This window comes from Dasypus novemcinctus, chromosome 4 (genome assembly GCF_030445035.2).
Source record: "Dasypus novemcinctus isolate mDasNov1 chromosome 4, mDasNov1.1.hap2, whole genome shotgun sequence".
Taxonomy (NCBI): domain Eukaryota; kingdom Metazoa; phylum Chordata; class Mammalia; order Cingulata; family Dasypodidae; genus Dasypus; species Dasypus novemcinctus.
Genome location: NC_080676.1, coordinates 17,813,136 through 17,957,314, shown reverse-complemented (window position 1 = coordinate 17,957,314; position 144,179 = coordinate 17,813,136).

The window sequence follows — 144,179 nt, the reverse complement described above, 5'->3', positions numbered from 1 at the left end:
CAAGATGTGTTAAGTAGGGCAGCAAAATATTAACCTTCTTGAGGCATCTGTATGCTTCAGCTTAGATCTGCTTATTTATCATACATGCTATATTCATGCTGGATGCTACTTATTTCTTTCTTGTTTGAGGATATACTTAGTAACAAGGAGAGGGAAAAATCAATCTTTTTTCTACCCAGACATTTGGGCAGTAGGTACTAGGTTGTGCAGATTCTGCTGGAGACTATCTAGCTCATCCGCATTTTCTGAATCATTACTCTCTACAACTTAGTGTCATAAACCAGGCTGACTCAGTAGCCCCCATCTCTCTCCTTTTCTCTCTTCCCTATAGAGCTGTGATCATATGTGCACAAGCTCCCACTGTCTCAAGGCCTTTCCAAGATGCAGTCAAGTCCTGAGGAGCTGAGGGTATGGTGAGTTCTTTTTATCTTGATAATCAAACTATTGCGCTGGGCAGCTCTCCTTACAGGGTGCACTCCTTGCGCACGGGGCTCCCCTATGCAGGGGACACCCCTGCGTGGCACGATACTCCTTGCGCACATCAGCACTGCACATGGGCCAGTTCAACACGGGTCAAGGAGGCCCGGGGTTTGAACCGCGGACCTCCCATGTGGTAGGCAGACGCCCTATCCATTGGGCCAAGTCCTCTTCCCCACTGATCCTTCTTGACAATATCTTTCCCTAACTGAAAGCTGGCTCTTCCTTGAGGAAATCATCTTCACCAGTGGAAGTCTACCAGTTCCCCAAACCCTATTTACATTCTGGTCTGTAGCCAGAGGCTGCTGTTTGGACCTGGATTCATTTTCTTCTTCTCCCCCTCCCCCCTCTTCTCCCCCTTTCCTACCTCCCTTCCCCCTCCCTCTCCTCCCCCTCCTCCTCCTTCTCCTTTCTTCTTCTCTTCTTTGATAATAGAATGCCCAATAACTAAACCTAAAGTAACTTTTAGATGAGTTATAACCATCTTGAGTTAGGATATTTCCCAAGGTACCTTGCAATTGAGTGGCCATGTGACTAAGTTCTGGCCAATGGGATATCAGCAGGAGTCCCTCTTCTCATTCCTAAATCCTATTGTCTGGAAGCTAAATAGCTGCAACTTGGGGAATGGGAACCACAAATGGAAGAGCAACAAGAAAGAAGTATGGGTCTCCGATAACACTGCAATATTCTAACTACACCAGACTTTATTTTTGGACTCCTGTTTAAGAGAGAAATAAACATCTACCTTGTTTTAGCCATTGTTATTACTGTTATTATTTTTGAAACTTACCACTCAACTAATCAGAACTGATACAGTCAGTGCAATTCTCTTCATGGCTTCTTCCACTTTATTAGTAAACATAGTGCTTGGGAGCAGATGTGGCTCAGTGGTTGAGTGCCTGCTTTCCATGTACAAGGTCCTGGGTTCAATCCCACCTCTTAAAAAAAGTAATAATAGCTCTTTGAGACTGAGTCAATTTGCCTAAACCATCTTCTATCACTCCACATTGCTGAAGTCCACTGGCCTCCCACTTACTACCTCTAATCTATTGAAGACCTCAGCAGCTGCTGTTTCTATTCTTACTCCAGATCCTGGCAAAACAACTTCAACATCCTTGCTGAAGACACATTCAGCACACTGGCTTCTCAGTTTCCTGACCTCCTCAATTCTTTTGACTTTATCCATTTGTTTCAATCAAGATAGGATAGGTTCTGTGGCAGTATCAAACAACCCCCAAATCACAGTGGCTTACAGCAGAAAGCTTTGTTTCTTTCTCATGTTACAAGCACATCATGTGTCATCTTCTCTCTGAGACCCATGCTGACCTAATAGTCTCTAATTGGGACATTGCCACCTTTATAGGAGAGGTAAAAAAGACATCAAGAACCATTTGTTGGTCCCTGAAACACCTGCCAGAAAATGACTCACATTATAATTTCACAATGATAAGGTTATACTCATATTTCCCTGGCTAAAGTAATTTGTTTGGCCAAGTAGAGCATCAATGGGGTGAGCAGTGGGCGTTTTTGAGAAGGATAATGCACCAAACTCTAAAATAAACTCACTGTCTTCCCCACAACTTGAGACATAACTCCCAGAGATAAGCCTCCCTGGAACCGAGAGATTATCAAGTTGGAATCAGTGATACATTTGGAGAAAGACCGTGATCTAAAGGGGGAAATATTAAATAAAGTAGTTTTTATAGCTAAGAGAGTTCAGAGTGAGTTGGGAGATCATTTTGGGCATTATGCTTGTGCTATCTCAGACAGATTTCACAAACTGCACAGTAAACATAGCCTCAAACAAAAGTGCTCCAGCGGGCAGTAGGGATGTCCAGTCACCACAGACAAGCCTTATGGCCTCATGAAATTAATATCCTCTTGGCAGGCTTTATCTGGGAATATACGAAAAGCTATTTCCCCAAGACAGCATAGTTACACTCATTTATAAATCTGCTAATCATGATACTTTTACTTCTTTTATTTGAACCTATGTTTTTCAATTTACCAGTTAAGTGAATTCTAAAGGACTTAAAGTGTTCAGGATGTTCCTATGCTGGTTGAGCCCTGAAACTCAGAAGACAAGCAACCAAGTCCTACTCTCCAGTTCCTCGGGCTTGCCCAGACAACTAACAAAATGATGATGATGGACCATGCCCATCCCCAAAGCAAGCAAAACAATTCCATTCCTCTGCCCCATAGTATCTATGGCCCTTCTCAGCCTGAAGCAGTCAGAGTGGGCATTGCCCCAAATCCCTCAAGTTTGAAGAACAAACAAAAATAAGGGGTGCGACAGTTTAAAATCATTTTATGACTCCCCAAAATAGAAAGATTATATTTTTGAACTAATCCATTCTGTGGGGGTGAGACTTTTGTTTGGACGACATCAGGAATGAGGTATGACTCAGGTTGAGTCTCTGCCCTGTTGCTGGGCCTGATAGAAACAGAAACGTAACAGAGAAAAAGGAAGCTGCCATGCTGAACCCGGCATGTGAGAAAAGGACTGCAGGAAAGCAGAGAAGCCCCAGGAGGCTGAGAGAGGTCCCTGAGTCTGGAACCGGCAGAGAACAGAGGCATGGAAAGAGGGCCCCGAGGGGGCGAGGCCCATGGACTAAGCCGCGGGTGAAGAGATAAGCCCCTGGGCCTGGTTTCTCACAGCTGAGCTCCAGGAGATGGTAGATTCTGAGAGAAAGGAAGAGACCTTGGCAGTGATAGCTGGCTACTTTTACCACGTTGCAGGACCCCAGAATCAACAGTCGCTGAATTTGGTGAGAAAGTAAGCCTTGATTTGGAAATTTCATGACCTCTGAACTGCGAGCCTTTACTCCAGATAAAATTACCATTATAAAAGCCAAACCATTTCTGGTACTTCACATTGGCAACCTTTGGCAAAGTAATACAAGGGGCAAGTATAATTTCTGACCAAAGTCGATTTATTGTTATGGCAATTATTATCTTGTTTTAACTGAGTAACATGTAATAGTGACATAAAAATAATTTTTTTCAGTAATAAAAAAGAACAGTGCAGTACATCACACTAATACCTGCTACTATGAACATTATACATATATATTTAATACATATTTATAGATTGGTCAAATGGAATATAAAATACTTTTCTTCTGTTTTGAAAAATTACAGAATTCTTACTTTGAAAAAATCTAGGTCATCTAATTCAATCTTTTATCGAACTCTGAAGCAGTTTTCTAAGAATCCTGACAAGCGCTTGCTGACATTTCTTTAAAAACTGCTTTGCAAGGAGCTTACTGCCTCACGACATAGTCCACTCATGTTTATTTTTACATAGATATGGTTATTTAAATGACACTTTGGAAGAATGGAGGAAAACACAGGGGCTCAAATTCCATCTTGAAATGGGAAGTCCTACTGTTTACTGAAAAATTAACCTTAGTTAAACAGAGGTTCGGCCTTTTCCCTCGCCTGTGGGAAGGACCTCTAGGCCTTTGGAATGTCATATCTTACAGGTGTTCTTCATTTGGCTTGGGTTTTGGCCACCACACAGTTGAATGTTGTGGTTTATGACAGGGGCTTTGGGTCATGGGAAATCTGTTCTGTGTCTGGAAGGGCTGGAGGCAAAATGTATCAGCCTGACTTCCAGAATGGGTGGAGACCAAAGGTCAACCATGCAAGCTGTATGTAATTAAGCTCCAATAAAATCTCTGGATATCAAGGCTCAGGTTGGCAATAATCTGTGACTATTGCCATGCATTGTGGCTAGGAGGAGGAGTCAATGCCATCCAGGACTCTTTAGGGAAAGGGCAATTGGGATCTCTGTATTTCGCCCCCCCCCCCCCCCCCCGCCGCCCCTGGATCCTGCATCCTGGAGAATTATTGAGCCAGACAGTGGTGTGACAAACCCCCTTAACTTGAAATTCAGTGGGTTATGGCAGGACAACTCCAAGTCCTGAAAATGCCCCCATATCTCATCTGTACTTCCCTCTCCCTGCTCTCAGCAACTACCTTGGCCACTTTCTCTGGATCAATGCTACAGTTTCTTCCATTACTAGTCACAGTATTTCTATAGTAGAATACCAGTAAGTTCACTCTAATCCATATTTTATTCCTCCATCCTGTGGACCCTGGGTTGGTAATGTCTGCTCCACCTCTATGTAGAGAGGGGGCTTAGATCTCACATGGTTGATGGATACAATTCTCCTGCTTGGAGTTGTAGGCACTCCTGGCTCCCTGGTGTGGTGGTTGACCATCTGCACCTTCCTGTTAGCCGACCTGTGCAAGTCCAACAAACTGGAGAGTAGGAGCTGCAATTCTGCTGAGGATCAGGGCCCAGCTGGAACATGGTCTGTCCAGAGATTCAAGTCTCCTGGGTATACACCAAACCCAGCACCAACCAAGGGTTCAGTAAAAGTGATAGAAAAGGCATGTGTAGAAATTTCACATCTGAGTCCAACTCCGTCACACTCAGGGACACAAATTCCCAGGTAGGGCCCACTGACAAGGCACTGAACCCAGAGCCAACCACCATGATCATAGAACCTGTGTTTCTCCATAGTCCTCAGGAGCACCGATACCTGGGGCTGTATCTATCTTTTAAAAAAAGACAATTTATTACTATTAAAAAAAAGAACAACCCAAAAAGATTTTTTTTTAAAGTCAAAAATAAAGAAAAAAAGTCAAAACTAAAAAACAAAACAAAAAAAAGAAACCAAAAAAACCTTGAAATTGGAAAGTGAGGGTACTCTCTTGTGGGGATTATTCTCTTTATTTTCTCAGTATATTAAACTCTTGTGCCTATAAATATTGAATATCTCAATGTTAGCTCTTTTTTTAACAAATCAATTTTATTTTACATATTAATAAAGCAAAAATATTTCCAAAGTGTACAATCAGTGGCATTCGATACAGTCACATAGTTGTGCATTCATCACTTCATTCATTTTTAGAGCATCTTCATTATTCCAATAATAATAATAAATAAAACTCATCACCTTTCAATCTCTTTATGCTTCCTCTGCTGTACATAGATGCTATTCTGTTTCCTTCTCTCCAGTATATTTGAATTTATATTTTGTAAAAACAGTCTTATATATGCAATATCACCCATACTTATATTTTACATGAGGTTTCACTATGTTATACAGACCTTTTCAACCTTTCAACCACGGTCATACCCATATAATAGCTCTGCTAGTTACAAACACTATGATGTGCTTTCACCATTTCTGTTCATTTCCAAAGATTTGTAAACAACTTTTACAAATTCTGCAAAGATTAGCCATCAGCTTTCCATTCTCTACTCTCCTTCTGTTTCTAGTGACCAGTATTCTAATTAACTCCACAAATTTGCGTAATATATTTAGTCCATAATAGCACTCTCATATAGTATTTGGCCTTTGGTGTCTGGGTTGCTTCACTCAACATAATGTTCTCCAGTTTCATCCATGTTGTCAAATCCTTCACAACTTCATTTCTTCTTACTGCTGCATAATATTCCATTGCGAGTATACACCACAATTTGTTTATCCTTTCTTCAGTTGATGGACACCTTTGTTGTTTCCATCTTTGAGCAATTGTGAATAACACCACTACGAACATCAGTGTGCAGCTATCTGTTCGTGTTACTGCTCTCAGTTCTTCTGAGTATGTACCTAGTAATGGTATTGCCAGGTCACATGGCAAGTCTATATTCAGCTTACTTAGGAACTGCCAAGCAGTCCTCCACAGTGGCTGTACCATTCTACATTCCCACCAATGTATACCTACCAATATATACCTACTAACTCCAGCACCAACTATAGGTTCAAATAAAGGAGACAGAAGAGGCATGTGTAGAGAAGTCATATCTGAGTCCAACTCGGTCACACTCATGAGCACAAACTCCAAAGTAGTGTCCACTGGAAAGGCACCAACCACCAGAGTTATCTGCTATGACCTGGGTGTCTCCAGAGCCCTCAAGAACTCCACAATTTGGAGTAGTATCTACTTTGGCTGTATATGAGAACCTGCTGAGATGTGCATTAGCGTTACCTCTGGAAGACCTCCTGACTCATTTTGAAGTCTTTTAGCCATATAAACTCATTCATCTTTAACTTTCCCCCTTTTATTCAAAGTCTTTTTCCCGTTGCATTGCTCTTTGGTGTTTAGGGATAATCACTTAGTGCCAGGTAGTGTTATCCCTGGGTGTCCCATAGGTTTTGGCATGTTGTGCTCTCATTTTCATTTGTCTCAAGATATTTCCTGAATTCTTTTGCAATTTCTTCTTTGACCCACTAATTTTTTAAAAGTGTGTTGTTTAGTCTCCATATATTTATGAATTTTCCTTTTTTCTATCCATTATTGATTTCCACCTTCATACTGTTTTTGTCAGAGAAAGTGCTTTGTGTAATATCCATATTTTATTGAATCTCACTTTGTGACCCAATGTGTGGTATCCTGGAGAAGGATCCATGAGCACTTGAAAAGGATGTATATCCTGCTCTTCTAAGGAGCAATGTTCTAGCAATGTCTGTTAGGTCTAGTTTATCTATCATATTATTCAAGTTCTCCATTTCTAAATATATCCTCTGGTCAGATGTTCTATCCAATATTGAAAGGTATATTGAAGTCTCCAACTATTACTGTAAAGACATCAGTTTTGTCAGTGTGTGCCTCATGTATCTTGGTGCACCCAGGTTAGATACCTAAATATTTTGTATAGTTATTTCTTCCTGGTGAAGTCCCCTTTTATTAATATACAATGACCTTCTTTATCCCTTGTAACACTTTTGCATTTAAAAGCTATTTTGGGAATGTGGATGTTGCTCAAGTGATTCGGCTCCTGTCTACCATATGGGAGGACCCAGGTTCAATTCCTGGGACCTCCTGGTAAAGGTGTGCCCACTTGGTGAGCCAGTCCCATGCGGAGAGCCAGGCTTGTGCAGCAAGCAATGCAGCAAGATGGTGATGCAACAAAAGAGAGTTGCAGGGGGGAGTTAAGGAAAGATGCAACAGAAACTAGGAACTGAGGTGGTACAAGTGACAGGCAACCTCTTTCCCACATTGGAGTTCCCTGGGATCAAATCCTGATGAAACCTAGAGGAGAAAACAAGAAGAGAAAAAAAAAAAAAAAAAAAGAGAGAGAGAGAGAGAGAGAGAGAGAGAGAGAGAGAGAGAGAGAAAGAAACTGACACAAGATCACACAGCGAATGGACACAGGCAGTGAAACAGCAGGATGGTGGAGAGGGAGAGAAAAAAAGTCTATTTTCTGATATTAGTGTCTCAACCCCAGCTCTTTTTTGTTAGCTGTTTGCATGGACTATCTTTTTCCAACCTTTCACAGTTTTAACCTGGTTGTGTCCTTACATCTGAGGTGAGAATCTTGTTGACAACATATAGATGACTTACTTTTTTTTAATCCATTCTATCAGTTGATGCCTTTTGATTGGGGGTTCAAGTCATTAACATTTAATGCTTTATTGTGAATGCATTACTTATTTCATCCATTTTGTCCTTTGGCTTTCTGTTGTCATATTTTCTATTGTTTGTATTTCTACCCTTTAATTTACCCTTCTTATAATCTTCATTTCTATACTCTTTTCCACATCTCTTACCCTTGTTTTATCCTTTCAGGATGTAGCATTCTTCTAGTATCTCTTATAACTCTGGTCTTTTGGTAACATATTCTATCAGTTTTTATTCATCTGTTAAGAATTTGAACTCACCCTCATTTTTGAAGGACAGTTTTGCCAGATACAGAATTCTTGGCTGGCAGTTTTTCTCTTTAAATACCTTAGATACATGATAACACTTTCTTCTAGCCTCCATGGTTTCTGATGAGAGGTCGGCATTTTACCTTATCAAGGTTCCCTTGTATGTGATCCTTTGCTTCTTTCAGAATCCTCTCTTAATCTTTGCTATTTATCATTATGAATAATAGGTGTCTTGGGGTAGGGTCTATTCCAGTTTATTCTGTTTGGGGTGCATTTCTTCTTGGATATTGATATTCATTTTTTACATAAAGGGTGGGAAATTTTTGGTCATTATTTCCTCAAATATTCTTCTTCCCCTTTTCCATTCTCTTCTCCTTCTGGGAAAAAAATAATGCATATGTTTGTGCGTTTCACATTGTTTTTCAGTTACCTGAGACCCTATTCCACTTTTTCCATTCTTTTCTCTTTCCATTCTCTTGTCTTTTGCGGTTCAGATGTTCTGTCTTTGAAATCACAAATACTATCTTCAAGCGATTCAAATCTGCTCTTACATACCTGTAATGTATTTTTAATCTCATCCTTTATGTCTTTCATTCCAATAAGGTCTGTTACTTTTCTTAGTAGGCTTTCAATTTGTCCTTTATGCTCACCCATGGTCTTCTTAATATCTTTTATCTCTTTAGTCATATTTTCTTTCAATTCTTTGAATTTATATTAGAGATTTGTGAGATTATCATTGATTAGTTGTCTTAAATCCTGTATCTTGAAAGGATATTTGTTGTTTTTTTCCTTTGGCTGGGCCGTCTCTTTCTGTTTCCTAGGATGGCTCTTAATTTTTTGCTAATGTCTAGGCATCTGATTATGTTGGTAAGTTTTCTTTGATGACTAATTTCTCTTTCTTGCTTTTTTTCCCCACAGCTCTTCTTTGATATTTGATTCAACTTATTCTAAGTATTTAAAATTGCCCAGCTTAAGTCATCAAAATCAGGCCAAGGTCTACTCATGGAGTACAGATTTTCTCTTAGGAGTTGTGGTTAAGAAAGTCCTAAATGCAGTTTTTCTCTATGTAATTTCCAGGTCTGTCAGTAGATGGCGCTTGTTGGTGCACCTTTCCATGGAGGTGTGTTTTTCAATCTCTACTTTCCTGTATTTCCGTCTGGCCAGAGCCAAGATTTAAGGGTGATTCTGTCGGTCAAATTCATTGAAGAGAAGTCCCCCAAATCCCATCATTTTCCATTGTAACAGCTAACAGGCTGACAAGGAGGTAGACATCTGTTCCTCTTTCAGTGAACTGTAGTAAGTAGGGTTTTTTACCTGGCTTAATAGCTTAGAGTGCAGGGGAAGAACCCTTCCTGGCTGCCACGGGGTTTGGTAACTCACATTTGTTGTTTTGGGTTCCTCGTCTCTCCATCCCTCACCCTCCTGGGAGTTGTGTAGGACTATCCTGGTCTGCTGACCCTCAAAGTAGGTCCCTTGGACAGCTTTAGGCCCTTTCTCTGTTGTTTTTGTGAGAGAGTTGAGCCCTGCCTGCCTACTCCAATGCCATCTTCCTGGGACTCCCAATGTTAGTTCTTCTGTGTAATAAATTGACATTTATCTCTCCACAGCTTCTTTTTTTTTTGGGTTCTTAGTCAAATTAAGAGATGAAGAAGAGTAGGCTAGTGTTTTAGTTTCCAAGACTACTTCAAGCAAATACCGTGAAATGGTTCAGCTTGAACAATGGAAATTTATTGGCTTACAGTTTTGAGACCCAGAAAATGTCCAAATCAAGGGTTTGTCAAGGCAATGCTTTCTTCCCTAAGTCCAGTTGCTGGCATTCCTTGCCTTCTCTGTAACATGCCAAGGCACATGGTGGCATTTGCTGAACACTCCCTTCTCTTCCAGGTTTTGTTCCTTTCAGCTTCTTGTTTCCCTGGCTTTCTCTCTCTGTGTGTATTAATTCCTTTTATAAAGGACTCCAGTAATAGGATTATAACTCATCCTTAATGAGGTGGATCACACCTTAACTGAAGTAGACTCATCAAAAGGTTCACTTACAATGGGTTTACTCACAGGAATGGATTAACTTTAAGAATTTGTTTTTCTGGGGGTACATACAGCTTTACGCTACCAGAGCTAGTAAAAAGAGCTTGTTGGCAAATTGAAGAACACATAATTCTCTCATGGAGCTAATTTTTACTCAGTTTCTGCCAAGTGTATAATCCAAGAAATTACTTTTTTATCTTACCATGGGTTTTATTTGCCCTCAGTTATAGAAATGGGTTTCAACCCAGTATCTTTAATTCATTTAAAACAGCTCAATTCTTTTGTATTATTTTGATTTTTGTTCATCAAAGATTTATTTAAACCCAAAGTGTTTGGATTTGGAGTTGGGGATGGAGCTTAGGCATATAGACTTTGCTTTCAAGGACTTCAAGTCTCATAATAATAATAGCTAAAGTAATTGAAAATTGCAGTGTACAAAGATACATATCAGATGGTTGCTTACTAAATGCTAATTTTTTCCTCTCAGTATCATGGAATTGATGCCATTCTTTTTACAGAGGAGGAAACTGCTGTACAGAAAGCTACAATGAGTTACTGAAATTTTTATAACTCATGAGAAGAATCAGGATACAAAATGAAGATTTGTACTCACACCAATTACTGTCCTACCTCATTAACTTTCCTTAACTTAAAATTATGTCCCTCATTAGTCCAGTTGTCTATGCCAGTTTTGGCTAGGATTTATAAGTAATACTTATTTTCTGTCATCCACTGACATGTCCTCATTCCACCAAAGTACATACGTTATCATGATGACCGTGCATTAGTAATAGAAGCATGATATTGTACTACATTTTCCTAATACTGCCACCAGGTTCTTTTTCTGTTTCTTTTTTTCTATTTTTAAATATATTTGTAAATGCCCTTTACATTGTTGCTTCTCCTGAATTTTATACAGAACTTCAACTCACTCATGACTAATTTTTCTACACCTTTTAACAACTTTACCATAAACCCAAGAGTTTTTCTTTTTATATTTTCCTTTTACCCTTTGTGCATATGCTCTTTACTTGAAATTTTCAAAAACCTCCCTGAGGAGCCATATTTTAGATGCCTTCTTCTCTTATGGTTTATCCTTATTAGGATCCTACATAATCATTACATTTTCTCTTTAATTGAAATAACTTGCATTTTAGCAATAATTCTTCTTTTCCCTTAAACTTCTGGAAATTAGCTTCCCTTAAGTCTGAGGTACTTAAGAGGTATGTAACACCAGGCCTTGTATTCCCTCCCTTGGCTAACATGACAAGATATTTCCTTCTAAACCTCCTGCCATTTCATTCCACCAATAAATTCTTTTTGGTAATAATTACGTTTAGAGAAGCAGTAAATTTTATTACTTCCATTGCCTCCTAGGATGTGAAAAGTTAGCAAGATAATTTAATATCAGTTGCTTTGTTTGATCAATATAAGATTTCTAGCCATAATTCAAACAGATTAATTTCCCCGACTCTTGATAGATAGCTTTGCTATTAAAAAAATAATCTTGTCTTTCATCACCATAAAATATGTTATCTTTTATGTATGGTGACAATTTCTTCTGTATGTTCCCCCAGTGTCTTATTATTTTTGCATTATTTTCAAAGAAATGTTAGTTTATAGAAAAGTCACATGGAAAATATAGGGGATTCCCCTATACATTTTCCCCCATTAATAACATCTTACATGAGTATGATACATAAAATTGATGCACAAATATCGAAGCATTGTTTCAAACCATGGTAAATGACTTACATTATGGGATACATTTTGTATTGTACACTGCAGCAGTTGCATATCATTTAAGAATCCCCCAAAAAAGAGATTTGTTTTTGGGGGGATTTAAAACAAACAACAAAACAAACTGTCTGCTCCTCTGGGTGTGATACCCTTTGATTGTATTAAATTCAAAGGTTTTACGTTTACTTGATAAAAGTTTAGAACTTTGATTTGACCGTGTTAGTAGGGCCTGATTTAGAGTTGAGGCCCTGCCCCCTTGTTGGGCTCCTAAATGGACACTCACTCAAGAAGATACACAGTAGAAGACACAGGAAGAGAGAGAGAGATCCATAGACGTGGCAGAGGAGAGAAATTTGAGCCTACTGCCCCAGGAACAGAGATGAGCCAATTGCCAGATAGTTTACAACTGAGCGGAGAAAGAAACAATACCTATGCCAGCCTGTAGTTGAGAGAGAGGAAGGCTCCACCCTTGCAGAGATCGCCTGCCAACTTGCTTCAACATGTGGCAACTGGCGTTGCTGAGAAAGCAACCTTGAGTTGGACTCTTTAAGGCTTTGTAACTGTAAGCTTTTATCCCAAATAAATATCCTTTATAAAAACCAACCAAGTTCTGGTACTTTTCATCAGCATCGCTTTAGCTGACTAAATACATGCACTTTTATAAGTTTTGATAAAAGTTATAATGGCCTGTATCCATCATGCCGAGTCATGCAAAATAATTCCAATCCCTATGTTTCATCTGTTGCATTCATCCCTCCCTCTCCCCTTGGAAACTATGATAACCAAATTTCAATTTTTGAAGAATAAGGTTCATGGTTATATGCATTAATATTGAGGGTTTGACATATTGCTCTGTTTGCTTTTATTAGGCAATGGCTATCTTCTCAAGGGATTCTTGTCCCTCTATTTGAGAGAATAGCAGGACTATGCTTTTATTTTATTTGTTTTACTTTTTTAATAAAGATTTGTTTTTAATGTTTTACCTTTCATCACTGTAATAGGTGTTGCCCTGTATTTACAGCGGCAAGGCACTTTCTTTCATTTCTTCCTCAGTGACTACTTAAAAATTTTTTTTTCTAATTTTTAATTTTGTCTTCAAAAAAGTTTTACATCACAGTAATTCACTTATACAATATAGGGGACTCACATATATCCAATATCAAACCCTTTCCCCCTTGATCTTTTTACATGTCCATGTTACATTTGGTTCAGCTGATGTACAGATTTTGACACATAGCTTTCAAACATGGTTCCATTTTGGTTCACATTATGGTTTATATTTTAGACTGTAAAAATTTAGAAATTTTTAGTTTACTGATGTTTTACATTATGGGTCACATTTTAGCGTATAAACTTGTATGCATTTTTGGTGTGTGTTAACATGTTCTACACCCATCATTACATGATCTTGTGGAGCACTTCCATTGCCCCCCAGTTACCTTGCTTCCATCTATTCATTACCTCTCCCCCTTCCCCTCGGGGCCCAAAGTGACAATCAATCTTCACTACTTGAGGGACCAGATTTATGGATACTTGCAATGATGCTGAGAGCTTGACATACTAGACTGCCCTAACCCATTTGGAGCCACTGATTCTCTCTAGGAACACAATTTTCTCCATTTGAGAATATCAGGCCTCCCCAGGATGTGGGTACACCTTCACACTCATTGTATGGTCTCCACGCAATTATTTAACACACTGTGACAAACTGAGCATTCACACACTCCCTATCAGTGTGCCCCCATGCCAGATGCCCCTCCCTTAAGCACCTTAAATATGTAATCCTTCCTTATTATATTTTCTAAACAGTTTTCTCAACATTATAGTTTCAACCATAAACCTGAGATTCTCCCATATTCAACTGTTCCCCCTGGCCTTCCCCCCAATTCCTTGGGCCATCTGACCCATCCTCTCAAACCTAGTCCCCCTCAAGCCCACAAAGTTCCACCCAATTCTATCCCTATGCCCCCATCTTATCTCTTCCCTGTACAAATACTTACCTCCAGCTTATCATAGACTGCACCCATGTAGGTGTCAGCTCACAACCTTCCTCTCTCCCCCAACTTCCTTTAAGCCTATCTTCCAGTCTCTAGTTCTCTGAGACAGCTTGGTTTGTTTGTTTCATATCAGAGAGGGCATGTAGTATCTGTCCTTCAATGCCTGGCTTTCTTCACTCAACATAAGGTCCTCAAGAGTCATGCATCTTATCACGTGTGTTTGTACTGCCTTCCTTCTTATAGCTAGCAGTATTCCATTGTATGTATATACCACATTTTATTTATCCATTCATCTGTTGATGGGCATTTGGGTTGATTCCAACTTTTGGCAATAGTGAATAATGCTGCTATGAAAATTGGTGTGCATATATTGGTTTGTGTTCTTATTTTCAGTTCCTCTGGGTAGATACCCAGCACTGGAATTGCTGGGTCATATGACAAATCTATAGCTAACTTTTTGAGAAACTGCCAAACTGTCCTCCAGAATGGCTGGATCCTTCTGCATTCCCACCAGCAGTGGACAAGTGTTCCCATTCCTCCACATCCTCTCCAGCACTTGTAGTCTTCTGTTTTTTTGATAGCTGCCAATCTTGTGGGAGTAAGATGGTATCTCATTGTAGTTTTGATTTGCATTTCCCTAATAGCTAGTGATTTTGAGCATTTTTTCATGTGCATTTAGCCATTTGTATCTCTTCTTTGGAGAAGTGTCTTTTCAGGTCTTTTGCCCATTTTTCAAATGGGTTGTGTGTCTTTTTATTTTTGAGACATAGGAGTTCTTTATATATGCAGGATATAACTCTCCTATCAGATATATGGTTACCAAATATTTTCTCCCATTGGGTAGGCTCTCTTTTCACTTTCTTGACGAATTCCTTTGAGGTGCAAAAGGCTTTAATTTTGAGGAAGTCCCATTTATCTATTTGTTCCTTTGCTGCTCATGCTTTGGGTGTGAAGTTCATGAAGCCATTTCCTATTACTAGGTCCTATTGATGCTTCCCTACATTATTTTCTAAGGTCTTTATGGTCTTGGCTCTTATATTTAGGTCTTTCAGCCATCTTGAGTTGATTTTTGTGTAAGGTGTGAGGCACTAATCCTCTTTCCTTCTTTTGCATATGGATATCCAATTCTCTAGGCACTATTTGTTGAAGAGGCCAGTTGAGTGGGTTTGATGGCTTTGTCAAATATTAGATGACTGAATATATGAGGATCTATATCTGAACTCTCAATTTGGATCCATTGGTCAGTGTGTCTATTCTTGTGCCAATACCATGCCATTTTCACTACTGTAGTTTTGTAATGTGTTTTGAAGTCAGGTAATATGATTCCTCCAATTTCATTTTTCTTTTTCAATGTGTCTTTGACTATTCAGGGCCTCTTTCCTTTCCAAATAAATTTCATTGTTAGTTTTTCTAGTTTATTAAAAAATGTTGTGCTGATTTTTAATGGAATTGCATTGAATCTGTTAATCAGTTTTGATAGGACAGACATCTTAATAATATTTAGTTTTCCTATCCATGAACAGGGAATATTATTCCATTTATTTAGGTCTTCTTTGATTTCCTTGAACTGTGTTGTATAGTTTCCTGTGTATAAGTCTTTTACATCTTTAGCTAAATTTATTACCAGGTATTTGATTTTTTTATTTACTATTGTAAATAGTATTTGTTTATTGATTTCCTCCTCAGATTGCTTATCATCAGTGTACAGAAATGCTACTGATTTTTGTGGATTGATCTTACAAACTGAGACTTTTTTTTTTGAAGTTTTTTTTTTATTGATTTTGTAAAAATATTACATTAAAAAAATATGAGGTCCCATTCAACCCCACCACCCCCACCACACTCCTCCCCCCCCCCCCCCAGCAACACTCACTCCCATCATCATGACACATCCATTGCATTTGGTAAGTACATCTCTGGGTATCTCTTGCACCTCATGGTCATTGGTCCACATCATGGCCCACACTCTCCCCCATTCCATCCAGTGAGCCCTGGGAGGATTTACAATGTCCGGTGATTGCCCCTGAAGCACCATCCAGGGCAACTCCAAATCCCAAAGGCGCCTCCACATCTCATCTCTTCCTGCCATTCCCCATACCCATCAGCCACCATGTCCACTTTTCCCACTTCAATGCCACCTTTTCTCTGTGGTCCTTGGATTGGTTGTGTCCGTTGCACTTCTATGTCAAGAGGAGGCTCAGATTCCACATGACAACCTGAGACTTTTGAACTCATTTATAAGTTCTAGGAGCTTTGTTGTAGATTTCTCAGGGCTTTCTATGTGTTGGATCATGTCATCTGCAAATAGTGAAATTTTGACTTCTCCTTTCCTATTTGAATCCCTTTTATATCTGGTTTTGCCTCAGTGCTTGAGCAAGTACTTCTAACACAATGTTAAATAGAAGGGGTGATAGTGAGCATCCTTGCCTTTTTTCTGATCTCAGAGGGAAAGACTTTAGGATTTCACCATTTTAAATGATATTAGCAATGGGTTTTTCATATATACCCTTCATAATGTTCAGAAAGTTTCCTTCTATTCCTATCTTTTGCAGTGTTTTTATCAAGAAAAGGTGCTGTTATTTTATCAAATGCTTTTTCTGCATCTATAGATATGATCATGTGCTTTTTCCCTTTTGATCTGTATTACATTAATTGATTTTCTTATGTTGAACCATCCTTGCATACCAGGAATGAAACCCACTTGGTCATGGTGTATATTTCATTTAATGTGTTGTTGAATGCAATTAGCAAGGATTTTGTTGAGGATTTTTGCATCTAGTTTCATTAGAAAGATTGGTTTATAATTTTCCTTTCTTGTGGTCTCTTTGCTTGGCTTTGGTATTAGGGAAATGTTGGCATCATAAAATGAGTTAGACAATGTTCCTTCTATTTTGATTTTTTGGAAAAGCTTAAGCAAGATTGGTGTGAGTTCTTTCCAGAATGTTTGGTAGAATTCATCTGTGAAGTCATCTGGCCCAGGACTCTTCTTAGTTGGGAGGTTACTAATGACTGATTCTATCTCTTTACTTGTGATTGATTTGTTGAGATCATTGGTTTTTCTTTTGTCAATGTCAGCTGCTTATGTGTTTCTAGGAATTTGTCCATTTCCTCTAAATTGCCTTTCTTGTTGGAATATAGTTTTTCAAAGTATCCTGTTAGATAGTCTTTATTTCTGTGGGGTCAGTGGCAATATCCCATTTCTCTGTTCTTATTTTGTGTGTTTGCATCTTCTCTCTCTTTTTCTTTGTTAGTCTAGCTAAGGGTTTGTCAATTTTATTGATCTTCTCAAAAAACCAGCTCTTGGTTTTGTTTATTTTTTCAAGCGCTTTCTTATTTTCTATTTCATTTAGTTCTGCTCTGATCTTTTTTCTTTCTTTCTTCTTTCTTTGGGGTTAGTTTGTTGGTTTTTTACTAATTCCTCCAATTGTGCAGTTAGTTCTCCAACTTTAGGTCTTTCTTCTTTTTTGATGTATGAATTTACGGCTATGAATTTCCCTCTCAGTATAGCTTTTGCTGCGTCCTATAAGTTTTGCTATGTTGTGTTATCATTTTCATTAGTTTCAAGGTAGTTATTGATTTTCTTTCATGATTTCCTCCTTGACTCACTGTTTTTCTAAGTGTGTGTTGTTCAACTTCCATATCTTGGTGTGAAATTTGGGTCTCTGGCCCAGCTTCATTCCACAGTTGTCAGATTTTATTTTGTATGATTTCAAGCTTTCTGGATTCATTGAGATTTCTTTGTGGTCTAGCATGTGATCTATTTTGGAGAATGATCCATGTGCGCTTGAGAAGAATGTGTATCCTGCTGTAGTTGAGTGTAATGTTTTGTATATGTCTATTAGGTCCAGATCTTCTAATATATTGTTCAAAGTCTTTGTTTCTTAATTGATTTCTTTTGAGATGTTCTGTCCAATGATGATAGTGGTGTGTTAAAGTCTTCCACTATAATTGCAGAGGCATCTATTCCTTCACTTATTTTTTCTAGTGTTTGCCTCACATATTTGGAGGTGCCCTTGTTAGGGGTTTATGATTATTCTTTGTTCTTGAAAGATTATCCCTTTCACTAATATGTAGTGTTCATCTTTGTCTCTCACAATTGTTTTGCATTTAAAGTCTATTTTGTCTGATATTAATATAGCTACTCCTGCCTTTTTTTGGTTATTGTTTGGCTGTAAGATTGTTTTCCAGCCATTCACTTTCAATCTTCTTGAATGCCTGGGCCTAAGATGTGTTTCTTTTAGACAGCATATAGATGGGTCATATTTCCTTATCCAGTCTTCCAATCTGTGTTTCTTATCAGGTGAGATTAATCTCTTCACATTCAGTGTTATTACTTTCAAGGAATTACTTATATCAGCCATATTTTCTTTGGATTTGTGTTTGTTATATGTTGTTTGATTTTTTTAAAATCTCTTTTTGTAGTTTTAGTTGTTCTTACACTTTCCTCCAACTCTGTCTCTCCTGTTTTTTTCTTTCTTCCTGCAGAACTCCCTTTAGTATTTCTGGGAGGGCAGGTTTCTTATTAGCATACTCTCTCAGTTTCTCTTTATCTGTGAATATTTTAAACTCTCCATCACCTTTGAATGCTAGCTTTGCTAGATAGAGTATTCTTGGTTGGAAATTCTTTTCTTTTAGTACCTTGACTATGTCACAGCACTGTCTTCTTGCCTCCATGGTTTCAGATGAGAAATCAGCACTTAATCTTATTGCGCCTCCTTTGTAAGTGATCGTTCTCTTTTCTTTTGTTGCTTTTAGTATTTTCTTTTGTCTTGTGTAATGGATAATTTGAGAAGTATTTGTCTTGGGGTAGGCCTGTTTGGATTTATGCTATTTGGCATGAGTTGTACTTCCTGGACATGTACATGCATCCCCCTCAGTAGGTTTGGGAAGTTTTCAGCCATTATTTTCTCCAACACCCCTTCTGTCCCCTTTCCCTTCTCTTCTCCTTCTGGGATGCCTATAATGCATATGTTTGTGAATTTGCATTGTCATTCAGGTCCCTAAGTCCTGCTGGATTTTCTATCTTATCGAACAATTCTACTCTGTTTGATTTCAGATGTACTGTCTTCCAAATCACTAATTCTTTCCTCTGCCTGTTCAAATCTGCTGTTATTTGCTAAAAGTGTATCTTTGATTTCTTGGATTGTGCTGGTCATCCCCATCATATCCATTATCTTTTTGTGCATGGTTATAATTTTCTGTATGCTCCTCAAGTGTTTTCTTAATATCCTTAATCTCTTCCTTCATTTCATTGAATTGGTTCGTGATACATATTTTGAGAGCTTTAATTAGTTGTCCGGTGTTCCACTCCTGTTTCTTTAAAATTATTTTTATTCATTTATTTCTTTGGCTTTGTTTTGGGGAGGTTTTGGATTGCAGATTGGTCACCACTGTAGTGAGGAGGATCACTGGTGTGGGGTGTCAGTGATGGGGTATATGTGGGGAAGGTGCCCTGAAGCATGCCTTTATAGAATATGAATATGTTCAAGTGGTCATGGGTTATTGTTTCAGTGGGTGGAGACCCACAAAATAACCAAAAGAATATCGAATCCCCATTCTGGGAAGTCCTGCCACATTCTCTAATAGAGTGACAAGAATCCCTATAGTGCCTGGGCAGTGCCTAGAGAAGAAGGATCGACCAATACACCAGGCCCTTGATGTTGATGCTTATACTTAATTCCTGTACAGTTGAAACTTAGCCTGGTATTATATATTGCCTAAGAGTTACCTCTTGAAAGCCTCCTTGTTGCTCAAATGTGGCCTCTCTCTAGGCCAAACTCAGCACATCAACTCACTACCTTCCCCCCCAACCCCACACTCCTCATGTAGGACATGACTCCTGGGGATGAGTCTTCCTGGCATGGAGAGATTATTACCAAGCACCAATTAACAATGCATTTGGAAAAAGGCCTTGATCAAAAGGAGGAAATATTAAATACAAATGTGTTTTTATGGCTAAGAAATTTCAAAGTGAGTCAGAAGGTCATTTCAGAGGTTATGTTTATGCATGTCTCAGGAGGATCTCATTGACTGCCACAGTAAACAGTTCCTCAAGCAAGGGGGCTCCTGAGGGCTCTAGAGAAATCTAGATACTATAGGTAGGACAGACAATCTCAGAATTTGGCACCTTTGTCAGTGGACCTTACCTTGGAATATGTGCTCCCCAATGTAACAGAGTTAGACTCATTTATAATTTCCCTACACATGGCTCTTCTGCCCCTTTTAGTTGAATGCATAATTATCACCATACCTGTTAAATATATGTACGAGAAACTTAAATCTTCTGGCTGTTCATATGCCAGGTAAAGCCTGAATCTCAGCAGAGTTGCAATCAACACCCACTTTCTGGTTCATTGGACTTGCCCAAGACAGCTAACAAAATAATGATGATGGACAATGCCTATCCCCCCCTCCCTCCAAAAGAGTATTTACAACTGCAAACAGACAGCTCCATCCATCTACTCCATGGGATCTAAGCCCCCTCTCAATCAAAAATATAGTGGACATCACCATCCTAAAATCCTGAAGATTGAGGAATGAAGAAACATAAGGTGGGAATGCAACTATGGACTAAACTAGTCATTATTATTCTAACAATGGAAGAACTTGTAACATTGGTATAAAGGTCATGGCCTAAGGGGAAGGAGAGGGAAGAATATGTATAACATGGGGCATTTTGGGGAAATTGGAATTGTTCTGAATGACGCTGCAATGATGGATACAGGCCATTATAGGTTCTGTCAAAACCTATAAAATATGCAGTGCAAAGTGTAAACAATAATGTAAACTATTGACCATGGTTAGCAGCAGTGCTTCAATATGTGTTCATCAATTGTAACAAAATGTACCACTCTTACAAAAGACGCTGCTAATGAGGAAAAGTATGGGAGGTTGAGGGGTGGGGTGTATGGGAATCCTGTTCTATTTTCAATATATCATTTATGTAATCTAATGTTTCTTTAAAAATTAAAAAGAAACTAATCTGATTATAAAACATATTTCATTTGCTTATCCTGAACAGCAAAAATATTCTTAATGAAATAGATATTGCTCTTGATTTAGAATTAGAAGAACAATGTACAAGCTTCAGATGCTTCCTCTACCAGTACTACCACCTATTAGTAGTAACTAATTTTTTCTGAGTCCCTTTACCATCTGTAAAATAGGATCAAAGGGGACAACATGAAAGAAAGTATTTTGTAAATATTATAGAAATTAGTATAATAACAATAATAAAATAATCTGTTTTCTCCTCCTTTTGGTATCTTTACTAAATGTTTATACACCAAGCTAAAATCTGATGGGCTTTAGGTGGTCATTTGTTTCATTTAGTTTGTTTTGCTTTGTGTTAAAAACTAACTAATGGGGAAACAGATGTGGCTCAATCAGCTGGGCTCCCATGTACCACATAGGAGGTCCAGGGTTCAATGCCCAGGGCCCCCTGGTGAGGGCAAGCTGGCCTATGTGGAGTGCTGGCCCATGTGGGAATGCCACCTTGTGTGTGAGTGCTGCCTGGTGCAGGAATGCTGCCCCACACAGGAGTGCCGGCAGACATGGACAAGTGGTGCAGCAGGATAACGCAACTGGAGACACACAGGAGAGAAAATAAGATGTAGCAGAACAGGGAGCTGAGGTGATGCAAGAGAGTAATCTTTCTTTCCCATTCCAGAAGGTCCCAGGTTCAGTTCCCGGAGCCACCTAAAGAGAATACAAGCAGACACATTACACACAGCGAATGGACACAGAGAGCAGACAATGGGGGAGGGGATAAATAAATCTTTAAAAAAAAAAGATAATCCAAAATAAAACATAGTGAATATTCCAGTACTTTGTTATTTTTACCAAAAACATATTTTTGTACATTTTTAGATGAAATGATTTTAGATGATGCTGTATTTTACTAATTGAAAGATTGGAATAATTGTCATGACAAATCTGTTCCTTTAGGACTTACTCATATGTACACCTTTGGAATCCTCTAAAATCATTAAATCATTTCAAATATCTATATAAAAGGAGATGATTTGTAAGATTATATGCCCTGACTTCAGACTGTGTTTGAATTTTCACTCTGAAAAATACTGGCTGTTTGATTTTAAGGAAGAAGTAAACTTAACTCTCTGAGGCTCAGTTAATACAGTGATAGAAATCTTAACTTGTTGGAAGATTAAATGAGATAGTATGCATACAAAGAGCTTTATCATCTTTTAATTGCAATAATTGTTCCTTGAAAAATTAGTCTTTCTATGCCACCATATACACTTATAAAATTAGGAGTCCATGTAAAGCTTTATGATAGTCCTACACAACTCTATGGGGTGCCATTTACATAGCATTTCATGTTAATGGTTAATGGCACTCCCTGCAGTTGTGCAAAGCCTTGGCATGGAACTAAAGTACCATACTCCATGGTCTCCCGGTTTCGTTAATTCAACAAACAGTTTTTTCAGTATCTATTAAAACCCGGGGACTGTGCTAGAAGATGGGGAAACAATGATAAAATACCATTCCTTTTATTTTTAAAAAAAACCATATAATTTAATAAACATTTAAATAGAGAAAGTTATGCTAGAGAGAGAAACAGAAGTAGGCCCTTTGCTTACACATATATTTGATAGAGTCTTTTCTGGGTAGAGAAGGTAGAAAAGCTCTTCCTGGTAGTGTTTTGAGGGGGAATGTAAGGGCCCCAAGGTTTGGAGAGCTAACCTAAGGCTGGCTTCAACTCTGACTCATGCTTCCTTTGTGCAGGGCATAGTCTGCACAATTGTACTCAGAAACTCTGAAGCGAAGATAACAAAAGAAGATGCACTTTTCTTCTTTAGAATATTCTATTATCAAGGATCCACAGTGATACAAATTAGTGATACCTCAAAATTTTGCATTATTTATACAAAACCAAGTTTCCATGCCTTGGCTCATTGTTGCATACAATGAAATATGAGTCTGGCATTTATAATAATTGAAGAGCAATTTAAATCTTTACTGCAGTCTTTAGAGAAAATGCCAAAAGGGATTGCCTTAATACAGCAAAACTTCTTAAATGGTTTTTTTTTCCCTGTATGTCTTTTGTTTTCAATTCCTAATTCCCATGGGTAGATAGAGGTGGAGGAAATATTCTTTTTCCCATTCCAGTTGATTAAGGTATCAGATATTTATAGACATTAACTTATTCACAGGTAGAATGAAGATAAGAAATGTTGTATCACCATGTGATTTTTAAAAAAATTCTCTTTCCCAGACATCATTAAGTCCATACAGTCAGTGATGATAAGCCTGCATGTTTTTTCTATCCAATACTAGATAAAGTTAATAACGTTACATTACAAATTTCTTGTCTCCCCAAAGTCTTGTGAATTATACCACAAATCAAAAGCTTAAATAAAACAAGCCGCTGTACTTCCTTTTAAATCTTAACCCTAAAAGCTCACGAAAAATATATACACTTTGGGATAGGGAACAGATAATTAATGGTTGCCTATAATTCTGAAGCTGAGCATGTTCAATCTGGGTAATTATACCAAATCAGGCAGAAACACTATTATCAGCTGTTAAATGCTATTGTACAGCTAGGCTTTTTACCTTTGTTTTCCACTTGAGATGAGACATGACATTTTAATTGAATATATCCTCAAATTGATGACAAATTCTAAAATATACAAAAGTACTTTCCCCCTACTGAGTACTCAAGAACAGTTCTAAAAGTATCTGAGACCAATCTCACTGGTCTATAGGTAATGATTTTACCTGATTCATCCAAAGTATCTCTTGGAGGGGCACGAAAGACTTCTATATTTATAATTCATGCTTTAAAGTTAAATAAAATGCTTTGTAAATCAATTTTTGCTTCCTTCATTCCTATTCATTCATTGGTCTATTCGATTTAGGCCTGAGAGGACAAGACTGAGCAGCAATCTTACTTCTAGTAGTAAGTACATGAGATGTACTGTCTAATATCCCCTTGGAGATGAGGACACTGAGACAACTCAAAGAATTTAGTACTCTTACTTTGTCATCATCCAGCAACTTGCTTGCTGTCTATCTTGAACAAGACCTAGTATCTGGTTGCCATCAAGTAGTGTGATTCCAACTCTGAAACTCTCCCAGTTTCAAGGTGAGAGCTCAATCTGCTGTCAGCAATTTGCAAGAATTGAGATGGTGAATGGTACCCAAACTAACTTTTATAAAAGTGATTTTATGCCTATCGCTGAACTTCAGTATTTCACAATAGTCATAATAGCTTTGAAAATACATGAAATAATAGTTGAGATAACTAATCAGATTGATTGATAGATAAATGAAAGATAAAGAGATGGTTAGAGATAGATGTGTGATTTCAATTTCTTCCAAAAGTGTTTTTTTTTTTTTTTTAAGATTTCTTTATTTCTCTCCCCTTCCCCCACCCATCCCGGTTGTCTGTTCTCTGTGTCTGTTTGCTGTGTCTTCTTCTTTGTCTGCTTCTGTTTCATCATCAGCAGGAGAATCTGTGTTTCTTTTTGCTGCATCATCTTGTTGTGTCATCTCTCCATGTGTGCGGCACCATTCCTGGGCAGGCTGCACTTTCTTTCCCGCTGAGTGGCTCTCCTTACGGGGCACACTCTTTGCGCGTGGGGCTCCCCTACGTGGGGGACACCCCTGCGTGGCAGGGCACTCCTTGCGCGCATCAGCACTGCGCATGGACCAGCTCCGCACAGGTCAAGGAGGCCCCGGGTTTGAACTGCGGACCTCCCATGTGGTAGACGGACGCCCTAACCACTGGACCAAGTCTGCCGCCCCCTTCCAAAAGTGTTTTATTGACCTATTCTTTTCTTCCATGTATTTGATAGTCAATAAGGACATAGAAGAGACTGAGAACTTGGCAGAGAAAGGATAGAAAGTAAAAATTAGAACTACCACCTTACCTGCTCCTCCAATTATTCTTTCCTTATTTTATATTTTTTAAACCCTTATCTATGAAGATGTTTTGAATGTCTTTGAAGTAAGAACAAATCTTCATTCAAGAAATCTGGAAATAGCTATTTAGATCAAGAGTAGAACACAACATAAAAATAATATGTTTGTGCATTTCATCCTTTGATGGTTTTTCTGAAAAAATAAGATGGGGCTAAGTACAGAAAAAAGAGGAAGAAATAAAAGATGAATTCATAGAATCATATAGGACATTCCAGATATAAAACTGTTGTTTGGGGAAAATTTACTGTTTCAGCATTTCTGCATACTTAACTTGCAATGACGCTGGGATATCTAATTGAAATGGACTTATAGGCAGGGAGAGGTCTGGCTCATAACCTCATAAAATTCTCATTAAAGCCATTGAGATTGTGCAAGTTTCTCAAGGGACAGTTAAGCAAACAGAGGACAAAGGGTCAAGAACCAGACCTTAGAGGATGCTTGTGTTTAAGAAAATGAGATAAAAAATTAAGAAATCATAAAAGAGAAATCAGCAAAAGAAGCATAGGAGTTGAAACTGAAGATAAAAATCAAGGTAATCAGTGTTACCAAAGCCAAGGTGGAAAATCAGCTGTGGAAAGGCTACCCTTAAATGAGTTTGAAACACTGGAAATGGAGGGGGGGCGGCAAGGGGGGTGGAAGGAGGGTGAGGGGGGCTCAATGGAGCCAGTACAACCAGCATATCTGGTACTCATTTGAGCCTCTGCAATTTCTCTCTTACAATACCTCCCTCTGAGAATACTTAATTGAAAACTTCTCTTCTGGTCTGAGCTCCATAACCAAACTTCTGGAGTCATTCAGGGTTGAAATGAAAGGATACAAACATCATCAAAAATGACTTTACCCTGTGTGAATATAGATAGCTGTACAAAGATAAACATTGAGCATTAAAATAATTGCAAAATATGTATCTTATTTTTCATGCCGACCTCTCCTTTTGACTCATCAGTCAAAAGTTGAACTGAAAACTTTTACAATCTGATTTCTTCTTTTATGGTCTATTACCACAGGGCTGTCAAGAATGTGTACAGATTTTAATCCTAGATTCTCAGATCTCAGAGGTAGCTTGGACCTCATCTGATTTAGCCTCATTTCAAGGGAAAGAAGCAGATACCAACAGGCTTAGTATTTTGACAAAGAACACAACAAACTGGCTTCAGAGCCTAGTTTGAAGTTTGCTTATTGACATTATGAGTTAACTAAGATTTCTCTTATCTAAAGGGCATATTTGCATTATATCAGGGACACCTATTTTAATAGAATGTAACAGAATTAATAGAATGGTAGATCTTGGCCTTACCACAACTGTGTGACCTTGGAAAAATTCCTTCAACTTTTAGAACCCCATTTTTCTCATATAGAAATAGGGATTATGAGAATGGTATCTCTTTCACAGGATTGCTGTGAAGAATAAATATGCCAGTATGCATACACTCTTAGAACTATGCCTGCGAGTAGCAAGCAGCCAACATGTGTTAGTTACATGCGGGTAGTGCTATTATTTTTGCCTAGTAAGTAGGAGAAAATTTCCAGAGCACCTGGACTTTAGTACGAAACAAACTTTAGACTTCTTGAGGAAGTCAAAATGTTGTGTACAATTAATTTAATAAAGTTAAACATAAGTCATGTTCGTGAGAAGTCTATGGACTAAAAAGATCCTACTATGATTCTAGCTCTGCTACTTATTATCTAGGCACATTTGGAAAGTCTTTGAAGCTTCGAGGCTCACTTCCTTCTTTTGTAAAGAAGGGCAGGAAATGATTTCTGTCTCGTGGAGTTATTGTGGAGATCAAATAATGCATTTGAAAGAATTGTGTAAATTATAAAGTTCCGTACATATGCAAGATATTATTTTTCTTGTTTTACTCCTCAGGGACTCTAAATCCAATGGAACCCTATCCCACAAAATTATTGCTTTAAATAGAATATGGAAGCAGGCTGTGATAACACCATTCATTTTCTCTTGCTCATGCAACACCTCACTTCTTCTACTTCCCTCTCTCCTTTCTCTTCCTTCCCTTCATTTTTTTTCTTTCCCTCCCCTCTCATCTTTTCTCCTTCCATTGTTCCTTTCTGTTTCCTTTCCTCCCCTTCCTGTCCCTCTTCCCTCCCTTCCTCCATCCCTCCCTTCCTTTCTTCCTTAATCTTTTCCTTCTACTGATTGTTTCCTGAATGCTATTATGTGCCAGGTTCTGTGCTATAAATATTGTAAATACAAAAATAATAAAATCGTTTTTATCCTCGAGGGAATGGCATTGTGTAGTATGAGAGACAACATACAAAAAGTAATAAATTATATGACCTGATAATTGCAACAATAAATATGTGAACTATATATGCACTTTTGTTATACAAATATTAAATTGGAATTTTGGAATACAAAAAGCAAAAGTTCAGTTTTAATCATGGAATCATAAGTATGTTGGCATAGTATATTCTTTAGGGTGCTCAAGAATTATTTTTTTAATTAATTATAATGCAAATGTATAAACATACATTTTTGTATATATGAGAGGTATATGATTATGTGTTTAACAATAATTTTATTGAACAATATGAAATTTTCTGAAATCTACATATAATCATAGTTACTAATATTAATGTTATTAAAATTTGACTATCAACTATGAACTCTGAAGGCAAGACTTTAAATATTCTTACCAACATCTAAAGTCCACATAAGTCCTTTCTATCTTTGAATCCAACATAAATACACAAGATGAAGTTTTATCTCTAATTGACAATTAAGTAACACCATTTAAAATCTCATTGTCAGCATGGAGAAATACTGAAGTAGAAATATTTTAGACTTTTATAAATTTGTAATCCAATGAAATAGAAACAAAATTTATATTCTCATATAACTTTATCTATTTTGAGCTACAAGAACACCAGTGAAGAATTGTACAATCGAGATAATTATAGTTGGGTGACATCTTCTGAGGTCTTCAACGGAAATTCCAGAAAATATTCAAATGAGACTTTAATCACCTTTTTTGCATCCTATCGTCATACTTATTTCTTTAGCCATCTGTGGTAATTGGTCATATGGTAACCTTCTCCCCCTTTGGAGCTGTGTCGTTATTGAACATCTTTCTGTGTGCCTCAGTCTTTCCACCCACCCATCTGTCTTGCTGCTTTATTTGCATCCTGCCGTGTCTCACTCCAGTCTGCTTCTAGCTCGGTTTTGCTCTCACCCACTTCTTTCTTTTATGTGCTAAATCACAGTGAGCTCAAAATGGCATCAAACTGATCTTCCTTTTACTTGAAGGATCACAACACTAGCTCACAACACTGTTGCTGAAAATATAGGAGGTTTCTAAGTTGATTCAGCTCCCTTTTCTTTCTGCTTGTCAGCTAAATGTAATTTTTAAAAGAATTCACATTGGTTAATTCAGATTGTATTACTTCAAGTGATGCTTCCTTTGTTGAATTTAAAGATTTGTTTCTGGTTCTTATCAGATTCAATATTTTATATTATGTTAAAATTATATTATATTCACACAAACTTAGTGGTTTTTTTTTAAAGGTTTATTTTTATTTATTTATTTCTCTCCCCTTCCCCCCCAACCCCGATTGTCTGTTCTCTGTGTCTATTTGCTGCATTTTCTTTGTCCGCTTCTGTTGTTGTCAGAGGCATGGGAATCTGTTTCTTTTTGTTGGGTCATCTTGTTGTGTCAGCTCTCCGTGTGTGTGTGGCACCATTCCTGGGCAGGCTGCACTTTCTTTTGCGCTGGGCGGCTCTCCTTACAGGGTGCACTCCTTGTGTGTGGGGCTCCCCTATGCAGGGGACACCCCTGCATGGCACGGCACTCCTTGCGTGCCTCAGCACTGCACATGGGCCAACTGCACACGGGTCAAGGAGGCCCGGGGTTTGAACAGTGGACCTCCCATGTGGTAGACGGACGCCCTAACCACTGGGCCAAGTCCACCGCCCAAACTTAGTGTTAATAAGGTTTAGTTTAAGCTAATTTATCATATGAAATCCTATGACAAATTTCCAAAAGAAATATTACCATTAGCAGTGAAAACATTTGTACTAAATAAGCAGAGTAACCTTTAGAAGCATGTGTTTCTCTACAAAGTCCTTAATCCAATAAGTTATTAATTTGTTGCTGCCTCTCACCACCCCTCCTCCCCTTTCCAGCCGTCGCTATCTTTCCCGCCAGTCCCGCCCATATTGCCAACGTACAATCTGCCCTCTTCCCCGGTGACTGCTTACCTCGGGGCTGTCCATCAGCTTCAGCCTGTCCACTACTGCCCCGTAGCTAGCCCTCCCTCCATCTTACTCCTCCCTCTCAACCCTATATAACCTAGTGCACTTCCATAATAAAGCAGACCTGTTCTTGCGCTCAAGCGGTCTCCGTGGTTTTTTCCCCAACCGCGCGTCCCCCACGCCTGGAGAACCGGTGCTCCCTTCGGGAGTACCCCCCGCCGGCGGTTCAGCAGGAGCGAGCCCCCCCCCCGACTCTTGGGCCTGAGCGAGGCTAAGCCCTCCAGCCCGACGGCATTTGGCACCCGAACGTGGGGCTGCTCCTCCCCTGGCCCCTCTCTGCTGCTGCTGCTGCTGTGAATTGGAAGGCTCATCCTCTTCTCCAGGTAGGGACCCCTCGCCGTCGTCCCACCTCTATTTTAACATGGGCGCCTCTCTATCATCGCGTCAGGCACCACAAGTTAGGGCCCTCGCTGCCCTGCTCGACACCAACGGAGTCCGCGTTTCCCTGCGGCAACTCCAAAAATACTGGGACCTTTTGCTCCCTTTTAATCCATGGCTCGCCACCTGCCAACTCTGGAGCCCAGATACATACTCTCGACTCATAGATCGAGTCACCTCCGCAATGGAGCATGAGAAACGCTCTTTCCCAATGGGCCTCTTACCTGTTCTTGTTGCCATTCGCGCCTGTCTCCTTGGTGCCCCATCCGAGACTATTTGTGAGGCTTCTCCCAAGCGGCCTCTAGACTGTGATTCCGATGAGTCCGCCAACACTGAATCTCTGTCTGACCAACTTGCGGCCGCCCTCAAGCGTGAGCCCCCCCCCCGTCCCAGCTCCCCGCGGCACACAGAGACCGCTCCTGCCGCTCTCCAAGATGGCGAACTTCCGCCTTCTTCCTCCACCTCTGCCCAGGATGGCGCACATCCAGCTTCTTCTTCACCGATGCCCTCTTCCCGCCTCTACCCGCCTCTTCCTGTCCGGTCAGCATCCAGCTCCGCCCCGGAAACTGTATGGTCGCCATCTTCCGCTAAACCGGAAGCGCCCCCCGCGCCATTTTGTTCACAACCAGATGTGGCTGCTTCGCCATCTTGGCCGGCGCCCGGAAGGGTCCCGCCGCCATTTTGTTGTCGCCTGGAAGCTGTTAGACCGCCATTTTCTCACCTGTGTTCCGCTTATCCCTTGCCGCCGCCGTATGGCAATAGCCCTTCATCTGCCCAAGCCGCTGTCCCCGGTGTCACGCCTTCTCAAACCCCCCAGCTGTATCCGCTGAATCCGCAGCCCACGCTGCAACGGCCGCAAACCTGGCTGCCCTTTACAGTGGATGAAGTTAAAACCCTCCGCAAAGCTATGAAGGAGGATGGAATCAGCAGCCCTTATGCGCAACAGCTCCTCGAGGAGCTAGGAACCCAGCTCGTTCTCCCATATGACTGGATTTCCCTAGCCCGTGCCGTCCTCACGCCAGGACAATTTTTTGAAAGGCGCGCTCACTACCAGGCGGCTGTTGACCGGCAGGTAATAGAGAATGCCCAAGCCGGTGTCCTGGATCCATCCGACGCATACACGGGGACCAACAATTATGCAGACCCTCGCTCTTATCTCGAAATCGACCCAGGGTATTGGCACCGGGTAAAAGTCCTCGTCCAGCGATCGTTCTCTCTAGTTTCCACCAAGCAGCCCACCAAGCTCGTGCAATTGCTTCAAGACCCCAATGAAACCTTCCCAGCATTCGTCGCCCGTGTTCTGGAAGCTTGCCAACGAAAGATCTCCAGCGAGGATGCCCAGTTCGCACTGGCCAAAGAGCTTATCATAGACGGATGCCTTGCGCCATTCCGGGCTGTAGTCCTCCCTATACGTGACAAGGCTCTGCATGAGTTGGGTCCTTGCCTGCCGTGACGTTGACCCGCAAGTCAAAACGCTCACCGCTGCCTTTGCATCTGCCATGGCTGTTTCATCTACCTCCACTTCCATCTGCTTTCGATGCGGCCAGCCTGGCCATTTTGTCGGCGAGTGCTCTCAGCCAGGCCCGGCACCTCGCTCCGACCCGCCGTCGCGACGACCAAGGGGCCCTTCTACGCCATGTCCGCGTTGTGGGAAAGGATATCACTGGGCCCGCGACTGCTGTGCCGCCCAAAGTTTCCAGCAGCCTTTAAACTCCCAGCGGGGCAGACCTCAGCCCCACCCTCAAGAGGCCCTCAGAAAAATTCCCAAGCCGTAATGTGGACAATGCCTATCTCGCGTCACTGGAAACCCTCATTAGAGCTCAAGATCGATGGGCAATGGCTCGATGGACTCCTAGACTCTGGCGCTGAGATCTCCTGCATTCCTTTTGAAGTCACTGCATTTAATCACTGGCCCCTCGAGACTGGCCCTCAAGTCATCGGCGCCACAGGAGCCGCTACCTCCTGGAAAACATCCCAGCCTCTGCATTGGAGCGACAGAGAAGGCCATGAAGGCCAAATTCGCCCACTCGTCCTCTCTTCAGTCCAGACCATCTTATGGGGAAGAGATGTCCTCAGCCAGCTAAAAGCCCGAATCACCACAGAAGCCTTCTCAGCTACGCTGCCCCCCCCCTTATAGGGGCCACTGCTCCCATCTCAAAACCTGACCCTATCCCTCTGGAATGGGACACAGAGGAGCCCATCTGGGTCGAGCAGTGGCCCTTGCCAGCTCACAAGCTACAAGCTCTCTCTGCCCTCGTCGAAGAGCAGCTGCAAGCAGGACATATTGAGCCGTCCACTAGTCCCTATAATTCGCCAATCTTTGTCATTAACAAGAAAAACACCGGCAAGTTCCGCCTTCTCCACGACCTCCGTGAGATCAACAAGCATATTAAGCCAATGGGATCACCTCAGCCAAGATGCCCGCATCCCACCGCAGTCCCCCAACATTTTCATGCAGCAACCATCGACATCAAAGACTGCTTTTTCTCTATCCCTCTTCATCCCCGAGACTGTCCGAGGTTCGCGTTCACAGTTCCACGCATCAACAACCAGGGTGCAGCACAGCGATTTCAATGGAAAGTATTACCTCAAGGCATGCGCAACAGCCCTACTATATGCCAATTGTATGTCAACCATGCCGTTGAGCCGCTGCGCTCCAAGTTCAATCCGGAGCACACATACATTCTTCACTACATGGACGACCTCCTTTTGGCAGCGAGCTCCCATGCGCTCCTCAATGATCTGCTCTCGGCAACAATAACAAACCTCTCCAGCCTCGGGCTTACTGTGCAGTCTGACAAAATAAACCTCCAACCTCCTTTTCAGTTCTTAGGCTTTCATTTTCACCAGTCCATTCAACCTGCGAGCCCAAAAATTCACGTCTCCCACAAAATGACACTCACTGAGCTCCAACTGCTTTGCGGGCAAATCAATTGGCTTCGATCAGCGCTCCCCATCACAACAGCGCAAATGCAGCCCCTCTTCGAGCTCCTGCAGACCAAAGATAGCCCACCAACTGCGGTTACTCGTAACATCACCATCACCCCTGCTGCCCGAGAAGCCGTCCAACAGGTCAGTGCCGCTCTACAGCAATGCCGCCTAGAGCGGTTTTCCCCTGACCTTCCAGTTTTAGCTTTAGTCCTGCCAACGCCAATCACTCCTACAGGCCTCTTGTGGCAAGATGGCCCTCTCCTTTTTCTGCATACGTCAAACAGCAAACTCCCAAAAATCTGCCCTTTTATAAAAGCCTGGATCGCATTGGCCACTGACTTAGTACTTCTCTCCATACAAACATACGGCATCCCGCCGCACACCATTGTCTGGCCTTTAGATGCCAAGGATGTTACCTCCCTCATCATGAGCAATGCCCAAATGCAAAGCTTAGTAGAGCTCTTTCGTGGCTCCTTTGACAACCACTATCCTCATCACCGATTGCTGCAAGGAATGTCTCAATTAGCGTTTTCCAACCCATTCTGTCCATTGCCTGCACGGAACCCAATTCCTTCTGCCATCACTGCCTTCACAGATGCCTCCAAAACGACGTTTGCTGCCATCATATACACTCCCGACAATCCTGAGCCGCGGCAACTGCTGTTCGCAAATGACTTTTCTGTTCAAGTAGGCGAACTTCTAGCTGTCGCTGCAGTCCTCAATATTCACCCAGACCAGCCTCTCAACATCTTTACTGACAGCCTATACACTCTTCAAGTGTGTCGTAGCCTTCCACTTGCCACTTTCCTACCAAGTAACTCAAACATCGACCGGGCACTCGCCTTTGTGCAGCGGCTGCTTGAAGAACGGCAACAGCCCTGGTTCATCGCTCACATTAGAAGCCATTCTGGCCTACCAGGGCCTCTGACTCAGGGAAATAACCTTGCTGACGCTTCCGTGTCCGCCCATCAGATAAACCCAGTCACTCTTCGTGAAGACTCCACCGATGGACCGCGGCTTGGAGACTTTGTCAACCAAGCCAAGCTTTTACATTCCCAATTTCACTTCTCTGCGCAGTCCATCCAGAAGCTCTTTCCAGACATACCCATTGAAACTTGCAAGCACCTTGTGCGCGCGTGCCGAACTTGCGCGCCTTTGCTGCCACTTGGACCTTTGCAGCCTCAGGGCGTCAACCCCCGCGGCCTCCGCCCAAACTCGAGGTGGCAATTAGACGTCACTCATGTCAGCGCCTTCGGCCGCCTCAAATATCTTCATGTGGCAATTGACACCTTTTCACATCTGTGCTATGCAGTCCCCCTCGCGGGGGAGAGCGCCAAACATTGCATCAAGGCGCTTCGCCAAGCTATTTTGTTCATGGGAATCCCATGGGATCTCAAAACAGATAACGGACCAGCATATCGGAGTGCTGCCTTTGCCAGCTTTGTGCGGATGTATCACATCACGCATCACTTTGGCATTCCATACAACCCACAGGGGCAAGGAATCGTCGAGCGCACTCACCAGTTCAAGCTACTCATTCAAAAGGAAAAGACCTCCTCTCCCCACAAGGCCCCAGCCAACGTCGTGACTGCCTGCCTCATTCACCACAATCTCTTAACCTTCGATAACCAGGGGCTCTCCCCCACCCATAAGCACTGGGGACCCATGTGGCAACCCTCACAAGTTCCCCTTGTCCATTGGAAAGACCCTTCCACCAATCGTTGGCAAGATCCCGCTCCCCTCCTAGCACAGGGGAGGGGCTTTGCTTGTGTCTTTCCAGAGTCTGAGCCGCAGCCGCTCTGAATCCCTGGGCGCTGCATCCGGCCTGCCACCGACCCTCTAGTCCCAGTAGACGATTGGCACCCTATGCCTTCAGTGAGAGATAACAATGACAGTGGATACGGCCCAGAGGTCGCCCCGTTCACCCGGGTCCAGCACCAGCCCTCATTTAGAAACGCCTCCTCATAAAACGTTTCTAACCCTTACCCCACTCTCTTTACCCCCCTCATGCTGCCCGCTCGCCGCGTGTGGAGAGCGAGGAATTTTCTTTTCTTTTGTCTCCACAGATGCTGCACCGTCAAATGATGCCTCTATGCAGCCTCGCGACCGTTTTCTTCGTCCTGGCTTCCTTCGCTCTCCCAGCAGCTGCCAACCCGAATCATCAGCCCTTCAATTGGACCCTCACCCTCTTGACCTGCGAGAGCTGCCAGGGCGGCAACCAGCTCCTCGCCGCCAACGTAACCGCTTCCGCCCCCTCTTTCACAACTGATGTCCTCAATCTCACTGGACGCATAAACATCCCGTCTTACAATTTGGGGCCAAACAGCCTCTCTGCCACAGGTTTCTACATGTGCCCATCCTCCGCCAGAGGATGTCATGACCCAACACATTACTACTGTCCTTCTTTGGGGTGTGAAACCATCGCTCACGGATGGTCCGGCGCCCCTAACAGAGACCCATACCTTATTCTCCAGCGTAATGCTACTCGATGGAACACCATCACACTCACAGTTAAAGACCCCAACTCCGACCTCTGGCTACAGGGCCGCATGTGGGGAGCCCGCTTGTATGCAGTAGGTCATGATTATGGCGGCATTATCTCTATAAAAAAGGAGCCAATCCCCTCACGCTCCACCCCTATCAGCCCAAATCGAGTTCTCAATCCTCCAAAGGCACAGCCTCCTTCTCCACCTCGCCCCACCTTGCCCGCTCCTTCGCCCGGCACCCCCCTCGCCACTGCCTCTCTCAGCTCCCACAACCCCAGGCCTTGCTTACCCCCTAGTCAGCTTCCCAGTCCTCTCATCAGCCTAATCAAAGCCTCATACACCTCTCTGAACTCATCTCACCCCAATCTCACCCGGAGCTGCTGGCTTTGTCTCTCCCCCTCTCTTCCTCTATACGAACCTGTCGCCACAAACCTCACCTTCAGCGAATCCTCCGAAAATTCTCCTACCGGATGCAACTGGAACACTTCCTCTGTTCCCCTAACCTTCCAATCTGTTTCCTCCACAGGGCGCTGCGTTCGTCCCCACCAAGGCTCCCATCCCCTTATGCACGCCTGCGCTAACTACTCCTCTCCTAGCGCTTCCGCCAAATTCTTAATCCCCCATAACACCTCCCAGTGGCTTTGTACCTCCACCAGATTAACCCCCTGCCTCAATGTCGCCACCCTCAATGCTACCAATGAAACTTGTCTGCTCATCCTTCTCGCCCCTCGAGTCCTTTACCACTCTGACACCGATTTCTTCCGCCGTTTGTTGCGCAGACAAACCTCTCTCCAATTACAAAAGAGGGAGCCAATCACTGCAGTCCTAACAGTTGCTTCCCTTTTGGGTATCGCAGGAGCAGGCACAGGGATCGCCGCCCTCTCCACACAGTCCTCTGCCCTCTCATCTCTCAGGCAGGCCGTTGACGAGGACATCACCTATCTTCGTAATGCTGTAAAATACCTAAAAGACTCTCTTAACTCTCTCTCCGAAGTAGTTCTCCAAAACCGCCGCGGCCTCGACCTCCTCCTCCTTAAAGAAGGAGGTCTATGTGCCGCCCTTGGAGAAGAATGCTGCATATACGCCAACTCCACCGGCCTTGTCGAGGACAATCTAAAAAAAGTCCAAGAGGGACTAGATAGACGCCGCAAAGAGCGAGAAAACGCAAACTATTTTTCCAGTGTTTTTCATACCCTCCTCCCTTACCTCCTTCCATTCCTAGGCCCACTCATCATCGTCATCTTAGCTCTCACCGTGGGCCCCTGGGCCATCAAAAAGATGGTCTGCCTTGCCAAAGATCAAGCCAACGCAGTGTTCAGGTCCTTCGTACAAGTCCATTACCAACGCCTCGCCACCACTGAGTCCCCCCCCCCCGCCGCCCTCCTCGCCCTTTCCGCCCTTTCTGCCCGCGAGACCTACTTCGTACCTCACGCCTCTAGCCGCCTCCTGTCATTCCCCCCCTCTAGGAGGGTTCAGGGGCATCGCGAGACCGTTTTGCTGGTAAGGCTCGGTGTGCGCCTAGCGCCGGCACGCACCGACCCTGAGGGCTGACACATGCGTCCTGGCCAGATGCTATGTTGTCCGCCCATAGCCAGCCGGTCTCGCCCCCTCACCCTTCGCCTTCCCCCGACCCATCTCCCTCCCCTTCCTCATTGTTTCCCTTTTAAAAACAAAAAGAGAGCAATTGTTGCTGCCTCTCGCCACCCCTCCTCCCCTTTCCAGCCGTCGCTATCTTTCCCGCCAGTCCCGCCCATATTGCCAACGTACAATCTGCCCTCTTCCCCGGTGACTGCTTACCTCAGGGCTGTCCATCAGCTTCAGCCTGTCCACTACCGCCCCGTAGCTAGGCCTCCCTCCATCTTACTCCTCCCTCTCAACCCTATATAACCTAGTGCACTTCCATAATAAAGCAGACCTGTTCTTGCGCTCAAGCGGTCTCCGTGGTTTTTTCCCCAACCGCGTGTCCCCCACGCCTGGAGAACCGGTGCTCCCTTCGGGAGTACCCCCCGCCGGCGGTTCGGCAGGAGCGAGCCCCCCCCCTGACTCTTGGGCCTGAGCAAGGCTAAGCCCTCCAGCCCGACGGCATTAATTTATTGGTTACTATATCTAACTATATTGACCAAATCCTGAGGAGGGGGAGAAAAAAAAAACAAAGAACTAGATAGCCAAAGAAGGATTATAGCCATGGAGATCTGTTACACATATTATGTAATGCAACTGAGCCGTGGCTATGTGCCGTGTATAACTTTAAGTGCTTTAAGTGTTTCTAGACTCTGAGGTAGGTACCATCATTCTTCCATTATTCACATCTTACAAATGAGAACTCTGAGGCCATAGATAATAAGAAAGAGTTCCCAAATGAATGAGCTGGAAAGAGGCTGACCCAGGATTTGGGCTCAGGCACATGTGTTTCCAGGGTCCACTCTACACAGTCACAGCATTAAGACTTTCATTTATCTTAAATATATTTTACATAACTGAATAGATAAGCTCAACTCCAGGCAAATAAATATGCCTTGGGCCTGAAATATATATCTTCATACCAAAACTTAAGAGCACCAGAAGTCCAACAGACCTGCTGATGATCAAGTGTGATCTTAAATTTCAGAGGAGGCTATTTTACCTCCTTGAGCCTCAGTTTTCCTGGGTGTATGTGAGGGTAGTAATGAACTTATAAGGTTGGAGTTTTGTGTGGATTGCATGAAGTCCTATCATAGTGTCTGGCACACACAGGTTAAGTGCCAGTGAATATTAGTGTTATTGTTCATATTATTATCATAAATGGATCCATTTTCAATGCAGGCTTTGAATTCACTGCTTCCATTTTGAAATTCCAATATTATTTTGTTGTTTGCAATGTAGGTATTGAGTGAATGAAGTTCATGGGTTTTCAAGAGCAGTTCTTCCTAAGATCAACTGTTTCCAAATTTTGCAAATGTGAAAATGGTTGTAAAGGTTCCTAGCTTTTTCGTCTTTTTGTCAAGAGTGAAAACAAGTGTATTTGCTGTGCATTTCCTCATACAACATTTTCATTACCTTTTCATTGTTTTACTGACACGTCTGTCTTTCTTCATGGATACTTTGGTCAAAGGACCCAATATTTTTATTCTGGAGTGTTGCTGCTACAATGTGAGTAGAAACCACAAAATTACTTTGAGGCATAGGTGCCTGGGATTTGCTTCCTTATTAGCAAACTACTATTTAAGTGTATCATTGACCTTTCAGGTTAGTGGAAAAAAAGTAGAAACTCAGTGTTAAATCCTTAATACCACCACACTAGAGAATCCACTGTAAATAACTATGCTAATCCACTACAATTATTCAATGAAAATCACATCTATTTTCAAGCATAGAAGATACATATGTTCTATTTCTAAAACTTTTACTCAGAGTGTTATATGTAGCAAAACTTGAAGGGCATTTTGCCAATATTTTCTCTTATTTTAAAAAGCAGAAGACTATTTGTCCTTTTAAAGAAAATAAAATCCCGATTGTAATTAATTCATGCACAGCTCATGAAAAAGTTACTTATGGTACTAACTACCTGATATGCAAGAAACCTTCTGGCTTTTTATAAGATTTCTCCTTAATCAGGAAGTCATATTTTTCTAAGAATAAACAAATGCAATTCCCCAAAGATTTAAGTCAGTTCAACAAGGTCAGAAGGGTTCCAGTCTTGGTAAAATCTCATTTTCCAGATGCGGAGTAACAAATTTAAGAGTTGACTCTTTTTAATTTTTTTGACAAATAGAAGATCCTTAACCCATCAACATGTAAATAGACAATATTTTGGAAGATAGTTTAAATAATAGGTTTTTCATTGTATAACAACATTATCCACATTATAAAATCCTACACATAATGCCACCTCAGTGATCTTTTTGGAAAATTTAAGTTAAAAAAAGGAAAATCCAGGCTGGTTTTGAAATCTCAAAATTGCTTGTTCAAATATTACTAAATTGTTTATTTATTTTTTAGAACTTTATTTCCATTTTTGTCTTTATAGTTATGGTGGCTGGTTTCTTAATCCTTGATTTTAAAACATGAAAGAAAAATAAAAATAAAGGTATTGTGGGAAAGTTCTGGACTGTAAAGTTGTGGTTTTTTTTTTTTGAGATACTGGCACCTGGGTAATGAACCTGGGACATTGAGTGTGGGAAGCTGGCACTCAACCACTGGGCTACAGCGGCTCCCCTGAGTTTTCATTTGCTTGCTTGCTTGTTTGGTTTGGTTTTAGGAGGTATGGGGGATCAAACCCAGGACCTTTACATGGGAAGCAGGCACTCAACCACTTGAGCTACATCCACTCCCTTGACAGTTTGAAGTTATTTTCTGAGTTCCAAAAAGAAAACGATTATGTTCTTACACTATTACATTCCTGTGGGTGTGAGACCCTTTTGACTGGACTAGTCAGTGAAGCGTGACTCAGGTTGAGTCTCCACGCCCTTGCCGTGTCTTATAGAAACAGAGACACACAGAGAGAGAGAGACAGAAAGAAAGGGAGCTGCGTACAGATCCTGCTTGTCTTTTCCTAGAGAAGACTGTAGGAAAACAGAGAAACCCCAAGAGGCCGAGAGAGGCTGTGGAGACTTGGACCCACAGAGCACAGAATCACGGAAAGAGGGAGGGCCCACAGAGTAGCCAAGACTGGAGAGGAACCCTGCTGCATGTTTGGTAGCCATGTGGCAGGATGCCAGAATAAACAATAGCTGAATTTGGTGAGAAAGCATCTCTGAGGGTGCCTCAATTTGGGCATTTCACAACCTTAGAACTGTAAGATTTTCCCCTAATAAAATTCCCATTATAAAAGTCAGCCCATTTCTGTTACTTTGCATCAATAGTCCTGTAGCAAACTAAGGTAGTCGGCATCTGCTTTATATAATTATTAGGATGGTACTATAAACTATGGCCTACAAAACACTTTATAAATGTTTACCCAGCTTTCATCATGAAAATAATTATTATGGTCTTTGTATCCACAAGATTGTGTCTTTATTTTGCATGGAGAAAATTATTAATCGGCATTGTACAAATGTGGTATTGAATAATTTGTCAATCATTTCGCTTTCCTTTACTGTCAAACTTGTAGGACAAAATTGTCACCATTCATGATTTACTTCCTTCAGCTCCTTTCTAAGTCTTTAGCCACCAGAAATGCAGTCAGTTGCCCTTCTTTTCCGTGGAAGTGCCCTAACCGTGGTCATCTGTGATGTCCTACTTCCCAAAGCCCATAGGCTTCTCCTCTCCCTGCTTACCACAGGGATTGCCTTTGCTGATTCTTTTTTCTTTCCTGCAACTCTTTCTTACCTTGGTTACTATAACACCACAACCTCCTCTTTTTATCCTATACTTCAGGCTGGTGCTTCTCAATTTGATTCACTAGTTTGTCCTCCTCAGTGGACCATTAATTGATCATTTTGCATAGCATTCCTCTTACACCCTATTTTCTCTTTTTTTCTAAATCTTTTTAAAAATTTTTGAAGTTGTAGGTTTACAGAAAAATCATGCATAAAATCAGAGTTCCCAAATACCACCCTATTATTAACAGCGTGCATTAGTGTGATATATTTACTATAATTAATGAAAGAACATTTTAATAATTGTACTGTTAATATAGTCCATGATTTACTATAGCATTCACTGCTTGTGTTGTACAGTCCCATGTTTGTTTGTTTTTCAGTTTTAACTTTTTTTCCTGGTAATACATATTTAACCTAACACTTTCCCTTCAATATAAATTCAAATATATAATTCAGTGCTGTTAATACGTTCACAATGTTTGCTACCATCATCACAATCTATTATCAAAACTTTTCCATCATCCTGAATAGAAACTATAAAATGTAAGTATTAACTCCCCTTTCCCGACCCAAAACCCACCTACTGGTAACCTATCTTCTAATTTCTGACTCTACGAATGTGCTTGTTCCAATTATTTCATATTAGTGAGATAATAGAATATTTGTCTTTTTCTGTCTTACTTATTATACTCAACATGATGTCTTCAAGATTCATCCATATGATCTCATGTATCAGGACTTCATCCCTTTTTATGACTGAATAATATTCCATTGTGTATATACCATGTTTTGCTTATCCATTCATTGGTTGAGGGACACTTGGGTTGCATCCATCTTTTGGCAATTGAGCATCAGTATACACATATCTGTTTCATTCCCTGCTTTCAATTTTTGTGAATACATACCTAGAAGTGAGAAGATGGGTCCTGTGGTAATTCTATACTTAACATTCTGAGGAACCACCAAACTCTCTTCTGGAGTAGGTAAACCATTTTAATTTCTCACCAACAATGAATGATTGTTCCTATTTCTCCCCATCCTCTCCAACACTGGTAGTTTTTCATATTTTTAAATGGTATCCATTCTAGTGGATATGAAACTATGTGTCATTGTTGTTTTAATTGGCACTTCCCTCATGACTAATCATGTTGAACATCTTTTAACGTGCTTTTTGGCCATTATATACCTTCTTTGGAGGAATGACTGTTCTGGACTTCTGCCCATTTTTAAATTGGGTTGTTTGTCTTTATGCTGATGAGTTGAAGGATATGTCATGTCCAATTATTTTCTCCTATATTTTGTTGGATGTCATTTAACTTTCATGATAATCTCCTTTGATGCAAAATGTTTTTAATTTTGATGAGGTCCCTTTTATCTAATTTTTTGTTTTGCTTCTTGTGTTTGGGCATAAAGTCTTAGAAACGATTGCCTAAATCAAGGTCCTTAAGATAAGATGGCTTTCAATGTTTTCTGTTTTCTTCTAGGACTTTAATAGTTCTCTCTCTTTTTTTTAGGTACTAGAGCCTGGGGATTGAACCTAGGACCTCGTATATGTGGAAAGCTGACGCTCAACCACTGAACCACACTGGTTTCCTTGAATTGTTTTTGCTTGCTGTTTGTTTTTTGTTTTTTCAGGAGGCACCAGGAACTGAACCTGGGACCTCCCATGTGAGAGGCCAGCACGGGAACCACATCTGCTCCCTCATTCTTATATTTATATCTATGATACATTTCATGTTGATTTTTGTATATGTTGTAAGGTAGGGGTCCACCTGCATTCTTCTGCATATAGAGTTCCAGTTTCCCCAGCTCCATTGGTTGAAGAGGTTATTCTTTTCAATTTGAGTAGACCTGGCACCCTTGTCAAAAATTAGTTGATGATGTGCATAAGTAAATAAATGGGTCAAAGTTTAGCCAATGACTAATTTTTTTTCTAGGGCTATCTTGAAGAGAAATCTTGTTTGAAGCTTCAGAGGAACTAAATTGTCTCCAATAATGAAACAGTGGAATGATCATATATTGAATTCCATAAATAAAAATTTACTAACATAATATACTATACATAATAAAAATACTCTTTACACTGTAAAGAAAATTGGTTAGTCATAAATGTGGGTGTTTATTTCTTGAACTGTTAATGCAGTTGCATTGGTCTATAAGTCTGTTTTGGATCAGGACCATGCTGTTTTGATTACTGTGGCTTTGTAATAAGTTTTGAAATTTGGAATTGTTAGTCCTCCGACTTTGTTCTTCTTTTTCAAGGTGGCTTTGGCTATTCAGGAACTCTTATCTTTCCATATAAATCTGATGTTTTGGCTTTTCCATTTCTGCAAAGAAGGCTGTTGGAATTTCAATTTGGATTGCACTGGATATATAAATCACTTTGGGCAGAACTGACATCTTAATAATACTTAGTCTTCCCGTCCATGATTCTGGCTGTCCTTCAATTTATTTGTGTCTTCTTTGATTTCTTTAAGGGAAATTTTTAGTTTTCTGTCTAGTTCTTTGAATTCTTGATTAGATTTATTCCTAGATATTTCATTCTTTTAGTGGCTATTATAAATGGATTTTTAAAATTTCCTCTTCAGATTGTTCATTACCAGTGTATAGAAACACTACTGAATTTGTGTGTGGGTGGGTGGGCTGCTCTTGTACCAAATCACTTTGCTGAATTCATTTATTGCTCTAAGAGCTTTTCTTGTGGGTTTTTCTAGATTTTTTTGTGTATAGGATCACATCATCTGCACATAGGAAAAGGGTGACTTCTTCTTTTCCAATTTGGATGTCTTTCATATCTTTTTCTTGCCTCATTGCTCCAGTTAGAACGTCCAGTACAATGTCTAAGAACAGTAGTGATGGTGGACATCCTTGTCTTGTTCCTGACCTTAGAGGGAAAGATTTCAGTCTTTCACCATTGAGCATGCTAGCTGTGGGTTTTTCATATATGCCCCTTATCATGTTGAGGATGTTTCCTTCTATTCCTAATTTTCTGAGTATTTTAATCAGAAGGGGTGCTGGATTTTGTTAAATGCCTTTTCTGCATCAAGAGGATCATGCGTTTTTTTTCCCCTTCATTTTGTTAATGCAAAATACATTATGTATTTTCTTATGTTGAACCACCCTTGCATACCTGGGATAAATCCCACTTGATCACAGTGTTTAATTTCTTTAATGTGCTGTTGGATTTTGTTTGCTAGTGTTTTGGTAAGGATTTTCCCTACTATTGGTCTGTAATTTTCTTTTCTTGTGGCATTTTATCTGGCTTTGGTATGAAAGTGAGGTTGACCTCATAGAATGAATTAGGGAATGTTACCTCCTTTTCATTTTTTTTTGGAAGAATTTGAGCAGTAATGATGTTAATTCTTCTTGGTATGTTTGATATAATTCTCCTGTGAAGCCATTTGGTACTGAGTTTTTCCTTTGTTTGAAGATTTTTGATTACTGGTTCAATCTCTTTACTAGTTATTGGTTTGTTAAGATTTCTTTCCTCTTGAGTCAGTGGAGATAGTTTGTGATTTTCTAGGAATTTGTTCCTGTCATCCAGTGTACCTAATTTGTTAGTGTATAGTCCTTTTTATTTCTATGGGTTTGGTAGTAAGGATCTCCTTTCATTTCTGATTTTAACTATTTGTGTGTTCTCTCTTTTTTTCTTTGCCAGTGCAGCTGAAGTTTTTTCAATTTTATTGATGATTTGAAAGAATACACTTTTTGTTTTATAGATTTTCTGTTTTTTTTTAATGCTTTCTTTTATTTATCTCTTTTGTAATCTTTGTTATTTTCTTCCTTCTTGTTTTGGGTTTAATTGATGTTTCTTTTCCTAGATTTTCCAGTTTTGGAGCATTTAGGCTATAAGTTTAATTAAATGAATTATTAATTTAGTTAATATAGGCATTTAGAGCGATGAATTTCCCTCACAGCACTACCTTGACTGCATTCCAAAAGTTTTGGTATGTTGTGTTTTCATTTTCATCTACCTTAAGATATTTCCTAATTCCCCTTGTAATTTCTTCTTTGACCCAATCATTGTTTAAGAGTGTATTGTTTAATATCCACTTATTAGTACATTTTTTAATTCACTTTCTGTTATACCTTTTTAGCTTCATTCTATTGTGGTCAGAGAGGATACTTTGTATGCTTTTAATCTTCTTTGTAAAATTTATCGAGTCTTATTTTGAATTGTAGCAGATGGTCTAATCTAGAGAATGATCCACATGCACTTGAGAAGAAGGTGTATTGTGCTGTTCTTGGGAGAATTCTATGTACGTCTGCCAGTTCTAGTTGGTTTGTTGTATTGTTCAAACCTCTATTTCTTCATTAATCTTCTATCTTTTCTATCTATTATTGTAAGTGGAGTATTAATATCTTCTGCTATTGTTGTAGAACTGTCTACTTCTCTCTTCAAATTTGCATTTGTATCACTTGTAAGTATAGTTTGTATGTCTTCTTGATTAATTAACCCTTTTATCAATATACTATGTGTCTTTCTGTCCTTCTGTAACAGCTTTAGACTGTAAGTCTATTTTTTCTGCGATTAGTGTAACTCTCTTTTCTTACTATTTGCATGGTATATTTTTTCCTTCCTTTCACTTCTATTTTACTTGTGTCTTGAATTTATAGCAAGATTTTAGTTTTTGATTATATGTGCATTTGTTTTTTCTAGTTAATTTTTTTTTGCTTTTAAAGAAGCTAATTTGTAATGTACCAAAATATAATTAGAAATTCATTTTTTTAACTTATTTAGTTTATTGGGAATTAACACAGAAGTATAGGCAATAAGAAATAAACATTGTCCTTGTTCTTAAGAAGCTTCTATTCAAATATGGAAAACAGGATGAATCTTCATATTTATATTATAGATTCACTAACATTGTATTTAATACATTTTTGGGGGTGTCACTTATATCAGACACTGGGCTAGACATTATGAATTTATAAACAAGTTAGACAGAGTTTTTGAGCACAAGAGCTCTGTTTTACAAATAAACAGCTAATGCTGCTTATATCCACAACAAGGAAGAATATCAAGTAACAGATTCATTGATTGTGCCTTGTGAATACTTCTAATGCTATATTCCTATTTTAATTAAGAACTTCTACCTAGCTCAAAGGTGTTAACATGGCTTCCTGTTGTGACAAGTAAGACTTCTGAAATATTAACCACTTGCCTTTACTCAAGTCCTATAATTAGAAGAGAACTTATTATTTAAATAATTAATTTTGCTAATGACACTGTGAACATAAATGCTATGGATATTAGTAATGATATAATTTTTAGTTACATGCTTAGTCAAAACTTAAAAGTTAAAACATGTCTTTATCTATAGTTATAGAGTAATGTATATATATGTCAAATAAAATGGCAGACAGTGTAAGGGTTAGCCCTAGTACAAGGGTAACGACTAATTAACACCCAGAATTAAAGCGTTCTAGACTGATAGGACTTAAGCTGATGGTATACTCAGGAAACATATTTATTAGGAAAATAATGTTTACCAAGTAGATATAGGAGATACATATATTTGAGTGTGTATGTATATATATATATATATATATGAGAGAGAGAGGAAGAGAGAGAAAGAGAGAGTTATGGAACCATTGCAATTAATTTTAATTGATTACTATAAATTACATTGATATATGTTCTTGTGTTGTGCTATTATATAAGATATGCAGCATTTCTATTAAATATTCTGGTACCCATTTGCTTTTAGGTTGGAAAGCAAACAAAAAGCCTTATGTTAAAAGCAAATCTTTTCTATAATATGGCATGTGTGGCTCTCAAATACATTGAAATTTTGGATCAAAACATTCTTTTGTCCATGACTGTGGATATAATAGGAAAAATACAAGGTTTGTCTTAAAAATTTTGATATCTACCATCACAAATATGAACATTTATTCACACAGTGAAATAATAGCAATGTTTTATTTTGCATATTTGATGAATGGGAAGTGGACATTAACATAAAATATTAATATTTAAAAGAACAATGTGTAATATTATAAATTTGATATTCCATGAGGAAACATTTCTTTAAAACATAAGGTTTTCTTTGATGAACATTCCTTTTTATTCTATTTTTAAATTGTTTTTCTTTTATTTTGAACATTCATTTTTAAAAATGAGCTGAGTTCATCCATATAGTCCTTCCTAGAGGAAATATTACAAATGCCAAGTTCTCAATTTTTTATTTATCTTATATTAAAAATACAACAAAAAGCATGATGGTGGTCCTAGTCCTGTTCCTATTTGTAAATACAGAGTACCTCTGGCTAAAGAATGAAGTTAAAGTGATATGCAATATTTCCTGTGGATTCATGTTAATTTGTAGCTTTAATTTGCTACCATTCACAGCAGAACAATTTCCTCACTAGGTTTCCTCACTGAAAACAATCCTCAATTTGCCAGAGCTCCTTCCACACAATCTTTAGAAGTAGAGAGGCAAACTGCTTTTCAATAAAAGAGACAAATTATATCCTTGCACAATGTCCGTTATCTCTAAAAATATCTTATGATAATATGGCAAGATAATCATGGCTTATGTTAATACAGGTTCTGATTACCTCATTACTCTCAGGTGCAATTATTTCCCATGAAATACTTGAATATTTACCAAGAGAAGAGAGAGTTCATGGGATACTTGTTTTTCTTGACCAATTAGTTTCTAGGAATTGACTGTGCTTGATAACTGGAATGTTGAACAAAACAGATACGGAAAATTAAGTAAAATTTTCCGAAAATATGGAGCCACAAGTATTTCCTCAGAAATATCTTTCTTCACTCTGAGAATCTTACCAAACTAAATTGAAAAGAAGGCATTTGGGGGATAAAATATCATCAGCATTGAAATAAGGGATAGTAGCAACTATCCATATTAAACTTCAAAGCATTTCTTTCTTCCAGATAGTCACACCAAGTTGAAAGATGAATCTTCAAACTAATACTCAACTTCTTTTCTCAAGAGAACAATGCATTATTGTGAAAAATAAGTAGAGCAAGTTACATCAAACCTCAAGAAATGCCCTGATTAAGAGACCTTTAGGAGAGATGGAACCTTTCTGCTGCAGATCAATAGAACTCCATGTCTGTGGTTGTAAGACTTGGAAGAGAGACCATATGACCATGTTTCATTTACTGGAAGTTATTTTTTGACCCACTGTCTTTGGGGAAAGTGAACAAATCAATGAATAACACTTTTTGTCAGAAACTACTTTTGTATAGAATGCAATATGTCACATTCTTACGATTTATTCTGGGATTTAAACTTAAGATAAAAGAAAGGTGGCATATTGGAGTAATGATACAAGATGTGCATCGGCATTTTCCACTCTTAAAGTTTCCTACCTCTGTAGAATATGGTACACAACTGTAGGCCATTTGAGGCCCCTTCAGGGCAGCTAGTGAAGTGGTGAGCTGCTGGGACAGGAGGGGTGGGCTGAGAGTGAAGCATGACCAGGAATTGGAACACTATAAAACCTGTTAAGTTTCCAGCTATAATCCCTGGATAGTTGTCTTTTTGTTCTTGCAGTGAATTGTATTTTATACAGCAGAAGACAGTAAGTTTGGGTAACTCTTTACAGAAGGGCTATATGTCTAAACAGGTGTTCACTTATAAGAGGGACAGACTTTCTGTCTATGTCACTTTCTGTCAATGTTAGTTTTGAACATTTCCAGCAAAAGCATCTAATTGGCTCCTTAGATCATGTGATTTAACGGCCAGGTGATGGGAAGAGAAAATGTCATTTCCCATTTGACATCCAGAGTTGGAGGCAGGGATATTCACAAATTAGAAGGTGTTATTTGTTTCCTCGAAAGCCAAAACAATTATTTCCTACTAAGAAATTAATTCCCTTCACATTTAAAGATTTTATAAATCAAAGAAAGTAAAGGCAGACAACCAATAAATAAATAAATACACTAAGGATATGAAAAGGCATCATAGAAGTATGACTACAGTGTCCAATAAATCTATTGGAGGTATAACTCCTCTAATAATAAGATTCTAAATGTTTGGAAATACTCATTATGGTAAGGATGTAAGGAAAGGAGCACTTTGATGTAGTGTTGGCAGGAACGCAAATTGATGTAAATTTCTACAAAACAATCTCAACTATATTTCTACCGGAATGTAAGCTGCCATTCTTTCCTGTCTTGCTTATTGCTATATTCACAAGGCAATAGTGTTTGGCATGTTGTACATTTTTAAAATTTGGATTCAATAAATTAATATCAACATTTAAATTCTATATTGTTTTTTGCTCTCCAATTCCACACCTAGAAATTTATCCTAAAGATATGAACAAGTGTACAAAATATAAATTCAAGTCTACACAGATCATAATTTGTCTGTGAGAGTAAAGTATGAGAAAGAAATCTGAATGTTCAACAATCAGTTATTAGTTAAATGAATTATATTCTCTATGTACAATGGAATTTTAAGTTTTTAAAAAAGGTTTATCTATATTTATTAGCATGAAATAATGTTCCTAACACATTATTGAGTACCAGAAAAATTGGTTGCAAATGTTTTCCCATTTGATCCAATTTTTAATTTTATTTTTCCATATGAAAGGGGAATTTCTGTAAGTGCATACTTGCTTAGACAAAAGACTGCTAATTGTACACAGTACCTAAATTTCTAACAAACCAGTCTTGAGTACTACCTTTCTTCCTAACTCATGCATACTAACTCCCCGATCTTAAAGATTCTTTGGGACCTGTAAGTCATTAATTATTCTACTTTGTCCTACCTACGTATTATTCGCCTTCCCCAAATATCTCGTTTCTCTCCTTATCAGCTTAAATTCCATGGTCTGTTATTTAATCACTCCCTGGCAGACACCCTCAGCTTACATACTTCTTCCTCTCTTGTCACTCATTCTCTCCTCTGAGGAACACTTATAAAAACCAAAATAAATAAGTAAAAGATATTTTTAGGTATTGTTGAGAACTGTGAGAAAAGTGAAACATAGAAGAGGAATGGAGGGTGCTTTCAATATTATATAGGCCTCTTCCAGATAGGTGACATTTTAAAAAATGCCTTAAGGAAATGAAGGAGAAAGATATGCAAATATTAAGGCATAGAGGAAATGGCAAGTGCAAAATTTGGAGGCATTAGTGTGCCTCCCCTGTTCAAGGACCACAAAGGAGAGCCGGAGAGCTGTAGTCGAGGAATACTCTGATCTTCTCTGAGAAGTATAGGTGACCAGATATATAGGGTACAAACTTACTACCTAAAATCCTAACCGCTATTAACATTTTGGCATATTTTTTTCTAGTTTTGTTTCTTATGTAATTTTTTACATAGTTGAGATTCTAACTCATATTTGAATTTTTTTGCAGTAAGCATTTTGTATTATCCCTTTAGCATTCATATTTTTCAATGGCAGGAAACACTTCCAACACATTTTAAATGACTAAATAGTACTCATCATTTAGATAGACAATGTCATTTACTACATACTGGTCATTGAGCATTATTTATAGGGAGAAAGAAGATAAGGAGCTACTGGCTAGTGATTCAGCAACTCAGCATTGTGATCTCTTTACTCCTCTCTCTTTCCTGACTGAGTAGTCTGTGGAACACTTCTTGCCTTATTCTCTACCTCTTCCCTATTCTGATTTTTTTTTTACCCTAGTCCATATCAGAATCAGAAAAAGCGCATCAGCACAGAGTCAATTTTTACTTTTATTTATTTATATTATTTTTAGGTACTGGGGACTGGCAATTGAATCTGGGACCTTGAATGGGGGAACCCAGAGCTCAACCACTGAGCCACATCGGCTTCTTCCTTTAGTTGGTTTGTTCGTTTGTTTTGCTTTTTTTTTTCCCCAGGAGGCACTGGAAACTGAATTTGGTCCCTCCCATGTGGGAGGCAGGTATCCAACTACTTGAGCCACATCTGCTCCCAACTTTTACTTTTCAATTAGGGAATGTTCATATTGACATTTGAGTATTGCAAATAGAAAAAATGCAAGGTTTTCATTTTGCCTTTTGAAACATAATTTATAAATAATTTAATTTGGCTTAACAGTTGGAGACTATGCCATATGGAGAGTCTATTCAATCATTGTGCTTCAAGAATCTTAGAAGCAAAGGAGTCTTTGCCTCAAGCAGCAAGTTCTGTGATTGCAGACTCTCAGGATAGTGTGGAATCCAGAAAGAGAAGCTAGGAACAAAGATTAATTGGAAATACACTAAGCAGATGTTTTCTCTCCCCCTTTGGGGGAATATTCTAGAGATTATCCCACTTGGAGCCATTGAAAAGAGAGCAGGCACTTGGAGTGATGCTGGAGTAGCTGGGAAACTCTATGTCATTAGCACATAGCTTTGTCAAGAACATCAAATATCAGCTTTCTATCATAGAGTAATTATTGGGCCAGCATTCTATACTCATCACCCTATTAAAACAGGATTTAGGGACATCTTCAATCCAAAAGGGATCAAACAACCTGCGTCATCAGATTAGCCTTTACTCATAAGTATTAGTTGCATATATAAAATGAAGGTGAAAACGCTCTGGTTCCTAAGAACTTGAGTGCTTTAGCAAGATAAAACAATAATTTCTACTTGATTTTTAAATGGCCATGGATATTAGTACTATATGTGACATCATTTAAATAGCATAAGAAAGACAGCTGAGTTTTCCCAAACCATCACCTTCCTCCTGCTATCTTCATTATTGTGATTCTGTATTTTCATTGTGTGTGTTTGAGCATGTGTTACAACGGATATAATTTTTGCCCACTATGAATTTCTTTCAGAAAATGAAGCCTAAAGGGGAGAAACATTTTTATACTGAAACCCAGGTAAATTACCATTTTGTCTTTCAAGCTCTTGGAAAAGTTTCCTCCCTAAATTATCCCCAACACATCCAGATTATGGCTTCCAGAGGAGCCGCCTAATCACACAGTGGGAAGGATACATTAATGGAAGTTAGAAGTAGGGTATTGAATAGACTAATGGAAGCTTTTTAAGAATTCCAAGTACTCTTCATATTAGAACCTTTGTCATAAAGGTGACAATATTAACAATAATAATCCTCTCTAACAAAAGACTAACATCAGGTCTGGTTCTGTAAGAGCCACTGGTTCCACTGTGCTCTGTCCGTGGGTGCCCTGATTTCCATTTCTAGCCCTGAGTACATATTGTTCAGTTCAATAACCTACATTTTCACTGATAAAACAGACTGCCATTATGAATTCAGTAATTAGCTTTCCTGTTAGGGGGCTCATTTAATTTCAAAGCTAATGCTATCCATGTTTCCGTTTCTAATTAATCCAGATACAGAAATTCTGTAGTAACCAGACAAGATGTTCTTTGAGGGGCGGAAGCTATGACATTGTTATGGCGTCAGCAAACTTTTTCATTAGAGATGTGATTATAGAACACAATTCAAAACAATTAGAACCTTCTCTCATCTCTTTTCTTGGACTTTTTGTTTGTTTTCCAATTTTTAAAACATTTTGGAATGTGCAGCCTCTCCCAGTCTGATTTCTTGAGAGATGTTCAGACTATTCCTAAGCAAGATAAATGCTTCCATGAGAGTCAGAATAGAAGAATATGGGTTGAGATGATTTTGAAATCAATTCCCAGAAATGTAAAGCAGTTGTGGCAAATTTCCTTGAGAATGTTGAAAATAGGTGTGTACGCTTGCCTGGTGGCACAAGGACTTAATAATAGCAACTTCTAATTCATTAGCAGGCTTGGCATATGTGGAATTACGTGATGTTAGAAGCATTCCTTCTTTTAGTGCTTTCTAGGGATGCATATATATATATAGTCCAGTAATTATCCAAGTAGGAAAACACTTGGATTTGAAGTTATATCTATTTATTCTCCAGGAGAAAAATTATTACCATTAAAATTATACGGCATTGGTCTGATCCGTCTCCAGCAGCAAGTATTATTTAAGTGTGGTTAACTCTGCTTAAAGTTACCTGTTTTCAAATTACACTGTCCAGATTTCACTGGAGGAATGATGGTGGTAGACAGAGCTGCATTAGGTAAATGCATAAATATACATATAATATGGTTATTATGCATGTTCATACTTATGTGAGAGGCAGAATGAGAGAAATGATTAATTAGTCAATTGATTGACTAAAGGAGAGTCAAGGCCATTGTAACATTTTGGAGGTCAACCTGGAAGATTTTTTTTCTAGAAAAACTCTGATCAATTCAAAGAAACAATAGGCTTGAGACAACCCCAAAGAAAAGTGCAAGAACTATCAAATCAAAAGGAATCACAAACAGAGAACATGAAAAGAAGCAATCAGTCGGAGATCCAAGGCCTACCGCCATCAAAGTAAGTACTGTTGAGTACAATAAGCTAAATTGGATCCTCTCTGACTGGTTTGATTAGGATGGCTTTCTAAAACTGATTTTTAAATGGTGAGAATGACGTTTTCAAGAGAGACTTATATATTAACAGTTTTATAAACCTTAGCAAAAATTGGTCAAGCAGTAAGGATGTTTGACCTCTGCTTCCTAGAACCAAAGCAAGCAAGGGCTGTTTCATAAGAACAGAGCACCACCTTGTGTTGGTAAATTATTACACCTCCTGGGACACCTAAAGGAAGCCCTTCCAGCTTTAAATGAGAGCTTTCCGAAATAGTAAAGTAGGCAAGCTTAATAGCTAGATTCTCAGTCATTTTAAACGTGTACCTTTAAGTGCTAGCCAAGACAGATAGAGAAAGAAAACAATATATAGATATGATGAATCAGATAAAATACATTTGTTCCTTTAATAGAAATGCTTTTATCTCAGGAAAAATTTCTGTAAGCTAAATTCACAGTTCTGATCATAAAACGGTTTGGTGTATCTCAGCAAAACAATTTTGAGTTTGAAATAAAGTAGAAGTGCATTATTTTCTGAGTATTCAACAAATAAGAGTTATTTCTTTTAGACAGCCATCAAATATCAGCTATCTCAAGGTAAAAATAAATTCACCTTAAATGTTTCTAGTATATACAGAAGGGTGTTTATAAAGTGAGAAGAATTACTAGTCAAATAGCATTATAAATCTTCTAGAATCACTGCTCTGCAGATTTTATTTTTTATTTTAAATGGAAATTTAAAATCATGCAACTGAGGCAGATTAAATCTTGCTTGTTCTTCAAAATTCAACTCAAATCTTAACGAAATTCTGCAGTCACCCTAACTAGAACTTACTTCTCTATCCACAGTGTTCCTATAGCACTTGGTTTTGTAACATTAAAATTGTTTTGTATGAAAACAATTTAAGCTCATGTCTCATCTCCTCTAGCATATCTTCAGTTCCTTGGCTACAGGGAACACTGGTCTAACCCCCTTAACGTCCCCAAACTTTCCAGAAGAGTGCTATCCATTAGAACATTCTGTGATGGTGAAATAGATTTGACCCTGTCCACTATGGTAGCCACTAACCACAAGTGACTATTGAACAAGTCACATATGGTTAGTGTGGCAGAAAAACTAATTTTTAATTTAATTTAAATGACGTTAAACAGTCACGCATGACTAGTGGTTGCTCTGTGGACAGAGTAGATCTAGAGAAATGGTTTAACGTCTGTAGAATGAATAAATGACAAATTATTTGTTCATAATATATTAAGTGACTTTTATTTTTTAAGTGTAATTATTAATCAAAATTTTTACCTTCACATCTTATGGTGTATCTCAGGGAAAACTCTAGAACTCTGTGACTCATCATGTAAGAATTTTTTTCATAATTTAAATTATTGAGGTTGTTTTGCCTCTCTCCTACAGTCACGTACTGCCCTTTATTTTCATACAGTTTTCTTTAGAAAAGGTTTTGCTTTTTTATCCTGGATCAATTCTGAAAACCAAGTAAATTTACGTATTTGTTTCATTAGAATAACATAGGAGAGTTTCTATCTGTCTCTATAAATAGATTTGAAATCTATATGAGTAGACTTGAAATTCTGTCCAATATTGTCCAACTTGCCAAAATAAAGTCACGACAGAATTCCTTATCTCATTAAATTCTTCTCTGCCTCCATCCTCAAGTATATCTGCATACATTAATATTTTGCTTTGACTTTCAATTTCATTTGAATTTAATTTATTCAACCAATATTTATTAAGTCCTTATTATATGTCAGGCATTCTTCAAGGTATTGAAACAGATATAAAAATGAAGTCTAACAAAAATCCTAAAGTTTTCATTTTTGGGGCCAGGAAACAGTTAATTATAATAGTTGTTAGTACATATTGAGCATTAACCCTGTTTTACAAATGACAAAAATAAGGTTTGGAGAAGTCAGTAATTTCTTCAAAGTAAGCAGAGAAACCAGGATATAAATGCAGATCTTATTCCTTGCAAGCCAAGAACTGATGAGATTTCTCTATTGACTTTTCTAGAGATAATTATTTTAAACACAGCATGAGTGCCTTAAGAGTTTTGTTGAAAATATTAGATGAGGAAGTCACTAAAAGTACAATATTACTTATGGATTTGAGTATCTCGAGTATATACTTTTTGATATACAGAGAAATGCATTCGGGCATATATGAAGTAGAATTTCACCTCATAATCAGATAAACAAATATTTACTAAGTACAAAACAGATTCCTTGATTATGTGGGCCAGTATTTGATGATGTGCAGGAATTCTTGATCATGTCTTTTTATTCATCTACAGACTTCACTGAATCACCATTTAAATAAGAAATCAGAAAAGTTCATCAGATAGTGTTCACTAATTAAGAAATGTGAAACACATTTGGATTGGAGGGGAGCAGAATTGGGGAGCATTTCAAACTGACCTTTACTTGGGTTGATGGACGTTTTAATTTTTATTTAACATGAAACATGTATTCCCTACCTTTTAGAAACTGGAATATTCTAATTCTATGTTTTTTAAAATTCTGTTTTTATTTTTATTTTTTTCTAGTTGTATAAACACAAAGAATTGCTATCTGTTTTTTGAATTGTGATGGTAGATATGGTTACCACCATTTGTAGGAAAATCATATTATTTTCAAGCAACTGGTTAAATGTGGAATTTGATATTAGATTAATGTAGCTTTCTGTCAAATCAGGTAATGTGTTATTGTTTTGACCCTGTTTCTTCCTATTATTCTTATACGAACGCTTTCCTTCTTCCTGAATGTCTCAGGGAATATCAAAATTTCTGGTTAGCTATCTTATTCCTTCATTCAAATTATTTTACTTCCCTTATTTTTATTTTATTTATTAAAGAAGCTTTGGGTTTACAGTAAAATCATACATAAATACAGGATTTCCATATACCGTCTGACCACCTACACCTTGCACTGGTGTGGAACATTTGTTACAATTGATGATGGCATGTTTTTATAATTGTAATATTACCTAAAGTCCAGGGTTCACAGTTTGTGTTGTTTGTATAGGGTAGTTCCATGTGTTTTTTAAGAATTGTTGCCATACATCCAGTCTAACAATTCCCTTTTCATCATATTCAGTTCTATATGTTTCAGTGATCTTCACTGCACTCATAGTGCTGTGCTACCATCACCACCATCCATTACCAACACATTTCCTTCATTATAAATAGAAACCCTGTACATTTTCAGCTACCCTTATTTTTTCTGTCAATCTTACTTGAATTTCATGGCCAGCCGATTATGCTTATGCAAAAGCAGTTTTGTGCAACATCCAAAACATTAATTAGTTCTTCACTTCTTCCTTTTTAGTTATTTGCAGTCATCTATCTGATTAAACAATCAGTCAATCAATGTACAAGTAGATTTTTTTTATATAATTTATGGAATAATTTTTATTTTATAATCTGTTAAAAATCATATATTCTGAAAATCAATAGTAACATGTGCTCTATAAAAATAACACATCTAAGATTTAAATTTCTGGTCTGTCACTTGTATTAAATAATAGTGGATACACAAGAACAATAAGTGATTTATTAAAACTATTATATTTTAATGCATACAACTAGCTTGTTTCTATTTTTCTGGTAATAAATATAAGTAGAAATATAGTGTTATGAGCCTGATCTAGCATTCAATTGATTTTCTTAGAAACACAGAGCCAAGTAGATATTTTTTGAGCACTTAGAGTGTATCCATAACTGAGACAGGAAACATACATGAAAAATATGATCTATGTCCTTCAAGTATTTGCAGTTTTGTTTGGGTGCCAGATTTGACAAATATCATTAATGTTATTAGATAAAATAAAGATGAAATAGCATTAGGACAGGAAATGGAAGTTTAAGTGGGAATTAAAAGAAAAAAACAGAATTGTGTAATCTCAGTATTCTTTTCACAATATACCTGCAAGGCAGGAATTATTTTCACTCCATTTTACAGATGAGGAAACTGAGTAACAGAGACTAAGTGATTTGTCACACCTAGGATTTTTAAAAATTTATTGAAGTATATTACTTATACATAAACATACATAAACAAGTGTATAGTGATAGTTGTGAACTTACAAAACAAACATATATAGGATTTTGACTCCAAAACTTAAGTTCTTTCTGTTGAGTCACCATGTTAGGGAAAGCTGGAGGTGGTGCTAAAGTTGGATTTCCAAAAATGTGTTGGGTTGAACAAAGGGCAACCGTCAGCAATAGAAGCTAGGGGTGGGAATGAACATGGTAGAAGAGATAACGTGCCTGCTAAGTCAGAGATATGTCTTGTATAGTAAGATGAATAAGAATTTTAGAGTAAGAAAACAGAAGATCTTGGAAGCCATGCACAGTTAGTAGCTGATTCTTTCTATTATAGATTCCAGTGCATAGCAACTGCATATTTAACAGGCATTTTGGAGAAGATTTCTCTGGTAAGCATTGGATATAGGGCTTGAACAAGAAATCTCGATCTAATTTCCTAATGTAATTCCCCATTTTCTCCTCAGTCAACTCAATGTGGCTTCCATAACCACCTTTTCCATTTATATTGCTCAGCAATAGAATAATTTGGAAGGCACCATTTATTTACTTGCTTTTCTTCTCCACCAAAATGTAAATGTCATGAAAAAGAAAATTTATCTTGTTCATCATGGTATCCTTAGAAGCTTAAATATATCCTGGCATGTGGTCAGTACTGTAGGAGTGTGCTTTTGAATTTTAATATTATTGACTTTTGTTGAAATCATTTATAATAGTTTTCAGGCTTAGCGTGTGGAGATATTTGCATGGCAGAACTGGAAATAGATATTAGGTCATGCTTAGCAAAGGTGCTCATGGGAAAATCATGTACTGGAATGTAACAAAGTTTGAAACAATGTGGCCTAATTCCAATTTTTCAGAAACTGATTAGTTTGTGAATTGTCCACAGGCCCCCTGCTTCTCTTCCTTCTAACTGCTGCCAACTTTTGGCTAATTCTTACTCATTAACACTTCTTCTAGAGCTTGGACAACGAAAGGGTGTGACCTTTAAGTCTGTCCATTTTGCTGCTCATTAAAAACGTGGAGAGGGTATTTGGTGGGTTAGAGATTGGAACTACTGGCAAAAATAAATACTGTATATTATTATGTACAGAATTCATTTATTCATGTTATTATTCTTCCTTTGTGCATGACTTTTTTGAAAGGGAAATCTGTAATGTGAATATAATAAACATAATATTCTCTCTGATCATGAACATTTGCTGACATATTCATACATAAGGATTGTAATGGGAATAATTCTTTGAAGTTCAGGGTTAAATTCAACATAGTTGCCATGCCAAAGATATCTAAAATGATAGGATGTATCTTTTTTTATTATTGCCTTTTTAAAAAAGATAAATAGATCACACAAAACGTTACATTAAAAAACATAAGAACATAAGAGGTTCCCACATATCCCATTTCCTCTCCACCCCCCCCCACAATCAACATCCGCTTTCATGAGTAAGGCACATTCATTGCATTTGATGACTACACCCTGGAGCACTGCCACACCACATGGACCATAGTTTCACATGGTCTCCCAGTCCATCCAGTGGGTTATGGCAGGACATATAATGTCCTGCGTCTGTCCTTGCAATATCATTCAGGACAACTCCAAGTTCCAAAAATGCCCCATATCACACCTCTTCCTCCCTCTCCCTGCCCTCAGCAACTCCTGTGACCACCATCTCCACATCAGTGATACAATTACTTCCATTGCTAGAGTCATAACAGTTCTATAGTAGAATACCAGCATGTCCACTCCAATCCATATTATATTCCTCCATCCTGTGGACCCTGGGAAGGTGATACCCACTCCACCTCTAAATTAGAGGGGGCTTCGATTCCACATGGCTGATGGATGTGATTCTCCTTCTTGCAGTTGTAGACACTCGCCGTTCCCTGGTGTGGTGGTTGACCATCCTCACCTCCCCATCAGCTGACCTGGGTAAGTCCAATGAACTGGAGAGTAGGCGATTCAACTCTGCTGAGGCTCAGGGCCCAGCTGGCACATGGACAGTACAGAAATTCAAGTCTCCTGAGCATATACCAACCCCAAACACAGGTTCAGTAAAAGTGACAAAAGAGGCATGTATGGAGAGGTCACATCTGAGTCCAACTCCATCACATTCAGGAGAGGATGTATCATTTAAGACTTTTAATGTGTTAGGAATTAGATGACCTATATAATTTTATACATAATTTTTTAAATTCATGAGAGCCACATATATTTAACCATCATATTTTATTGACTTAATTTGAACACAAGCCTTTATGCAGATAAAGAATATATCAAACTCGGAGATGAATTCAAACGAATTGAAAAATAAGGTGGAAATAGTCTGAAAATCAGTAGAAGGGTTAGATATTATAATATTAGATATGAAAAAAAAACAAAATAAAGTAAGCAGAGAGACTAAATTGTAACTATAAATTCAAATTCATTAAGATAAAATTCAGACATCAGTAAAGATAAAAACGTTTGATAATATAGTTATTTTACTGTGGGACTCATGGTATTGAAGGTATACCTAACAGTTGTGTTTTCTTAAGATACGTATAAAAAATATTTAACTATACCCACTTGCCCATTGGATTGATGAAATCTTTTCGTCATATGGTACAAACTATTATTCCATGATTCTGGAATGAGTAGGAATTTGCTACTTTAAAAGATCCATTATTTTAATTCACACCAGTGCCATGTGCTGAATAAAGAAGTAAAGGGTTATATGGAATCAGAGCTCAAATTAGAATCTTTCACTTTTGCCTTTGGGGAAAACACAGATAGAAGGGAAAATATGGTCAGTCATGTTATTTACTTTTTTTGAAAAATTAAACTCAAGTGGGTTTAGGCTCAAAATTTTGAGCAATGTACAGTAATTTTTTTTTGTATTATATTGGTTATTTTAAAAATTATTATTTCAATCTATTAATCTTATTCAGTTATTTTGTTGGCTTCATTTTTGGAGCAGTTTTGGAGCACAGAAGAGCCACAACAATGGCAGGGGACGAACGTTGGTGGGGGGGGCTGGCGATGGAGGAGGACTGGGAAGGCCGTTGCTGGGTCGTGCCCCAAGGCATATGACTATGCTCAAAGGTGCCTGGGGCACTGTCTCAGTGGGCGGAGAGCCACGCATTAACCAGAAGAGTGCTGAAGCCCCCTCCTGGGGAGTTCTGCTGCATTCTGTAATAGGAAAGCAAGAATCCCCCAAGTGCAAGGACAGTGCCTACTGAAGGAAGACAGACCATTACGCCAGGCCCTTGATATTGATGACTGTACTTAGGAACCTTTTCTTGTGAAATTGAAACTTAGCCTAGGATTGTACACTGCCTACGCGTTAACTCTGAGAGGCTGCTTGTTGCTCATATGTGGCCTTTCTCTAAGCCAAACTCAGCATATAAATGTACTACCTTTCCCCCGGTATGGGACATGACTTCTCAGGATGAGTGTCCCTGGCACCGTGAGATTAATACCAAGTGCCAATTAGCAATGCATCTGGAAAAAGACCTTGACCAAAAAGGGAGAAATATTAAGCACAAATGAGCTTTTATGGCTAAGAGATTTCAAAGTGAGTCAGGAGGTCATTCCAGAGGTTACACGTATGCACCTCTCAGCAGGATCTCATTTACTGCCACAGTAAACAGTGCCTCAGACAGCAGGGCTCCTGAGGGCTCTAGAGACATCTAGACACTATAAGCAGGGCAGAAAGCTCAGGAATTCAGCATCCTGTCAGTGGGCCTTACTTTGGAATTTATGTTCCCCAGTGTAACAGAGTTAGACTCATTTTCAGGTTCTCTATACATGGCTCTTCTGCCCCTTTTACTTGAGCCTATAATTAATGCTATATTTGAAAATATGTCCCAGAGACTTAAATCTTTGATCCATCCATATGCCAGGTGAGCCCTGAATTTCAGCAGAGTTGTAACACCTACTCTCCAGTTTATTGGACTCACCCAAGACTACTAACAAGGAGATGATGATGGGCAATGCCCATCCCAAGGAACAGAGAGTGTCTTCAACTATAAGTAAGATAGCTTCATCCATCTGCCCTGTGGGATCTAAGCTGTCTCTCAATTAGAAGCAGAGTGGGCATCATCATCCCCAAATCCTCAAGATTGGAGAATGAACAATGGACTAAAGTAGACTTATTATTATTCTACTGTAGAGTTTTTATTATTCTAGCAGTGGAAGAACTCGATAGAAAGGCAGTGGCCACAGAGGTTCTGATGGTTGGGAGAGGGAAGAATAAGTGTAATATGGGACCTTTTTGGGACACTGGAGTTGTCTTGCATTTCATTGCAATGATGGGTATAGGCCTTTGTATATTTTGTCATAACCTACAAAATTGTACAGGACAGAGTACAAACTATAATGTAAACTATAGTCCATATTTAGTAGTAATGCTTCAATATTGGTTCATCAACCTTGTAACAAATATACCACACAAATGAGGGATGTTGATGTGGGAAAGTGTGGGAGGGAGAGAAAGTGGTGCATATGGGAATCCCTTATATTTTTTATGTAACATTTATGTAATCTAACGCTTTTTTAAAAACAAAAAAAAATTTAAAAATGTACAGCAAAATAATATAGATAAAAATAAAGGGTGGTGTGACTAAGTGCCTAGAGAAAACTATGGACTATTTGGAAAGGTACTTCATTTCCTTTGATTGCTGAACATCATTAGAATTACTTTAAAATGGCACTAGTAAGTAAAATTTGATCAGTTATCAATGTGTTACTTAACAGAGTAATATATTTCTCAATATAACAAAAATGTACTTAGCCCAAGTTATGCCATGCTTTACTTAATGTCCTGAAAACATATTAATTGCAACATCAGTGAAATTCTTATTAATCAGCTTATACAGTCTCTTCAAAGTTTACGTAAAATAAGGTGAGGTATTACTACAAATGCAGACAGACAAGTTTAGTGATCTTGGAATTCCTAATTTAAGTGCATCGATGCTGCTTTAATTTTCTCAGCTGCCTACCAGTATATTGTCATTATAGTTTCTATTTGTATGGGAAATTCTGAGGAAGGTGTCAGGTTACTTTAGCATGATCTGTTATTATTTCAGCAATTTCTTTTGCCCATTTAAAAACCTGTCAGAGAAACATTTATATGAGAGTGGCTGATTAATGCACACACACACACACATGCATTTTTACTCAGTTTTCACAGATAATTGTAAACTAGGACTGGTATTTAGCTGCTACCCATCAAGGTCAGTTATTTATGGATGATGTCTGTTCTTATGGGTCCATGCCAAAGTTACACTAGTTGTTAAATATTCTGAATACCAGCCTAATTATAATTTTATTGGCTTTCTGTGCCCATGAAAACCAAGAATTTTGCCAGTTGTTCACTAGCCTCAGAAAACAAACTATTTTTTAAAATTGATGACTAGTTGTTCAGCTTAGAAAATAATCCTTTTTTATATTTTTTAAAAGTTTACTTCATATGTGCATCGTTGTCATAATAGGACAAACTTGTGATTAAAAGAGTGACACCAACAGACACATCCCAAAGACATAAAATTTCTTTAACTGTACAGGATGTAACAACATGCTCCCAGAAAAAGGACCTGCTTCCTAGGCCCGCAGAGATCCCTGCAAATACAGTGAGCTGCTGACAGAACCAGCTGGGTGGGGGGAGATGCCAGCAGGTACTGTTTTGCTTTAACAGAAATTTTATATCCTCCTGAGAACAACTGCGCAGGGGTCTCTGCGAAACAACTTTAGCACATTCCTCAGGCACTTCTATGACGAAGTGTGAAAAGGAGGTAAAATCTCCAGGTGTGGCACTCAGCCCTCCCGGGCTACAGACCTGTCTGAAATCCTCCTGCACTAGTACAGTAATTGTTACTAGTCAGTTGAAATAGCTATGTTGATATTGCAAATAGTGGAAAAATCAAGTTACCTCTTACTCATATTACCTACTTTCTTAGACAGTTAGGAGCTCCCAAGGTCTCCTTGCTTCCTCATTCCTGCTCCCAAGACAATGAGAGATGCCTGCTATCACGAGTTCATTTCTCTACGTGTAAAAGACTATTTTCTTTGTGTAGGTCAAATTCTTTGGCTCAGTCCTGTATATCTGCCTAAGAGCTAGAAGGATTGGAAGGACTATTTGTTTGATTTGTGATATGAAGCCCTGGAATGCCGCCGTCTCAGGGAGAAAGCAAGCCTTGCTGATATCTTGTTGTTGGACTTCTGGCCTCTGAAACTGAGCCAATAAATGTGTGCTGTTTAAGCAGACCATTTTTGTGGTATTTGTGAGAGCAGCTCAGGCAAACTAAGATGCAAGGACATTAATTTCTGTTTACCTTCAGCTTCTCTTGAAATTGGGGAAGGAGAGGGAAGCTTCAGTGAACTTTGTATGAGTTTTAAGAAAACAAAGAAGGCAAAAGAGTTTCAAATTATAAAATAGGCACAAGGCATGCAGTAATCCAAATATAACAACACAAATTAACCTAATAAATCAAAGTTATCTACTCTCCCCTTGTTCTTAAGAAATCACGGAACCTCGCACATCCTTTTAGAAGACAAAGCTAGTTATTTTCAGTTGTGTTCATCTTTTCCTGGCACATGGAAAAAAGGATTATGACTGAAAAGTGGAAAACTTTTGATTTTTTTTTCATTTTTTCTCTTGGAGTTTGTGTATTTTTGTGTGTGTATGTGGAGGGCACTGTGCAAAAACAAAATATATATGATGTGTTAAGTACACTTGCTTTAAGACTGCATTCAAGGCACTCTCTTTTTTGAGTTTACTTGCTTTTTATTTTTATTTGTATTTTATTTTTTTAAGATTTTATTTTATTTATTTCTTTCCCCTTCTCCGCCCCCCTCCACATTGTCTGCTCTCTGTGTCCTTTCACTGTGTGTTCTTCTGAGTCCACTTGCATATCAAGCAGCACTGGGAAACTGTGTCCCTTTTTTGTGGCATCTTCTTGCTGCGTCAGCTCTCCGTGTGTGCAGCGTCACTCCTGGGTGGGCTGCATTTATTGCAAGGGGTGGCTATCCTTGCGGGCGCACTTTTTGCGATGGGGCACCCCTAGGCAAGGGCACCCCTGCATGGCACGGCACTCCTTGCGTGCGGCAACACTGCGTGTGGGCCAGCTTACCACACAGGTCAGGAGGTCCTGGGGATTGAATCCTGGGCCCTCCATATGGTAGACGGATGCTCTTTCAGTTGAACCATGTCCGCTTCCCTGTTTTTTAAATTACTAAAGCAATGTGTGCTTAGGAAAAGACATCAAACAACCAAGAGATAAAAAGAAAGAATTATCTTTTTCACCTGTCTTGTCAGCATCCAAGTCCCACCCTCCAATGCTTTTAACTCTAAGAATTTAGTACGACTTTTCCACATCATAGTCTAAGCGTATACAAATTTTATCTATATTTTTTCCTTTCTTTTCATCTTTCATTATGCCAATATGGATTCATATTAGGTAAATTTGTATAGAACTGACTTTTTACTTACTGCGTTATGGGTTCTCTTCCAAATTAATACATGATTTCTTTCAAATAACTACATAATATTCTATAATGTGGATATTCTGAAAGTTATTCAACCATTCTCCTGAAAGTAGACATACCAACTTTGGTTGGTGCTCTTATTTTCCAATATTTGTGACCCTCAAGCAAAAATGCATTAAACACTTGCTGCCTTATACCCTTGCACACTGGCAGCACTTTTATTTCTCTAGCATAGATTCCCACTAGTGATACTGTTGGGTCAATGAATGTGTGTATGTTTTTTCTTATGCATAATCCTAGGTAATTTTATAAAAAGTTTTTGTCAACTCAAACTCCTGCCAGTAATATCCATTAATAGTGGCTTATCATAGCTCTTTAAATTTGTGGAATTCTGAAGCTCCAATATAATTTTGTTTAGATACAGCATATATATTTACAATTATTTATTTACATATATATATATATGTAACCTTTTTAATGATAAAATAATCTTACTAAGAAACATGGTTATGGTCTTTAATAAAATTTTATAGTTTTTTTCCTGATAGACTATCTACATTGTTTTACCTAATTTCTCTGAATTAATTCATAGTTTTTCTGCTCTTGAATCTCGGTCCTGAGACTGCTTGAGGCATGGAGCACAGTGACAGTCATGCTGGGCCAGTTTCCAGGCCCCAGCCTTAGAGAGTGGTACTTCCACTTCTTGTCTCCTCAGGTGCTCATCATCGAACACTCGAAGTGCCGTGTCAGAATCCTGAAGCTTCATGCCATGAGAAGCTGACCACCTCAAGAGGTGCGAGCTTTCTGTGAACGCGTTCTGATGGAGCCCAGGCTCAGGTCCCAGCTGACAGCTAAGTGACATGAGTGAAGAGGCCTTTGGATGATTCCAACCCCAGCCTTCCAGCGAAGTTCCCAGACGTGGTGAAGTAGATGTAAGCCGTTCTTGTATCCCTTCCAGATTCCTGAAGAAGAAATTCTGAGAGTCTTATGAAATGGGTGTTTTTAGCCTCTAAGATTGGGAGCGATATGTTACACAGATGGCTAGTAACTGGAAGAGCAAATATGCCTACACATATCCTCCTTCGTACCAATGTCTCCCCACAACAATGAGAGTCGAATGGGTTGCAGAGGGGGCCGGGTTAGGGCTGGGATACAGTTTGGAAGTAATCTCAAGGAATTCAGATATGTCCCTTAACATATCTGAGGTACACTCACCCCCAGGCCCCAACATTGAGAACTGATCTATTGATAACCTAGATGTCCTTATAAGATTATATGCTCAGCTTTTTGTGAAATCCATTTAGATATTGTGCTGTGAGGGTTACTTCTAGCAGGCCTGGAATAAGCTTGAGCTCTTTTGTAAGAGCTATGTACCTACCTGACATTGACCATTGTCCAAGGCATGAAACAAGGCAAGACTGACAGTATCGTTTTCTTACCGTGGTTCCAAGGTAAGCTTCAGGGTGCTTTGTGCCACTTTGTCAATATAGTTTATTGAGACGAGCAAAACTGATGGTTTGCACCTGGTTTGGGGGTGACCCCCAAAGAGATCTGCCATCAGGCCTGGTTTCATACTAATAATGTGCCTATGTGACAAGCAGAGTATAAAAAAAGATCCAACCAACACTCTACCATTTTGAGAAGGGTTTCATTCATACTTTGAGGGTCCTTGATCCAAAAGAGGATGTGCATCAAGTATAACCCTGCAGAGAGAGGACAATTTAGAGCCTGCCCAACCTCTCTGGAGCTCCCGCTGGGAGGCAGCCTTTACCTCTAATGCCACATCCTTGCTTGAATGCTGATGCTATTGTATCCTTTTCCTGCAAGAAACCATAGATTTGTAAACATTGTGGTTTTGAATCCTGTGAGTCTTCTTTAGTGTCTGATTGCCACGATTAATGTGGATGCCTTAAGCCTTTTTTAGTGCTAGTTTGAACATATATCACATATCCATACACATCAGTAGCCTCTTAATTGGCTAATTCCTTTTTATTCCACTCCATGTTGACTTCATCTCATTCTTATTCTTGAAATGCACTATGGTTTTGAATAGGACCAAGAAAAAGAGGATGAAAAAGCTGCTAAGATAAAGCATTAAAGTACGTTTTTGAAGTTCAAAAGGTGAACTTGCATTTAACAATTTGCAACTGTTTGGTCTACTCGGGAAGTACCACTAGTACATTGTAGGAAGTGACTTTTTCTTAGTGACAAGGTCAAAGAACATATCTCTAGAGTACCAGAGAAACTATTTTAGTTTTCTATCATTGTTCTCCTATGACTAGGCACTTCCTTAGTGAACTTCTCTATTTCAGATAAAGGTTTTTTTTGCTTTGGTCATTACAATGGTGTCAAAAAACTAAAGCATATGCTGGTTACTACCTAGTATTCCAATTATGCTTTTTCCTTTTTTCTGGATATCATTTCCCATTATTTTGAAGTTAGGCACAGGCATTTGAAATGTTTTGTCCAATGAAATGTCATCTGAATTGATGTAAGTTACATCTGGATTGAAGTAATAGCCGTAGCACACTTTACCAAGTTCCTTCTAAAGGTAATGGAAGCACATGGCAAGATGGAATTTCCATCAAACCAGTTTTCTGGGTAACTGTGGCAAGTAGTAGTCCCAGAATGACAGAGTTGGACATATAGTGTGGGAGAAATAAACTTTTATATGTGAAGACATTGATGGGCGTTATTCATTACTGCAACATTGCCTAATCTAGCTATTATGGGATATTCTTATCTTACATCTGGAATTTGGGAGTATTCTGTCTTACATAAATTCTGGGAGAAAGTATTTGTTGGCTAAATCCTCCTCTTTCAAATTTTCTTAATATTTCCCGTTTTATTCATAGATTTGAAATGTTTTTGCCAAGTGTGTTTCAAGTATATTTTTTAATATTGTGGAACTAGAAAAGAATCTTCCCTAAAACTTGTGTGCTGAATTCTAAGGTTAAAAGGAATATATATATTCCTTCAAATGGTCCTTTATTTCTTCTCCTGATTTTCCTGCAATGATGTGGTAACAATGCTTTCAATCAATGCCCTACTTCAGTGGTTACTGGTTACACCCATTTTTGCCCGATTACCAGAAGAACACAAGCAACAATAATTTTGAAATTCATTACAATGCCAGGGTTTATATGCTCTCATTAAGCATTAATTGGTAGTTGATGGCTATTGCTATTTTTAACACCATTAGTTCATAGCAATATAATTAGTAACGCTAAGTACAGGAACCACATTAATAGCATTACTAATTGTAAATCTGAAGATAGAAACACAACATGACTGGTTAATTTCCAGGCAATATCTCATGATAATTAGCTGTAGGACATTTGTGCTGAACTAGAAAGGTAAATAATTTAAATTTTTTCTACATTTTTGTCCTTTGCAATACTAATACCACCCGTCAATGCATGAATCTCATTGTATGGCATAACAGAGGACTTCCACCTTCTTATGCTTATATTTTTTTCCTTTAGGTGTATGCTAACCAATGGTTCACATGTGTTCCCCAAGAAAAATGTGTAGTTATTTGATTAATAAATGCTAAAGTTCTATACCCAAGTCACAAATAGCAAATATTTTAAAAGACTTATTACTTATGTTACGCTGTAATTAGTTTCCAATGTTTAGTGCAAAATCTCTTAATAGTCTTTGATATGCCTCATCTCTCTCCTCATTCCTCTAGTAGTAAACTGGCCAACTTCATAAATCTTTTCAAGTCAAGTTTCATGGTAGTAGAATTAATGGGAAAATATTCTCAAACTACAATAAGTAAACTTAAAAAAAAAACCAAAAACCCCAAAACAAACCCTATGTATTCTATACATACATTCATGCTATTTGACATGTTCTAGTTCCTTCTGCTGCAGTCATATATTGTATGGGTTTAACAGTCTACTGTACCTACAAGCCTAGAGAACAAATTCTTTGTCCTTTTATGTACATGCTAAATGTTAGGGTTTAGAAAAAAGCCTATTTTTTTTTTCTTTTTATTTCATTTTAGAAGAATTTTGAGGAATTTGAGGACACTGGGAACAAAACGAAACTCTGCTGTAGTAAAAACTATTTGAGTCCTTGTATAAGAAATCATAAAACAATTTAATTTTATGTTAATCCTTCCAAAATAACTTTTTACTTAAGCTATGGATTTCTTCAGAGACAGACATTATTGGTAGCATGCCATCTCAGGTGTATCTTTGTTTTTGGTCTTTGAGTTTTTGGAAAAAGTAGGTTACATTGGAAAACACTGGTTTTTCTCTCTTAACTTAATCTCTTTATACTTCTCACACCTGAGAGTCACTATGCTGCTTCGTTGGTAAGGAAAAAGAGCCAAAAATGATTATTTCAGTGCCCTGAAACCATCAATGTCAGGAGACTCTATGATTTATGATTAGACAAAACTGATAAAAATAAGTTGATTGTTTAGTGAATTGGTTTAAAATGTTAATACAAATTCAAATGATTTTTATACAATGGGGGCAAAAGGGAAAAAAGAAAGACACACGCTCAGTGAATTCACTGAAAGAGTTATTTCCCGTATTGGCATTTGAAGATTTTGTGAGAGTAGTGGCTTTATAATTCCCTTTCTTGAGCTTTCAACTCTTAACAGAATGTGCGTTAACCTGTCAAAATGTGCAGTGCTATTATTTAGTTGTAATTAGTTAATGATTATGTCGTTTCTTTTGGCAGGGAATGCCTTAACTGATGAAACAATCTTCTACTCACTTTAAAAATATACATATATAAACAATAGGGAAAAATGCCCTGGGAAGGCACGTGGTGATTCTTTATTTTCCATCACATTAGCACATTAATGTGTGGTGAATTTTAAAAAGTGGCATGAATAAGCTGCTATACTATCCTTTTGGTAATATTGATTTTTATGGGCAATTTAATTTTAAATCTACAATATATGATTTAACACAGTGCTGCCTTTTCAAAGATGGAGTAGGAAGGTGATCCTTGTTCAATGGAACACCAAAAGAATATAAATTATTTCATCTTTCTGGTTAAGATGAGTAGAAATAGTACTACTGGTTGTTTTACTGTCTCAGGTAATCATTTAAAAGTGAGAGGCAATAATTAATTAGCTGCAGCACATAATTATTGAAGAACCTTGTATAGCTTAGTGAAAGCAGAACATTCCAATGTAATGAAAAAATAGAGAACTGAAGTTTATAATATTATAACATTTATTTTACTTTTGTTTCTGCAATTTTGGAACTTAAAGGGAATCGCTCCCCGCCTGCCCCACTTCTGTTTGAGATGATCATGCTGCTTCGGAAATCCAAGGCAGGTAACAGAACAGGTGATGGCTTACTGAGGAGAATATGTGCTCTCAAACTGCTGGGATTCTCATGCCATCTGCCCCAGAGCACATAAGCTTACAGAAAGCCTGGGGTTTTCAGGATAATATATGGTTAGTCTGGAAAAAAAATAAATACACTTGTGAATCTTTTATGGGAACAAGGCACATGTGTAATGAAGTCAAGTTTTATGTAATTTGAGGCGAATTGGACCATGAAATGATACAATATTTAGAATTTTAACAGGCATGCACTATCCGAAGCAGATGCCTACAAGGTGGTAGTCTCAGAGTCATGTCCTGGCAAACATTTAGAAGACAGTATTTGACTGTTGCAGACCTTTATATATCTACCAGCAGATGTCTCTATAAGGCAATAATATACTGCAGCTAGAACAGCTGATTATGAAAATCAGAAACTGAACCACTCATCATATTTTTCCAAAGATTAATTGGATTAAATCCACCATGTACTTCAAAATGTTTCCAGAGACAGATTAAATGCAGCGCTGTGCAGAAGTAAGTTTAGTTTACTATAGAAAAATACATGAACAGAATTCTCTATATCTCTCTCTTTTTTTATAAATTCTAGAAGTCTCTCGCCTTTATCAGGACTAAAATGCCTTTCTAAAATTCTTGTTATCAGTTCCACTTTAAGTATCTATTGAATGGGAAAATATTCAAGGTTCAAAAGCTACTCGGAAGTGAGTAAAACATTTAGTTGAATTCGTATTTATATCTGGGTATATTCTTCTCATACATTTGAACATAGTAGACATCTCATGGAATTGGTACAATTATTAAATAAAGTAATTTATGAATGTCTTGGTATATTATAGGAATTCAATAAATGCTAGTTTCCTTACTATATATCCCTCAAATCAGTTCTTTTACATTTTATGAATTCAGTGAGTATTATTTCACTGACTTTTCAAGAGAGGGACCAATTAATTCCTGTTGTAAGAAATAGAGAATAGTTCATGGACATGGAAGAGGCAACATATCTGGGGGACCAAGAAGGATTTTTTCATGCAAGAACAAAGTTAAAAACAATTGTCAATCAATATTTTCAAATAGCAGCAGAAGTGTGGTAGAGCCTTAAAAACCAGAATAAGAAGAGGCAATGAATCTTCCATTACTGTGCTTCTATTGCTGTGCATTCTTGCAAATTAATAAGCCCTAGAATTCCTCTCTAACCGTGTGCTAGAGCAATATTGCAAATCTTGGACCTACTTGGTGCATATTCATGGACAGCTAATGTCTCTCAATAAGGAGTTTAACATATTACCTTTTTTAATCAAATAGAGTAAGAAACCTAATTTGTGTATTTTTAAGAAAAAAAAAAGAAGTCTTAAAAGAAACGTCCAGCTGGCATGCATTCATTCTCTCTTCCTGCCATTGTATGCATTTTACTGGAGACATTTTAAAAATACAGGAAAAAGAGGGGTCACCTTTGGATAATCATTTGACTAGAATACTAGAAAATCTTGAAAAGAATTCAGGTAAGCTGCCAAACAAAAGTTTCTCTGCACAGAAGTTACCACAAATATTTATACTGTGGCTGTTACTATGTATTTATATAAGTTGCTCCATATTTAGAGAAACTTTCTAGAAAGACAAAGATTGACAAATTAATCCTTCATAACCCACATATGTGCACATAACACTGATTCAGGGATCTCTACATGCACACATGCACTCTTTCAAGAACAAGACTTTGTGTGTATATAAATAAATGTGTGTGTTGTATGTGTGTGCCCATTTAGACCACAAAAACACTTATTCAAATGTTAGGATATGTCTCTCTATATATCAGATAATCTATTTTAAAGAACAAAAGAGCAAAATAGTGGGATAGAGGAAAAAATAGTATACAGATAGAGAAAATAATATATCATACAATGAAAAAGGAAAAAAAAATCCTGCATGAATTCTATGCCTCCTTTAAAAATAGATTTGAAGAGGTATGCGAAATTACGTACTCTGCAAAGAGATACAAAATACATGATGGAGAAAATGAGGGAAAAGGCATAAAAGGGTAGAAAAATATAAGATGAAACCAGATGTGAGGTGAGTATAGAAAGTGCACACCACCAAGTCTTCTATGTGTTATATCCATCACCTGAAAATTTTATCCTGAGTTTTCTGATTGGCAACGCTAAGAGGGATGCAGTCAGTGATTCATTCATTTCCACATTCAACAAATATCGAGCCTCCCCTATGTGCCTTGTTCCAGGGGCTGGAGATGGATCAGTGAACAAAACAGAAAAACATCTCGACGGTCCTGGAGTTTCTATGTCAGTGGGAGGAGACAGTAAACCAAATAAGTAGGTCAACTGCAGAGTAGGTTAGATTTGAAGAGTGCTGTAAGAAAAAGTAAAGCAAGGAAGAGAAATCGGGAGTTGTGCTGAGGGCAGGAGTACTTTCGATTTTAGAAAAGAATGATCAGAGAACTCCTCCCTGCAAAAATGGCTTGAAGGCTGAGGTTACCAAGCCTGCAGATGTTGAAGGAAGACTAACGGGCTTCTTGGGTTTTGTTCTTCAAGTGTTTCCCACTGTGGCCTCCCGGGATAGCATTAGGCAGCAGCTTAGTAAGAGTAATTCTAGAGTGGCCCAAAGGATGCTGCTCAGTGACAGTGATTTCTAACTGGCTATCTTAATGGAAGATGAGATTTCACTCACCTGGAAAAGGAGTTCCTAACCTTGTTTTAGGGAATCTACACCTTCAGATCTGAATATGTACATGTATATGACGGTATGCATTTTTCTGAAGAGATATTCCTAGTTTTTCACCAGATTTTCAAAGCGGTCAGAGACTCCAAAAAGATTAATACTCACAGGTCTGGACTGAAAAGATTATATATCCTTCATGCAATCTCTTTTTAACTTTTTAGTCCTTTTTTTAAAATCACAATTGAATTTTTCATATATGAGTGGCTTCTGAAGTGTGGCACCTACAGGGGCATTTTTAGATGTGAGGTTACCCTCTGTAGCTGAATAAAGACAATGATTCTTTAATAATCACCCCCAGAAAGGGTCAAGGAGAGGTAAAAGGTAATAACAAGTTAAAATGAAAAGAGGCATGAGAAAAACATAAAATACTAAATTCCGTATATTGGAGAGTGAATGCGGAAGAAGTTCCTGGGCAGAGACACAGTCTCGTGGTGGTCGCGGGATGAGAAGGAAGTGTCGAGCAATGAAGGGGAAAGAGCAGGGAGGAGTGGGCGACAGCGGTGGGGTGGTGGGGGGAGAGAATGTGGGCTGCCACTGACCACAGCATATTTATACAATAAGGACCTGATCAAGACAGTTCTCCCAGGAAGGCATTCTCATTTGTATTTAAACTAGGTAATTTACATGAAAAGTATTTAAATAGCAAATAGTATCACAGAATTAGATATTTATAAGGAAACGCTAACCAGAAAAGCTACTTTAATTTCTAGATTCCCACAAAGCCTAAAGGCTTTGACATCAATATTATCTTGCTATTAAGGCAAACAGAAGTAACACCGTAAATGAGAGAGAGGATAACTGAAGAAGAAAAACAAACCCAAAACGTTTGTGTGAAACAAAAAGAATGAGAAGAAAGACATGAAACGTTTCTCAAAGTCTCCATTCCTATTATTTTTCGTCTTGGAATTTGGACCGATCTTTCAGAAGTGAAATTGATCTTTCCAAGTCGTTTATCATTAGTAACACAAAAGGAATGGATTATAAACCCTGAGATATTTTTGGTGAACTAAGAGCAAAGGATGTAGACACTGTCAGTGAGCAGATGCTGGCATAACCTGCCAGGTGAGCTATGGGTCTCCTACTGAGATGGCCATTTAAAAGAGGACTCCCCCTTGCCTCATCTCTTCACCTCTTCACGCCCACACCAATAGATGGAAAAGAATCACTCTGTGTCCTCCATACACCCTGACATTCTGAGATCCTTCATGTTCTTCCCATTTGCCATCAAAAGGCATAGATATTTAGTCAGAAGTCTTCCCTTTTTCTCAGGGAGTCCTCTGCTTTTCAGGCTTTACTAAACATATAATTAAGGAATGCTTTAAAGCTTGAGCAGGCTCGGTTTTTAGCACACACCCCTTCCATTTGAAATGCAAAGTGAAATGCTAATGAGGGTTTCCTTGTCTATCATCCTTTCCCTGAGCTGAGGGACGCTAGATCTCAAATATCTGTGGATTATCTCTTAGCACAGGTAATGAAAAACACTGGATATCCTATCTATCCATAAAGTAATTACAGGCCAAAAAATTTCACAATGAAAGTAGATTCATTATTTTTACAGTGGGGTGGTGGTAATTGAGCAAATGCCATACCTCTTTCATAGCCCAGATGGAAAGATCGAAAGCCATTCTTTGAGGACTTTTCCTCTGACTTCTACCCAACCCACAACATATAATTTGAGGCTTGACTGGAGGAGTGAACTATTTTCTTGAAAATATTATTGGAGATGGAGTAGCATTGTGCCATGGGATGGGCTCTAGAAGGCAGACCGTTTCCAAAGGAATTAAATTGTTTTGTGATTCCATTTTGATCTTCTCTCCCAAGCCAACCTCCTTTTCTGTTTTCTATTATATAATCCTTTTCCCAGTTACTCATGATCAAAACTTCAATATTATCTCTGGGTTTCTATTCTCCCTTTCTTCCATTTCCAATCAGTAGCCACACTTTCTTTCACTTCCACAGTATTTTTCAGATGCATTCTCTTCTTCAGCAACACCCCTGGTTTGGCTCAGGTCCTCATATCTTCTGGCTTTGAATTTTGTAACTGATCTCCTTGGCAACAACCTCTTCCCCTCCAGTGTACATTTTTAATTCAATTTTTCTAAGTAAAGCTCTGATCAGCAACCTTCCATGATCTAAAATAATTGAAAACAGGGACTCGAACAGATATTTGTACACCAATGTTCATAGCAGCACTATTCATAATAGCCAAAAAGTGGAAACAACCCCCAAGTATTTGTCAACCAATGAATGGATAAATAAAATGTGGCATGTCCATGCAATGGGATATTATCCAACCATAAAAAGGAAGGAAGTTCTGATACATGCTATGTCATGGATGAGCCTTGAAAATATTAAGCAAAATGAAATAAGTCAGACACTATTTACAATGGAGTGTTCTGGAAGACACTGCCTTAACCAAACAACAGAGTTTAACATCACCATTGATAGGTTAGTTGATACCATGTACCCTTTGATGTGATGTGAGCAAGTCATCTCTGTGGTATTTGTCCTCAAAACCTGTAACTCCAGTTTAAACATGAGAAAAACATCAGAAAATGTATATTTTATATTAAGAATGTTCTACAAAATATGTGACCAGCACTCTTCACAGCTCACAAGATCATGGATATGAGAAAAAACTGAGAGATTGTTGTTGACCCGTGGAAACTAAGGAGCATGAAGACAGAAAAGCATTGCAGTCAATTGGCTTGGATTCTGGAACAGAAAAAAATGACATTAGTGGAAAAACTGAATAGTGTGTGGATTTTAGTTAATAGTAATTAACCAGTGTTAATTTCTTGGTGTTGGCGATTGTACCATGGTTATTATGTAAGATATTAACATTAAACAAAGCTGGGTAAAGTTTATATGGGAACTCTGTATTACTTTTTCAACTTTTCCATAAATCCAAAACTATTCCAAAATTAAAAAGTTTATTTAAAAAAAAGTTCATATTTTCTCAATTCCCAAACATGGTTGTGTATAAACACTATAGGGGATATTTTTTCAAAATGCATATTTCACGACCACATACTTGGAGATATGGATTCTGTAGCCCTGAGCCAAGGCTTCGGAAGCTGTATTACTGAGAAGCTTTCCTGAAGATTCTGATATGCTAGAAGTTTGGGAATCATTGGTTTACGGATTTAAGCTCAAATTCTTAACATTGCTTTTAAGGCCTTCCATGTTCCTGCCTTTACAAATTCCTTGTCTGCTATTCTCTGTCAAACCCTGCATGATCTCACTAAACAAAACTTCTCTCTTCTCTCTGTACAGCCTCTGCACTGTCTTATTCCTGTAGCTTTATTAATTGTATTCCCTGAACCCTGAAAGCACAATCGTTTACATTTAATTGGTACCTCATCCTTTAGGTCCTTGCTGATGCAGCTTCAATTGCCCATAATATGAATGGAGAGAAAAAGGAAATCTGATCGTGTTGCCGACCAGGATTTTCAACATTGGCACTATTGTCATTTTGGACCACCAGCATCCCTGGCCTGTACTTCATTCATGCCAGAAGAGTCCCCCTGGTCACGACAATCAAAATACCTCAAGACATTTTCAAGAGATTCCTGGGTGGCAAAATTGCCTCTAGTTGAAAACCTCGGCTCTATACTTTGGGAAGTGAAGGAAGCAGAGGAAAGAAGAGAAGGCAAAAAGTTGGTTCCCAGAAAAACTAAAGCTCCCTCCCCTTTCACATAATGTCCCAACATCACTCCCATGTGCCACTCACTTGTTTGAACATTATCGGTTGCTCATGCTATTCAGCTGCATTGAAGGACAGTGTTAAATAATATAAAGTAGTTTCAGTTATCTACTGAGGTGTAACAAAACAGCCAACACTTGGTGACTTAACAGCAAGCTTAATACCTCTCAGGACGGCCGGCTGGGCTCAGATGCCCAATTCTGCTCCATGTGACCCAGGCCGAGGCTGCAAGTACTGGGGGCTGAACAGGACTGAAGTGTCCCAAGATTGTGCACTCGCATGCCTCCTGTCTTGGTGGCCATTCCCAAAAATCTGAGCTCAGTTGGAACTCTGGAGCAGCAGGGCTTCTCTTCCTCTTCATGGAGCATCAGAGCAGTTCCCTCTCCAAATGCACTCTGCAGGTAGTCTCTCTTGCAGGGTAGCCGGCCTTCCTATGTGGAGCCTCAGATTACCCAAAGAGCAAAAGTGGAAGCTGCCAGGCCCCTTAAAGCTCAGCCCAGAAACTGCACAGGTTCAGCCTGGATTCTCACGTCTAGAAACACACAAGGGCATAAATATGGGGACCGTCTTTGGAAACTAACTGCCACAATAGTCAAACTTTGCAGAATTTTTGTTTCTAAACTTTTAAGCTAAATACCTGTTTAGACTACTTGACTGAAAAGACTAATTACTGTAGTATGAGGCAAAAGTTATTGGTATGGATGTCTGGAAGCTTAGCCAATATTTCCTCCAATGACCAACCAATGTATGCCTAAATTTAGGTAAGTCACAGCCTTTCTGTGGTATCATTTTTCAAAAACCCTGCACATGTTTCATAGCTACCTTATAAGAGAATTCTGTCCATCCAAATGGAAAAACGGGAAGTGGATGTGGCTTAGGCGACTGAGCTCCTGCCTACCACATGGGAAGTCTGTGGTTCAGCTCCTGGTGCCTCCTAAAGAAGACAGCAAGCTGGAATGATGGGCAGGTGCAGCAAGCTGACACAAGATGACTCAACAAGAGACACAAGAAGGAAAACATAATGAGAGATACCACAAAGCAGGGAGAGAGGTTTCCAGTGCCTCCTAAAGAAAACAAGCAAGACAGTGAGCTGATGTGACAGGCAGGAGCAACATGATGATGCAATGAGAGATACAAGAAGAAAAAACAAGGAGCGACACAATAAAGTAGGTAACAGAGGTAGTTCAAGTGATCAGGTGCCTCCCTCCCACATCGGAGGTCCCTGGTTCAGTTCCCTGTTTCTCCTAAATATGCAGCACACAGCAAAGTGAAAACTATGAGGAGTGAGTAGAAATAAATAAAACAAATCTTTAAAAAAAAAAGCAATAGTGAATTTATAATCCTAGGTAAAGTTAATGCCGTACATTGTGAAGTATGAATATATTTCATGCATATGGAGGTAACATTGGGGTCAGTGATGAGCACAGCTCATGCTTCCTCCTGGCTTGGCTGACATGGGGAGATCCAGGAAATGTGGGCGTACTGCACCAGCCAGAAAGCATGTCCTGGCACACCCTCTAGTACAAACACTTCAGCACCAGATTATGATGAAAAGCTTAACTGATATAACAGTGTATCAGTCACCAAGTGTGTAAATTGCATGCAAACCCTGAAATTTGTGGGCAACTTGCGGGCAACCTTTAAGTGCTCACACTCTTCTCTCTCAAACAAAAAGCAGTTTCTTTGCTTAGCTTACAGGGTTCCCCAGAAGTTGCAGTTTTGCTTAAGGTATGTTGTTCAGTATCGTCCTTCTCTCTCTCTCCCTCCCTCTTTATTTTTTCTCTCTTTCTTGGGAAAGAAACTGTTGGGGGTTGAATCATATCCCGCGCAAAAGATATACTGAAGTCTTCACCTGGGCTCTCGTGTGTGAACCTATTTGTAAACACTTTAGAAGCTGTTATTGTTAAGGTGTGGACACATTTGTATTTAGGATCTTCAAAAGTCTGTTTAGATGAGGCCAAATTGAATCAGGGTAGGTCTTCATTCCCATGACTAGAGTCCTTATAAGAAGAGGAAATTCAGATCGCATTGGTCAGTAAGAGAATGAGGCATAACACTGTATGACGGAGACAGAGATGCAAGTCAAAGAACCCCAAGGACCTGCAGGGAGTCACTAGAATACTACGATTTTGGAGAAAGTATGGGCCGCTGACACCTTAATTTTGGACTTCTGGCCTCTGGAACTGTGAGATTAAAAACTCCTGTTTTTTCAAGCCAACTGATTTGTAGTATTTGCTATAGCAGCCCTGCAAACTAAGACAAATGCAGGTTAAGTAAGTTTCCTGAGGGATGGAGTACCAAGCCGTTCTAAACTTAGTTGTGAAAAACAGTATATCTAATGTCAGATATCTTGTGCTAAATAGGCCAATTCTTTGAAAATTAATGGCTTGTTATTACTTCTCAATTTATGGATTAATCAATACCACAGCACTAATAAGTTTTGTCCATCTGACCTGCTTTAATGAACAGATAAGAACTAAGAAAGCGGCTCTTTAATGATTTCAAGTGAATAGAAGATACTTAAAATGTTAAGACAATTCATTGTCCCTCAATAAGTTAAATAATGCTTTAAAATATTAAAATAGACAAAAGCTTCCCACATAGTGTATTTCCTTTACTCTTCAGCATAACCTTGTGAGGTATTAATTCCATTTTAATTCTATTTCACATATGAGAAAGGTTAGGCACAGAGAAGTTAAGTAATTTTTCCAAGGTCATAGAACTAAAAAGTGGTGGAGTCAGGCTTACAACTTAAGACGTTTGATACCCAGGATCTGTTATGCTTTCTGATCTACTGCTGCCCAATAGAAATATGCTTGATGAAACTGTAAAATAGTGAAATAGAATTTGTGACCTCAGCTGGATCCAGACTATACTTGGTGCTAAAATGGTAAAATTAGTTTGCTTTGAGTATATGCCATCTGCACAATATTTAGCTTAGAAGTGTAATCTATTCTTTCGTTATTTATACTTTTTCACAAAGGATGACCCATGTCGTGTGTGTGTGTGTGTGTGTATGTGTGTGAATTTTCTATCAAGTCCCTCTAGCATGCTAATTTTGATTCTTAGTTCTTAGACAACATTTCTGGCTCTTTCCTAGGATAGGGAAATATGGAATCCAAGGCAGTATTGCTTTGAATATCAGAAGAGGTGTGTAGATAGTAGGGGAATAACACAAGAAAAAACAGAAACTTTTAAAAGTGTCGAGAAAGTTAGGTGCAAAACATCAGAGCCTGACATCAACTAACCCTAGGTCTCTATGAAATGACTGGATAGTTGTGCTTGTTATGTGTTTTCACTGAATTTCCCAACGCAAATGCATGAAATGAGCTTTGTGTTGTCATTCCAGGACAACTCTAGTTGAAGAGAGCACCTGTTTAAAAATATTCGGGGTGATAAATCACAGAAGGGTGCATTAATCAAGGCAGCCTAAAGCTGATAAGTGCAATTATGGGTTTGTCACCCCAGGGAAATATCTTGACCAAGACTCTTCAAAACCTACCATAAACACCTCTGCAAAGCTCAAATTCTTGCCTAAAGACTGCTGTACCTAATTTAGGGACTTAGCACCTCTTATCCTTAGGGTATTAAAGGCCTTCTGGCAGGGCCTTATCCAATATCCACTCTAATGAAACCTTGCTCTGGTGAGATCTATTAATGGTGCAGTGATTGAGTACCTCTACTACCAATTGGCAGCAGTCTTCACACATCACAAGTGAAACAAAAACAAAACAAAACAAAAAGAAACTTGTGTCCTGTCCTCTGCTTTTCCCATATATTATCGAAATTTTACATGAATGAATGGGTATCTCACCATTCAGGGAGATGCCTATCCTTGTCTTTGATATTTTTAAAAATGTTATAATACAGAATGTTTAAGGTAATATCCTCATAGCTTTTTAAAGTATGAACTCCTATATTTAAGATCACAATGTTAAGAATTAAGCAATCATTGTTGAATATTACTTTCCAGTTAGGCATTTCTTATTGATAATTGATTTCAGTTATTAGCTATGAACTTATTGTCACAAATATAATATTCTTATCTTTCCTATATTGACAAAATCAGGGAAATCTATTTGGATGCTAAAATATTCAAGGCCCCTAAATTCTGGCCTTAAAGATTATCCTGCCATTACACTCTGCACTGTGTTTACCCCTTTTTATTAAACTCTAAATCACTAACTCCTTCTCCCACACTTTTGTCTCACCATCTAGTTTGTACCGGTGCTGTTACTTGGTATTGCTGATTAACACTGTGTGTGTATGCAATATCATCCTCTTACCATAGCCAGTAAGTCCTTGTGGGACTAGAGTTATTTGTATTCTCAAAGTTCTTTTCCCATCTTACACTGAATTTATATTTGATAAGTGACAAAATCTTCAGGAAAATTGGTAACACAGCTGTCCTTTTGAGTGATATGGGATTCTAAAGGGCAAAGTATGAAGGTTTCAGAAGGCAATCCCAGTGTGTATGTGAATTTAGTGTACAACAAAAGTTAAAATTTCAGTTCAGTAGAAAAGAATGGTTTATTTAATAAATGATACCAGCAATTTGCTACTGATTAAGAAAAATAAAATAAAATTTGTTCCCTACTGAATTATATTCATAAAATTCCAGATTAAAGACATAAATGTGAAAAATAAGACAACAGCAACCTTAGAAGACTAAATAGGAAAAAATATTGACAATATAAGAGGAGTGGAAACTTTTTTTAACCAATACAGAAGACAGCTTTTTTTTTGCTAGTACTTTTTTTAAACTAATATTTGACTAATACTTAAAATTTCTACCTGACTCCCCAAAATTTTGTAAATAAGAAAGTTACATATCTTTATTGAACAGAGGACTACTATTTGAAATATTTAAAAAATGAACTTAGAGAGCAAGAAAATAGTTCCTTAAAAATTGAGCAAGACTAAATCGATATGGCTTAAAATTCTTGTGAAAAGATGTCCAAATACACTAGTAATGACAGGCATGCAAATTAAAATAACAGTGTAGTGAGATATCACTTTATTCCCAACAACCTAATAAAACTTAAAAATAACTCTTATAGCCAGTGACGCAGAGAAAAGGGGACTTTCATACATTACAGCTATTATTTTGAATTTTTACAAACTTGTGAAAAACAATCTGATATCTATTCAAATATTAACACTACATACATTCTACCCCAGGAATTCCGTTACTGGGAATCTCTCTCACAGAAATAAATACACTGGCAAATAAAGAATAATATGTACATAGAAGTTTATGATTGCTCTGGTAAATATTATGGAACCAATAAATATGACACAGAGTATACCAGTTGACTTGGAGGGGCTTGCACTATATATTGCTGATGAGAAAAGCAGGATAGAGAAAAAGTAGGATATGATCCAATTTTTGTAATACAACGACATAACTTCCTATATTCCTATATTTGCAGCTGTTATCTGTAAATGTAGGTATGGATATTCAGGAATGTTTATGTGTTCATATGATTATATGAGGACGGAAAAATATAGAGGGATATGGTAGCATGCAACACTGTTTCCTAGCATGCAACACTGTTTCTTAGAGAAAAGATGAGAAGGAAAAAGACAGCAGTGTGAAGCAAAAGAAAAAATATACTATACCTCAAAAGCCAACAAATATGCATTGGGATTCCATTTACATAATTATGAAAAATTATATTCTCTATAAATGAATATGTACATAATTTTATAAAATATTATAAACTGCAGTGAGGTTGGTCATTCAGTAAAATAGCCAAGCATTGTCTTCATTGAATTACCTGTGGTATCATTAACTGGTCACTCCAGGCTCATTTGTCTACACTTCTCTGGGATAGAAATGATGGAAAGCTAAGAGATCAGCATAGCCATCTTGATTTTTCAGTGTATAAATGTATATTGCATAATATGTAATACATAAATACATGATAAGTAATTCATGTAAAAAATATGTATAAATAAAACAGAAGCAACAGGTGTTGGCATAATATGATATTAAACTGACCTTTAAAGTCAGACTTACTAAGCCTCAAAACCCAGCCTGGTCACTAATTAGTTTCATGACCTCAGACTTGGTGCTTAATGTTTCTTGCCCTCAGTTTACTCATCTATAAAATAGGGAGAAGGAAATCTATCTGGGAGGATTGTGCTAGAGACTGAATTACTACTGTGTGAAAGCGTGCCTAGTAGGGTGCTTGGCCCGTTGTGGAACTCAGCAGGTTACATGCAAAATAAGTCAACATAAATTAGAGACTCAGGCAAGTTGGGAGCCAGAAAAATCAGGTATCACTGAATTCATTGGATATTTTTATGTGCAAGCCATTTGAAAAGTGATCATGCACAATTAGTTGCCTTCATTCCCTGTAACACCAAGGTGCAATAAATAATCTTGGAATTGGCTGCATGGGATTCAGGTTTGCACAGTCGGATCTTGCCTTGCCTTGGCTGACTTGCCCAGCCTATTACAAGTTGTTTTTAATATTGTTTGGTGGATCATGCTTTTAGGTATACCAAGGTGTCCTCTACAAAGAAGAATTTATGAAGTCCTGTGGTTTTCATTTCATGAAAAGTGGATGTAATTTTTTTGTATCATTCAGCTAAGATTATAGGTGCTTTTCCCTAATAGAATTTTCTTCTTATGCATTGGCCTCGTTTTTAAGAAAATAGGCTTACTTCTATACTAAATCCATGCAAACTGGCAGTCTGACTAGGAAGGAGCCAGATAAATAAGATAGCACTGAATTTGGTAGGTATTTCTGATATAGAAAGCTCTATGGAACATGATTATGCACAATTCACTTTTGAAAGAAACATTCACATTGAATTAAACTGTGAACTATAAAAACTTGGAGTATTTTAAAATATTATGAAGTTTAACTTTTCTGAGTACTGGAAGAAATTTAGTGGAGACTTTATGAATGTGGCTCATTTGATTACAATTTTAATTTATTCTAATATTTAAATATTTTGCTATAATTCAAAATCTAGAAAGCTTTCTGATTTTTTTTTCCACGTACAAAATGGGATCCACTTGTGCATCTTTTAAATGAATTTTAATAGTAATCTTCTAGTGTCTTTTAAATCAATCCTTGGTAAATCATCAGTCCAGTATCTTTCATTTTCTACATCAGATTATAATTTCCCTCTTCTATTAGAGTTCCCTATCTAGAAAAACTCATTTTCTGTATTTTTTCTAATAATCTCCTTACTTTCTCTCAAGAATCTTTAAACATCACCTATACAGCAACCCTTAGTGAATCAAGTACTTTATAAGGCAAAATCTGTAACAAATATTTTCTGTTAAAACTAACCCTGGCAATTCAGGAAATCAATCTCTTTAGTTATTTTCCTCTGGTCATTATACTATTTTTGGTAAAAACTTGTTGTACTTTGATTTGCTTGTACTATGTGTATAGTCAGGCTGATTAGCTCAGATTGCTAACTGGCCAAGATTGCATTGCTTGCAGTAGACAAAAAGCCCTCATTTATTCTCATACCACATACATTTCTCTCTTGCTTAATGCCAAGCTCCCTTATAGAGGAGTTTTGGTTCTTTAAATGCCTCCTAGGTTTGCTTTTAGAAAGTAGCTCTAAAATTCAACTTTCAGAATAGGATTCACACATTGTTTTATTGCTTTTCATTTGTATGAAATTCTTTTTATGATGTTTCAACTTACAAAAGAAATACTCCCTTGTTATAACTGGAAAAACAATATACTACAAAGATGTGATTTGAAAAATGCCAATTATTACACACTGTTTTCACTCCCATTTTCATAAGGTAACCAATTTTAGTTTTCTATTTGCTCATACAAATATATGTAAGCACATAAATGCAAAAAAAATGTAGTTTTTTGTTGAATGGTTGTTTTATTTCCAGAGTAGTTGTATAATATACACATTTCCCTGAAACTGGCTTTACTTTTGTTCATTTACTACATTATGGACAGATTTACATATCAGTAAATATTAATCAATATTTTTCTAATTTTATACACACACAAGAAGATATTTTTGCAGGAATGGTAACAAATAATAAAAACTGGGTTGGTTTTATTTTAGGATGGTATTTTCTCCTTTTTTGTTTAGATGTATGTCCCGCAATTTGGCAATTAATCTAACATATCCTTGTCATATGATCTTTAACAATTTTCTGTCTCTTTCCTGGGACCTCACTTTTGCAGAATGATGGATGAAGTGTCTACCTAATATTTGAACAACCATGCCAAACATTCCCCACTGCTTGAAGAGTGCCTCATTGCCTGAATTCCTGATTAATATTAAATGCCAGATAGTAGTTAAATAATCCAAGAAAGAAAACATCTCCCCCAGATTTTAATATGATAATCCTGTTATTTTCCAGATTTTAAAGATGCTTGATGAAAATTGCAGAATTGAAACCTACGTGAGCTATTAAGATAACAAGAAAGTGTGATAATTTTATCCCCATATATTTCGCAGTTCTTTTGATATGGAAACCGTGGTCTATGGCTTTTCCCCAATTCCCCATGCTTGTGAATTATACACAAGGTCAGCTCAGATCAGTGAAAGGTTAACCTATGGGAATACGAATCCTAAGAAAATGGTTTACTTCACAAAATATTTATATTTTATTTTTGTATTCTAAAGATTTTTGTTTTCTCAAGCCTCATGGCCTATTTTCACCTATGCTAATTCTAACATCTGTAATTGCTGTGGATGTGATGGTGTTTTGCTTGGATGTCCCTTTAGGAGTGAAGGATTTACCACCATGGCGGTTGAGGGCACCTCCAGCAGTCAGGCCCTGCTGGAAATCATCTCACATGGAAAGAACCGTTTGGCATGTGGTCACTCCGTTATGGGCTGAAACGTCCAGGCTACTGGCCCTAATTCAGGACAACTCTGAAGAGCCTTCTAGTCTTCAGAGCTTCCCACAGGCTCAGCTAAGTTTCTAGTAAGACTATCTTGACTTCAAACTTGCAGCCGATCAGAAGGCAGGAATAAAAACTTTAGAAGGGAGAAAAATTCAATTAAGGAGTATGACTGTCTTGTTCTATGAATGGAAATTTAATATATGATTCAGGTGTCCCCAAAAATCCATGAAGGAAATATGGACTGCTTAATAGTTTACTAAAGGGGAAAAATATAACTATATTTCTCCTTCATGCTGTCTACAAAAGTATACTGCAAATTTGGTATTTAACTCCACTTCTTACTACCTATAGGTGCTAAAATGTAAATGCACAAAAACCAAAGATAAATCCATGTTTTTGGACAATGTACAAAGATATAAGTGACAACAAGTACAAAAAATAGTGTGGAACAGGGGTGTATAAGAAAAGTATATGTGTATACTATTGAAGTTAAGTTGGTATCAAACCAAATATGGTTATAATAAATTTAGGATGCTAAAATTTAACTACATGGTAACCACAAGAAAAATAGATTAAAAATGTATACAGGTGGAAATGAAAAGGCAATGCCAATATGGTACAACACAAAAAGCAAATAAACATAAAAGTAGTCATAAACAGAGTGAGGGACAAAAAAGATATAAAGCACACAAAGGCTAAATAGCAAAATTGCAGAAAAAAGTTCCATTTTATCAGTAGTGACTTTTAAAGTAAATGGGTTAAATTCTCCTGTCAAAAGGCAGATACTGGCAGAATGAATTTTAAGAAAAACATGACCCAACTATGTGCAGTCTGCAAGAGACTCATCTTAAATTCAAAGATATGTGTAGGCTAAAGGTGAAAGGATGGAAAAAATATATATGCAAAGAGTAACCAAAGAGAACTGAGGTGATTATATTAATATCTGATAAAATCAACTTTAGGTCAAAAATAGTTATGAGGGACAAAGATGGTCATTACATACTGATAAAGGGGACAATTTGACAGGAAGATGTAATAATTATTAATATACATGTACCTAACAGCAGATCGCCAAAATATATGCAGCAAATACTGACAGAATTAAAGGAAGAAATTGATATTTCTATATTAATAGTAGGAGAATTTAACACATCACTCTCAATAATGGATAGACTATCTCACCAGAATATTAGTAGGAAGTACAAGACTTGAATGATACTCTAAACCAACTAACCTAACAGACATATATAGGACTTCACCCATCAAAAACAGAACGCACATTATTCTCAAGTGTATATGGATCATTCTCCAGGATAGACCATATGCTGGGTCACAAAACAAGTCTCAATAAATTAAAAAAATTTGAATCATAACAGAATGAAGCTAGAAATCAACAACAGAGGGAGAAATGGAAAATTCTCAAATGTGTAGCAATCAAGTGACATGGTCTTAAACAGTCAATAGATTAAAGAGGAAAGTATAAGCAAAATTAGGAAATATCTTGAGGTGATTAAACAGGAAAATACAACATAACAAAACTTATGGGATGCCATGAAGGCATTCCTGAAAGGAAAATTTATAGCTCTAAATGCTTACATAAAAAATAAAGACTTCAAATCAGAGATCTAATTTCACAACTGGAAGAACTAGGGAAAGAAGTTCAAACTAAACAAAAAGTGAGATGAAGGAAGGAAATAACAAGGATTAGAGTGACAATAAATGAAACAGAAAAAAAATAGAATCAACAAAATCCAAAATTGATTATTTGAAAGGATCAATAAAAATGAATAACCTTTACTACACCAACCAAGAAAAAAGAGAGGATATTACTAATAACAATCAGAAATGAAAAGGAGAATATTACTACTGATCCCACTGAAATAAAAAGGACTATACAAGGATACTATGAATAATTGAATACCAATAAATTAGATAACCTAGATGGAATGGAAATGTCTTAGACACACACAAAAGACATACATTGACTCAAGAAGAAATAGAAGATCTAAACAAAACAATTACTAGTAAAAGAGATAGGAAAAAAATAAACAACAGGAACAGGTGACTTCAAAGGGGAATTCTACCAAACATTCCAAGAAAACTTAACTCCAATTCTGCTCAAATGCTTTAAAAATTTAAGTGGCAGGAAGAGTCCCTAATTCAATCTAGAAGGCCATCATCACCCTTATACTAAAGCCAGATAAAGATACCACACACACACAAAAGAAAACTACAGACCAATTATCTCTTAAAAATATATAGGCAAAAATCCCAAACAAAATACCATCAAACTGAATCTAGCAGCATATGAAAATAATTATACTAGGGGTCAATTGGTATTTATCCGTTGTATGCAAAGTTGGTTCAACATAAAAAAAATCAATTAATGTAATACACCATAGTGACAGATGGAAGGAAAAAGAAACACAGATCACCTCAAAGGATGCAGAAAATGCATTTGACAAAATCTGCACTCTTTTTTGATAAAACACTTAGAATACTAGGAATAAAAGGAAATTTTCTCAGCATTATAAAGGACATATATGTAAAGCCCATAGCTAACGTCCTACTTAATGGTGAAAGACTGAAAGCTTTCCCTTTAAGATCAGGAATAAGACAAGGATGACCACTGTTATCACTGTTATTGAACATTGGTGGAAGATCTTGCCCAAGCAATAAGGCAAGAAAAAATAATAAAAGCCATCTGAGTTGGAAAGGAAGAAGTAAAACTTTCCCTATTCGCAGATGATATGATCCTAAATAGGAAGAATCTAAACAATCCATAACAAAGCACCATGAGCTAATAAATTAATTCATCAAAGTGATGATGTAGAAGATTAATACCCCAAACTCAGTAGTGTTTCTATATGCAGGCAATGAAAACTTGGAAGAAGAAATCAGGGAAAAAATCCATTCACAATAGCAACTAAAAGAATCAAATATCTAGGTATAAATCTAACCAAGGATGTAATGGACATGTACAAAGAAAACTAGAAAACACTGCTAAAAGAAATCAAAGAAGAACTAAGTAAATGGAAGGACATGCTGCTTTGATCAGTTGGAAGACTAAATATTGTTAAAATGTCAATTCTACCCAAAGCAATTTATGTATTCAATGTAATCCCAATACAAATTCCAACAACCTTCTATGCAAAAATGGAAAAGCCAGTCATCAAATTTATATGGAATGGTAAGATTCCCTGAATATCTCTAAAAGAACAATGAGATTGGAAGACTCATACTTCCTAATCTTAAAATTTATTACAAAGCCACAGTAATCAAAACAACATGGTAATGACACAAGGACAGGCATATAGACCAATGGAATCAAACTGAGTATGCAAAAATCAACCCTCCCATTCACGGTCAATTGATTTTTGACAAAGTGGCAAAGACCACTCAAATGGGAAAGAATAGACTCTTCAACAAATGTTTCTGGGAAAACTTGATATCCATTTGCAAAATACAGGGAGACCCCTACCTCACACCTTATACAAAAATCAACTCAAAATGGATCAAAGAACTAAATGAGCCAGAACTATTAAACTCCTAGAAAAATATGCAGGAATGCATCTTCAGGACTTTGTGTTAGGCAAGTTTTCTTAGACTTTACAGTCAATGCACAAGAAAAACAAAAGAAAAACATAGATAAATGGGACTTCATCAAAATTAAAACATTTGTGCCTCAAATGACTTTATTATGAAAGTAAAACTACCTCATACACAATGGCAGAAAATATTTGGAAACCACATATCCGATAAAGGTTTAATATCCAAAATATATAAAGATATACTCTATCTTAATATCAAAAAGACAAACCATAAAATGAGCAAAAGACTTGAATAGACATCTAATCAAAGAAGATATGCAAATGACCAGAAAGCACACGAAAAGATGCTCAATATCATTAGCCATCAGGGAAATGCAAATCAAAACCATAATGAGATGAATTTTCATATCCATTTGAATGGCTGTGATTAGGAAATAGAAAATAATAAGTGTTGGAAAATGGCCAAATAGGAACACTCATTCAGTGCAGGTGGCAATGTGAAAAGGCATTAACTGTGGAAGACAGTTAGGCGGTTCCTCAGAAAGCTAAGAATAGAACTAATGTGTGACCTGACAATCCTACTACCAGGTACATACCCAAAAGATTTGAAAGCAAGGACTTAAACATATTTTCACACTGGTGTTCATAGTGGCATTATTCACAATTTCCAGAAGATGGAAGTAACCCAACCACCTATCACCTGAAGAATGGATAAATAAAATGTGGTATATAGATACAATGGAATATTATTCAGCCATAAAAAGGAATAAATTCCTGATATATGTGACCACATGGATGAACTTTGAACACATCATGTTGAGTGAAATAGGCATCATGTTGAGTGAAATAAGTCAGACACAAAAGGACAAATATATGATCTTACTGACTTGAAAAAATTAGTACAAGCAAACTCAGAGTTAGTAATATATGTTACCAGGGAACGGGGTGGGGATATGGAATGGGAAGTTAAAGTTTCAGTTGAAAAATTTTGATAATGGATAAGGATGACGTTAGCACAATATTGTGAATGTAATTAACAGCACTGAAATATATATATATCCATATGTAATTAAAAAGGGAAATGCTAGATTGTATATATAGTAACTGAATAAAAATTAAATAAAAAGTCCACAGAACTACACTACACAAACAGTGAACCATAAATTAAACCTTGGATGATAGCTAATAGTACAACTATAAATATGTGTTATAATCTATTAAAAGTATTCCACACCAATGCAAAGTGTTTAAATAGTGTTGCATATGAGAATCCTATGTTTTATGCATGATTGTTCTGTAAACCCACAGCTTCTCTAATAATACTACCAAAAAACACATAAGGTAAGCATCACTGGTGATAAGAGAAATGTAAAACAAGAATACAATAGGGTATTTATATCCATTCAATAGGAAAAAAATACAGTCTGACAATACCAAGTATCAGAAAGTTTGTAGATTCAGAGTATCTGTTATACACTCCTATTGGAAGTATAAATTGATGTACTTACTTGGAAAATAGTTTAGCATTCCTAAAGTGGAACATTTATATATCCCTATAATCCTAGCACTTCCCTGCCTTAGATAAATAACCAAGAGAAACTACAGCAATCACACATGTTTAAAGAAGCCCTGTCCACAATAGCAATAACCTGGAAAAGTTGAAATTTTCATAAACAAGAATAAGCTGTGGTATATTCATACCCAAAAGAATGATTATAATATAGTCATCAATATGAATGAACTAGTGACAATATAAAGATAACTTGTAGCAACATAGTAATATAATATGACATATATAATATAATAAAAAATTTAATATAAAGTGGAAAAATATTTCCCCAAAGAAAGATTACATATTGCATATTATTTTTTTATTGCATATTATTTTTTAAGGATTAAAATAATTTAAATTGCTATATATATATATATATATATATATATATATATATATAGTCATATATATCCTGTAAGATTGAATGCAGATTATGTGGGTCATAGCTTTTGTTTTGGTGTGATGCATATCAGGTGCTTGTTAAGTTATAAAAAGTGAATAAATGATTGGAAAAAAAAGAGAAAGCAGGGCATGCTTGGGCTGATTATTAGCAGGTATGAATCAAAGATTATGAGTTAATCCTATATAGTGTACCTGAAAAGAAAAAAAGCTTTAAAATTAAACAGCCAATATCTCTTGAGAATACAAGAGAGATCATATGTTATTTATTACCTAATTCAATTTAAATTCATTTTATTTTGACCGTGGTTATACAACTCAGATTTTTTAAAAAGATAAATCAAACGTCAATAGTTCACCCCAGTGTATACAGTCTTTCACCTAAGTTATCCCAATTTTTAAATCAGAAAATTTGTCCTTTGTAATTGTATTTAACAAAATTAAGCCATGAGTTTCAACATTTATGCCATCATAGAGTTTCTAGAAGTGAAAACATCTGGGTGTTGACATGGCCGTTACCCCATCCTGCATCCCTGAGCTGCTTGCAATTCCTGTGCTTTCCTCTCTGGATTCCCCTCCCGAGTCTGACTGACGTGCTACACTCCTTCCCCTCATACTTGCCTGACTAAGTCCTTTGTACCCTGTCATTTTCAACTTAGATTTCACCTGGGAGACCTTTCCCAACTTCCCTACCACCCACCCAGCCTGGGCTAACTTTATCTCTCTGTTGTTCAATATCTCTTTATATTCTAGAATCTAGAAGATTAAATATTCGAGTGTTTTTGCCCATTAGACTGTGAGTTACTCTATGGTAAAACAAAAACAAAAACAAAAACAAACTATGCTTCACTCATTTTTGTACCTCCATTTGATTCTATATCAGACATCTATTTTTCTTCATTTATAAGGGTATTTTTTTATGTGCAACATATAAATCAAGTAGAAGAAAGCCCCTGCTTCTCCTACTTTTGGGCTACTATATCTTACAACTGTTTAAAGAAATATTAGCAGTTATGTTAAATGTTGTAAATAAGAGCTGGAAATCCCTTGTTTCAGCAGCTGACTGTCAAACCCACCTTAAGTTAGAGACACACACACTGTAGCTCTGGCTACTATTTTATTTGACTGTGAGACTACCCTTCTCCCAGGAAGGGAGTTCATTTTCCAATTAGGCGTAATTAACACTTAAAGAAGTACTGTACTTGAAAGAAAACATTCTGTATGGAGTTTATCTCAACCAACTGGCCATATGTAAATTTTCACTTGGACATGTTCTGTCTCTGGGGATGGGCAGGATTTTGCTTTATATTTCTGAAACTATGCTTTGGAATTGCTTCAAGATGTTAGTTAGCATCAAAATACAGCCCATTGCCAATTTAGTTTCTCATCTTAATCAGTTAAAAAAACAACAACACTAAAGCTCCTACAGTGAGTAACTTTTCCATGAGAAGTGATTAATAGTGGAGTCATCCCTCTGCTGTATGGGTGCTGAATATGCATGGCATTGTAAGACACCTAGTGAATCTAGAACACTCTAAAAAAAACTCCTGACCCTGCTTCCCTCATACTCTCAAGATATAATTTATTCTCTGCTGATAAATATACCTTGGAGAGATAGGTGTGGTACTTCGGAAGGGAATGGGATTTAAATTGAGAAAAAGAAGAGTTGAAATCCTGAGTTCATTTCAGCCTGTCACTTCAGCAAGCTACTTAGTTTAGGAGCCTCAGTTTCCCTATCTGTAAAATGCAGATAATATGGTACCTATGCTGAAAATTATTGGGAGGGCTACAGATAGTGCGCATGATGCACTAGGCCTAGAGTCCAAGCTCAACAATTAGCTGCCATTATTATTAGAACTAAGTCTCTGTATTTCTTTTCCCTTGCTTTTTTTCGTTGGATGGACTTGGTTTCCAAGGTGTAATTCTGCATCTTATTTTTAAGGAGTGTTAATGAGTATTAATGAAACTCTTTTAAATCATCACTTTCAAGTCATGAAAACAGCCTTTGTGTGAAGTGGGTGTTTCTGATTTTTCTCTGAGTAACAGTTGGGATTTATAACTGCTCTGATTGTAAGCACCCGCTTACAATTGAGCAGTCTGCTGGATTTGGATGAAAAGTTTCGTAACCAGGAGACACAAGGTGATTTGGAGTAAAATTTCTTACTACCTTGGATGTAAAGGTTGTCAAGTCAAAGAAAACCTGTCCATTTTATTCAGAATTGGGCCCATCAGCACACTGAACACAGCCAACAATCATGGCTTTAATTTACATTTTGTGTGTGTGGGTACTGCTCTCGATCCACATCATTATTTCTGAGGCTAGAAACGAAACGTCTGTGTTCACTGTGCACATGATGAAGACAGTGCTGGGAAAGTGGCTTGCTGGTGGCCTGTGCCTCCACCCGGGCCCAGGAAATGTCTTTGTTTCTTTATGCAGATCTTTAACTCTTTCCCCAAGGCTAAAATTTCCAACCAAAAATAATTTTTTAGGTTTTGTTTAGCTCCTATCTAATCACTTCAAATATTTGGTGTTTTTGTTTTTGTTTTTTTTTTAAACTCTCTTCCAGATTCTGAATGAGGATTTAGTTAAATGCCTGTTTAAGAATTGATGAGTAATTTAAAGGATTTAGGAGAACATTCTGTGCTATTATATGCAAATACATGCCATGCATGGCTCCCTATGTCATTAACCTGGCAGTCATTTCATGCATGACTCCCCATCTTATTAAGCTAGCAGTATGGAATATTTGATTTACTAAACTGGTATGAACTACTTAGTGTGCTAATATAGGAATATAACTTTTAAATTTCTTTGGAATAACTATCTTCGAAACAGATTCTTGAAGACGATAACATTATTTTGACAGCTGTGCTCAGTTTCTAAAAGTCTATTTTAGGAAGCTTCCCATAACTGGTGGAATTGTACCTGTGCGATTTGAATGAACCACACAATAATTGAAAATGAAAGCCATCCTAGCAGTAAGAGCTCTTAGAATTCTATAGCAAGTCATTTGACAACATAGGTAAATAAATTTGGTAGACGTATTTGCTCAGTAAGGCAAGATGTGTAATAGTGTATGGTTGCCTGAGAATCTGCTACTAGGCTTCCAGCTACCATGATGTTCTAAAAACTCTTTTTATAGCCAAGGCCCTCCTGGCTTTCCTGGCTTTTGTTGCCATAGCAGCATTCATTGGCCATGGAATTTACAGGATTAAAAAAAGGATGGGGGTGGGGGACTGCATATTTGTAAAAGTTGGTGCAGTGCCAAATGTAGCAGGAATTATAAATGCAGGATCCTGGATTCTTCCTTTAGTGTCCATTTCAGCTGGCGCCTAATGTCACCCACATAATCACAACCCACTCTATCATCATTCCAACCAGCTGCATGAAATGATACAAAGGGAAATTTAGCAGCAATGCAGGGAATGGTAATTTAAAAGGTTTTTAAATGATGTTTTCTCTGTTCCTCAATCAACAATATTTTAAAGCCCTTCATTTTTTTTCCCTGCAGTAGGAGTTCCTTCTTCTTGATGGCTTGACTGATGACAAATCAGCACCAAGTTGGCCAGGAGAATGTCAGGCAGGAAAGCAAGTTAAACAGATAAATCAAAAAGGAGTAGAAAGGAAATATTTATAGTAATCTTCATTTCTGCTAGATATTTTGCATTTGAAATTCATGGATAAATTTGCCTTCACAGTTGACCAAGGCATAATTTTTTGAACCATGAATGTTCAGATGTGCCTTTTGATAAATACTTCCAGGTTTGTGAATATTATGTTCACCGTTTCTTTGGTTGTGATATATATTTCAGAGTTTACAAGGCAACAGGAAAAAAAATGTTCATGGGGGAAGAAAACCAACTGAATTATCTGGGGAAGTTGGTGAACTGTGACATTTGTAAGGCCCATTGGAGCCATGAATATGTAAGGAGGGCTGGCTAGGCCAGGAGGTGGGGGAGGGGAGGGAATGTTAGATGGGGAAGTTGTCCAAGAGAGAAGGAATATACAATGTGTTTCCTTGCAGCAATTCCAGAATGTTGGCAAGTGTACTAAGATATACAAATGAATGAAGCAATCTGTTAATAACGGAACAGTAGTTGGAAATAGAGAAATTTGCTATGATAGGACCTTAATGTTTGGCTGAGTGTTTTCTTGTTTTTAAAATTCCTTCTTTATGAACTCTTCATTTCAAATTGTAAATAGTGATGACATGTAAATATAGACAATTAGATGAATGGAACAGAATAGAGATACTAGACATCAACTCAACATTATCTGGGAACTTGGTAAACCACAGAGGTGGCATTATGAATCAGTGAGGATAGGAAAGATTGTTTAATCATCAGTTGCAGGACAATTTGGTTAGCTCTATGGAAAAAATAATTAAAAGAAGATTCCTATGTCATACTACCTTGAAAAAATAGAAAAAAAAATTAGTTGATTAAAGACCAAAGTTTGAGGTAAATATCTTAAAACCTTTAAGAAAAATATAGGAAACTATCATAGTTTAAAGGAAGGAAGAGTTTCTTAAATTGTAAAAGTACAAATTTTAGGGAGAAAAAACACATTGGTTTAACAAAAGACAACTTAAACAGTAAAAAAAACAAATTAAAGTCTAGGAGAAGATATTTTCAATACAATAGCTGATAAAGGATTGCTTTTTTTCCCCACAATAAATAAATACAGCACTCTTATAAATTAATAAAAAAAGATTTTAATAATAGACAAAAATGCCTAAACAATATGAACAGATTACTCACAAAAGGACACTGAACTGCCAATAAACATATCAAGGTGTTCAACCACATTAGAAGGGAGGGAAATGCAAAGTAAAACAAAAATGGTAAACCCTTTTACAAATGCCAGACTGGGAATACTTTAAAGGATGGTAATGCCAAGTATTGGTATAAATTGGGGAAAACAAGGAAACTTGCATCCCGCTGGTGGGAGTTTACATTTGTATAAATGCTTTGGAAAGCAATTTGGCAAGATCTGGCAAAGTTTAAAATGTGTCTCTTGCAGGACTGAACAATTCTATTTCTTGGACACACAAACGATTACAGCATTTATTTAATTGGAAACAGACCTATTGCAACATATTCATATTATGAAATACTGTACAATGATTACAATGAGTGAAATGGATACACATTTTAACTTGAATAGATGAGGAAGAAAAAGTTTGAGTAGGAAAAGTTTCAGTATCAGACATAAAATAAAATATCATTTATGTTAACATAAATATGCTATTATATTAATATAAAATATATTAAATATTTATGGATTATGATTATATAAAGAAGCATAAATATATAGATAGAAAGAATATATTCCTGATAAAGTAAAAATGCACATGGATTAAGAACAGGCAAAAGAACACATAAACTGAATCTGTAACAATTTATTTCTTTAACAAGAAGATCTGCCACAGAGAGCAAGACAACCCCATATTAAGTGCCTGATGATGGAAAAACATGCACTATCTCAGAAGGAGTATTGCCCCCCCAATAGAAAAGCAGTAGAGCTGAACCTGATTAAGCCTCAAGATACAACACAACAAATTATTAGGAAATACAGAGGACAGAGAAACGTTTCAAACCTCACCATGGGAGTGTAATCGGCAAAATCCAGAGCATGAGAAATTTTATAGGCAAAGCTCCACTTTCTTCAACAAAATAAATTTTAAGCCAAAAAAGAAAGAGAGAATCAGAGAAAAGTTCAAAGGAACTTTTAAGTCGTATTAACCAGTCTCAGAGTGATGGCCTTATTTGGATCTTGATGCAAACAAACTAAAAAATTACATTTATGAGACAACTGAAAATGGAAGAACTGACTGGAATGTTTGATGTTATTTTAGGTGTGATATTGGTAATCTGATTTATTTAGGACTATATATTAAATAACTAAGGAAAACAATGGGGAAGCAAGCCTGTCAGTCCCAATACTATTTTTTTTTTTAGAAGACTTATTTTATTTATTTATTCCCAACCCCTCATTGTTTGTGGTTGCTGTCTGCTATCTCTGTCTATTTGTTGTGCACTCTTTGGGTCTGCTCATCTTCTCTTTAGCAGCACCAGAAACTGAACCTGGGCCTTCCATGTGGAAGAGAGGCACTCAATCACTTGAGCCACCTCAGCTCCCTGGTTTGTTGTGTCTCTTATTGCCTTTCCTCTTTGTCTCCTTGTTGCATCATCTTACTGCACCAGCTCACCACACCAGCCACTCACACCAGATTGTCTGCTGCAGGAGGCACCAGGAACTGAACTCGGGACCCCACATGTGGTAGGCGGGAACCCAATCACTTGACCACATCTGCTTCCCAGTCCCAATTCTTATTTCACTAGATATTAACAACAGAGAGCATTCAGCTCTGAACACTTCTCTAGAATAGTCAGAAAAGGCTCCATTCATTCAATCAAGGAGTATATAGAGGAGCTATCATATGTAAGATTCTCTTTTATGCATTAGAGATTAGTCAGTGGACTAAATAAACAACACTGCCTCCATGGAGCTATCTCTCTATGAGAGAAGACAGTAAACAGATAAGTGAGTAAATATATATATATCAGCTGGTAATAAGCACTGGATATAAATAAGCTAGTAAGAAGGTAGGGATGGAAGGGTGATTATTTTCTATTGTGTAAGGTAAAGCATCACTTATAAGAAGTTACTGAAACAGAAAGATCTTAGGGAAGCATAGACAAGGCAATACCTAGAGGGGGAACATTTCAGTCAGAGGTAAGAGTAAACGTGAATTTTGGGAAGCATAACTTGGGTGATCCAGAAAGAATGTGGAGGTCAAATAAGGCTGGAGCGCAGTGAGTGATATGATGAAGAATCAGAGACAGTGAGACAGGTCACGTGGAGCTCTGTAGGTCAAAGTAAAACTTTGCATTTTACACTGATTGAGATGAAGATCAAGTGGAGATTTTCAAGGGAGGTGAAAACACTGTAAACTTAAATTTATAAAGATTACTCCCCTGCTGTGTTGAGATTCAACCTTAAAGCAAAAGCAGAAGCAGGAAAGCCAGCAGTATATTTCAACACTCTAACTGTCCATTGCCCTTCAATCTCAACAATCTCAAAACCAAACTTCTGATTTTCTCTCCAAATCTCCAACTCCTGCAGGCTTCCCCATTTATCTTATTTATCTAAGTCCCAAACCTGTATTTCATACCCGTATAAACGCCTTCATATGTGGAGTTCTGCATTCAACATATATCCAGAAAGCAACAAGTTCTGGCTACTTCCACTTGCCCTTTCCTCTCAGCCACTGTCTCCTGTCGCCTGGATTACTAAATAGACTCCTAACTGCTTCTGCCCTTGGGCCATATAGTCTCTTCTCACAGAAACTTTCTGCTCCAGTCATTCCTCTGGAAACAGTCATGAAAGTGCAAAGGAAAATGAAACAGAGTCATGAAAATGCTGACTGGAGGAGAATGAAGAGACCAAGAGAGAGTGTTATCTTGTGAATCAAATAAAGAAAATGCTTCAAGAAGTAGGAAGTGAAGTGATCAAGGTAACACTGCTGCTAAAAGTTCAGTTAAAATGAGGACCAAATATTGCTCATGAGATTTAGCAATGTGGGTATCATTAGTGACCTTATCAAAATGTGTGTTTTTGGAGTTGTAGCGATAAAAATCCTGATTGGCATAGCTTCAGGAGACAATGAGAGTAGAGGAATTGGTAATGATGGGGATGGATGATTTTATTTTAAAGAGGAACAGAGAGAGAGATGGGAATGAACTAGAACTTGAATGTGGAATAGGGATTTTTAAAGCCATTCAGGTAAGTAGGAAGGTAAGGAATACAGGTAGGTAGGAAGGTAGGCGGATACAATTGTTTCAGAAATCCTGTTTTTAAGACTAAATACCAGGGGTCATGGGTAGAACTATCTTCTTTGTGTGGACTGTTTTTTTTGTTTTAAAGGAGTTTGTGTTTCTGTGTGATGGAGCTGGACTCAGATGTGATCTTTGCCCACAAGCCTCTCCAGAACTGTAGTTGGTGCTGGGGTTTAACGTATACCCAGGGGACCTGAATCTCTGGCCTGACCATATGATAGCCAGGCCCTGAGCCTCAACAGACTTGCAACTCCTACACTCTGGTTTATTGGACTTACCCCACTCAGCTAACATGGAGGTGAAGAAGGTCAACCACCATACCAGGGAGCCAAGAGTGCCCAAAACTGAAAGCAGGAGAATTGCATCCAGCATCCATGTGGAATCTAAGCCCCCTCTTGATATAGATGTGGAATGGACACAAGCATTCTAAGGTCCACAGGATGGAGAAATAGAGTATGGGTTAGAGTGAACTTACTGATATTCTATTCATGAACTATTGTGATTACTAATCGAAGAAAATGTGGCATTGGTGTGGAGAAAGTGGCCATGGTGGCTGCTGGGGGTAGGGAGTAGGAGGAAGAGATGTGATGTGGGGGCATTTTGGGGGTTGGAGTTGTCCTGGGTGGTGCTGCAGGGACAGTTACCAGACACTGTATGTCTTCCCATGGCCCACTGGGTGGACTGTGGGAGAGTGTGGGCTATGATGTGGACCATTGACCATGAGGTGCAGCGGTGCTCAGAGATGTATTCACCAAGTGCAATGAATGTCTCATGATGATGGAGGAGGTTGTTGTTATGGGGGAAGGAGTGGGGTGAGGGTGGTGGGGGGTATATGGGGACCTCATATTTTTTGAATGTAACATTAAAAAAATAATGACAAAAAAAAAAGAGAAAAAAAATCCATAAAAAATAATAGATAAAGGGAATGTTAGGAAATAGGAAGGAAGAGAGGGGGGATGGGTTTTTTAAGATTTTCAATTCCAGGTAGATTCACTCATACTTTTTGAGGAAAACATGCTTTTAAGTTAGTCTTTCAACAATATGTGTTTTGTCAACACTTGATAAACACATTATTCTGAAGGCTTCTATGCTAAACCTAAACAATTAATCTGACAATCATTTTATTGAACATCAGGTACTGAGGCAAAATAATAAGACATGTACCCTGAATCCATAGAGATAGAAATTATAGAGTAAATCACCTTTATCTGTGTTTGAATGTGTATTTCTTTTTTTTAGTCTTCATGCCTTTTTTTCCCTCATTGCCTGATTTCAATGCTTTGCATCCTTTCTATTAACTCTATTTGCTTTTCTTTGAATTGATAGAATTTCTCTCAAACTCTTAAAAGAAATGGATGCATGTACTATCAAGGTTAAGGCTGAAGTCACTGCCCTATAGAGGCAGGTTAGCATAGGGAGCAGGGGAGAGTGACTGTATTGAGAACAAAGCTACAAACACCATCCAGAAAGCCCCCTGCTTAGAGGGCAACCTAAGAACAAAGGTCATGAATGCCATGGCTAAAATCCAGCCAAAAGCCTGGTTGCAGGGCCTGAGAACAAAGACTGTAAATGCCAGGCCAAAACCCTGCCGAAAGCCTGGTCACAGCGTCCCATTCAAAAGTGCTGGGCTAAAAAAAAAAACAAAAAACCCAGAGAGCTCAAAAAGGCTTCCCTACGATTCCCTAAAAGCTGATATAACTCAATCGGAAAACAGAAGAGCAAACAACCAGGACAATAGCTAGAATCCTACATTAACATAGGGGAAGGGGAAAGAAAGAAAACAACATGACAAAGCTTAACCCCAGCCCAGAGTAAGTGCTACTCTCTTCCTTGAGCATGCCTGCACTCTTGCTTTGGATGTGTACTTTTGCTCTCTTTGTCCTAGGGTGGGGGGGGGTACTTTCACTTTCTTTGCATCACTTTCTTTCTCTGCCTGTCTGCTCAGTTTGTGGTGTGTCTTAGAATACTTTCTTGTGGCATAGCCGAGAACCTGGAAGCACAGTCAGTCAACATTTTTGGCGAGCCATCCAGGAGTGCAGGAGGCAAGTAACACTCTATGACACCTGGCAAAGTCTGGTGAGTCTAGACTTCTGCTTAGAGCCTGCCTGTGCCCTCTTTTGTCTGTTCATCATTTTCTTTCCCATGGGGGGCCTGCCAGACCTGCTGTAATCCTTTCTTTCTTCTTCATTCATGACTAACTGGTCACAGCATCTGCCCTCTTTTTGACTCCTTTTTCTTTCTCCTCATGGACTTTCCTATTCCCTCCTTATGCCTCCCTTCAGAACATGATTATCACCTCCTCTGGCGCATTTTCCAACCACCACAAAACTCTGCTCAAAACTCTCTTGGGACTTGTTGGATCTGCTTTTGACTTTCAACCAATGGAAACAGTTTTTGTAGCCAACCCCAATCTGGCTCTGTAAGAGACCCTCACCTATAGCCATGTCCAGTTATCTGTCCTCTCCACAGTAGTCTGGAAGCCTTATGATCCCTTCTCCTCCATTACCTCACCTGCTAGAAAAGCCTGTGGCTTTCCAGTCACCTTGTCTTTCTTCATTGGCTCCTAGGCATCTTGTTTGGCCCCAGTACATGGTCCCTCACTAAGGCATTAAATCAAGTCCCAGACTTACAATCCCTGGGTCTGTGGACACTCATCAATATTCTCCCCAGACCACTCCCTAAGTCCATCAAAGCCACCAGAAATGAGAAAATGTCCCTAGCCAGCCCCTTTTCTAGGGAACAAGTCTGGCTTGGTAACTTCAGTCTGGGAACCACATCCAGATGTCTCCCAAGACCTTGAGGGCCCTGAGGATGCCCAGCAGCAAGGGTTCCCAAGCCTGGGACATGGGATGGCAAGCAGTCTCCTTTCGTTAGGTCTAGGAGTGGGATGCCACTAAGACTGACAAACACATTTTTACCCTTTCCTAGGATAATGGGTGGCTTTTCCAGCTTTCTCGCAGACTCCCTACTGGGGTGTCTCCTCAGGAACTAGAACAACTTACCTCTTGACCATCTAAAAAGGAAGAAGTGAATCTCTTTCTTCAAAACCATGTGGTTATAATACAAATTAGAGGATGGCCAAGAGTGGCCTCTGAGTGGGACCCTGAAATGCAACTCCATATTCCAGCTAGACCTCTTTTGTAAAAGGGAAGTAAAATGGCTAGAAATGTATGTCCAGATTTTTATGGCTCCATATTAGAATGGGAGACTGAAGGGTTCTTGTCGATTGTGATATGCACAAAGAAGCCCCAGGAGTCAAGAGAAACCCCTGCCAAAAAGGAAAAAAATATCTAGACAACCCCTTCCTTAGCAGCCCACCCCATTATGGCCCAGTCCCAATCCAGAAGCTTCTTTAGACCCACCCCCAGAGGGGCATCAGCGCCTCCCCTATATGGCTTAGAGCCTAGTTCAGTGGGTCATACCAAAAGTGGAGCCTCATTTCATTGAGCTAGGAAGTCTGAGGGTCTCTATGCTATAAGAGAACTGACTACTAGGGTCCAGAACCATTGGGGTGCTTGCCCCCTTCTCCATGACTGAGGTGACACAGTGCAAAAAACCAGTTGGGACTATTCTTTAAGGACCCCACTAAATTTATTGAGGGGTTCCAGCACCTCACACTGGTCTTTGAACTAGCATGGGGTGACACACATGTTCTGTCAACTTGCTGCACCCCACAAGAAAAGCTCTGCATCTGGACTGAGGCACAAGGGCATGCCAATAAACTGGCTGCCCAACAGCCCGACCAGTATGTGGTGGGGGCAGTAGCAATCCCTAATGCCAATCCTGGGTGGAACTATCAGGTGGGACAGGCAGATCTGAGGGCCAGAGACCATATGGCCACACATCTCCTTGAAGGGATGAGGAAATGCACTACCAAATTGGTCAATTATGGTATAAGCTCATGGAAATTACCCAGGAGCAGGATGAAAACCCAGCTTGTTTCAAGGAATGCTGGTAAAGGCAATAAAAAACTACATTCTGGTAGATCCTAACTCTAGGGAAGGACAGATCCTCCTGGAAACTCACTTCATTAACCAGGCTGCCCCAGCTATCCTAAGCAAGCTGCAAAAACTGTCCATGGGCCCTCAAACTTCCATAAACTCCCTTTTGGAAACAGTCTTCTCAGTTTTCAGCAATAGAGACTGAGCCACTGTGGAGGAACAGGTAAAAAGGAGCAGGCAGAGGGCCCAGAAACAGGTTTACCTTATAGAAGCTGTTGTTAAAGGCATCCTTTTGCTTTGAGGCCACCTGAATCCAGGCTCCACATCAGTAGGAACATGCTTCAAGTGTAGAGAGGCAGGCTACTGGAAACATGACTTTCCCAAGCTGCTTCACCGACAGGACCCACCAGGGCCTTGCTCCAGGTGTGGAATGGAAGGGCACTGGGACTGGGAATGTTCTACTCCCCAGGGAGGGAGCAGGGCTCTCCTAGGACTAAGGAAGACTGAAGGAGCCCAAGGCCAGGTGTGGCTCCCTGGATGACACCATGAACTATCAACCAGGAGAAGCCTTGGGTGATCGTGTCAGGTAAGACTGTTAATTTCTTAATTGACATAGGAACCATTTACTCGTTCCTGACCTGCCCATGCTGGACCTCTTTTGTCTTGGTTGTGCCTAATAAGGGGAGTGGATGGAGAATTAAGATCTAGGCCATTTACTGAATTTCTCCCCCTGTAGAATAGGAAACCTCCTCATAAGGCGTAGATTCCTTGTTATTCCAGAATGCCCACTTCCATTCCTGGGACAAGACCTTCTCCATTCCCTGGGAGCCAGCATCTAATTAATGGACCTTGGCCTGATTCCCCATGTCTGGTACCTCAGAAACAAGAGCTTGTGAGCCTGGATTTGAAACCATTTATCTGGCAGTAGTGTTAGCATCAGATTCAAGGACCCACCCAAGTGCATTCTCCCAAGAAATGGCCAACCAAACAAATCCCTTAGTGTGCGATACAGGAATTCCAGATCAGACACTTCAGGTCCCCCCCAGTCTCAACTGCTTGTAATATAATCAACCCTATCCCCATAGGAAGCAGTATCTCTTCAAGGAGGAAGCTGTCAAAGGCCTCTGGCCCATGATTAAAATGTTCCTGGAGAATGGTCTCGTTCTCCACAAATCCCCTTGTAACACTCCAATCCTCACAATGACATTGACCAGCTGGTTCAAGACCTAAGAGCAGTTAATAACTTTGTTACAACAATCCATTCAGTGGTGCCAAATCCCTAGACCCTGCTAAACCGGGTCCCCAAATCCATGGCCTGATTCACTGTTCTTGACTTAAAGGATGCCATCTTCTGTATTCCACCCCCTTTTCTCCTTTGAATGGCAGGGGTCCAACCTTAAACCTCCAGTTCAACTTACATGGACCATGCTGCTACAAGGGTTCTGAGATGGCTTCCATATTTTTAGAAATGTCTTAGCCCAAAACCTGGCTGATCTCTACCTGTCCCAGAGCTCCTTCCTATATATGTGGATGATCTGTTACTTTGCAACCCAATGAAAGAAATCTCTGATGCAAGAACCATCTTGGCCTATTTCCTGGCTGACAAGGGCTATTGGGATCAGCATCCAAAGCCCAGATCTCTCAGCAAAAAGTCTCTTACTTAGGGTTTCTACTTACCCTGGAAGAGAGATGACTCTCCTAAGAAAGAATTTAGGCCATCACTAGTAGTGACTAAGTCCAGACAGAGAACCGACTTTAGGCTTTCCTGGGAATGACTGAGTACTATAGGTTATGGATATCCAGGTTTGGTGAGATAGCCTGGCCACCATACAGTTACTGCAGGGGCTAATAACCAACACTTAGAATAGAGGACAGATGAGGAAACTGCCTTCCATGCCGTAAAACAAGTCTTAATTTGCCTTCCAGACTTAAGAATTCTTAATCTAAACATGACATTCTTTCTGTATGTAACTGAAAAGAAGGGAGTGGTTCTGGAAGTATTAGTCCAAAAGTTCAGTGAGGTTCCTTGGCCAGTAGCTTGTTTCTCCAAGTCCCCAAATAACATGGCGCAGGAATGACCACCTTGTTTAAGAGTGGTGAGGGCAACCAACGTTTTGATTGAACAAACTAGCACAATGACTTGGGGGCAACCCCTCACAATCTTCACTCCACACAGGTAAAAGATGTACTTGAAGTCAAGGGCCATCAATGGTTTACAAGTAGCTAGTTAATTAAATACCATGCTCAATTACTAGAGTTCCCTGAGCTACAGCTAAAGGTTTGTCAAACCCTCAACCTGGCCACTCTGCCACCAGTAGAACACCCAAGGTCAGAGCCTAAGAGGCCTCTCCTTCACTCCTGCTTTGAAACTCTCACCCTGAACTATTCAAGCAGGTCAGATATAAGAGATGAGCCCCTGGAAAACCCAGACCTTCAGTGGTTTACTGATGGGAGTAGCTTTGTAAGGGAGGGAGTTAAAAAGACCAGCTACGTAGCAGTCTCTCAATTCAAAAACATAGAGGCCTAAGCCCTCCCCTCAAGAATTTCAGCTCATAAGCAGAACTCATTGCCCTTACCCACAGCTTAAACCTAGTCACTGGCGAAAGAGCCATCTACACCTACTAAATATGCTTTCCTCATCCTCCAAGCCTACTTCCACACTATGGTAAAAACAAGGCCTACGTACTAACAGTGGGACACCCAACAGACATTGGCAAGAAATTCTTAACCTATTAAAGGCTGTCCTACTGCCCCAAGAGATAACAGTCATGCACTGACTGGTACACCAAGAAGTACGATAGCCAGAGCTAAAGGAAATCCTGAAGCAGGTACAGCAGCTAAGCTGTAGAGCAAACCCAACGCTCCTTCATAGCCCTCATCCCAGAACCTGTCCCATTACCTAAGGCTCCAGAATATACCCAGGACAAACAAACCAAAGCAACTAGTCTATGGTTCACCCCAGAAGCCAGTGGGTGGCTTGTTAAGGAAGCCCAAGTCTGTCTATCTGCCTCCTGCATGGATTCCCCCAAGCCACTCGTCTAGGGAAGGATCCCCTGACCAGCTTAGCCAAATGGGTATTTGAGGGCCAGGGCCTGGCAAAATCAAGGAGGTCACCCAAAGTTGCTCCTTATGTATAATTAATGACCCAAATAATGGGGATTTAACAAACCCCTCCCCTCCCTGTCCAGCTGTGGGGATCATACTTTGGGGAGGACTGGCAGATAGATTTTACCCGTATGCCATCCTACCAGGGATATAAGTACCTTTTAATATTGACAGATATTTTTACTGGATGTGTGGAGGAAGCTTTTCCCACTAGATGGGAACCAGCAACTGAAGTGGCTAAGGTACTTCTAAAGGAAATCATCCCCAGGTTCAGACTGCCTAACTACCTCCAAAGAAACAATGGGCCAGCCTTTACTAGCAAAGTAAACAAAGGTCTGTTGACTGCCCTTGGAATTAAATCTCATTTTCATAGTGCCTGGGGACCCCAATCCTTAGGGAAAGTAGAAAGGGCCAACTGGGCATTAAAACAAATTCTGGCCAAACTTTGCCAAGAAACTACCTCACCTTGGGTTTCAAATCTACAAGTCACTTTGTTAAGACTGCATATAGCTCCAAAAGACCAAATATTTTATAAACCTAGAAAAAACACATCAAATCATTTAAGAGTTCTGACACAAAACTCTTCCTATTCCCAACCATGACTTACCCCTACCTAAAGTTAAAACTGGCAGGAAAATAAACCTTCTTTCCAACTAGAACCAGAATGGAAAGGGCCTTATCCTGTAATCCTTGTTGCTCCTACTGCAGTCAAAATGGAAGGAATTGCCAGCTGGGTGCACTTATCCCAAGTGAAGCCCTCTGTGCTGGAAAACCTCGATTTGTCAGAGACACCCGATGAGTCATTCACGTGCTAGCCATTAGAACACCTGAAATATCTCTTTGAAAGAACAAAGATAAGTACCACCTAATGTCTACCCTCTCACCACCTAGCCAACCATTACCTGTGGCACTTCCTGCTGGTGCTGCTATCTTCTTATAGCCTGTCAAGGTAACCATTCTAATCTGTCTTCCTTATTTCGTACAGCTGTTCCCTTAACCATCATGCAACAGTTTCTCATAGCCTGTCTTATATCCCTAACTTTCCCTACTGCACAGGCCGACCTCAAACACCCTTTATTCAACCTTGTCCAAAGAGCCACTGCACTTTTTAACCTGTCATCGTGCTGGGTCTGTACCAATGTCAGATGAGTCTGAAGCCTGGCCAGCAGATCCTTGGTCCTGGGTGCACCTCCACATACATAGTGTTCCTCACCTTCAGTTTACGATGGGGTGGGGAACACTCCTGTTGACATGCAACCCCTTCCAGAAAATACCTGAATTTCTGCGGCTCAAAGCCTCTAAGGTCTCCCAAGAGCCTGCTGTACCACCTATTACCAGTGCCATCTCATCAAATAGTCATCTATCACCTTATGTCACCACAGTCCCATTTTGTCTTTTCTCTAATTTTTCACAACCCCAAACCAAATTTCTGGGTCTATCAATAACACCCTCTGCAATTATACCTTTTAGATTACCTCTTTGCCACCACGAATTCTCTCTCAATGGGCTAGCATCATTTACAGATGACAGGGCATCATCCTAAAATCCCGAGAATATTCCCTAAAAATCAGCACTGGCCCTGGCCAAACCATACTTCTGGGCAACAAAATAACACATTCTCAACGGGGACAGACTGAGTTTTGTAATGACCAACCAGCCGAATCCTGCAATTTGGAAGTACTAACTGCCACATATACTAAGAGTAGCTGGTAAAACTCCATGACCACAGAACTGAAGTCTCTGAGCTAGTATGGGACAAGGCTAAAGAAATGATCTTTGACTCTACCTCTCAAGCCTTGGGCCCTTGTGTGTCAGTTACCAGTGGAGCTAGATTAGCACATGAAAGAATTGAATTCTATCTAGAAGCCACTCAAACTGGCAGCATGTAAGTCCCCTCTGGTCAATTGGAAACATCACCTTCAGCACTGCACTAGACCCAAATCAGTGTATCTTCTTTTTCTATGGACTTAAAACTTATCTTACCCTCCTACCCAGATGGTCGGGAACTTGCACCCTAACAAATGCCTTCCCTGAGCTTAAGTGTAAACCTGGGAATGGAACCGTCCCTATTCCTGTATATCACCCCATTGTACCATCACAAGTATGTAGGGCAATCCCCCTTCTTACCCCTCTCCTAGTAGGAATCGTTGGTATTGGTGGCCCAATTGCCAATAGCACAGCGAGCCTCATCCAGGTACAGTGGGTGCATTATAACCTTGCATTGGAGTTAGCTACAAGCTCAGAAAACACCACACTGAGCCTATGCCTTGTCCAAACCCAATTAACCTTGGAGAGGAATGCTGCTTCTGTATCAGTCAGTCAGTCCAGTTTCAAGACAACATATGGCTTCTGGTAGAAAAAGCAACCCGGCTATGTGAGAACACAAAACGTGGCATCTCAAGCTTCTCCTGGTTCCCTCATCTTTCCTGTTTAGTGCCCCTCCTAGGGCCAGTCGCATCCTTTTTTCATGCTTTTTGTGCTTTTTTTTTGTGCTTCTCATAGGTCCCTGCATTCTAAAATTTCAATGCAGTTTATCTCTTCCGGGATCGATGTCTTTCTGAATAAAATATTCATCATGTAAGGAATTAAACTAATTCCAATTACAATGCCAGTCTCACCTTCCCTCAACCTCGATTGACTAGCCAGAGAGTTTTATAGCCCACCAGGTAGGTCTACCACACATAACCAGCAAGAAGTAGCTACAGAAGAATGACCATCGTCCTTCAGCTTCCCCTTAAGTACAATGGTACAAACTCGTTGAGAGGGGAGTTGAGGCAATTTAGCATAGGGAACAGAGGAGAGTGGCTGGATTGAGAGCAAAGCTGCAAATATCATCCAGAAACCACCCCTGCTAAGAAGGCCCCTTAAGAAAAAAGGTCATAAATACCATGACCAAAACCTTGCCAGAAGCCGGGTCACCAGGTCTCGTTCAAAAGTCCTAGGATTAAAAACAAACAAACAAAAAAAGGCCAGGAGAGCAAACAAAAAGGTTTTTCCATTGATTACCACAACCTAAGTGGCCTATGGTATAAGCCAATAGGAAAATAGAAAAGCAACCAATCAGGACAGCAGCAGCTAGAATCCTCCATTAACATAAGGGAAGTGGGAGGAAAGAAAATGACCCTGATAAAGCTTAACCCCAGCCCCGAGGGAGCACTCTCTCTTCTTGAGCATGCCCACGCTGTCACCTACCGTGTGAACTTTTCTGTCTTTGTCTCAGGGACTTACTTTCGCTTTCTTTGCTTCAGGTGTGTACTTTCTCCTTTACTTCCACTTCATAATAAATTCTCTGCTTACTTAATTTGTGGTGTATCTTAGAATTCTTTCTTGTGATGCCGTCAAGAACCTGGAAGCACAGTCCCTAGCAACATTATTTAAAAAAAAACAAAACCCCAAAAAACTTATATGGCTGTTGTTAGGTGTTTTCAAAGCTGAGTGCCCATAAAAGAGGCAGTTCAGTTATTGTTTTCCAGAAATGGAAAGTCTAGTTTGAGACTTGAAAATACATAGGCGAGGTCCCCAAATTAAAAAAAAAATGCCCAAAGAAATGAGATAATACGACTGGTATACCTCAGGTGAGAGAAGGAGCAATCCAAGAAGAGAACAAGCTCACACATAGACATAACATCTGTGGCAGTCATTGGTGCTGTTCGTCAAATATATTTAGTTTTCCACAGTTCCAGGTTCATGGCAGGAATGTAATTCCCGACTCTTTATGTTTTGGTGGAACCATGTAAATAGTTAAGGCCAAGGAGAGGCGAGAGGATGTGAAACGTCATGTCCGTGCCAGGGCATTTAATGCTAAGGTGAGATCCTCCAGAGCTTTCTGTTCCCTCTGATAGAGATTTCAAGATGCTGGTTACTCAGGCTACCACCTTAAAAGACAAAATGAAGCAAATCAACACTGCTAATCTGGAATCAGCATAAAGCATTGTTAAGACATACTGCTTTTTTTTTTTTAAGCCACTGAGTTTTAGGGGTTCTTTGCTATTGTCTGCCCTGAATGATGCATTTGCTAAGGCTGAGTTGAATTGCTGATGACTAGGTTATAGGAGAAGTGAGAGGAAAGAGTGGGCAGGACAGGTAAACTGCAAGGGTAGGGTAAAGCTGTGCAGTTTTTACCTCGTACAAAGGTACCTGATGGAAGGAGGAAGGCCAAAACCCTTTCACGCCCTAAGGTAAGGCTGCATCAGCCTAGAAGAAGGGGTTCATTTTACTAATTTATCCACCCACAGCAGCTACCTTTTTCTAATTCACACAAAACTGCTGTATGTGCTAACAGTCACCTTCTGTAGAAATAATAGGAAATTGATTTGCTGGGACCATTTTAGAGTGAAATAGGGAATAAGTTGGAGTGTTGTGTGTAGTTGGAGAGGGAATGGAAAGACAATAATAGGAGAAACACATGGTGCTTCTGTTCTAGGCACTTTACATATTTTAACTCATTTAACCTTCAAAAAACACATAAGGTAGGTATTATTGTTTTTATTACAATGATACCTAATTTATAGGTGAAACTGGGGGTGGGGTGGGGGTGGGGGAGGTTTAGAGGATTGATTTGCCCAAAGCCATTGTTAATAAGTGGCAAGATACCAAATCCAATGGATGTGTCATGATGATGGGAACGAGTGTTGCTGGGGGTGGGGTGGGGTTGAATGGAACCTCATATATATATTTTTAATGTAATATTATTACAAAGTCAATAAAAAAAATAAAAAAAAAATAAGTGGCAAGATAAAATTTAAACCAAGAAAGTACAGCTTCAGACACTGAACTATAATCTCTGTGCTCTGATGCTTCTCGGTTAATGAAGACTAGACTAAGGGTAGTCTAGGTAAGTCATTCATGTATTCATTCATTCAAACAACACTATGTATATTGTTCTAGGTGCAGGTAATTCAGCACAAACAAGACAGCATGGGGATGGAGGGATAGAGGAGGGGCCAACTCAGGGAGTGGGTGACATTTGAACAGAGAGAGAGTGGGGTCTGGGAGAACGTTCAAGGCAGAGCTGGCAGTGAGTGTGCAGACATAGTCTGTGTGGCTGGGGCACAGCAGGTGCCAGGGCTATGGGGAGGAGGTGAGTGCAGAGAGCTGACACGGGGAGACGCAGGACAGGGAAGCAAGATCACGCAGCCGACCTACTGTTTATTTTCCCAACGTTTATGTTTATATATGTTATGAGGCGTAGGACATTATTGTATATTATCACAATGCCAGTGACCCCACCCCTTCCTGCAAATCCCCTCCCTCAGCCCACTGAGCCCCAGTCGCAGGGAGATCCTCAGGACCCCAGAAGGTCATGCTGCTTCCTGCCTTTTCCTGCATTCTTCCTGCTCATTTTCTCTGAGCCTGTGATACCCTGGGCTAAGAAGATGGGCCCAAGCAATTACAGTATTAGATGCTTTGAGGCACCCTTATTTCTTTTCAGTTTCACTCCTCACCGTGATAATTAAGTATCTGATAGTATCTTTTCTTCCTCCTAGACTGTGAGATTATTAAGGGGACTGACTGAGTGAGTCTTGTTCACCTCTCAGGCCCTACACCTTTAAATGTATGAAACTTTTTTAGAAATACGTGTGTTATAAATATAAGAAAACATTTTCTTTATGTACCCCAATACATGTGTAATTGTAGTTGAAAGTGGATAAATAATAAATAAATCCATTTGGGTTTTGAGTAGTAACCAACATTGTTAAATGTTTTAAAAGCCAAATGCTTTGCACTGTGCTCGTTTAATAAGGTAAGGATTGTTCCACGCAAAACATCAATAATCGTTAGTTTGACTAATTCAGGTTAGCTTACCTCATATTTTTTTTTAAAAGGCAGAAACAGCATCCACACAATGTTGCCATGTTTTACTGCTGACGTTTCTATGGTGTAGAGATGCCAGCAATTTTAAAATGTCTTTTAAGAGGAAAACAAGGCTTTGAAGTGCTGCTATATTTTTAATATTCCAAGCTTGTGAAAACATTTTAAAATTCCAGCATTTAGTAACATTGTATAATTAGCTTAGCAGCATTTTGTGTTTTAACAAAGATTAGTGTATTACTAAATGATATGCCATTGTGTTTGATTTCTTCAATTTCAGTATTGAAAATCTTAAAAAAAATTTCTAATCACTTATGTCAGAACAAATTCCCAATGTTCTTACTATTCTGCATGCGGGAGCTCGTTGGAAACGTTCATTAATCTAGTGGTTTATCATTTTAATTTCCAGAGAGGATGATTAGCATTTCTGAGCTTCTTATATTCAAGCCACAAAAAGAAGCTCTTTCAGGGGTCACTGAAAGCAATAATTTAGAACTAACACTTTGCTAAGTTTACCACTGTGTCATCTATGTGACTCATTTAAAATATTTACTCTGACTCAATATGATTACTTTTTAAGATTTTGTTTACAACACAAACCAACTCATTTTGGCTAATAGTATTGATATGACACCTCTTGGAGAAGTCTCGTCTTACTTTTCTTATATAACTGACTTTCTTTTCATTTAAATTCATTATATGAAAGTATTGGACACTATTGAAAGAACTGAATTGAGGTCATTAGAGCAATTTTAAGTTCTGATCATATTAACTCCTTAATTATTTTTTTCTCTTCTTTCCAGAAAGTAGCTTGAAGAAACTTATAAAATCAGATACACTCTTATTAACAAAAGAAATATTTAAATATTAAATATAAATATTTAAAACAGTGTTAGGTAAAGAAAAGCAAAAGGGTAAGTATAATATAAGAATACCGTCATTTGGTTCAGAGAATTCCTTCCTGGAAATATGAAAAGTTATTAAATAGGTCTTTATTGTTCTTTCTATTAATAGCATGAAGTCATTACATGCTTTGGTTAATCCTTACTGGCTGCTGTATTATTTATGACATTTATTATAATCTTCTAGCTTTGGGTTTAGTTTGCTCTTCTTTTTCTAATTCCTTAAGGTATAACATTAGTTTATTGAGCTGAGATCTTCTTTTTTAATGGAGAGGTTTACAGGTATAAACTTTCTTCTGAGCACTGCTTTTGCTACATCATTTAAGTTGTGGTATGTTTACATTTTCATTTGCACTTATCTCTAAGTATTTTCTAATATCCTTTGTGATATCTTCTTTGAGCCACTGGTTGTTTAAGAGTGTGTTGTTTAATTTCCACATATTTGTGAATTTTCCAGTTTTCCCTCTGTTATTAATATCTATCTTCAATCCATTGTTGTGGAAAGAGATACTTTGCATAATTTCAATCTTTAAAAACTTATTGAGACTTGTTTTGTAGCCTAACATAAGGTTTCTCCTGGAACTTGAAAAGGATGTGGATTCTGGTTTTGTTGGGTAGTGCTCTATGTGTGTTGTTAGATCTAGCTGATTTATAGTGGTGTTCAATCCTTTGTTTCCTTTGTGATCTTCTGTCTACTTGTTCTATCAATTATTGAAAATGGGGATTAAAGTCTCCTATTATTATTTTAGAACTATCTATTTCTCCTTTCAATTCTGCCACTATTTTTCATCATATATTTAGGGAATCTGGTTTTTCTGGTGGTATATGTTTATAATTGTTATATCTTCTTGATGAACTGAACTTTTAATCAACATGTGAATTCCTCCTTGTCTCTTTGTGATAATGGTTTGCAAAATGTATTTTTTTCTAATATTATTGTAGCCATCCCAGCTTTCTTTTACTTACTATTCACATGGAATTTATTTTCCATCCTTTCATGTTCAACTTATTTCTCTTTTTAAAAACGATATTTAATTTTTCTATACCATTAATAACTGGAAAATAAGAATTTATGCCAGAAAAGGAGGGGGAGGGGCAAAAACGAACCCCACAAAACTCTACACCTTAAATTTTTGGGGAAAAATGCTATAAATATTAAAAGACTTAAAAAATTATTTTTAATATGCAACTCAAGTTCTGATTTATTACTCCAAATGACTGGATATTTTTAATAATCTCTCCAATGGCTTTCTGAGGCTTTAAAATAATCTCTATCATATAATGAGAAAAACAAGTCTCCTTTTTTAAGTGTGCAATTTTTATAAATTGTGTCAGAGCCACAATGAGTATATTTTAGTTTTACCAAAACCAAAGAGAAGTTCAAAGTAAAATTCTAGACAGCATATGGTTGGTTCAAAAGTTTTTTTTAAAATATGTTCTGTAAATCTTTGGAGAGTTTAAAGGGTTTAATCAATTTACATTTAATGTAATTATTAATGAGGAAGGACTGCCATTTTGTTATTTTACTTTTCATTTCCTCATTACCTCTATTACTGCCTTCTCTGGTGTTAATTTATTATTTTTTTGAACTTTACTGTTTTAATTAGCTTCTCATTTCCTTTGGTTATACTTTTTAGATATTTTCTTAGTAGTTACCAATGGGATTACAGTTAACATCCAAACTTTAAAACAATCTAGTTTGAACTGATACCAATTTAGTTTTAATAGCAAACCAAAACTGATCCCATATCGCTCTGCCCTCCTTCTGTTATTGTCATAAATTACATTCTTATGCCTTGTGTATTCTGTACCCATTGGAGTAAACATAATTATTGTCACATGTATTTGATTTTTTCAATCATGTAGGAAATAAAAAGCAGAGTTACAAACCAAAAATATAATAATGCTGGCTTTTATATTTACCTGTGTAGTTATCTAACCCTCATCAGTGTTCTTTATTTCTTCAGATGGCTTTGAGTTTCTGTCTAATGTCTTTTCATTTCAGCCTAAAGAACTTGCTTTAGTATTTCTTTTAGGACAGGTCTATTAATAATGAACTCTCTCAGTATTATAATTATCTGGGAATGTTTTAATTCTTCCTTCATTTTTGAAAGATAGATTTTCTAGAAATAAAATTTTTAATTGACATATTTTCTTTTCTCTCAACACTTAAAAAATATCATTCCACTCCCTTCTGGTCTCCATGGTTTCTGATAAGAAATCTATTGTTAATCTTATTGAGGATCATTTGTATGACTAGTTGCTTCTCTCTTGCTGCTTTCAAGATTTTCTCCTTGTCCTTGGTTTTTGACAATTAATGTGTCTTAGTGTGAATCTCTTTGAGTTTTTAGTTCTTGGCATTCATTTAGCTCTTGAATGTTTAGCTTTGTGTCTTTTATATCTGGGAAGTTTGGGGACATTATTTCTTCAAATATTTTTAATGCCTCTTTCTCTCTTTGCTGTCTTCTTGGATTCCCAGTATGCATATATTGGTATGCTTGATAGTGCTTGTCTCGACATTAAGAGATCTTTTTTCTTTCCATTATTCATACTGGATAAATCATGCTTTTTTTCTTTCCTTTATTCATACTGGATAATTTCAATTGCCTTATCTTCAAGTTCATTGAGTCTTTCTTCTACTTGCTCAAATCTGCTGTAGAAACCTTCTAATGAGATTTTATCTGCTATAATTTTAAACTCAGAAATTTGTTTGGTTCCTTTTATATATATATATACACAAATTCTGCCTATTTGTTAATCTCTATTCACTCATATATCATCCACTTGGTTTCCTTTAGCTTTTTATCCACAAATTCCTTTAGATCTTTGAGCATATTTAAGACAGTTAATTTAAAGTCTTTGTGTAGCAAGTCCAATGTTTGTGCTTCCTCAGGGAGAGTTTCTGTTCATTTCTTCTATGGGTATTCCACCATTTTTTGCTTTTTGTTTTTTGTATGCTTATAATTTTTGATTGAGAATTAGACATTTTGATTATTATAATATGGTTACTGTGGAAATCAGATTCTTTGCTCCTCATTAGGTTTAGTTTTCCTTGTGTAGTTTTAGCTCTCTGTTTAGTGATTTTTCTAAACTATTTTTGTAAAGTCTCTATTCTTTGTCCTGTGTGGTCTTTGAAATTGATGTTACTTTAGCCTCGTCAGCTAATGTTTTCACAGCTTTATTTGAACAGCAGCAGCCAAAAGAAAGAGAAAAAACGGGAAGAAGGAGAGGGAGAGGGAGAAGAAATTAAAAAAAAGAGAAAATAAATAAACTTCTCTCAGTTTTGCAGATGACATCTATGCTAAGGCACTCATTTGATCCTTAGCCAAGCCATTTACATCTCTGCCTTAGCGCTCGCTTTCTGCCTGTGCTAAATCTAGAGATAAGTCTGTCATAGAAACTTAAGGGCTTCTCAGATTTTTTTCTGAGCATGTGTTTGTTCTTGAATATGCTCTCTAAATTCCCCAGTATATGTGGTTGTTATTGAATGTATTAATTTCTCAAAGCTTTTCCCTAGCTTTCCTCCCCATGTTTTTTGTCCTCTATTGTATGATGCAACTTTAAGCTTTTGTCCCAGGAGGCTGCAGGTCTTTCAGTTGACTTGCAAGGTTTTTGAGGAATGCTGACACTTTTCTGCCCTGAATGGGTACTGACTTAGGTGAAACAAGAAGAGTGCCTTGTGTTAATCCTTCAGGTGGCCCCCAGATAGGTTAGATCAGATGAACACAATTTCTTTGTGAATAAGTTCTCTTCTACAAGCTCTGGAGCTAGGTTGCAGGGTTCATGTCCACTGCCACACTGAGGATAGGATGGGGCAAAGGCATGTAAAAAGGCTGCAAAGCTTTCCTGCCATTTTAAGGGTAACAGTTTTTTGAGGCAGTATTTGCTTGGTTGCTGTAAACTTTTGACTGTTTTGACTGACAGTTGACTGTTTTGACTGTTTTGACTGACAATTTTTCCTTGATTTTTCCATCTTTATCCCAAGGAAAACACCCTTGGAGCTACCTATGCCTCCATTTATGCTGCCATCATTCTGGTCATTCACTTTTATATTTAAAAATTTTAAGTAGTCTCATTTGCTAAAGATTTACCTTATATATGCGAACATAGATTCTTAAATTCTTAAGTTGTAGCAAATACTATAAGAAGGATAATTTAAAAGTCAAGCTCATTTAAAATATTGGAAGTTTATTTCCCTTATTTTCTGGGAATTTTATAAATATTTTATTTATATAAGTGCTTATTTATCTGTATAATCCAATCCCAACAGATCTATTTTAATTGAGATGGGAAATGAACATATTTTATTAACAGTGTCCAGGGATAGGAAAACAATGAGATGTAAAAGCATCACTTACTTACAGACAAATAGACATATAAACAGACATACAAAACACATACAACTTCAGTTCTACAACTTCAGCCAAAGGTAAAAAGTAAGCACAGAAACACAAAGGCACACTCTTCCAGATATCAAAAAGATGTTCTCCTTTCCAGTGGGCACAGAATTTTTAATCAATTTTTACTCAAAGTAGATGATTAATAAAAAAGTCTAGTAAATTTCTCTGTTGTCTTTCATCTTACAGAGAATAGATGTCTATTGTTCATAAAGAGTAATCATATGGTTAGAACAGAGGTTGGCATGTAGGTTAAATCTGGCCCAATCCCTGTTTTTGCTTGACTTCCAAAGAATTAATTCTACATTTTTAAATTGCTGAAAAAACTTAGAATAATAATAGTTTTGTAACACTTGAAAATTATATGAAATTCAAATGTTAGTGCCTACACATAAAGTTTCATTACACCCAGCCATGCTTATTCATTCACATATTTTCTATGGTGCTTTTGTGCAGCATTGAATAATTGCAGCAGATACCATATGTCCATCAAAGCCTATGATATCTATCATCTGACCCTTTATAGAGTAAGTTTTCTGACCTTGGATTAGACCACAGACCAAATTCCCAATTATTGCAGTGGGGAATAACTTATTGGTTATGTAATAATCAGAAACAAAATAAAAAACACAAATTCAGTAAAAGAGAAAAATTCTAGAAAAACAGCATAAAGAAATAAAACTTCTATTGCCACTTGAGATTTACTCTGAGGGCCAAGAAAATGTTTAAGAATGTAAGCCACCCATGAGGGTCACTTCTTTAGTAAAGCAATTTATCTGACTTTTTCAGATGAACCCATTGGGCATCTGTGGAAACCCTCCAAACTGTTATGGGATAATCTTTAAAAGATTAAATGAACATGTTTCTAAAATGATATTGTACTCTATCAATATGATGTAAAAAATAAGTTCTTATAGAATCATTTTGCATTAAAATTCCATGAGATTGGTATGTATCTTTCTTGTTTGTGAAATCAGATTTATGTATCAATGTTCTATTTGGTTCATTAAAATTCTGAAGTTTTCTTATGTCTATGTTCTAAATGATTCAAGATGCATAGGGATTGTCTGATCTAATGGTTTTGAAATATTCCCCTGTAAAACCATCTGGGCCTGGTGTTTTATTTGAACAGTGCTTTAATAATTTTTCTACTTCTTCAATGAAAATTGATTTATTTAAGCTTTCTATTTCTACTGGGGTCATTTTTTTTAAATTGCATTTTCTTAGGAAATTACAAATTTCATCGTGGTTTTCAAATATATTTGCTTTGAATTGTGCAAATTAGCCACACACATACACAAACACACAGACATATACACACATGTCTTGCTCTGTTTCAATGCTTGTTTCCCTCTTGTCACTTCTTATTTTTTGTATGCGAGCTTGCTCTCATGGTTTCACAATTAGGTTAACCAAAAGCATATTTATATTATTGGATATTTTCAAAAACCAGCATTATTTCTAATGGTTTTCTTATTTATAACTCATTAATTTATTATTTTATTTCTATAGTTTTACTCCTTGTACTTTCTTTTGGTTAATTTTGAGTTCTTTTGTAAATTTTGAGTTAGAAAATATTATTATTCTATCATTTTTAATCATATACTTATTTAAAGCTGCACATTTTCTTCAAATTACTTTTTAAATAATGCATAGAATTTGGTATATAGTACATTCATTATAGTTATGTTTTAGAAATTCTGCAATTTCACTTTTTTTTTAACCAAGAGTGGTTTCATAGAGAGATTTTTAAATTATGGGAGAACGGACCTTTTGGATTTCTGTTTTAAATTTTTATTTTTTGTTCTGTTTTAGTTTCTATTTCATTTTATTATTTTCAGAGAATGTTTTTTGTATGTTTTTAATTTTTTGGAGGCCCCAGCAATCAAGGAAAAGAGGACACAAATTATGCCCCCTATGCAATGTCTAAGTTCTTGGTTCACAGAATTCATGAGTATAATAAAATCCTTGTTTTATACCAGGAAGTTTTGGGGTGGTTGTTAATCTGTAACAGATAAATGGAACATGGTAGGATTTCGAGAAAACTTACTTTATGATTTTGCAGAATAACAGGAACTCAGCAATAAATTTGACAGTAATAGGTTATAAAATCCAATCAGCCTTCTAATGTCTGAATCTCCTCTAACAAAATTGCCAATCAATCATTGTTCATGTTCAGAACTTATTTAGACAGTACCAGGGACTGGGAATTCACTGATTATAAAAGCTTTCATAATCAGCCTAGAATTATTGTTTTCTTATTGCCATGTCTTATTAGCTAGCAGGACATGGCATAAATGAAAAAAAATAGAAAAAAATTAGAAAGTCTAACAGCACAGCATTGGTACAGACAAGAACCAAACCACATTTTTCCAGAAGAGATAATATATATAATTGTTTTTCTAGTTTAAATTTTCTAATAATTGAGCCAGAGTATGTATAACAGGCTTTTTAAAAAATATAATTTCTATATTTACCTTCTATCCTCTATAACACCAAGAGAATTTTAAAACGGTACTTTGCTCAATATTCAATTTATCAATGATCTAAGTGGCAAAAATGGCTGGCCAGTACTGACTGATGTTTTCTTTGTTAAGGAAGCATTTCTTTGCAAAGAGGAAATATTAGGACCTATATAATGACTGTTCTTTTGCTTTTAGTGAGGTGCAAAAATGCCATCTGACTCTATTGTACATGTGTTGTTGGCAGATTACAGACTTCAATGTCTATAATAGGTAATCTGTGAACCATAGCTGTACCTTTATGGAGTTCATCATTTATTCAGTGTGTAACTGTTTTTCTCCTTGCCATCTGACATCAGGAAAAGAAATTGTTTCAAATGCCATCATTTAAAAATCTTGGTTGAGGTTGTGTTTTGAACTGTTTTGGCTCCCATTATCCTGAAGTCTGTGGGTTCTGTCTCTGAATTCATTTCAGCTATCCACCTCTACATCATTTATATAATCATTAGAATGAACTCCAAAGGTTTTCTGAATGTAAGAACATTGGGTTCACTCTGGAATTCTCCTGGAATAGATTAAAATATTAAGATTAATATTTGATTAATAAATATTAAACTTAGATCTGACCTTATGGAGAAAGACTACCATTGCTATGTCAGAATTCTTGGTGTGATCTTCTGGACCACAAACTTCGGTGAATCTGTATCATTTGAGGATTGAAAATAACTGAAATGAGTTCACCTGTTCCTTCCTCCAACCCTCTGCCCAGTTACATGGCTAGGCTAAGCAAACCCACTGACCCTACTCCCCCTCACATTCCAGAACCAATATCACCTCATCCACTGCCCAACCACCCCCTGCCTCCTTATCTTAGGTTTTGCTGATATTGAACATTGGCTCACCACACTTTACTCCCTTTCTGTCTCCTGATAACCAATCTTTTGGACTCTAACCCTGTGAGTCTGCTCAATTTGCCTAAATTACATAAGTGAGGTCATATAATATTTGTTCTTCAGTGACTGGCATACTTCATTCAGTAAAAGGTCTTCAAGATTCATCCATGTTGTCCCATGTTAGCATTACTTCTTACAGCTGAGTAATATTCTGTTGTATGTATATACCACGATTTGCTAATCCATTCATCTGTTGATGGACATTTGGGTTGTTTCCAAATTTTGGCAATAGTGAATAATGATGCTATGAGCATTGGTGTGCATATATCTGTTTGTGCCCCTACCTTCTATTATTCTGGATATATAACCAGCAGTGGGATTCCTGGATCATATGGCAGTTCTATTGTTAGCTTCCTGAGGAACTGCCAAACTGTTCTCCACAAAGGCTGCACCATTCTACATTAGTAGAATCTACAGTAGTAGATGAGTGTTCCCTCTCTTCTACATCCTCTTCAACACTTAGAGTTCTCTGTTTTTAATAGCCACCAGTCTAATAGATATAAGATGATATCTTATTAGTAGTTTTAATTTGCATTTCCCTAATAGCTAGTGATGGTGAACATCTTTTCATGTTCTTTTTAGCCATTTGTATTTCTTCTATGGAAAACTGTGTATTCAAATCTTTTCCTGGTTTTTAGAATGAGTTGTCTTTTTATTTTTAAAATATAGGATTTCTTTATATATTCTGGATATTAAGCACTCAGTGGATAAATGGTTACCAAATATTTTCTCCCATTGATAGGCTGTCTTTTCACTTTCTTGACAAAATCCTTTGAACCACAAAAGTTTTTAATTTTGAGGAGGTCCCATTTATCTATTTTTTCTTTTGTCGCTCACACTTTGGGTGTAAAATTTATGAAACCATTTCCTACTACAAGATCTTGTAGGTGCTTCCCTACATTATCTCCTAGGAGATTTATGGTCTTGGCTCTTATGTTCAGATCTTTGCTCCATCTTGAGTTAGTTTTTGCATATGGTATGAGACGGTGATCCTTTTTTTTGGATATGGATATCCAGTTATCCAAGTACCATTTGTTTAAGAGGCCATTCTGTCCCAGTTGAGTGGCTTGGTGGCATTGTCAAATGTCAATTACTAGATATGTGAGGATCTGTATCAGAACTCTCAATTTGTTTCCATTGGTCAGTATGTCTACACTTGTACCAATACCATGCAGTTTTGACCACTGTAGATTTATAGTATGCTTTAAAGTAGGTAGTGTGATTTTTCCAATTTTGTTTTTCTTTTTCAATATGTTCATGGCTATTCTGAATCCCTTGCCCTTCCAAATAAATTTCATAATTAGCTTTTCCAATTCCATAAAAAATGCTGTTGTAATTTTTATTGGGATTGCAATAAATCTGTTAATCAATTTGGGTAGGACAGACATCTTAATGATGTTTAGTCTTCTGATCCATGAACATGGAATATTTTTAAAATTATTTAGGTTTTCTTTTATATCCTTTAACAATATTGTGTGATTTTCTGTGTACAAGTCCTTTACATTTTCAGCTAAGTTTATTCCTAGATATTTGATTCTTTTAATTGTTATTATAAATGGAATTTTTTTCTTGATTTCCTCCTCAGATTGTTCATTATTGGGTACAGAAATGCTATGGATTTTACAGGTTGATTTTATATCTTGCCACTTTACTGGACTCATTTATCAGCCCTAAAAGTTTCTTGTAGACTTTTTCGGAACTCTCAATATACAGGATCATGTCATCTGCAAATGGTAAGATTTTCACTTCTTCCTTTCCAATTTGGATGCCTTTTATTCTTTCTCTTGAAAAGTGCTCTAGTAAGTACTTCTAACACAATGTTAAATAAGAGCAGTGACAGTGGGCATCCTTGCCTTGTTTCACATCTTAGAGAGAAAGCTTATAGCATTTTACCATTGAATATGATCTTAGCTGTGGGTTTTTCATATATGCTCTTTACCATGTTGAGGAAATTTCCTTCTATTCCTATCTTTTGAAGTTTTTTTATCAAGAAAGTGTACTGTATTTTGTCAAATGTTTTTTCTGCATCAGTAGAGATGATCATGTGATTTTTTTCCTGTTTATCTGTTAATGTGATGTATTACTTTGATTGGTTTTCTTATGTTGAACCATCCTTGCATACCAGGAATGAAACCCACTTGATCACAGTGTATAATTTATTTGATGTGTTGTTGGATATGATTAGCAAGTATTTTGTTAAGGATTTTAGCATTCAAATTCATTAGAGAGATCAGTCCATAGTTTTCTTTTCTTGTGGTGTCTTTATGTGGCTTTAGTATTAGAGTTATGTTGGTATCATAGACTGAGTTAGACCATATTCCCTCCACTTCTATTTTTCAGAAGAGTTTAAACAGGATTGGTGTTCTTTCTGGACTGCTTAATAGAATTCACCTGAGAAGCCATGTGGCCCCAAGTCCTTCTTTGTTGGGAGGTTTCTAATGACTGATTCAATCTCATTACTTGTGATTTGTCTGTTGAGTTTATCAATTTCTTCTTTTGTCAATGTATGCTGCTCATGTATTCTAGAAATTTGCCCATTTCATCTAAGTTATCCATCTTGTTGGTGAATTCTGGGGATTTGTATGTATGTGATTAAAACTACAATGATGGGAATGTTCTTTTGGCAAGTATGGCAGGGGAGGGTTACGGGTGCAGAGTGTCGGGGGTAAGGATATATGTGGGGTGCACCTGGGGCATGCTTCTAAGTAATATGAAAATATGAAAAAACATACAGAAGAAATTGTCACTGTACATAAAAGATTACATATCTTACAGTGATGAATGACAATGTGAATATATCTCAATTAAATTTATTTAAGAAAAATTACAATGAGATATTCTCTCACACTGCATAAAATGGCCATTATTAAAACCAAAGAAACAGAAACAATAAGTGCTGGAGAAAATGTGGAGAAATAGGAAAACTTCTTCAGTTTTGATCGGATTGTAAAATGGTGCAGCCTCTGTGTAAGACAGTTTGGTGGTCCCTCAGGAAGCTCAATATAGAACTGCCATATGATCCAGCAATTCCTCTACTAGGAATATATCTAGAAGAATTGAAAACTGACACAGACATCTACAAATCAATGTTCAGAGTCGTTGTTCACAATTGTCAAAAGATGGAAACAACTCAAGTGTCCATCAACCAATGAATAGATAAAAAAATGTGGTATATACATATGGTGTAATACTATGAAGCAGTAAGAAGAAATGAAATTGGGACACATATAATAACATGGATGAATCTTGAAGACATTATACTTTATGAAATAAGCCAGACACAAAAGGATAAATATTGCATGGTGTCACTAATATGAACGCAATACAAAGAATATACACATGCAGTTAAAACCTAGAGTATAGGTTATTAGGAGATAAGAGGAGGGCTCTGAAGGAGTACTGATGCTTAATGTATGTAGAAGTTTTAATTAACTTGACTGTAAATGTGTAGAAATGGATAGAGTTGATGGTAACACATTATAGTGAGTAACAGCTAAGTTACAAGTGGGATTGTGGCTGTAAAGGGTAGTCTAGGGATGTAAATGTCAATTGAAAGAAAGCTAGAGAATAATCTAGGAATTGAATAACAGTGAATTTAGAAGTGGATGAGAATTGTGGTTATTTGTACAAATGCAAGAATGTCCTTCTGTGAACTAGAATGGATGTATGTCACTTTGCAGGGTAGTGGGAATATGGAGAAGCATGGAAAAAATGCAATTAATGTAACCTATGGACTATAGTTAACAATAATATGGGGGAGGTGGGCAGCAGGGTATATGGGAACCCTTTATGTTTTTTTTGTTTTGTTTTGTTTTTTTTGTCTTTATTTTTTTAATGTTACATTAAAAAAATATGAGGTCCCCATATACCCACCACCCCCCTTACCCCACTCCTCTCCCCATAACAACAACCTCTTCCATCATCATGAGACATTCATTGCACTTGGTGAATACATCTCTGAGCACCATTGCACCTCATGGTCAATGGTCCACACCATAGCCCACACTCTCCCACAGTCCACCCAGTAGGCCATGGGAGGACACACAATGTCTGGTAACTGTCCCCGTAGTACCACCCAGGACAACTCCAAGTCCCGAAAACGTCCCCACATCACATCTCTTCCTCCCACTCCCTACCCCCAGCAGCCACCATGGCCATTTTCTCCACACCTATGCCACATTTTCTTTGATTAATAATCACAATAGTTCATGAATAGAATATCAGTAAGTCCACTCTAATCCATACTCTATTCCTCCATCCTGTGGACCTTGGAATGGTTGTGTCCACTCCACATCTATATCAAGAGGGGGCTTAGATTCCACATGGATGCTGGGTGCAATTCCTCTGCTTTCATTTGTAGGCACTCTTGGCTCCCTGGTGTGGTGGTTGACCTTCTTCACCTACATGTTAGCTGAGTGGGATAAGTCCAATAAACCAGAGTGTAGTAGTTGCAAGTCTGTTGAGGCTCAGGACCTGGCTATCACATGGTCAGTCCAGAGATTCAGGTCCTCTGGGTATACACTAAACCCTAGCACCAACTACAGATCCGGTAAAAGTAACAAGAGAGGCTTGTGAACAAAGATCACATCTGAGTCCAAATCCATCACACAGAAACACAAACTACAAAGTAGGGCCAACTGACATGGCACTGAACCATAGAACCTGTGGGTCTCTGTAGCCTTCAGAAGAACCAATATCTGAGGTTGTATCTACTTTATCTATCTCTGGGACTCTGCTGAGGTGTGCATAAGGGCAACCCCTCTGATAACCTCCCGGCTCTTTTTGGAGACTCATAGCCATATAAACTCATTTGTCCTTTCCATTTCCCCCTTTTATTCTGGTCAAAAAGCATTTTTAACTCCTGGTATTATATGTAGACTGACTTATTCTGCTGGTCTGAGTTGACCCTTTTATTCAAGACATTTTCTAGTTACATCATCAACTGGTACTTTGTAGTAATCCCTCGGTGCCAGGGAGGCTCATCCCCAGGAGTCAAGTCCCATGCTGGGGGAAAGGCAACACATTTACATGCTGAGTTTGGCTTTGAGACTGGCCACATTTGAGCAACATAGAGGCCCTCAGGACATAAATCTTAGGCACCCTGCAACTCTAGGCCTATTTCAAATTTCAGGCACACAGGCTCATAAGAATAGTCATCAATATCAAGGGCTCATCATTGGACCATCCTTCTGTGTTGGTCTTTGCCATTGCACTTGGGGAATTTTTGCTGTTACATTGGGAAATGTGATACAGCTCCCCTAGCTAGGAACTCAGCACTCTCTCAATTGTGGTTTGTAACTGTAGCTACTATGAAAATATCCGACATATATACAAACATTTTTATGTAACCTATATACATGCCCTGGAGAACTCCCTCCCAACCACACCCACTCCCAATAACACCCACACCAGTGTTCCTTCCCTGCCATAGCTGAATGTCTCTGTGGTCCAAACCTTCTTCAAAAATGAAGCCTAATATATTGTCAAATCAAATTAATAGGAAAATGAAATATCATGATGGGTTTAAAAATTAGAAATAGAATACATGGTAATTTAGAAAAACTAAAATAAAGTAAAAATAAATTAGGGTATTAAAAATAAAAAATATTATAAAGCTTTATTTTTGATGTTTTGCTTTTCATCACTGCAATAGGTGTTACCCTGTATGTACAATGGCAAGGCAATCACTTTCATTCCTTCTTTAGTGTCTACATCCTTTTTTTTCTTCTAATTTAAAATTTTGCCTTCATGAAAGCTTTAGATCACAGTAATTCACATACACAATATAGGGACTCCCATATATTCAACATCAAACCCTTTTTCCCCTTCCTCAGCAATGGTCTTTTTATATGTTCATGTTATATTTGCTGCAGCTGATGTACAGATATAGAAACATAGCTTTCAAATATGGTTCCATTTTGGTTTACATTATGGTTTATATTTTAGACTGTACAATTTTTTAAATTTTTAGTTACCTTATGTTTTACATTATGGTTTACATTTTAGCCTATAGACTTATGGACATTTTTGGTGTAATTTAACATGTCCTATATCCATCATTGCATGATCTTGTGGGACATTTCCATTGCCTTCCAATGACCCCAATTCCATCTATTCTATACCTCTTTCCCTCTCCCTTCAGGGCCCACAGCGACAATCAATTTTCACTACTTGAAGGACCAGATTCACTGATACTTGCAGCAATGCTGAGGGCTTGGCATACTAGACTGCCCTAACCCCTTGGGAGCCACCAATTCTTTTGAGAGGCACAATTCCCTCTGTTTGAGAACATCAGGCCTCCCCAGGATGTGGGTACACCTTCACACTCATTGTATGGGTCTCCACCCAATGATATAACACACTATGACAAAATGAGTACTCATACACTCCATAGAAGCCTGCCCCTGTGCCAGATGCTGCCCCCCCCCGCTTAAGCACCTTAAACAGGTATTCCTTCATTATTATACTTTCTAAAGAGTTTTCTCAACATTATACTTTCAACCGCAAACTTGACAATCTGCCATATTCAACTGTTCCCTCCAGCCCTCCCTCCAATTCCTTGGGTCATCTGACCCATCCTCCCAAACCTAGCCCCCTCAAGCCTGCAAAGCTCCACCCAAAGATATCCCTATGCCCCCATCTTATCCCTTCCCTGTACAAATACTTACCTCCAGCTTATCACAGATTTCACCCATGTAGGCATCAGGTCACAACCTTACTCTCCCCCCTCCCCAACTTTCTTTAAGCCTGTCATCCAGTCTCTATCTCTCTAAGGCAGCTTGGTTGACTTATTTCATATCAGAGAGGTCATCTAGTATTTGTTCTTCAATGCCTGGTTTGCTTCACTCAACATAAGGCTCTCAAGATTCATCCATGTTATCCTATGTATTTGTACTGTATTCCTTCTTATAGCGGAGTAGTATTCCATTGTGTGTGTATACCACATTTTATTTATCCATTCATCTGTTTATGGGCATTTGGGTTGATTCCAACTTTTGGCAATAGTGAATAATGCTGCTATGAACATTGGCATGCATATATTGGCTTGTGTCCTTTGTTTTCAGTTCTTCTGGGTATATAAACAACAGTGGAATTGCTGGGTCATATGGCAAATATATAGCTACTTTTTTGAGAAACTGCCAAACTGTCCTTCAGGATGGCTGGATCCTTCTGCATTCCCACCAGCAGGGGATGAGTGTTCCCATTCCTCCACATCCTCTCCAATACTTGTAGTCTTCTGTTTTTTTGATTGCCACCAGTCTCATGGGAGTAAGATGGTATCTCACTGAGTTTTGATTTGCATTTCCCTAATAGCTAGTGATTTTGAGGATTTTTTCATGTTTTTTACCCATTTGTATTTCTTCTTTGGAGAAATATTGTTCAAATCCCTTGCCCATTTTAAAAAATGGGTTGTTTTTCTTTTTATTTTTGAGATATAGGAGTTCTTTATATATGCAGGATATTAGTCTCCTATCAGATATATGGTTACCAAATATTTTCTCCTGTTGGGTAGGCTGTCTTTTCACTTTCTTGACAAACACCTTTGAAGTGCAAAAGGCTTTAATTTTGAGGAAGTCCCATTTATCTATTTGTTCTTTTGCTGCTCATGCTTTGGGTGTGAAGTTCATGAAGCCATTTCCTATTACAAGGTTCTTTAGATTGCTTCCCTACATTGTTTTCCGAGGTCTTTGTGGTCTTGGCTGTTATATTTAGATCTTTGATCCATCTTGAGTTGATTTTTGTATAAGGTGTGAAATGGTGTTCCTATCTCATTCTTTTCAATATGGATATCCAGTTCTCTAAGCACCATTTGTTGAAGAGGCCATTCTCTCCCATTTGATTGGGCTTGGTGGCCTTGTCAAATATCAGATGACTGTATATGTGAGGATCTTTATCAGAACTCTCAATTCTGTTCCATTGTACAGTGTGTCTATCCTTGTGCCAATACCATGCAGTTTTGACCACTGTTGCTTTGTAGTATGTTTTAAAGTCAGGTAGTGTGATTCCTCCAATTTCATTTTTCTTTTTCAATATGTCTTTGGCTATCTGCAGCCTCTTTCTTTTCCAAATAAATTTTAGTTATTTTTTCTAGTTCATTAAAAATTCTGTGTTGATTTTTATTGAGATTACATTGAATCTGTAGACAAGTTTTGGTAGGGTAGACATCTTAATAACAATAACATTTAGTCTTCCTATCCATGAACAGGGAATATTCTTCCACTTATTTAGGTCTTCTTTGATTTCCTTGAACAGCATTGTATAGTTTTCTGTGTATAAATTTTTTACATCTTTAGCTAAATTTATTCCCAGATATTTTATTTTTTAATTTACTATCATAAATAATATTTGATTCTTGATTTCCTCCTCACATTATTGGTGTACAGAAATGCTGATTTTTGTGCATTGATTTTATAAACTGTGACATTCCTGAACTCATAAATTCTAGAAGCTTCATTATAGACTTCTCAGGGCTTTCTATGTATAGGATCATTTCTGCAAATAGTGAAATTTTGACTTCTTCCCTTTTATGTCTGGTTCTTGCCTCAGTGCTCAAGCAAGTACTTTTAACACAATGTTAAATATATGGGGTGATAGTGGGCATTCTTGTCTTGTTCCTGATCTTAGAGGGAAAGATTTTAGGATTTCACCATTGTAAATGATGTTAGCTGTAGGTTTTTCATATATACCCTTTATCATGTTGAGAAATTTCCTTCTATTCTGATCTTTTACAGTGTTTTTATCAGGAAAGGGTGTTGTATTTTGTCAAATGCTTTTTCTGCATCTATAGATATGATCATGTGATTTTTTTCCCTTCAATCTGTTTATGTGCTGTATTACATTAATTGATTTTCTTATGTTGAACCATCCTTGCATACCAGGAATGAAACCCATTTGATCATGGTTTATAATTCATTTAATGTGCTGTTGAATATGATTAACAAGTATTATGTTATGGATTTTCCCGTCTAGATTCATAAGAGCGATTGGGTCTGTAATTTTCCTTTCTTTTGTTGTCTTTGTTTGGCTTTGGTATTAGGGTAATGTTGGCATCACAGAAAGTGTTGGGAAATGTTCCTTCAGTTTTGATTTTTTGGAAGAGTTTAAGCAAGATTGGTGTTAGTTCTTTCCAGAATGTTTGGTAGAATTCACCTGTGAAGCCAACTGGCCCAGGGCTCTTCTTAGGAGGTTTTTAATTACTGATTCTATCTCTTTACTTGTGATTGGTTTGTTGAGATCATCAAATTCTTTTTTCACTAATGTTGGCGCCTATGTGTTTCTAGGAATTTGTCCATTTTCTCTAAATTGTCCTTCTTGTTGGAATATAGTTTTTCAAAGTATCCTCTTATGATAGTCTTTATTTCTGCAGGGTCAGTTGTGATATTCCCTTTCTCAGTTCTTATTTTGTGTATTTGCATCTTCTCTCTCTTTTTCTTTGTTAGTCTAGCTAAGGGTTTGTCAATTTTATTGATCTTCTCAAAGAACCAGCTCTTGGGTTTGTTTATTTTTTTCAAGCACTTTCTTATTTTCTATTTCATTTAGTTCTGCTCTGATCTTTGTCATTTCTTTCTTTCTTCTTTCTTTGGGGTTAGTTTGTTGATTTTTTACTAATTCCTCCAATTCTGCAGTTAGTTCTTCAATTTTAGCTCTTTCTTCTTTTTTGATGTATGACTTTATGACTATGAATTTCCCTCTAATTACAGCTTTTGCTGCATCCCATAAGTTTTGATATGTTGTGTTATCATTTTCATAGTTTCAAGGAAGTTATTGATCTCTTTCATGATTTCCTCCTTGACTCACTGTTTTTCTAAGTGTGTGTTGTTTAACTTCCATATCTTTGTGTGAAATCTGGGTCTCTGGCCCTTGAAGATTTCCAGCTTCACTGCACTGTGGTCAGAGAAATTATTTTGTATGATTTTGATACTTTCTGAATTCATTGAGAATTTCTTTGTGGTTTGGCTTGTGATCTATCTTGGAGAATGATCCATGTGTGCTTGAGAAGAATGTATATCCTGCTGTAATTGGGTGTAATGTTCTGTATATGTCTATTAGGTCCAGATCCTCTAATATATTGTTCAAAGTCTTTGTTTCTTTATTGATTTTCTTTTGAGATGTTCTGTCCAATGGTGACAGTGGTGTATTAAAGTCCCCCACTACAATTGCAGAAGCATCTATTCCTTCACTTATTTTTTCCAGTGTTTGCCTCATGTATTTGGAGGTGCCCTTATTAGGGGCATAACTGTGATTGTTCTTTCTTCTTGAGAGATTATCCCTTTTACTAATAAGTAGTGTCTATCTTTGTCTCTCACAATTGTTTTGCATTTAAAGTCTTTTTTATCTGATATTAATATAGCTACTCCTGCCCTTTTTTGGTCATTGTTTGCCTATAAGATTGTTTTCCAGCCATTCACTTTCAATCTCCTTGAACCCCTGGTTCTAAGATGTGTTTCTTGTAGGAAGCATATAGATGGGTCATATTTCCTTATCCAATCTTCCAATCTGTGTCTCTTAACAGGTGAGCTTAATTCATTGAATTTAGCACTATGACTTTCAAGGAATTATTTATATTAGCCATAATTTCTTTGGATTTGTGTTTGTCATATTTTGTTTGATTTTTTTCTATTTTTGTCTTTATAGTTGTTCTTACACTTTCCTCCAACTCAGTCTCTCCTGTTTTTTTTTTTTTTCCTTTCCTCCTGCAGAACCTCCTTTCGTATTTCTTGAAGGGCAGTTTTCTTGTCATACTCTCTTAGTTTCTGTTTATCTGTGCATATTTTGAAGTCTCCATCATTTTTGAATGCTAGCTTTGCTGGATAGAGTATTCTTGGTTGGAAATTTTTTTTCTTTTAGTACCTTGACTGTATCATACCACTGCCTTCTTGCCTCCATAGTTTCAGATGAGAAATCAGCACTTAATCTTATGGAGCCAACTTTGTATGTGATGATACTCTTTTCTTTTGCTGCTTTTAGCAGCAAATTGTCAAGTATATAATTTGACAAGTATATGTCTTGAGGTAGGCCTGTTGGGATTTATGCTTTTTGGGATGCATTGTCCTTCCTGGACATGTACATGCCTCTCCCTCAATAGGTTTGGGAAGTTTTCAGCCATTATTTCCTCCAACACCCTTTCTGTCCCCTTTCCCTTCTCTTCTCCTTCTGAATGCCTGTAATATGTATATTTGTGCATTTTGCATTTTCATTCAGGTCCCTAAATCCCTGATGGACATTTTATATCTTTTTATTGATCAATTCTACTATTGATTTCAGATGTATTGTCTTCCACATCACTAATTCTTTCTCTGCCTCTTCAAATCTGCTGTTATTTGCTGAGAGTGTTTTTTTTTTTTTTTTTTTTTTGATTTCTTGAATTGTGCTGTTCATCACCACCATATTCATTATCTTTTTGTGTATGATTCCAATTTCTGGTGTGTGCTCTCCAAGTGTTTTTTTAATATCCTTAATCTCTTCTTTCACTTCATTAAATTGGTCCATGATATATGTTTTGAGAGCTTTGATTAGGTGTTCGATGTTCTACTGCTCTTCCTAGTTTTTAGTTTGTTTATTGGATTGGGCCATGTTTTCCTGATTATCGGTATGGTTTGTAGTTTTTTGTTGCTATCTAGTCATCATTTTATCTTGATGGATTTATTCAGTTGATTAGGCTGTTCATCTAGTCTCACGTTTTAATTAGTTGTTGTTGTTTTTTGCATGTGTGAAGTCTTCTCTTTGCCACTTTGTTCTTCTTATTCCATTCTTGTTGTTGGCTAAGTTCTCTTGAAGGAAAATTAGGGCCAGGGAAAGCAAAAGGGGTAAGAAAAGAAAAATATATAATAGTAGTATTGATAGTAAATGTTAGCAAAAGAACCATGTGACACCTAGGAGCATGGATATTAAACTCATGTAAGCTGTGTAGAGTTATAACAGTAAGAAAAGTGGAGTACCTATAATGAGATAGTAAACTCAATATGGGGAGGAATATAGTATGAATTAAAAGGCCAGTGTGGTCAGAAGAGAGGGAAAGAGAAAAGAAAGGACAATAATATAAAGAGTGAATAAAAGATAGAAAACAGAATAGAGGCATTAGAAATAAAAAATCAGAAAAATTGGGGGCTAAACAAAGAGAGGTGGAATGTAAGAGTAACAATAAATGATGGACGATAGAAAGATGTAAAGAAAAGAGGAAATTGAGGACAAGGAGGCATAGCAAATAAATGCTGCCTGCAGCACCTAATATAAAAAAAAAGAAAAACGAAAAAAAAAGGGGATAAAAATCTAGCAAGAAAAAAAAAAAAAGATAAAAGGGCCATGGGGGAATAAACAGGAAGGGAAAACAAACCAACAAAAAAGACCAGACAAGGCCTCAAGCAAGGAATCCTCTTTACAATTGAATAAACTGCTTAGGAGTCTAACCTTCTCCCTTCTTCACTTCCTTCTCTCCCTGGGCAGCAGGAAGGCTGTGTGAGGGGCCCCATAGGAGACCCAGATGAGTCCCTGGTGAACCAACACACCACAGAAAATAATGACTATTAATTTCCCGAAAGAGAGCACTCACACCTTGCCAGGAACCCTAAATATGCTATTGGAAGCCTGCAAAGCATGTCCTACTGTCCCTCTCCCTTAGGTGTGCTACAGGAGGGCTAGTTAATTTTCTGATTCCCCATCTTCCCAGACCAAGTTTCCTATCCCAGGGCATTTAGGTAAATCGGTCTCTTTCAGCAGATTCACCTCTCCTCTCTTCGTAGGCCCTCCCCAAGCCAGCTGTTATGCTCCTCCAAGCTCAAAAAAAAAAAAAAAAAAAAAGGAGGGGGGAGTGGGGAGGGACCAGAAAGTTGAACCTGCACTCCTCAGGTCCCTCTGCACCTCCCACCAAAACACCTGGAGTTGGTCCGAGACCGAGGGGATAGGGGAATGCCAGATTTTGGGGAGTGCTAGGTTTGGGAAACAGAGGCCCAGGATAATATGGACTAGGGGTACATGGGTCTGTGGAATGTGAGTTATAGGGGCTCAGGGAACCTGAAATTGGGGATCATGCATTTGGGGAACAGAGGGCTTGGGAACTCAGCCACACAACCAGCAGTTTTCAGGGAATGCTGCAGCCCTCTGCCCTAAGGGGAAGGGTTTTGCCTTCCCACAGCTTCTGACTTCAGGATTAGAAACCCTCAGTTTTACCTTGAGTGAGCACTACTTTAGTTGCAGTCTCTCCAGATTGATGACCAGACACCTCCTGCTTTGTAGGTTCCTGAATTAGCCTGCTCCAGCAAGTTTCCATCTCCACTCGGCTGGCCCTTTGCAGGAGAGATGCCAAGGGTGTACTCACTTGGACACCATCTTGCCCCACCTCTTGCTTGGGTTTTATAAAGGGATTTAGTTGGGGTAAATGCTTACAGTTCCAAGGCCATGAAAAGTCCAACTCAAGGCATTATAAGAGGCATTTTCTCACCCTAGTCAGTTGCGATGTGATGAAGGAAGATGGCCACCCATCTCTGCTGAGTCTTCACCTTTCCTTAGCTGAAGGCAAACCTGGCTAGGGCTTGTCTCTCTCAGTTTCCTCCCTCAGTCTCGGTGGCTCTGCTCTCTTTCTGAGTTCACCTGTAAAGTCTTAGGGTCTTTTCTCATTTGCAGCTCAACTGTGGGTGAACCTGGAGTCCTTTATCTCATATAGCAGGATCAACTATGGTGGCTTCCTTTACTGGTGTCTTGTGTCTCTCTCTCTGTCTCCATTTTATCAGACCCAACCAGAGGGCACCCACCTGACTCACACTTCACTGACATAGTCTAATCCAAAGCCCTAAAGCTACCTTACCAAGAAATATAATTAAAGAGCCCTCAACCAAATTTAATGCAATCAAAGGGTATCGCACCCACAGGAATAGATTTGTTTAAAAACATAATCTTTCTCTTTTTTGGGATTCACAAAATAATTTTAAACTGCCACATGTCCCAAAATGTCATTAATGCCAAAATTGACAAGTCTGCTCTGAGGTAGCCAGCAGTCATGTAACAAATCAGACTACTTATAGTGCCATGCCAGAGAATACGCTTATAGAAACTCCTGTGGAAGTACCATCAGAGCTCTCAGTTAATATCTCATAGCAGCTTTCAGCCATGCAACTGAGTTATCTTTGACATCCAATCTAATGGAGTGTTCAGATTACTATAGCTTTAGCCAACCCTTTTTTGAAGCTACTTGTGAGAGCCCCAGTGAGAAATGTCCAGGCACATCCTTCCTTCCAGACTCACAATATTCTGAGCAAAAAAAATACTGTTTTAATCTGTTAAGTAATGGAGGGATTTGTTAAACAGCAATAGTAATCAGAATTAATTATTTCTCAAATCCATTAACATATTATCATTTGCAAAATGGGTATAATTCTATCATTCTTCACTTATTAATCAGAATTTTCCTATAATGAGAAACTTTACCTCATTGACTATTTAATCACCCTAAATTATAGTTTGTATAAGAAAAGCAGTAAGAATGCCTGAGTTTACAGCATAGTAAAGCTGCGAATTAATAAAAAATAAAATACAGGGAGAAAATCTTAAAAGCAAGGGGTGGGAGTTGAAAATTATGGTAAATTAAAATAGTTTGCATACAGCTAACTGCTTTACAGCCAAAACAGAAGGCATGTATCAATGGATGATGATTTTAATGTGCTGAATAGAAATAACTGCCATATTAGAATTCTATACCCACTGAAAATATCTTTTGAGAATAAATGTGAAATAATGATATTTATACACAATCAAAAACTAAGAGTTTTTGTAGCAGAGATGATTCTATTTGTTCAAAATATTATTTGGTTTTCTTTGTAGTTACATATAAAGACAGTTGTTTCCAGCTTCTCTGACATGTAGTTGAGACCAGGTGTCTGAGGTAAAGCCCATGGAAAATGGGTAGAAATGATGTACTAATTCCAAGTCTAGCCAATCAGATGTCCTGTGGGATCTTCCATGTTCTCTTTTTCTCTTATGGGACTTGAAATATGACTATATCCCTAAGCCAAATTTCCAGGAGAAATCAGGACTGCTGCTAAACCCACACTGAAACACGAGCAAATAATGCATTTTTAAGTATTAAGTTTCTGAAATCTTGGGAAATGTTTTTTTAAGTAACAAATATTAATTACCCAAATTAATATTGTCATTGACAGTTGGTAAGGAGACTGATACCAAAACCTGGAAAGCTGGAAACCTGGAAATCCATGTTATTCAGTGACAAACTATTCATAAACTGTTACCTGGACTTACTTGAGAAGCAAAGGTCATGTACACTGAGAATGCAGCTCTTGGGAATGCAATCGGGGAAAATAACCTTAGCAATGTGTGTGTTGGTTGTTACTGGTGGTTTATGGAAGGCACTGCAGGAAAGAGATAATCTCTACAGAAAGAATTAGCTAGTTTTGCTAGCACAAATAATTGGAATTACAAAAAGTCCAGAAATGCAGGATCAGCAAGATTGGAAAACCTGTTTCTAAATCACAAAAGAAAAGTTGGAATTTTAAAAAGCTCTTGAAAAGCCTAATCCAACTTCCTAGATAAAGTAACTCAGGGTACAAAGCAGATGGAGAGGTCTATATGTTTCCAAATAGTCTCGTGGTAACCATAATTATATTGAGAATGGAAGCGGTGAGGTTTAGGAAACAAAATCAGTCAGGATCAAAAGAACTTTGGGTGGTTATTGTTACATGAAACTGACTAGAAGCTAACAGAACTAAGTTTCTTAAAGAATTGTACTGCTGAAGAAATCATAAGCCTAAAAGGCCCTTGACTTTTTGGAATTCAAAATCTATACTTAATCATTCTTGCACAAGCATGAAATAAGCTATCAAGTCTGTTAAAGTCCCCCAAAAGGTATATTTCCCAATATTCATTTCAAATATGTCCAAGTTAGATCGCTGAAAAGGAAGAACCTTCCAGAGAGTGGACTATGGACCATAATAGACAGTAGAGAAGGGTTTCCCACCCAATAAATGGATTCTGTTCCTAAACATAGAAAGTCCTAACCCTAGGGTGGTGGGTCTTTACAAAGACTGTATGGTTCCCATATTACCATGAACCACTGATTACAGTTTCTTTGATTTTTTCTTTTCTAATGATAATTTTTATTGCAGTTATCCTGTCCCATACAATAGTGTGTTGAGTATATGTGGTAGCTGGCGAGACAGATAATTCTATTCTTTCAGGCCATAGTTTTCAGGAACAAAACAATCTGGCAGAAATGTCTGTGCACAACCTGGTCTAGGAAAAGAACATCATGATCAAATGTCCACCTCGGTTGTGGGAATTGAGTGGCACCCACTGTGTGATCTCTGAGCTAGATACATTTCCTCATTTCACAGATGAGGAAATTTATTCAATAGGTAGCTTATTCTTGATTTTATATTAAAAAAAAAAACTTTTTTTTCCACTATACAGTCACAGGGAATTATAGTTGAATAATGGGAAAACTTGAACATAGTTATGTTGGTGCCATTTGATATCAATATATTTTAAAGAGTTAGTTTAAAAAATAAGTGGTAAAAAATTGAGTTTAATTATCATTAAGAAAGTTGAAGTTTACTTTTTTCACTTTTCAGCCTTTTAAACTGACACAAAACTATTGCCAATGAGTCATCATAAGCAAGGCAAAGTAGACTGCAGGTGTTGATAATGATCACTTTATATATTTTCACACTGCTCTAAGGTGCACTTTGTTACTTATTACAGATTTAGCTATTTTTATTTTAATTGGTACTTTTAGATTTTTGGTATCTAACCAGCTGGTATGGTCCAGCAGGTGAGACAAAGAAATAGCACTTTCATCATGGTAAAAATGAAAGAAAATTGACTAATGTCTACCAATGATAATTGAAATAGCTACTGCTTCTCTGGGGGCTTCTATATCTATAAAATAATGCTGAAGGTATTGTTCTCTGGAAGAACTTGTACTTTTACAACACAGAGACATTTTGAAAAACACCCACTAACTAGCATTAGGAACAAATAAGAAACACTAAAACAGTTTAATACTTGGTGGATTTTGATGTTTAATCAATCACAGTGAAATTATCACTTCTTGGTCAAATCGATAAAATAATGGGTGAGACACAAATGACAACATAGAAGTAAGTAATTACTAGCTATCTGATTTTTATAGAAAATGGCACTTTTATATTTTTTACATCTGAACTTGATATTTGGATCTTTCAGGTAATAAGCACTCCATACACATGTATTGATAATGCAGAATTCTTAATTTTACTGGGTAAATTTTAATATTTTGTATATATGTATAGTACACACATGAATGCTATGTATGTTATACTCCATAATGCATTTTAGATTATTTTAGCCATATATTTCTGTAGTCCTGTTTCCCAATTTTTCCATTTTTCTGTTGGGTATATTAGCATATATGTGTTCTCTGATTTGTTAATTTACTCTGAAACTTAGACATATTGCTGCAAGTGAGTTTTTATGCCTTGTTCCTTATTTAATCAGTATCAAATGCCTGATGGCTTAAAAAGTAGCGATCTCCATAAATTATAAGGAAGGGGAATCTTATTAGTCAAAAAGGGCTCTGTGCTCTTTTAAGTTGTTATTCAGAAGTTGTATTGTCAGATTGTTGGTGCTAAACATAAGGTGTCTGGGCTGTTTCTGCTGACTGCCTTTCACTGGTTGGGCAGTTAAGATTATAGCTTAAGCTCAAACAACATGAGCAAAGCATTATGTAGATTTAAGGGAAGCAAAACAGGGTTGAACAAATGAAGATCAATATTTGAAATGGTGCAAAGAGAAAATTAGAAAACTATGTTTAACCATCTTTTTGTATACATGTGCATATTCAAAGACACATATAAGTTGAATATATATAATACTGAATATTCAATTCAGTATATCACTGATGGACATATATACCTAGCTATCAAATATCTGAAAGAGAAAACTATGTTTTACAGTTGTTTAGGTAAGAGTGAGAAACAGGTTCATACTTTGATAGTACCCTCTGTTCCAAACACATATGAAAGATGGGTAAAATATAAAATGAGAAAGTCAGAAGACTATGGCCTTTCTCAAATGCTAAGACAAAATCATTTTAACCAGAAAAAGAAAAGAAATGCAAAGTTGTGAACAGAGAAGATTCTGTCACCTCCCTGATCTTAAGTACTAAGTAGGTAGATGTTTCCAGGACCTAAAGTTCACCCACAAGAAAGGGAACCAAAGGAGTTTTGGTACTTGAAATCTAGAACTGGCAATAGCTCCTGATGAGATCCAGGAGAGATATAGCCATAGCCTCAAAACCAAATGAACAAAATCACCATAAAAGAAACCAAGACAAGAAGATGAGCTTCACCAAAACTTTAAGAGGCAAACATGCTTAGTTTATGCCTATCACATTGAAGAACAGTAAATTTCCAAAGGTACTAAACTCATATTGATATGCTACCACAGTAATTAAGACAATATAAGAAAAAAATATAGAGAGCTATTTTACTAATGAAAACATGCAAAAATCTTAAATAAAATATTATTAAATCAAACATCAGTAAATAAAAAAACTTAACTAAGTAGAGTATTTGCCAAGAATACAAAGATAGTTCAACCCCAGAAAAATCTATTATTCCAGTAGACCATTTGAAATATCAAAGATAAAAAATAAACCATATGATGATTGTATTAGTCAGTCAAAGGGGTGTTGATGCAAAGTACCAGAAATGGGTCAGTTTCTATAAAGGGTATTTATTTGAAGTAAAAGTTTACAGTTACAAGGCCCTGAAGAGTCCAGCTCAAGATACCATGAGACTTACTTTCTCACCAAAGTCAGTTGCCATGTGTTGAAGCAAGATGGTGGGCAATCCATGCTTGGTCTCTCTTTCTTTTGCCCTCTTAAAGTTCTCTGGTCCCAGCTACTTCTGATCTCAGCTGTAGGCTGGAATAGGGCTCATTTCTTTTTGGGCCTTCTCATCTGTTCAGCTGCAAACTATCAGACAAATGGTCCATCTCTCTTCCCAGGGTTTTAGCCTTCTTCTTTCTGTCACACGGCAAGACTGAAATGATCAAGTTCTCTCCTCTTCTGTGTGCCTTCTTGAGTGAGTGTCTTTTTATATCAGGGACTCAACCAGAGTCATGCCCTACTGACATGGTCAAATGAAAGCCCTAATCTTAACATAATTTAATCAAAGACATCTCAGCTGAATCTAATACAATCAAAGGGTAACACAGTCAGAAGAATAGATTAGTTTACAAACGTAAATTGTCTTTTGGGGATTCATAAATCATCTCAAACAACCACAATGATAAATGTTGAATGTTAACTTAGCAAAACTAATAATTCACCTTTGATAAAAACTCACAAGGAAATTATAAACAAAAAAGGATTTCTCTAACCTGATTGAGGAAATCTGTCCAAAACATGTATGTGTCAAGGACAGCTAACAAAATCATGATGCTTGGCAAGCTCCAGCTCCAAAAATGGAGAATCTACAACTGCAAGCAAAACAATTTCTTCCATCGGCAGCATAATGTTTAAATACCTTCTCAATCTGAAGCAGTCAGAACAGACATCATCCTAAATTCCTCAGTACTGAATAATAAACAAACACAAGGTGGGTGGTAACCATGGACCAATGTAGATTTATTATTATTTCAAATTATCATGCGGTAATGGAAGAACTTGTAACATGCTATAAAGATAGTGGTTACCAGAGGTTCAGAGGGAAGGGGAAGGGAAGAATAGATAGAACACAGGGACATTGTTAGGGCATCAGAATTACTCTTTGTGTTACTGCAATTATGAATACCTGACATTATACTTTTGTCAAAGCCTATAAAACTGTGCAGTGCAAAGTTTAAACCATAAAATATAGACCTTGATTACTGTATTAGTTAGCCAAAGGGGTACTGATGCAAAATACCAGAAATCTGCTGGCTGTTATAAAGGGTATTTATTTGGGGTAGGACAGATATCAGTCCATAAAGCATAAATTACTTCCCTCACCATTCTATTTTCATGTGTTGGAGCAAGATGGCTGCCAATGTCTGCAAGGGTTCAGGCTTCCTGTGTTCCTCTCTTCCTGTGTCTTGCTTCTTCCTGGGCTCAGGGTTCCTTTGTTTCTGGGGCTTGCTTCTCTTTCTTCTATGTGCTTACTTCCCAGGGCTCCATCTTAAGGCTTCAGCATCAAACTCCAACATCGAAGACCCTTGAACTCTGTCCTTTGCCATGCCTTTTATCAGTGAGTGACGTGGTCCAATCAAAGCCCAATCATAATTTAATCATGCCCAGGTACAGAAAAGTTTACAAACATAATTCATATCTATTTTTGGAATTCATAACTATATCAAACTGCTACATTCCACCCTCTGAATTCCAAAAAGACATTACAATATTCAAAAAAACCTTGAATCAGCAACAGTGCATGTACTAAATCATATCACAATCAATTTAAAGAAATACAGTTTGTCTTGGGGCAAAATTTCCTCTGTTATACACATCTGAAACTTATAAAACAATTTATCTGTTTCCAGTACACAAATGGACAGGCAAAGGATAAACATTCACATTATAATAAGGAAAAATTGGGAGGGAAACTTGAGTCATGGGTCCTCTAGAATTCAGTAAACCTACAGGGCATCCTCCTTTCAATTTCAAAGTCTGAGAGTCAATTTTAAGATGATGGTTTCTTCTCCTTGGAGCCTTATGGGAACCCACATTTTCCACAGGCTTGCCCAACAACCATTTTCTTGGTTCCACTCTCATCAAGCATCTGGGTGTCAACCAAGCTTCAGAACTCACCCTCGAAGAGTGTTGGGTGGATTGCCACACTTTAACCAATCTTTAGGTTAGACTCTTAACCCCCTTAGTACAGTGATGTGAAGACAATATTCCCCCTAACTTTTAGCATACAGGCTCAACCCTCTCAGAGCAATGAGTTGACCACCTGGCCCTCCCTAATCCATGAGGGACAGGCCCACCCCTATCAGGTCTATGGGGCATTGACCTCAATCTCCATAATCCTTGAGGAATGTTCTTCATCCTTTCTGCTCTCTTGGGCAGCAAAACTCTCCCTGAACGTTGGGTAGGGACATCTACCCTCTTCAACTGCTGGTGAAAACTCACCCTCTCTGTGCACATGGGTGGTGTTCCTCTCTTGGCCCAAGGTGAAGTCTCAATTTCAGATCTCATCTTCCATGGTTTACCGCTTAAAGTTGTTTCTCCTTCAATCTCTCCTTTCCATGTCCCTTTTGGTCCAAGATGGCAGTGGTTTTGTGATGTCGGGGTTCCTTTGGCTTTGCGCAGGCTGCTCGAGGTGGGGGGGGGGCTAGGCGGACGCACTTTGCTGTGGAGACGGCAAGTGGTGGCAATGTGCAGTCTGCTTTATTCAGGAAGTGCTGGACAATATATATTGTGGGGTGAGGGGACGGGGCAGGCAGGAGACGGCGTGTGGGGCATTGGTCAGTTGAAGCTGGTGGGAGTTAGGCGATGTGAAAGTTGGCCGGCGGGGATTGGCCAGTGGTCGTTGGATGGCATGGCCCCGGCGAGGGGGAAGAGGGGGAGGCAGTAGGTCGGGCTTGGCGGTGAGGCAGGAACAGTCGAGAGGGCGTGGCTCGCCCGTACCTCGGTGAAGAGCGGGCAGCCCGTTCGCCAGACAGAGAGGGTGGGACTCACCCATGCCCCTGCGGAAAGCAGGAAGCCCGTCCGTTCTACCGGTTCCCTCGGCCCACCGTAGGTCGCCTAGATAGCCTTCCCTCAGTTTTGTTCATACAGCTTTCTCAAAAACCTTGTTGGTTTAGCATGCAAGAAGCAGGGGTCCAAGCCATCAGACAGTAAGACTTTCCACAACTCTTTCTGAGATAACTCCATCTTCAATCCTGATTTACAAATGCCAAGTTTAGTTAAGTCCTCCAATGTGGCACTTTCATCTGGAGACTTGATTTCCAGAGGCTTGGACTTTCCAGAATCATTTTCTGTTTTCTTTGTGCCTAGCAGTTCAGTCCTCAGTGTATCTCTCTCTTCTAGCATTTTGCTGTAAGCTGCAAGCAGAAGCCAAGTCACATTCTCCAAGTTTACTTTAGAAAGTTCTTTACCTAAATGCCTAGGCTCACCATTTTCAAATTCTGCCTTCCATACAACACCAGGAGTAAATCTACTAAGCTCTCTGTGACTTCAAAACATGGATCACCTTTCCTTCAGTTTCCAATAATAGTTTCATTATTTACTTCTAAATCATCATAAAAAGTCTCTTTAACATCTATATTGCTATTAACAGTCTCTTCAAAGTGATCTAGGCCTTTTCCATCAAACAATTCACAATTCCTCCAAAAAATACCCCTTAACCATTTATAAAACCATTCCAGCATTTTGGTAATTGCAAAAGCACTTCCCCACTTCTGTATTAGTCAGCCAAAGGGGTGCTGATGCAAAATACCAGAAATCTGCTGACTGTTATAAAGGGTATTTATTTGGGGTAGGACCCTACAGATATCAGGCCATAAAGTGTAAGTTACTTCCCTCACCAAAGACTATTTTCAAATGCTGGAGCAAGATGACTGCCAACATCTGTGAGGGCTCCTCTCTTCCCAGGTCTTGGTTCTCTCTGGGCTCAGGGATCCTCTGTTTTGGGGGCTTGCTTCTCTTTCTTCTGTATGATTTCTTCCTGGGTCTCCAGTTTAAGGCTCAGCATCAAACTTCAATATCAAAACTCCAACATTAAAGACCCTCAAACTCTGTATTTGCCATGACTTTTATCAGTGAATCCCTGCCCACCAAGATGTGGGACTCAACACCCTACTGATGTGGTCCAATCAAAGCCCTAATCATAATTTAATCATATCAATGTACAGAACAATTTACAAACACAATTCCTATATATTTTTTGGAATTCATAACTGTATCAAACTGCTACAATTAGTATCTGTGCTTCAATTTTTTGTCAGTTATAATAAATGTACCTCACTAATGTAAGATGTGAGGAATAGAGGAAAATGTGTATGTGCTGGGGGGGTAATATGGGTATCCTCTACACTTTCTTAAAGAATATTTTTATAATTGTACTATTACTATAATCCCTCATTTACAATAAGTGTCAGTATGTTGTAAAGCCATGGTTTTGTTGTTTTTTAACAAATCAAATTTATTGATACATATTAATAAAGCATAAATCCATCCAAAGCATACAATCAATGCTGTTTGGTCTAGTCAAATAATTGTACATTTATCACTTCAGTCATTATTAGAGCATTTTCATTATTCCAATATTAATGATAATCATAATAATAAAAACAGACAAATGAACAAAAAACCCTCATCATCTCTCAATCTCTCTTTGCTTCCTCTACCTTACATAGCTGCTATTCTGTTTCCATCTCTCTAGTTTATTTGTATTTATTTTGTAAACAAACAGTCTTATTATATGCAATGTCACCCATATTCATATCTTACATGAGGTTTCACTATGCAACACAATGCCATGTTATAGCTTTTAGCTTTCCTGCAGTAATATACATGACCTTAGACTTTTCATTTCAACCATTGCCATACCCATATAATAGTTCTGCTAGTTAAAAATATTATGTGCTTTCATCATTTTTATTTATTTCCGAAGATTTATAAACAACCTTTTTTACCAATTCTGCATGGATTGACCCTCAGCTTTCCATTCTCTACTCTCATTCTATTTTCTGGTGACTTATATTTTAATTATTAACTCCATGAGTTTACACAATATATTTAGTCCATAATAGCACAATCATAACAATTTGTACTTTTGTGTATGGCTTGCTTCACTCAACATTATGTCCTCAAGGCTCATCCATGCTGTCATATGCCTCATGACTTCATTTCTTCTTACAGCTGCATAATATTCTTTCATGTGCATATGTCACAATTTGTGTATCCATTTATTGGTTGATGGACACCTGGTTTGTTTCCATCTTTTGGCAATTGTGAATAATGCTGCTATGAACATCAGTGTACAGGTGACTGTTCATGTCATTGCTCTCAGTTATTCTGGGTATGTACCTAGTAATGGTATTGTGGATCACATGGCAAGTCTATATTCAACTTTCTTAGAAACTGCCAAAAGTCCTCCACAGTGACTGTATCAATCTACATTCCCATCAACAGTGAATAAGTGTTCTTATTTCTCCAAGTCCTTTCCAACATTTGTTGCTTTCTGACGTTTTAATAGTGACCATTCTAATAGGTATGAAATGATACTCATTGTACTTTTAATTTGCATTTCCTTAATCACTAGTGATGTTGAACATTTCATCATGTATTTTTTCACCATTTGTATTTCTTCTATGGACAATTCTCTTTTCAAGTCTTTTGCCCATTTTTTTAATCCTGTATTTTGTCTTTAATTGTTGAGTTGTAGTATCTCTTTATATACCATGGATATTAAACCATTATCAGATATGTGATTTACAAATCTTTTCTTCCATTGGAATGGTGTCTTTTCACCATTTTTACAAAGTCCTTTAAAGTGAAAAAGTATTTAATTTTGAGGAGGTCCCATTTACTTATTTTTTCTTTTGTTACTTGTGCTTTGGATGTAAGGTTTAAGAAACTACTGCCTATCACAAGATCTTG